General features: G+C 33.6%; 8 protein-coding genes and 1 non-coding gene across 11 annotated transcripts in view; 6 read left to right on the forward strand and 3 right to left on the reverse strand.

Moving 5' to 3' along the window:
• Positions 1 to 3,131: 3,131 nt before the first annotated feature.
• On the forward strand, positions 3,132 to 23,793 carry LOC114168817 (uncharacterized protein At4g15545-like). The gene is made up of 10 exons (XM_028053777.1): positions 3,132 to 3,548; positions 5,002 to 5,070; positions 10,269 to 10,322; positions 10,439 to 10,502; positions 10,636 to 10,701; positions 21,393 to 21,650; positions 21,897 to 21,942; positions 22,033 to 22,111; positions 22,201 to 22,325; positions 23,543 to 23,793. Exons 1-9 carry the CDS (start codon positions 3,258 to 3,260, stop codon positions 22,297 to 22,299), a joined length of 1,026 nt encoding a protein of 341 aa, XP_027909578.1. The 5' UTR covers positions 3,132 to 3,257; the 3' UTR covers positions 22,300 to 22,325; positions 23,543 to 23,793.
• Positions 23,794 to 32,065: 8,272 nt separating this feature from the next.
• On the forward strand, positions 32,066 to 33,164 carry LOC114170724 (protein EPIDERMAL PATTERNING FACTOR 1-like). The gene is made up of 3 exons (XM_028056271.1): positions 32,066 to 32,257; positions 32,544 to 32,593; positions 32,712 to 33,164. Exons 1-3 carry the CDS (start codon positions 32,158 to 32,160, stop codon positions 32,907 to 32,909), a joined length of 348 nt encoding a protein of 115 aa, XP_027912072.1. The 5' UTR covers positions 32,066 to 32,157; the 3' UTR covers positions 32,910 to 33,164.
• A 1,757-nt stretch (positions 33,165 to 34,921) lies between these two features.
• LOC114169825 (cationic amino acid transporter 8, vacuolar) lies at positions 34,922 to 37,267 on the reverse strand. Its single transcript, XM_028055147.1, has one exon. The coding sequence runs from the start codon at positions 37,180 to 37,182 to the stop codon at positions 35,404 to 35,406; it is 1,779 nt and encodes a 592-aa protein (XP_027910948.1). The 5' UTR covers positions 37,183 to 37,267; the 3' UTR covers positions 34,922 to 35,403.
• A 14,750-nt stretch (positions 37,268 to 52,017) lies between these two features.
• On the forward strand, positions 52,018 to 54,168 carry LOC114170722 (heme-binding protein 2-like). Its single transcript, XM_028056268.1, has 2 exons — positions 52,018 to 52,354; positions 53,479 to 54,168. The coding sequence occupies exons 1-2, from the start codon at positions 52,089 to 52,091 to the stop codon at positions 53,912 to 53,914; spliced, it is 702 nt and encodes a 233-aa protein (XP_027912069.1). The 5' UTR covers positions 52,018 to 52,088; the 3' UTR covers positions 53,915 to 54,168.
• Positions 54,169 to 55,637: 1,469 nt separating this feature from the next.
• On the forward strand, positions 55,638 to 55,709 carry TRNAE-UUC. The gene has a single exon. It is a non-coding gene; the product is annotated as a tRNA-Glu (tRNA).
• Positions 55,710 to 58,117: 2,408 nt separating this feature from the next.
• On the forward strand, positions 58,118 to 61,770 carry LOC114169048 (pentatricopeptide repeat-containing protein At2g33680-like). The gene is made up of 2 exons (XM_028054066.1): positions 58,118 to 58,443; positions 58,549 to 61,770. Exons 1-2 carry the CDS (start codon positions 58,424 to 58,426, stop codon positions 61,226 to 61,228), a joined length of 2,700 nt encoding a protein of 899 aa, XP_027909867.1. The 5' UTR covers positions 58,118 to 58,423; the 3' UTR covers positions 61,229 to 61,770.
• A 26,819-nt stretch (positions 61,771 to 88,589) lies between these two features.
• LOC114170042 (SH2 domain-containing protein A-like) lies at positions 88,590 to 97,490 on the reverse strand. 3 transcript variants are annotated; one of them, XM_028055512.1, is made up of 13 exons: positions 97,105 to 97,489; positions 95,914 to 96,105; positions 95,323 to 95,532; positions 95,099 to 95,188; positions 94,555 to 94,632; positions 94,288 to 94,452; positions 92,024 to 92,161; positions 91,799 to 91,942; positions 90,939 to 91,222; positions 89,977 to 90,139; positions 89,338 to 89,687; positions 88,973 to 89,059; positions 88,590 to 88,876 (listed from the first exon to the last, which is right to left on the reverse strand). In XM_028055512.1, the coding sequence occupies exons 1-13, from the start codon at positions 97,249 to 97,251 to the stop codon at positions 88,858 to 88,860; spliced, it is 2,067 nt and encodes a 688-aa protein (XP_027911313.1). In that variant the 5' UTR covers positions 97,252 to 97,489; the 3' UTR covers positions 88,590 to 88,857. The 3 variants fall into 3 exon arrangements, with proteins under 3 accessions (XP_027911313.1, XP_027911311.1, XP_027911314.1); XM_028055510.1 differs by having other exon boundaries at positions 91,799 to 92,161; positions 97,105 to 97,490; XM_028055513.1 differs by lacking the exon at positions 97,105 to 97,489 and adding an exon at positions 96,353 to 97,027 and having other exon boundaries at positions 91,799 to 92,161.
• Positions 97,491 to 119,611: 22,121 nt separating this feature from the next.
• On the forward strand, positions 119,612 to 121,159 carry LOC114170522 (probable purine permease 4). Its single transcript, XM_028056018.1, has one exon. The coding sequence runs from the start codon at positions 119,653 to 119,655 to the stop codon at positions 120,898 to 120,900; it is 1,248 nt and encodes a 415-aa protein (XP_027911819.1). The 5' UTR covers positions 119,612 to 119,652; the 3' UTR covers positions 120,901 to 121,159.
• Positions 121,160 to 139,800: 18,641 nt separating this feature from the next.
• The window catches only part of LOC114168541 (peptide methionine sulfoxide reductase B1, chloroplastic), a 7,604-nt gene continuing 3,225 nt past the window's right edge, over positions 139,801 to 144,179 (reverse strand). Inside the window, exons 3-5 of the mRNA XM_028053405.1 lie at positions 140,475 to 140,540; positions 140,190 to 140,387; positions 139,801 to 140,098 (exon numbers count right to left, since the gene is read on the reverse strand). Of these exons, the coding sequence (XP_027909206.1) occupies positions 140,068 to 140,098; positions 140,190 to 140,387; positions 140,475 to 140,540 (295 nt within the window). The 3' untranslated portion in view covers positions 139,801 to 140,067. The remainder of the gene's footprint in view (positions 140,099 to 140,189; positions 140,388 to 140,474; positions 140,541 to 144,179) is intronic.

Below are 144,179 nucleotides of genomic sequence, written 5' to 3' on the forward strand. Positions count from 1 at the left end.
AAAAACAACCTAACATGACCCAAATATAAAGGCCAACTTAATAAAAAAAAACTTAATAAAAAAAATAAGGTTAAATTACCTTTTTAGACCCTCTATTTGTGACAAAATTTCAGTTTGGTCCTCAAGTTTTTCGTTATCTCAATTTGGTCCTCATTTTCTTAAAAATGACTCAATTTGGTCCTCACCGTTAACTTTGACCAGACAATGTTAAAGTCAATGCCACGTGTCAATTCCTGGTTTTTTTGAATTTTTTAATATTTTTGTAATATTTGTTTTAAAATTTTTAATTTTTTTTTTAAATTTTTAAAATTTTTTTTAAAATTTTTTTAAAATTTTTAATTTTTTAATTTTTGACATGTGTCACTTCACCGTTGTGCCACATGTCAAAGTGACTCAATTTCGTCCTTATATTTGTTTTTAGTTTCAATTTAGTCCCCATTTTTGTAAAAATGATATTGTTCCACCTTAGATTGAGACTGAATTTAATTTATGATGATATTCTTAATAAAATTGACATTTTTATTAAATATTTGTAGAAATATTTTTAAATAAGTTTTTTTTAGTTTTATTATTAAACAAAGTTAAACCCCAAACTTAATTTCGAAAATTAACAATTTTGTCATCATATATAAAGGCATCAAGTGTATCATATCATTATAATTTTGTAAATAAATTTTATTTACTACAATATAATAATTTAATGTAATTGCGAAGAACCTTTTTTATTACCTATATATTGAAGTTCAAAAGATGAAAGAGTTATGTTAAAATTGTTAATTTTTGAAATTAAGTTTGGGGTTTAACTTTATTTAATAATAAAAAAAACTTATTTAAAAATATTTCTACAAATATTTAATACAAATATTTAATAAAAATATCAATTTTATTAAGAATATCATCATAAGTTTTATACAAAGATTAAATTGAGTCTCAATCTAATGAGGGACAATATTGTTTTATTTTTACAAAATTTGGGACTAAATTGAAACTAAAAACAAATATAGGGACCAATCACTTTGACACGTGGCATAACAGTGAAGTGATAAGTGTCAAAAAAAATTTAAAATTTTAATTTTTTTTTAAAAAATAAATAAATAAAATTAAAATTAAAAAATATTAAAAAATTCAAAAAACAGAGAATTGATACGTCGCATTGACTTAACCACCGTCTGGTCAAAGTTAACGGTGATGACCAAATTGACTCATTTTTAAGAAGATAAAGACCAAATTGAGATAACGAAAAACTTGAGGACCAAACTAAAATTTCATGACAAATAAAGGGACCAAAATGGTAATTTAACCAAAAAATAAAAAACACTTGTGTGATCTTTTTATATGCGGGTTGGTGAGTCAACCCGGCTTACCACAGATTCAACCCGGGTGAGTCAAGTTTTAGATGAGTCGGGTAAAAAATCAACCCGTATTAAAATTTGTAAAAAAATTTCAACCTAAACCAGTCCGATCTCGTGTTCCAACCTCTAATTAAACCTAGTTGAAATGAAGTAAAATTTTATTTTAACATCATCACGTGACTAAACAAAAAAATAGTTACTCAACTAAAATATCATGTTAATAAAGAAATACAGACTACAAAATCAAGTTCTAAACCAGTTTATTTAAATTTGAAATAAGTGTTATTTGACGTAATTTTTCTTAAATAATTAAAATCTATAAATGATATAAATATACTTTGATAATATTATAATTTAAATTAAGAACACTTCTATATACATTATGTTTTAATTAATAATTATAATATAATAATTTAATAAACATATTTTGAAAAGAAAAATTGGCGGTTATATCTGAAGTTTGAATTAATTCATAAAAAAATGGGGGAAGTAACCAGAAGAAGGAAAAGGCAAAAAATTTAAAAACTGGGCAAAAGGCCGTTTTGGAGGGAAACGAACTCAAAATTAAAACGAAGACAAGGACACTCAGAAAAACTCAAAACGCACACATAGCCCATCAAAAGAAAAAGACACCAGCTGTCTTATTTTGTTTTAAATTTTTAAATTTAAACTATCCCACTTTTTCAAATTTAAAATAAAATAAATATTTTAATCTATCGTCACAACATCGAGACGCATAATTATTAACATGAATATAATATAAAAATGCAAACAAAATAGAAAAAAAAAGAAAGAAATTTGATAGTATATTGTTTCAAACCAAAAATAAAGGTGATTACAAAATCCCTTTATTTTATTTACAAAAATTCAATTTAAGCACTAATTTAAAAATTGAAGATTTGATTATAAAATTTGAAAAGATAAAAGAATAAATGTCGGATATATTAATACTGTGGTAAGGGAAAAAAAAACAGTTTATTGGACGACATGAACGATTGCTTTCCACCAGAAGGTCAAAAACATATTTGTAATAATCTATATGTCTATATACATAATTTTCAGGTAAATTATTTTATTATCTTTAGCAAAATTTAAATTTTAACATTAAAAAAAAATGAAACACGACTATATAAGACTAATAAAAAACAGAAAAAAATATTATTATTATAATTATAAAAATATTAGAGAAACGATAATTATTTTATTATAATTATAAAAAAATAATTTATTTTAATTTAAAAAATATATAATCTAAGAATTAATTAAAAAACAAATGGGACCATTAAAAATAAATTCTTTATATTCAAATATAGATATTGAAAAAAAAAATTAAGAAAACTAAGAATATGATTGCGATAATGGGTGCTTTTCTAGTAACACAACTCAATTTTTAATTTAACATATATGTGTATAATTTAATTTATTAAAATAAAATAAGAATATACTTTTCATAACTACGAAAATATTCTACTTACACAGTTTTATTTTTTTTAACAAATTTATATTGTTATATGAAAAGATGTATATATTTCTAATTTACTTTCTACTAAATATAAATAACTTTTTTTTATTCGATGAAATTTATTTATTACTACCCTATCTCTCACTGTCTAATTTCTCTCTCTAAATTAACCCTTACAAGTATCTTTTTTAAATCATTATTGAAAAATTAAAATTTTCTTTTTAGTTTTCAAAGAAAACAATAAAAGAAAAGTAAGGATATCTAAAGAAGGAATAAAGAAATGGAATAATAATAATAATTGCTTAGTTCATTGTTGAATGACGAGGGTTGGGGCCACCGATTTGAGAATATTTTAGTTTTCCCTCGTTCATTCCAGCTCTGCGACAACCTCAACCTCCACCAAACCCTTTCTGTGGAATTGCGGTTGCGAGAGGGTTGAGGGCATGTCGCAGAGCACGGCGGGTTCAGTGAGCAATGCGGTGGATTTCGACCTCCCCGACGAGATTCTCGCCGTCATCCCAACCGACCCTTACCAGCAGCTCGATCTGGCTCGCAAGATAACCTCCATGGCCATCGCTTCCCGTGTCTCTGCTCTCGAAGCCGACACCTCTCGCCTCCGCAGCAAGCTTCAAGAGAAGGACCGAATCATCCACGACCTCGAAGAACGCCTCTCCTCTCTCACTCGCGCCTGCAACCAATCGGACTCCACTCTCAACAACGCCCTCAACGATAACGTTCGCTTCTTGTTATCCCTTTTCACTTCGCATATTTTTAGTTTTTAAATTAATTACAGATTATTATGTGCATTGTTTATGGTCTTAATAATACATGTATAAACCTCTATATTTTTTTGGTTGTCAGCTCTGGTATACCGCGTTGACCGTGTCCATGAAGAAAAACAAAATGACCTTATTTTTCGAAGGGGAAATTTCGTAACTTATGGTGGGGTGTGTTTTGAGACTACTTGATCTGGTAGTTTTGAGACTCTCTCACCTAATGAATTAGTCTTTGGGGGTGTTATGAACAAAACAAGATAATCCTTTTTTTTTTTTTTTGTTTTCAAAGGGAAAATGTTCGTAAGTTATGGTGAGGTGTGTTAGAGTCACAGGTTGAGTATGTGAGCTACTGGATCACTCAAGCTTGAGCTCTCCCACCTCGTGGATTAGTTTTGTGGGCTGAGATGAAAATCTCATATTAATTACAGATATAGCTAAATTATAGTATATTAGTGGGTACAAATGTTATTGAGTTATGCTTAAAAATCTACTTTATAAAATAGTATCGCAGAGTAATTTAACGGAATTAGTTGGAACTACTGTGCCATATGCGGTTCTGTGCTTAGGTCTAACAATTTAGGGTCACATTATGGACCATCAGACTGAAAACAACTTATAATCTATGGTCTATTTTTCATATTTTCTCTCAAATGTTTGTACACGTCGTTGTGCTATGTACTCAGATGTGTTCAAATAAGCTCTTCCAGATGTAGACTTAGCAAAAGCTTGAGAAAGGAAACGTGTGTGAGTGATATTTACTGTAGAACCAGCTCTTACTATGAAAATTGGTTTTACATTAACTGGGGGTGTACTGATTAAATTTAAAGCATTAATCTTTTGTTTTTAAAAGACTGACGGGGTTAAACATGAAAGATTGTTTGTTCTAAGCGAACTGAACTAAAGGTAGTGGGTTTTTTATTTTGAGGCAAAAATTATTATTTCAGATTATATTGGTATACCTGTGTGCATAAAACTGGCTTCTTTTGTACCCTGTGAACAATGGTGACCATCTATTATGTAAAATTGGCTTCTTTTGTACCCTCAAGAGATAAGCATTGAGAAGAGTGGAGGCAGATGAAAGGAGGAATGGATGTAGTGGATGTGGGATGGTTATTGTAGATTGTTGGTGCTGGTTGGTTATCGTAAATTGTTGTGTTTAGTAGTTTGCAGTGGAAGGGAAAAATTATTTCTTTTCTAGTGTTCTAGTGTCATCCTTTAGTAATAGATGTCAGATAATATACTTTTAAGTAACTAAATATATGGTGAGAGGAAGAGAGGATGAATGATAAACTTGGCTTTGACTCTCTTGCTTAGTGCGCATTTGTGTGTTTGAATAATTTGCACAGGTTAATATGATTGTGTTGTTTAGAGTTGATGATGAGTGATTATGTCTTCTGTTTATTGGTTGTAGATAAAGCTTACGAAGGAGAGAGATCAATTGGCAGCAACGGTGAAGAAGCTAAGTCGAGACTTTGCCAAGGTGAATATTTATTTGATTTTGGTCATTTTAACTTTTTTTTTTTCTGTATGTATATCATTTCTGTCTATGCTCTTCAGAAAATTTTAACTGCTGCCATTGTTTGTGCTAGAACTATGTGCGGTTTCCTGATCCCTTCCTATGTTTTACATTTCTGTGAGATGGTGAAACGTTATTGGGGGTTTGTTTCAAGTATCAATCAAGAAAATAGTTAAGCAATATTAGCTTCTTGGTTGTGATTTTTCCTGCCTCAATATTTTGTTTCAATTGTATCATTATGTGTTACATAGTGTTAGAAAACCAGAAAAATTACACAAGTATCTGAAAGCTCAAGCGCAGAAATAAAATATGTTAAGATATATGCATACAGTGCCTGGTGCCTGTGGCTCATCTTAGGTAAGTTTTCTGTCCACCCCTAGGCTCTAGCCCACCAACAAAATGTCTCCACCTGTTATCTCCCTGCCTTTATTGACTATCAACAATCCGAATATTCCCTCAATCAATTCAATGTACCGGACATAACAAACTGCCAGCTTATCCCATATGTTTAACAAACTCACCCTTTCCCTTACTCTCTGATAGGTGCCGGTGGATGGACAAAGTAAAAAACAGAAACAATGTATTAATTTAGGAAACTTCAGTTCTGAATTAGTGAGTTCAAAGTCTTGAATTCTATTGGAGTGAGAAATTGCAGAATATAATACAAGTTCTAGACAATTCAAGAGTGCCTAGTCTCACCCACAAGTCATAAATAATTTTCCCCATACATCATCTGCCTCCTTCTATCTTCCACTCATGCTCTCTTATCTTCCCTCTGATACCCACCACATACACATTTACTTTAGCTACCTCCTACTCGACAACTGCCCTTGGCATTTATTTTAAATATTTGTCCTTTTGGTTATGATTAGGTGTGGTGCTGCTCACTGTCCTGCATTTCTTTCTTGGACCTTCTCACATAAACTTCAGTGACACAAGGCCTTTATATCTACGTTTACTCTTCCTCCTTTAAAATCCACCTTGTCCTCAAGGTGAAATTCTGGTAATTGCTCCTGGAACTCATCCAATGAATTCCCATGAATTTTCACAAGCTGGAAGGTGCTTCCATTTGACAAAAATCTATATATTCCCTTGGTCATTCAATCACGTAGTTTGTACTTCTTTTGGTTGGACTTGATGCTCCCAATATCTTATTAGGAATGGAGGAAGAGGTTAAGTTGTACCTGGTTGCTGCTACAAATATTTTCGTTAGAGACATGGAGTACGAGATGGACATCACTCCCTTCAGGCATTTCAGTTTTGTATGTTGTAGGACCTATACTTTCCATCACTTGATAAGGGCCATGGAACTTTGGCTGGATAAGGATGTACTAGCAAGTTAGTTGGTGATAGGTTTGATACAACTTACAAAAGAAGGAAAAAAGAAGGTAGTTAGTACAAGTGCAATTACATAACTATAATAGAGTATTATAAATAGTCTTATTTGGAGGTGAGAAGGGAGTTTTATTGAGAAAGGAAGTTAGGAGAGAAAGGTTTTCTCGAAAGACCTTTGGTTTGTGTGCATTGTTGTTACCTGTTCTTACTATGTTGTTAGAACAATTTGTTCATAATAAATCATACAAAAACTGTCTTGTATGTTTTTGTTATTCTGGGCACCTATCAATTGGTATTCAGAGCTTCTTTCTTGGTCCTATGGTAGCTGTGCAGGGGCATGGTGAATACAAGAACGGAATCAAGATTGGATAGGCTGGAAAAGATAGTGCAAGAAATGGTTCAAGATTATGACAAAGCAAAAAGGGAACGTCATTAGAGGTTCCAACGGCTAGAAAATTTGATTAGCAGACTTATGATGGTGGTGGAGAAGATGTCGAGTGGGCTTATGAAAACACCTATTGTACTGTCCATGCTTATGAAAATGATCCTGGTAGTTACCTAGCAATAGGGTAGATAATCTATGCGGCAACAAATACTACATATGCTCTCATAGAAGTAGGGCTTGTGCTTCAGTTCTTGAAGAAATCTTGCAAGGGCCTTCATAGACTAATTGGTGAAGTCTGTGAGTAGAAAGGGATCATTCTTATGCCAATCAAGCTTTGGTCTCAAATTGATGATTTTTTTGTCTCAACAAGAAAGGCTCCTTCTGTAGGGAGAGTTGTGGGTCTTGTTTACCATGGCTATTTTACAATTCTTCTCTTTAAGAATATCTCAAGTAACAATTACACTAACTCTTCAATAAGAGGATGCAAGCACTAAGGATGATTGCAGGATGTACAAAAGATGATGAAATTGCCCCGGTGTTTAAGACTGTCCTAACCTCTATGGCTATGCCCAGTTTAAACACTCTTTGTTTTCATTAATGTCTAGTCCCACGCTCGAGATGTATGTATCTTGGCGTGAGGGTGTGTGTTGGAAGTTCCACATCGACTAGAGATAAAGCAAATTTATAGTAAGTGGGTCCAAATCTCACCTTACAAGCAAGTTGATTTTGTAGGGTTGGGTTAGGCTTAAAGTTCACTTTTTAATATGATATCAGAGTCATGAGTGAGAGCCTTCGCTAGAGATCATAGATCAACCAAATATAACAGAAAAACATCAAACACTGAACATGGAGACTAAAACACTTTTTGAGAAAGAGGCTCAACTACTGGCTACTGTGACCTCCTCCTTGGTTGATTTGAAAATTAATCTCCATGACAGTTTTGTAGAAACGGAGTCTGACGCAATTGGCACACAATAATTTGAAATAGAAAATGCCTATTGTACTGTCCATGCTTATGAAAACAATCTTGGCAGCAACCTAGCAACAAGGTCGACAACAAATACAACAAATGCTCTCGTAGCAGAAGGGCATGTGCTTCAGTTCTTCAAGAGATCTTGGAAGGGCCTTCATAGACTCATTGATGAAGTCAGTGAGCAAAAAGGGATCATTCTTATGCCAATCAAGCTTCTGTCTCAAGTTGATGATTTTCTTGTGCCAACAAGAAAGGCTCCTTCTATATGGAGAACTACGGGTCTTGTTTACCATGGCTAATTTACAATTCTTCTCTTTAAGAATTTCTCAAGTAACAATTACACTAACTTCTTCAATAAGAGGATGCATGCACTGAGGATGATTGCAAGATGTACAAAAGATGATGAAACTTCCTGATGTTTAAGTTGGGCATGGCCACAGAGGTTACAACAATCTTAGGATCTTGCAGGGATTTGTGTCATGGCATCATAGAATGCTTTTTAGAGGAGAAAAGAGAGGAAAAGACATTGGGTTGGTTGCAAACTATATGTTGGATATAATATCATGGACAAACATGAGTGTATATATAAATGGATCTACGACTGCCTTATACTTACCAATTCTTCAGTATTCTACCATGATAGTGTTAGGTTAGAAGTTAAACCACTCTATGCTGCAATTATAAAGGTTGCAAAATGTGAGTATCTGCAATTTTTCATGTACTATGGAAGTTTAGAAGATGTAGGGAAGCTGAAAAGAGCTAAGTTCCCGCACTGCTTTTGGTAGCATGGATTCTCAAACAAAGGACAAGTTCACCTATCGCCTTACAGTTTGATTCTAGTGTTTGGGGACCAACTGAAGATAGTTGAGCAACTTGCTAATTACCATGACAACATCACCAAGAAGAGACTTGCAAGATCAATCCTAGAGTCGATCAGGTTAGCCCAAGGTGGAGTATTTAAGAGGGCCAATCAACAAAAACATACGACCACTTGCGTAGCACCGGTGGCAACAACCTCCCACAAGAACGCCTCAAACAAACCAGCATTGGTATTAGCATAGATTTATGAAAGTCAAGGCTTCTACTAACATTGTTGACAGGTCGTCTGATGTTTTCTTGGACCTTGATTCAACTCGTGTTTTCTTAGCTAGTTATGAAGTCTCTTTCATTTCTCAGTTCAATAGTGTTCTTTAGTTAGTTATAGCATATTTTGGAAACAGCTAGTCGCACAGTTATTGTTTGTAATTCATTACATTATTGTTATATAAACACACACCTCGGTATGAGGGAGGTGTGTTGGAACTCTCACATTGACTAGGGATAACTGCCCCAATCTAAGCCATTGGTCAACCTTTCTGCATTAAAACTGCCCCAATCCTGTCCTTAATGCGTCTGTCTCTATCTCGAAAGTCTTCTCAAAATGTGGAACCTTCAGCACTGTATTGTAGTAGTCTTAGCCTCCTTTAGTTGCCCTTTGAGCTTTTTTCCCCAAGCAAAGTTTATTTTCTTAAGTTGTTGGGTGAGAGGCCAACTATTTTCCTTAATTCTTCACAAACTTTTTGTGGTATCCCATTAACCAAAGAAACCCTCTTAATCCCTTTACACCTCTCTCTCGGTGTATATATATATTGTTTTGTTAGCTCAGCTGCAATGCCTTCTCTTGAAACCATCTGTCCCAAGTACTAACTTCTCTGTGCTAAAAAACACCTTTTTTTTTTTTATAGCGAACAACATATGTTCTGTCGAATATCTCTATCTCTAGCTGTGAAGTATGTCCCTTTTTCAAAAGAGAAGTGTTATTTTACAACTCATTTTGGTATAATGGGAGGTCTTTCAAACTTACCTGTTCGGATTTTTTCCTCTGTGTATATTTATTTTTCGATTAAATTACATTGTTGCTTGGAATTATGTTCAAATTACACTACCCTTCTCTCCATTCTTAAAATTACTCCTTCCCCGTGAAGCAGGTGTTATACTTTGATTCTATTTCGTACAATTGAACCTTTGAGTGTGGTAAGAAACTACAAATAAGTTTTCCACAGTCTTTTCTCTTCTCTCCACTAATTTCAATATCATGGACAACTAATTTTGAATACCATATTACTGATTTTAGGACTTAAGAAGAAGAAATGAATTGTAAGCTTTAAGGAGAGGAGTGCAACTTTCTTAACAAAAGGAAGAAAGTGTAATTAAAGTAGCTTTAAGGAGAGGAGAGTTTGTACATTTTTTTATTCACTAATAGGCTTTGTATGTCTTTTTCTTTATGTCATGATTTCTAACTCAATGATTGGTTAGGACAAATGTGTTTCCGTGTATATACAAAATTGCATTTATTTTACTCTATTGCATGCTTGTTTTTCATTGTAAGAGTACATATGTTGACTTGATTGTCAAAATGATTTTACTTTATATCTTTCCCCCTTACTTTTATGTAGATCTCACATCTTTTCTTTTTTTTCTATGTTCTAGTTGGAGACTTTTAAAAAACAATTGATGCTGTCTCTAACTGATGACCATGCACCGGTAAGACATCAGTGCACTAACCTAGCTATACTTATAATGGTTATACTTGCTTTTGTTGCTGAAAATTACCTGTTTTATTATTTTCCTAAATAAGGTTGTCTTTGCTCTTGTTACAGCATGCTGAAACCATAGATATTGGAACCTGTGATCAATCAGTTCCAAAGGCATATCCTGATAAGGGTACTCTCTATTCTCTACCTCATTGATTATTTAATTATCAATTTTGAACTTATCTCTTCCTGGTGGTGTGAAATGTCATAAAAGTGTTTGTTGGAAGTTATTTACTTGTATTTCTTTTATGTATTGCTTGCAGATGATGATGGTTATGCGGCACATCAGTCATACAATGGCCCTGCAGATGTGGGTAAAACAAATGAAGGTAGATGAATTTTCCAAAGATCATTGATTCCAAACATGATAATGTTGTTGCTCAATTGTTAGAATTAACACTATTTCTTAATATAGGTATGCTATGATTCATATGAAATTATGTATGAAAGTGAACTTTAGTAGCATTGGGAAATGAATTCTCTTCCACTTCCTTGAGTATTGACTTAAGATTAAACAGTGAAAATATATTTTGAGTGCTTAAGAGACCTTTCTCATGTTCCTCATATTTTTATATATGAAAAATAGATACAAGAGACTGATTCATCATCATAGCTATAACTAGGTGCAGGAAGGTATCCAACACTCAACCCCCTAACTTACACATTAAGATTGCCTAGGTGCAGTCATTATTTCTACATATTGTTTGGCATCCTTGGCATGCTTATTTAAAGTTCTTGTATAATGAATGTTGAGATGTAATATTTTATTTATCATGTATAGGATCCCTTCTTTAGGATTAGGGTTAGGACTGGGCCTTGACTCTTTGTATTTTGCTTATTATTTTTCTTGAAAACAGAAGGGAATAATTGCTTTATTCCTTATTGATGATTATTAGGTCAATTGACCTATTTAAACATATACATATGTAACAGACCATATACTTAGAAAGAATAAATCCCTATAACTACGGGATTTTATTCTTATTACAATCTTCCTAATATTAAAACAAAATCTCAACTAATTAAAACGCAATAAATAAAAAATTTACAATTAATGTAGGCTATCGTAACAGCTTGCTCTTGACACTCCCCCTCAAGCTGGTGAATAAATATTTTCCATTCCCAACTTGGATACAATATCTTCAAACATAATATTGTGTAGACCTTTAGTAAGGATATCTGCAAGTTGATCTTGTGTAGATACAAAAGGAGTACAAATCAACCCACTTTCCAATTTTTCCTTAATAAAGTGCCTATCCACTTCAACATGTTTAGTCCTATCATGTTGTACTGGATTATGAGCTATACTAATCGCAGATTTATTGTCACAGTATAATTTCATAGGTTTCTCCCATCTTATCTTCAGATCATCTAGGATGATCTTTAGCCATAGAAGTTCACATATTCCTTGAGCCATGGCTCTAAATTCTGCTTCGGCACTTGATCTTGCCACGACATTCTGCTTCTTACTTCTCCAAGTCACCAAATTTCCACCAAGAAATGTGCAATATCCAGTGGTTGATCTCCGGTCCACAATTGACCCAGCATAGTCTGCATCAGTGTATGATTCAATACTTAGGCTTTGGTTTTTTCTGAACAAAATCCCTCTGCCTGGAGTGCCTTTTAGATACTGAATAATTCTGAATACAGCATGCAAATGTGCCTCTTTTGGTTGGTGCATAAATTGACTTACTAGGCTGACAGCAAAAGCAATGTCTGGCCTGGTATGGGATAAGTAGATGAGCCTGCCTACAAGTCTTTGATACATTCCTTTATCCACAGCCACATCCTCTTCCATACTTCCTAATTTCATATTCGGATCGATCGGAGTGTTTGCTGGTTTACACGCCGTTCTGCCGGTTTCCTTAAGCAAATCCGTAACATATTTTTGTTGAGAAATGAAGATTCCTTTCTTAGAGTAGGCTACTTCAATTCCCAAAAAATACTTGAGTTTTCCTAGTATCTTTATTTCAAATTCTGCTGCAAGACATTCACTCAACTTCTGCTGCTCTCTCTTGTCATCTCCGGTTACAATAATATCATCTACATAAACCAGCAAGATAGTTACTTCCCCTGAAACTGAGTGTTTGAAAAAAAGAGTATGGTCTCCCTGACTCTGTTTATAACCCAAACTTGTCATCACATTAGAAAATCTACCGAACCATGCTCTAGGAGATTGCTTTAATCCATATAAGGCCTTTTCTAGCTTGCATACAGTTCCTGAGACTGCCATTTCATCATAACCTGGGGGTAACTCCATATAAATTTCCTCTTCAAGATCTCCGTGTAGGAATGCATTCTTTACATCAAATTGTTGTAAGTCCCAACCATTATTCACTGCTAATGATAATATGACTCTGACCGTATTCATTTTTGCAACCGGAGCAAAAGTTTCCAAGTAATCCACTCCATACGTCTGTGTGAATCCTTTAGCCACTAACCTCGCCTTGTATCGTTCAACTGTTCCATCTGCTTTATACTTCACAGTAAATACCCATTTGCACCCTATTGCCTTTTTCCCTCTAGGTAAGATAACAAGCTTCCAGGTCTTATTTTTGTTCAGCGCTTCCATTTCAACATCCATGGCTTGTTTCCATTTTCTATTAGATAATGCTTCAGATACAGAAGATGGTGTGGATATGTTATTCAGATTTGTAAGGAAAGTTTTATGGGTAGGAGAGAACTGTGTGAAGGATAGAAAATTTGATAAAGGATAAACAGGTTTTTTAGTGCATGTTCTGGTTTCCTTTCTAAGAGCAATAGGTAGGTCAAGCTCATTGGGTAGGCTAAGGTTTTCTTGCTGTACTTTTGAGGTTTCCAAAATTCCAGCATCACATTCATTAAACAAATTTACAGGACTAGTAGATGTTACCTCATATAGTGGTACCGGATTGGATTCTTGAACATGACTAGAAGCTGGAATGGACCTCGTTTTTCTCCTTGAATACACCAAATTTTTCCCAATTTTTCTACCATTAGTAATCTCAGTTTCAGATTGGCTTTCAATTTGTTGAGGTTCAATCTCAGGTTGAGTTTTGGTGATAGTAGTTTCGGTCTCTGGTTGTATTTCAATTTCAGGTTGAGTTGGACTATTTTCAGGTCTGTCCATGTTCACCACACCAGGATTAATTTCAGGTCTTGAGAATATTAGAAGCTCATCTTCCCTTAATGGTTCATCTTCCTTTGTTATACTCTTCCCCTGAAGATGAGATTCCTCAAAATAACTTTTATGTTCATGAAAGGTAACATCTCTAGACACATAAAATTTTCTAGATATAGGGTGGTAACATCTATAACCCTTTTGTGTGTTTGAGTAACCTACAAAAACACACTTGACAGCTCTAGGATCAAGTTTTCCCCTTTCATTATTGTGAACATGGACAAAAGCTATACACCCAAATATTCTAGGTTGAAGTTTGTTTGAGGACTCTATGTGGGGATAGAATGAGGACAGGACCTGCATAGGACTTTGTAAATTTAGAAGTTTTGAGGGTAAACGATTGATTAGGTATGTGGCAGTGAGAATAGCTTCCCCCCAAAAATTTTTCGGGACATGATTTTGAAAAAGAAGGGCTCTGGTATGATTTAGAAGATGCCCATTTTTCCTCTCAGCCACCCCATTTTGTTGAGGTGTGTGAACGCACGAAGACTCATGAATAATACCTTCTTTTTGACAAAAAGAATTTAAAGTTATGTTAAAATAGTCCTTGGCGTTATCAGATCTGATTTTCTTAATGGTGACACCAAATTGAGTTTTGATCATTGAGACAAAATTTATACACATGGAACTGACTTCAGATTTGTGTTTTAATAAAAAAATCCAAGTAACTCTAGTACAATCATCAATAAAAGTTAAAAACCATTTAGCACCTGAAAAAGTTGGAATATTCGCAGGACCCCAGACATCAGTATGAACAAGAGAAAAAGGTTGATCACTCAATTTATTATTAATAGGAAAAGGGAGACGTCTATGTTTGGCTAACTCGCAAACTTCACAACACATACTCCCTATATCTATGTTTTTAAATAAAGAGGGAAAGATAGTTTTTACAATTTGAAATGAAGGATGCCCCATCCGACAATGGTGAAGATGAATTTTTTCTTTATCGGTCATGGCAGATTCTGTAACAAGAGAGTGACTTTTGGTAGACAAATTGGGATTTTCTATGTAATAGAGACCATTCCATTCTTTAGCACGTCCAATCGTCCTCCCCGAGTTCCTGTCCTGTAAAATACACATATTGCTGTCAAATATAGCAGTACAACAGAGATCCTTTGTAAGTTTTTGAATAGAAATGAGGTTAGTGGATAATTTAGGAACATGAAGGACATTTTTTAACGTGAGGGATGGGTTTATGTGGATCTCTCCCTGTCCAGCTGCAGTTATAAGCGTTCCATCAGCTGTAGAAATTTTTTTATTGCTAGGACAGGGTGAGTAGGTGGAAAAATATATAGGTAGAGGTGTCATATGGTCTGTGGCTCCTGAATCTAATATCCACGAGTGTGAAAAGTTTGTATCTGAAACATTAAAGCCAAGAGAATATGGAATCTTACCAGAATGTATCAAGGTACACATACCTGTAGACTTGTCCATCTTACTTAGAAAGGATCTTACTCTTTCTATTTCTTCGTGATTCAGTTGCCCCATCTCTTCATTCTGTCCGATTACAAAATTTACTTGTCCTTGGCCTCCCCTCTTTTGGGTATGAAATCTTTGGCTGCCCCATTCTCGGTTTGGTGGTTTCCCATTTAGTTTCCAACACTTCTCCTTTGTGTGACGTGGTTTCTTGCAATAAGAACACCACACTTCTTCTTGTTTCTTTTCCCCTGCTGGAAAAATATTCTTCTTTTGGTTAACCACCATTGCCGCTCCATCTTCTACCTTCATTGCGGTACTCTCAGCAGTAGGAATTTCCAACATCAGATTTCTTCTACTTTCCTCACTTCGGATAATGGCTATGACTTCATTCAGACTTGGAACTCTTTCTTTGCCTAGAATTTGAATCCGAACCTGATCATATTCAGGATTTAGGCCCACCAGGAAATCATATACACGGTCTTGCTCAATATACTCATTGAGTAGAACTGAATCCTCTGAACACTTTGCTTTTATCACACGATAATGATCCAATTCCATCCACAAGGACTTGAGCTGATTAGCATATTCTGTGACAGATTTATTGCCTTGTTTAGCTCCCACAGTTTTTACCTTCACTTCATATATTTGGGCAGCATCCTTAGCCTTTGAGTAGGTTTGTTCGACTGCCTCCCAAATCTCTTTGGCTGAGTTTAGAAACATACACGTGTCACTAATCTCAGGTATCATAGAATTCCAAAGCCACGCCATAATCATTGAATCTTCTTCTTCCCATGATCTGAATCTAGTTTCTGTTTCACTAGGAGGATTTTCTGTAAGATGACTGCCCTTGCCTTTGCCTTTTAATATGGTTCGTGTAAGTTGGGACCACTTAAGATAGTTCTTTCCGTTGAATCTGTATGCAGAGTGAATATTCTGCAATTCTCCATTATTAGGGACGAATTTGTCACCTGAATCAGGGATAGAATTCACCCTCAGCCATAGCAGCAAGAATAAAGGAATGGGAAAAATAAAGTGCAGCAATGAAGGCTGCAGGAAGACAATCGCAGAGTGATGAAGACTGCTTGAAGATGCAGCAATGGGCTGCAGTAATAAATAAAAACAGCGTTGAAGGCTGCAGTGGGAAAAAAAAGAAAAAACAGAGGCAGCGGTGAAACAGAATGGGTAAAGACTGCGCAACAGTGACAACTGCGATTCACTGTTTTGGGATACGGTCAGAGACTCCTAGGATCAGGAGCTCTGATACCATCTTGAAAACAGAAGGGAATAATTGCTTTATTCCTTATTGATGATTATTAGGTCAATTGACCTATTTAAACATATACATATGTAACAGACCATATACTTAGAAAGAATAAATCCCTATAACTACGGGATTTTATTCTTATTACAATCTTCCTAATATTAAAACAAAATCTCAACTAATTAAAACGCAATAAATAAAAAATTTACAATTAATGTAGGCTATCGTAACAGCTTGCTCTTGACAATTTTCTTATATAAACAGTAGTAAAACAGTAACAGTGACAAGTTTTCAGTGTTTCATTTATCTGAAATCTCTTCAAGATGGTATCAAGAGCCAGAACATGAGTCTGGTTCATCTTCACTGTTTGTCACAGCGACTGTCATCGTCCGCCATCTTCCGCCACTGTTCGCTGCCGTTCGCCGTGCCGTCCGCTGTTGCTGCCGTTGATGCCGACGAGTATACTCCGGCGAAGTCAGGGTTAGGTGCGCCTCGAGGAGCGCAACCCATCCTTGCAAGTCACGTCCCCAGAAACCTCCGCACGCGCCGCCTCTCTCCGGTGACCTTCAAGCGCGTGTACACCACGCGCCGCCTTCTCGGTGCCTGAATCGCGCCGCGCCACCGTCGTTCGTCTCGCCGGAGCCTCCTGGTCTTATATCTGCTTTTGGTTCTCTGTTTCGGTGACCATATCTTGAACCTAGGGTTTCTTCTCAAAAGTTAAGTTTTTTTTATGGCTACTACGGGTGGAATGTCTCCCTCTCTATCAGCTACTCCGATTATTACCTCTGCGAAACTGAACTGGAAAAATTACTCCTTTTGGTCAGCTTCGGTGGAGTTGTGGTTTCTTGGTCAAGGATATCATGATCATCTTGGAAAAGAGGTCTCTACTATTTTAGAGGAAGAGAAACCTAAGTGGTAGAAATTGGATTTTCAGTTGTGTGCTGTTTTATGGCAATCAGTTGAGCAAGGGGTCTTAGACATTTTGAGACCTTACAAGACATGCTTCTCATTTTGGAAAAGGGCACAAGATATTTTTGCTAACGACATTCAACGCCTCTTTGATGCAACTCAAAGAGTAGCCTCACTCAAACAAATCAATCATGATATGGTTTCTCATATAGGAAAGGCTAGGGCTGCAGTAGAAGAATTGAAGAGTTTTTTTGTGGCTGATTCATTAGAAGATATTAACAAAAAACTTGATAGGTTTTACATGGTCTTAATTCTGAGGAGCCTGCACTCGACTTTTGATCATGTGCGTGATCAAGTTTTAGCTGGTGATCAAATCCCTTCGATGGACAACTTAGTTACTAGACTTCTTCGTGTACCTACATTGGTCAAAGATGAAAGTTCAACAGATGTTTTTGAAACATCAGCAATGGTAGCACCACGAGGAAGAGGAGGAGGTCGGAGCAACCGTGGAGGACGTGGTGGTCGAAGTGGGCGTCCTCAATGCTCATATTGTAATAGAATGGGCCATACCCAAGACAAGTGTTATTCCTTACATGGTTTTCCCGATAAAGCTGCTCATGTGTCCAAGTCTGATCATTCAGAATCTAGAATTTCTGATGAAGAGTAATAAGAATTCTTGAGGTACAAATTTGAGAAATTCAACAATCCTGGCCCATCCTTTTCAATGTCAACTGCATGTATCTCTCAATCTGTGGAAGGTCTTAGTCCATGGATTCTTGACTCAGGTGCCTCAGATCATGTCTCTGGTAACATTTCCTCATTTTCCTCCATTTCCTCTCCCAAAAGTCCTCATCTTATTATTGTTGCAAGTGGATCCAAAGTGGCATCTCAAGGAATTGGCAAAGTTTCTTTATCACCTTCACTAAATTTAAACTCTGTTTTGTACATTCCTCATTGTCCTTACAATTTAATCTCTTTGAGTCAATTGACTCGTTCCTTAAATTGTTCTGTAACCTTTACTGCTAATTCCTTTGCTATACAGGAACATGGTACGGGTCGTCCGATTGGAGAAGGACATGAGTCACGGGGACTTTATTTCCTAAAACCAAGCTCCTCAGTATCTTGTTTTGCAACTTCATCCCCAAAACTTTTGCATGATCATTTAGGTCACCCAAGTTTGTCCAAGTTGAAGATGATGGTTCCGAGTCTCAAACACATTCAAGCCTTAGATTGTGAATCGTGTCAGTTAGGAAAGCATGTTAGATCTTCCTTCCCTAAAAAGTCTGAGACACGATGTAATTTTGCTTTTTCTACTGTTCATTATGATGTTTGGGGACCAAGTCGTGTCACTTCTTTTGGTTTTAACTATTTTGTAACGTTCATTGATGAATTCTCTCGATGTACTTGGGTTTATCTAATGAAAGAAAGATCGGAACTTTTATCCATATTTGTGTCCTTCTTTAATGAAATTAAGAACCAATTTGGGAAGACAATTAAAATTCTCAGCAGTGATAATGCTAAGGAATATTTTTCTGCTGCGTTTTCCTCATTTTTATCTTCCCAAGGAATTTTACATCAGTCAACATGTCCTCATACTCCACAACAAAATGGCATAGCCGAAAGAAAAAATAGACACCTTATCGAAACTGCATGCTCTCTCATGTTGAATACCAATGTTCCTATTCATCATTGGGGAGATGCAGTCCTCACTGCTTGTTTTCTAATCAATAGGATGCCTTCTTCTTCTATTGACAATAAAATTCCTCACTCGATAATTTTTCCAAATGATCCTTTGTATCGTGTCTCTCCATGTGTGTTTGGATGTACTTGTTTTGTTCATAATGTCTCTCCAGGTCTTGATAAACTTTCTGCAAAGGCTATTAAGTGTGTTTTTTTAGGATATTCTCGCCTTCAGAAAGGGTATAAATGTTATTCTCCCTCAACCAAAAGGTATTATATGTCTGCTTATGTTACATTCTTTGAGGACACACCTTTTTTCTTGTCCTCCATGGAGGAGAGTTCATCTGTTCAACAAGTCCTTCCTTTACCATCCTGTGATCCCTTGGTTATTCCTGAAACTCAACCTCAAAATGCCAATGACATTGTTCAACCACCTCTTCTCACATATCAACGTCGCACTCCAGTGACTCCTTCCTTGCCTGAAGACCCCTGTGACTCAAATCCTTCTCCACCAGATTCTCGAATCATGGATCCTTCATCCTTTTCATCTTCTCTTGACTCCGATCACACTTGGCCTATTGCCCTTCGGAAAGGTATTCGCTCTACTCGTAATCCACATCCTATTTATAATTTTGAGTTATCATCGTTTGTCTCCTCCATATTTCTCTTTTGTTTCCTCCTTGTCTACCATTAAGGTTCCTAAGAATGTTGATGAGGCACTTGGTCATCTTGGATGACGACAAGCCATGATTGATGAAATGCAGGCACTTGAACACAGTGGGACTTGGGAACTTGTCTCTCTTCCTCCTGGTAAGAAGTCTGTGGGCTGTAGATGGGTCTATGCTATTAAGGTTAGTCCGACTGGTGCTGTAGACCGACTCAAAGCCTGTCACGTCGCTAAGGGGTATACTCAAGTTTACGGCCTTGACTATTGTGATACTTTTTTTCCTGTGGCTAAAATCAGTTCTGTTCGTCTTTTCCTTGCTATGGCTGCCATTCGCCAATGGCCTCTGTATCAGTTGGACATTAAAAATGCCTTTCTTCATGGTGATCTGGAAGAGGAGATATACATGGAGCAACCTCCTAGGTTTGTTGCTCAGGGGGAGTCTGGGTTAGTTTGTAAGTTACATCGTTCTCTCTATGGCTTGAAGCAATCTCCTCGAGCTTGGTTTGGTAAATTTAGTCGTGTTTTGCAGAATTTTGGATTGAAACGTTGTGAAGCGGATCATTCAGTATTTTATGGTCATACTTCTCCTGACAAATGTGTTTATCTTATGGTTTATGTTGATGATATTGTTATCACAGGAAATGATATCACTAGAATTGCTCAATTGAAGAACCATTTGTTTAGCCACTTTCAGACCAAAGATTTGGGTCGTCTTAAATATTTTCTTGGTATTGAAGTGGCGCAATCAAAAGAAGGTGTCATCATTGCACAGAGAAAATATGCTCTTGATATTTTGGAAGAAAGAGGTCTGACAAATTGCAAGCCCATTGATAGTCCTATAGATTCAAATCAAAAATTAACAAGAGATCAAGGTGAACTTTTCTCAGATCCAGAGAGATATAGAAGGTTGGTTGGAAAACTCATCTACCTTACTATAACAAGACCTGATCTTTCTTATCTAGTGGGAGTTGTTAGTAAATTTATGCAAAATCCCCACATTGATCATTGGAATGCTGTGATTCGCATTCTCAGATATGTAAAAGGGAACCCAGGACAAGGATTGTTGTATGAGAACAAGGGAAGTACTCAAGTTGAAGCATATTGTGATGCAGATTGGGCTGGTTGTCCAATTGATAGAAGATCTACCACAGGGTATTGTGTATTCCTTGGAGGGAACCTTGTATCTTGGAAAAGTAAGAAACAAAGTGTTGTTGCTCGATCTAGTGCAGAGGCGGAATATCGATCTATGGCTCTAGCTACATGTGAACTAGTATGGATTAAACAACTCCTTCAAGAATTGAAATTTTGTGAAAATGAGCAGATGAAGTTATATTGTGACAACCAAGCAGCCCTTCACATTGCCTCCAATCCGGTGTTTCATGAGAGAACAAAGCATATAGAAATTGATTGTCATTTTGTTAGAGAGAAATTACTATCCAAGGATCTTGTACAGAGTTTGTCGGCTCTAATGAACAACTTGTAGACATTCTGACTAAATCTTTAAGAGGGCCTAGAATTCAATTTATATGTTCCAAGCTTGGAGCATATGATCTATATGCTCCAGCTTGAGGGGGAGTGAGGGGGAGTGTTGAGATGTAATATTTTATTTATCATGTATGGGATCCCTTCTTTAGGATTAGGGTTAGGATTGAGCCTTGACTCTTTGTATTCTGCTTATTATTTTCTTATATAAATAGTAGTAAAACAGTAACAGTGACAAGTTTTCACTGTTTCATTTATCTGAAATCTCGTCAAGAGTGAAGACTGAAAGTTATTTAATCAAACGAAAAAGGTGGAAAAAGACTGTTGTACTGGAAAATTAAGAATTTGGACTTTTCTATCTAAAACAATTTAATTTAACTGGAAAATGTTTAATATTACATGCAGGATAATTCCCTTTTGTTCTGTTTTTTTGTTCCTATAGCTTCCAGGTATTCAGGGCAAAGGTTTTCCTTGACCCCATATATCACACCACGTCTTACACCAACTGGAACTCCAAAGGTTATTTCAACGGCTGGGTCTCCTAGAGGGTATTCTGCTGCTGGATCACCCAAGAAAACTTCTGGTGTGACCTCTCCAACCAAACTTCCATATGATGGGCGTGCATCTCTCTCTTCATGGTATCCATCCAGTCAGCAGTCATCAGCAGCAAATTCTCCACCTCGGGGACGAGCAGTTCCAGGTTTAGATAATTTGTTGTTAATCTGATCTGCTGTCCCATCTCACTAATTCTGGTCCTTGAAGCTTGTGATGTTTCTTTGCTCTTAGCACCTTTTACTGCAGTTCTTGATTAAAATGTAATCCATCTTATGCTGCTGGTTATGGCTTTGTTCCATCTGAAGCATTAGATGGCCTGGTGTTTCTTCAATGTGTTTCAGTATTACAATATTCTCAGTTGTTTACTCATAATGTGTAAAAAATTGTTCAGGTCGCACTCCAAAGATTGATGGAAAGGAGTTTTTTCGTCAGGCAAGGTGAGTTCTTTCTCCATGTATTCTTAAACTATCCCTCTTCAATTTGTTTTAGAAGCTTAGTTTGTTGATTCAATGTATCACGTTTTTCAGGAGTCGTCTTTCATATGAGCAGTTCAGTGCATTCCTTGCCAACATAAAGGAATTAAATGCTCAGAAGCAAACACGGGAGGTAAATAAATACTGAATATTTGTAGTGTTGGATTTGGAACTGAAACTTTTCTAAGTAATCATTGCTCCACTTGTTCTCTGTTCCTGTAGGAAACTTTAAGAAAAGCAGATGAGATATTTGGGTCAGACAACAAAGATCTTTATTTATCTTTTCAAGGATTGCTCAACCGAAATGCACGCCAGTACTGAAAGCAGCATTGCTGGGTATTGTACGAGTAAGTATCCAAATCGTTGGCTATACTTTTTGTCCTTGTTTTTCTGCCACTATTTCTGCATCTTTTCTGTTTTGAATTGTGGATGAAGTTGCACCTGTTGTTTGCATGCTATTAATAAGGGGACAAAACTTGCATACTGTACTATTGGTACAGTTGGTGTTGTTTTTCAATCATATTGGAAATTCACTTTGGAATTTTTCGTTTTATTAAATACATCATATATTACCAAGAAGAGACTTCAAATTTGGTAGGAGAATAACATCAATTGTAACTATAGTGGAGTATATAAGTTTTGTCCTTAATAAGGCAGTATTTACTGTCTTAAAAAATCTACATTGTGTTGTATGCTATTTTGCTACTGCTGCCTTTGATAATGGGATTTCACAAAAATGACCTGATATATTGAAGTTCATTCCTTGGAATCACATTAGCCACAACCCCATTCTCAATTTTGGGATTTTTAAATATGTAGCTGTTGAGTGAATAAAAGACTTGATCTGATATTAAAATCTTGAGAATCTAACAAACACCCAAGCACTCGTGGAACCTACCCGTTAAAAGCTACTTATTAATAGTGAGAATTAAACACTAACAATATTTATTTGATGTGAGATTTAGGCATCTCATAATATCCAACCCTATCATAGTGAAGGGGGAGTTCTTTTCCCTCAAAATTTGGCTTCAGTGATAGATGCCCCATTTTGGTAAAAAAAAAAAAACCCGCATTTTCCTTGATTTGGTGGGTTATGAGAAAATATAGATGGAAAGCTGTATTTGTGTGATAATGTGATCAACTGTTACCAATTTCATTTAGATTTGTTTGTTTATTTACAAAAAAAAATGTTTTTTTAGTAAAATAAGCAGATTTCTGCTTCTTTAAAAAACAAGCTTTTATCTGCTTATTGAATAGAAGTTATTTTTTCCAAAGTTGCTTTTTTGATATACACTTATTTGTATATTAAAGAATCTTCCAAGCTTACTAGTAAAGAGATGCATTGAGCTCTATAGCCTTTTACAATCTGGTATATGAGCATTAAATTAAGGGAAAGCAAACATTTCCATTGTCATAATTTTTCACCACTCATTTCATTGACTCAATTTTATGCCTCGATTAATGATCAATATTAAGCTCTTGATATAATAACCAGAATACCGTCTAATAATGTATTATGATTGTTCAACTGCAGTGATCAATTGTTTAATTGACTGTTTTTCAGGTTACTGACCCAATAATAATAATCAAAATCAACCAAGGAAGCACTGATCTGAGCCATTGAATTCGAGAATATATACTTCATCTAGGCCTTATGTTTGTGTTTTTTATTCCCCGTTGCTTGTGTATATACAAACTCGTCATTTTTCTAAATGGCATGCACATATAGTTAAAATGCTGAGTGGAATATTGCAAGATTTTGCTTTATGGAAAAAGTGCGATGGGAAATTTTCTAAGATGATCTGCAAATGCAAATAATCTGAATGTTTTGTGACCAACGAAGCAAGGTCAGTTTGGTGGCGAAAAAGGAATAAGAGGATGACAAAATTATTAGATAAAATTATTATAAGGGGTCTCATTGTTAATATTTCTAATTTTCTGTTAGGTAGAGAGGAAGTAAATATAGAGTTTAGAAAAGAGAGTTGTGACTAGAAGTTTTCTGAATGAAAAAGAAATAGAAAAAGTAACAAAAGAAAAGAAAATAAAGAGAGGCTTGTTGGTTGATAAACTTTTATACCTCCTTCAAGTTTAATGGTGTTAGAACCAAAGATGTCGAGTCTCATGATAACAATGATTATTGAAGATATTTTCTATGCTTTTGAATCTAAAAAGTCAAATTACTAGAATCTTTTAAGCCTTGAATTCGGATTTTAAACAATTTGAGTATTTGGATGTGTTTTGGAAGTGATTTAGTTTCATCAAGGTCAAGAATTTAAAAGTCTCACCAAAGTTAGGCATAGTGTTGAAGCAATAGGAAACACCAAGTTAACAATTAAAACTCACTCATGTTAGGCAATTCTTCACTTTAATTAAGTCAAATGTTTGCTTAATTTAGTGAAGTTAAGCAACAAATCTCTATCAAACAAAGGAATTGTATTTTGTTTATGATCCTGCGAGATTTATTTATTTATTTTTTCTTCTTACGAATCATATATTTTAATATTTTGGTTCTTATTGTATGATTTTTATAGCATTTTTTCTTTGTAGCTATGTTTCTTTTTTCATTTTGAATTAATCAATTTTAAAAATATCTGATAGAGAGTATGAATATATCATCACCATATTATAAAGATATTTTTTTTAGAAAGATTAAAATAACATAACAAGAAAAATATAAACTGATAACAAACAAATATGTATATATATATATATATATATATATATATATATATATATAATGTTATTTAAAAACACATTAATCATATAAATATTTTTTAATAGATTAATTAATGTAAATAAAATAATTATTACAATTATATCTAAAATTATTATTTTATTGTAACTATTAATTGGTATTTAACTCATAATTATTAATAATTTAAATTACAATACTATTATATTTATATTTTTAAAATAATATAATACAAACAAATTAATATTTTAAATTATTTTTGTTTTAATTGAAATTATAAAAATCGGATATGCGACTCTCTAACATGTTGAAGACTTTTTTCTTCCTACACCCTATAATTGTCACCTGCAATACATAGTAAAGGTAAAAGAACCAAAATACCCTTGAATTATAATTTTACTCTATCCCTTCTTACTTTCACTTTCACTTTGTTGCATCATTTTGGGTTTGCACGAGCCGTTATCCACCACCGGGCCATTTTTTTTTCTGTATCTCCATTTTGTCTTCCTGCACCCCCTAACTTTTATCCCTGAGTTCATTAAAACCCCAAATTGGTTTTTGTGTCCCACTTCTCCACTTTTCTCTTCAACAAAAAACGGTGTAGTAGAAGCATTGCAACATGGATGACGCCATCCATCAGAAGCTTTATTCCCACCTCCACCTCCACCAAGTTGTTTATACCCATGCAAATTATGAGTACTATGTTGATACCTCCACATGGCTTGTTCTGAAAAGAGTTCCTCATTCTCTCAAAATCTTGATAATTTCCGTGATATCTTGGCATAAGTGGAACCCTTGCAGCTCTAGTTATTCTCTTCGATGCATTGCCATCATCAACACAAAAATAAATAAATAAACCTCTTAGATGGAGGTGAATGTGCACTTCCAAAGCTTAAATAGGAGAAGAGAAGTTCAATAACTCAAGAACATAAAACAAGAAACAAAACATAAACAATTATCGAATCGAAAAAGACATAAACAGGATGAAAGATGGTACAAGATGGAAAATAGAAGAGGGGAAGGGAGCTCAATAGGATGGCACACCACTTAGGGGGCATTAACACCCACTAACTCAAGGCAAAGAGAAGATGACACTCATAAAAGAAAGCACTCTCACAAATCAGGTCAAATATAGAGTATATAACTTCAAAATATCCAACCCTTACAATGGTCTAGGAGAGCTCCTTTTATAGGTGTGGAGAAGGGTCTCTTTACAAAAATACAAAGTACAGACTAAAGGTGCAATAACACAAAACTTAGTTTCTAGAAGTTAGGTCAAAAAGGAGGTGTCTTAAAAAGGATAGAACCCTAATTTGTCCTTCCTGCCTTCATATGTGGCACCCTTAACCTACTAGAAGAGAAGGTCAACCTTGCCTCCCAAGCCTCTCCAAAATGTGCCCCATTTGTTTGACTCTAAGGTGATGCTTTCCTCCACTCTAAGTAGTGCTATACTATTCCAAGTTAGTAGTAGTTTGTCCTACAAAACAAACAAACAAAAAATTCAACATGCCAACTTAAGTCAAGTCAATTAAGGTTAATAAGTCAACCAAAGTCAAGTCAACATAAAACTAAGCAAAAGAAAGGTGAATAAACTCTCTTTCTAAACATGTTTATTCTCCCTAAGCATATGCCATGTGCCTCCATCTTTGGTAGGGGTTAGGGGTTCATCATCCCCCCTTCTTTGAGAGAATTTGACCACAAATTATTGAAGCCCTTCTTGATTGAGTTTAACTTCATTTGAGGAAGTAATTTCTTCTTCCCTCCATGAGATTTTTCCCAATCTTTACCCTTGAAACAACCCTTGGCTTTGAGCAAGTTATCCTTCATCTCTTAATGATCACACTTATATCCTTCCTTTTTGGTGTGGAAAGGGGAGGAGTTTATAAAGAGAATGACTAACTTGCTTTAGGTTCTTTTTGTGGACAAGTAGCACTTTGGTTAAAGCTTGTCCTTTTTCTTTTTCTTCTTTTCCTTTTCTCTTTTCTTTTTCATTTTATTTTGGTCCTCATTAACCTCTTGTGATGATAGTGGTACTAAAGTGACATTTTTTCCCATGAGAGTGCAAAGTGTATTTGTTAGTATGACCATCATGTAAGGTGTGTTTATCAAATTTTCACGGGCTACCTAACAAAATATGTGTGACCTCCATGGGAACAACATGATATAGAACCTCATCCTTGTAGCTTCCTAGGGAGAAGTTAATCAGAACTTGTTTATTGACATTTATTTCTCCCTCCTTACTTCTAGGTAAGCTTATAGGGCTTGGCATGAGGAATGGTTTCTAAGCCAAGTTTTCCACCACCTTTGTGCTAGCCACATTTGTTCTACTTCCTCCATCAATAATTGAAGAGTAAACCATATTACTAACGAGACATCTAGTACAGAAAATGTTTTCTCTTTGAGTTGGTTCAAGCGCTCAGAAACTTTGAATAAATTATGCCTCACTATCAAAAGGTCTCCTTCACAAGGTTCAGTTTCAATTTTACTTGAGGAAGAAGAGTCTTCTATTGAAGGAGAAGGGGGAGATGAGTGTTCACTCCCTACCTCACCACTTGGCTTTAAGGTCATGGTCCTCGTGGTTGGGCAATTCAAAGCAATGTGCCCATATCTTAAACACTTAAAACATTTAATGGAACTTGACCTTTAAGAATTGAAATGGTGAGTATGACCACTTGGTAACTTATTTCTAATCGGTGTTTCTTGGTGAGACTTGGAGGGGATTTATCATGTTTCTCTTTATCTTTTTTTTTGTAAGTGACTATAGTAGTAGTTGGGTGAGTAACTCATCCTTACCCTATCTTTTCTTTTCAATTGAGTTTCAATCTTTAGGGTAACATGTAAAACATCTCCAAGAGTGGAGTACTCATATAACTCCAGTAGATCTTATATGTCTCTCCTTAGACTAAAGGTGCAATAACACAAAACTTGATTTTTAAAAGCTAGGTAAAAAGGGGGGTGTCTTGAAGAGGACAAAACCCTAACTTGGACTCCAGGCCTTCAACGTGACACCCTTGACTTTGACTCCAAGGTGATGCTCTCCTCCAATCCAAGTAGTGTTACACTCCTCCAAGTTGGTCTTGGCTTGTCCTACAAAACAAACAAACAAAAGAGTCAATATGTCAACTTAAGTCTACTCAACTAAGGTCAACAAGTTAACCAAAGTCAAGTCAACATAAGTCAACTTAAGAAAAGTCAACATTAAACTAAACAAAAGAAAGTTGAAGAGACCCCCTTCTAACCATATTTATTCTTCCTAAGCATGTGCCATGTGCCTCTATCTTTGGTAAGGATTAAGGGCTTATAGAAAAAGTTGCGGGAAGAAAAGGTCTTACCATCGTTGCTTGCTGCCTTGTGCACCATGTTGCATTGGCATCGTTTGAGTCAATATTGTCATCATGCATTGCCACTGTTAGACCATTTTATTGTTACCCACACTATTTCATTATTGCTTCTGCCAAAGAACACTTGAGTTAGATTTATTTTACATTCTAGAATGTATTTTTTAGGAATATTTTGGATTAATTATTTCGCAAGGTTGTCACATTTTGATTTATGGAATTAGGGGTTGTTTGAGAAAGTTCAATATCATATAGTTTTGATTAATGGTTAAAAATAATCAAGTATAAAATATGATCTTGTTTCGTTTGAAAGACAATAGTTTATTTCAATAATAGAACATGCAAGATGCAAGTGTTTTGTTTAATAAACAATATGATGTTATGGAATCTTGTTTTTATATTTGATATAGTATAAATGTGTTTGAATGATAAACACATAAAAGTAAACAAGCATCATACTATATGAAAACATGTAAATGTTTATGCTATGTTGCAAAGAATGTCTATTACTTTTTATTGCCTTACTTTTTATTATCTGCAAAAGTGATTTGATAGCGAAGGATAAGTCACCTTAGAAAATCTTTTCGACAAATAGTAAAATTGTTTTTTTTTTCAACAATTTCCTGTATTACACATTGTTAAGTTTGGAAGAACTATCTACTTTGTATGACATTACATTTTAGACAAGTTCAAGGAGAAAAGAATTATTATTGCATGAAGTGCATTTAATACATTTTTCAATATCATTATGATAAAGAAAAAAAACATTCAAAAGAGTTGAAACGCTCAAGGACAAAAATGGTTTCACAATAAATACTTTCTTCATAACTATATGAAATCACTAAAAAAGGAAGAGAGAGAGATTGTGTTGAAAAATGCCAAAACTCTACCCAATTTTTTGTGTCTACTAAAGAGTTTCATAAAGAACATTGTTTGCACTCAGTTAACAAGAAGAAAGAACAACAATCTTGAATATATAAACAAATGGTTGTCCTCTCTAGCGAACAATCTTGTGATCCTTCGATCATTATTCTCAAAATCTACTTATTTTAGCAATTTTTTTATCAACAAAAAAGAATTAAAATATAGGAAGCACTTGGGGTGCTTCAACCTATATACAGATCAAAAAAATTAAAATTCTATTAAGATGTTACTCTATTATTACACGAATATAGTGTCAAAACAAGTACACTAAGCTAGAGCTATTCTTATTAAAAAAATTATTTGATTGAAATAGAAGCGAAAATGTTTGATTAGTCTTTTCATAATGAAGATTTTCACAACAATACATTATTAGGGATGAAAATGAAGTAAAGATGTTCCCAAATAACTATTTCCATTCTATCTTATCTGCATTTATTGATTTACCCGTGAACCTTTCTAGCTACTAACTATATCATCTTCTTCCAACATTATTGCTATCATGTTTCAGGTTATGTGAGTTCATTTGGGTTCTAGAAGTTTTATATATATATATATATATATATATATATATATATATATATATATATATATATATATTAAAAAATATAAATTTAAAGTAGATTAAAAAATCTTGAAATTAATTTGTTGTGAAACTAAATTTGAAATCCAATATATATTTGAATGGGCATTGAAAAAGAGAGATATTTATTGATGCATGAATTAAAAAGGTCATAAGAAGTTTGAAGTGAAGCAGTGAATTATGGTACAAGAAAATGGGTTCATTTATTTCGAAACCATGATCTCACGTTTAACTCAGTTACTACTTTAACTGCTTTCACGTCTGCATCTCTTCCTTCTTATTTAATTCTCTGTCCCCACTTCATTGCTTCACACCAAAATCAATAATAAAATTAAACTAAGTGAGAAATAAAAAATATATATTTTTTAAATATGATAAATAATGTGCTGGATTCTACACATCTTTTCAAATTATTTATCTGCTTTTTTTTAGCTTCTATAAACACACCCAATTTTATTTCCAATCATTCCTTAATTTCTTCTATCATTCATGTTTATAAAGTTGATTATCAATAAAAGTATTGTTTTAATTATAAACATAAACTACTTAAAATTGGTAATAATTATTTATATAAATATTCTTTTAAATTTTAAGCCATTTATATTTTGATATTACTAATTATCGGTATTTTAAATTTGGAGTTTCATGACGATTTGATTTTGTTAAAAACAACTGAGTTGAATAAAAAAAATGTATATTTAAATTATTTATAATTTTGATTTCATAACAATATGAAATTGTTATCCTAAATAGAATGTTATACTTATGAAATTTATGATAAAAATATTTTTAATTTTTTTATAAACAGTATCATTGTCGTACATTATAATTAATTTTCACTACTCCTACTAGTGAATTTGTACAATAACTCAGAGAGCTGAAATAATGCATAATTAAAAAAAAAAAAAAAAAGCAACGCACCGACATAAATGTATGTCCAATGGTCAATATATAATAAAATAAAAAAAATGTAGTTATGTTTCTTTTAATTTTTGAAATGGGAAATAATAATTAATTGAGATCTATTAATAAAAATAAAATTTAATGATGATTTACTATAACCATCTTTGTTTACTCTACATAATAATTTGAATATAGTAGATGATATAATAAAAGTGGTAATTATATACATTCAAGATAAAATTTCAAACACTTATATTTTCATGTGTCTATTGAGAAGTTTCAAACACTTAAATAAATAAAATTTGGACTTCCTTTTTATTTTCAACTATAGTAAAAAAAAACTTACTTTTATGAATAAATTTTATTACAAATTAAATTAAATTAAAAACATAAAGTTACATAAATGTTGTTCTTATGTAAACAATTTCACTCGTAATTTTGGGTAATCAATAGTATTGGTAATATATATATATATATATATATATATATATATATATATATATATATTTAAGAAACTCAAACAAAATAACAACAATTAAAATAAAATAAAATTATTGATATAAAAATCAAGCAATATTTTCTAAAACTAAAACTAAGAGATTAAAAAATATGTGAGTATTAATTATAATAAGTGAAACATATTCTTTCATGAATGTAATGATTTTCAAAATATCACCTTTTATGAGTTAAATATGTTTTCACTTTCTAAACTTTGACATCTTTATTTTAAATTTTAATATATTTTGATTCCAAATTTAAAAATAATTAATTCAATCTTTTTAACACAATTATTTTAAATTATTTTGACATATCAAATATATTTTAGATTGTCATTTGAATCATTTACATTAATCAACACATCTTCATTTTAATTTCGGTAAGAAACATCATTTAGCAAATTTTAAAAAATTAATGTAATTAGATTAAAACGTATGTTTATTATTTTTTTAAATTTAAAAATAAAAATCTATTAAAATTTGAAATATAAACAAATTTTAATTTTACATCAATTTTTTTTATTAACTATTTAATTTTTAAACTGTGGCGTTAATGAGAGATAATGAAAGAGATAAATGATGTAATTCAAATGACAACAATAAATACATTCTAATGCATCATTATCATTAAAATCTTAACATAACACTGAGGTGATATCCAGAATTAAATTATTAATGTCACTTAAATTAAATTAAGTGTTCACTGCAAATAAATACAATTTTTTTATTAATTTCTATTTATAAGACAGAAAGGATATTATAAGAAAAAAAAAAAAGGGTACAAGAGGCTCTGCAATTATCCATGGGTCCATTTCATGCTCAAGAACCTTCCTATAGTATAATTGTGTATCTTTTTATGGCAACATGTGAAGGTAATTCATAAATATGAAATGTCTCATCAAAATAATATACTTTCTTTTTATATGGATATGTATTCAATTTTTATATAATAACAAAAATAATAAAATCATTAAATTATAAAACATTTCATATAAAATAATTATAAAAATAAATCTATATTTTAGGAGAGTAAGAAACCTTGTGAAAACTTCAGAAGAGGCGTGGATCATGTGAAATGCAGCAGGTGTACCTGATAGTACATTTAAATGGACTTTTATGCATCTTCTTGTATATAATTCTACATTCACATCAACAATTTTCTCCCAAAAATTTTCATCATCTTCTTCCTATCACTTTCATGCATTCATTCTACTCATCAAAATAGTTTTCATAGTTTCACAGAATATGAGCATTTTCTCAATTGAGGCCTTCAAGTTTTTCTTTCTACTTTCCTTCTTCATTTCACTTTCTAATGGGAAGAGTCTTGGGATGATCCCAAATCATGGTTAGTAATAATCTCTACTTTACTTAATGTTGCAGAACTTCATGCACACATCACATGCTCCAATAATGTATCACTAAAACCTTAAAGCCTTAAAGACAGCACAATGTTTTGAATCTTTTGTGTCAATAACATGCAGCTAAAAAACTTCTCAGTGAACTCTGCATCTGGTATGAAATTGAAAATTTCTAGACGGAGTGTTATATTTTAGTCATAAAAGTGTTATGTTGCTGCTTCAAATGATAATCTAGTGCAGAACATTCATGTGTGTTTTTATTTTTCTTATCAGTTAAGTCTATCAGCTTGCACCAGAAAGCAGCAGCAGCAACTACTGAAGAGGTTTGTTTCCAATAATTTCATTTCACTATTCATAGAATCCAACCATATTTAGCTATGTTTGAATAAACTTGTCCATGGACACTTCTAGTAATTATCTATGAATAATTTTTGTTTATAGAATGGAGCAAAGAAAGACATGAGAATGGAACTGTATCCAACAGGGTCTGCTTTGCCAGATTGTTCTGATGCATGTGGTTCTTGTTTTCCTTGCAAGAGGGTGATAGTGAGCTACAAGTGCATGGTTGCAGAGTCTTGCCCTGTAGTTTATAGGTGTATGTGTAAAGGGAAATATTACCATGTACCATCCAATGGTTGAGACCATGAATTTGTGTGATCGAAGTTAAAGTTCTGGAAAAATCTGTGACAGAAAATTTAACAATTTAGTTTAGAGTAGAGTAGTGTAGTGTAGGTTGGTTAGAGTCTAGTTTTGTCTTTATTAAAGACATGACAACTTTGTCAGCAAAGTAATGAATGTGCCAAAAATGAAACATGATCCATGTTATAAGGAAATGTTTGGTTACTTCTGAGTGCTGCAGTTTATGTTTGTTTACTTCTGGGTACTGCAGTTTTTTCTGATATATATGGAAGTACAAAGTTGTAGTAACAGAACCGATTTTAATTTTCCTATGAGCATATTTTACATCATATTTTACTTGAAATATGAATATTTTAATTTTTGTATGAATTTTTCTATTTATACTAGCAATTTCTAATTTTTCAATTTGAATGGATGAAAGTATAATGTTAAAAAAATAATTTTATGCAGAAACATAAAATTCAATACAATAATTTATTTCACAGTGAAACATTTTTATATTTATTCTGAAAGGAGTCGGTTTTCACACTGTACAAATAAAAGTTTCACCTTTTTAATGATTTTTGTTGAATTTAAATGCTAATTAAACTTATTAGTTGTATAAAGTGACTCTTCTTAGCTAATTATTTGTATATATTTATGCAAATAATATGACCAATTGATAATGCAATGTTTAAATTTGAATAAAAAGTTTAAGCATAAATAAAAATAATCTGGGATTATAACATCGAATGTAAAGTAAACAACAATAAGAATGTTGGACTGAAAATAAAAACATAAATATGAAAAATTAATTAAGAGTGTGAATAAATTAATGAACAAGTGGAAAAGAAATATAAGATAAATTTCAATGGTTATTTCTTTAAAATGAAAACTTACATATTAACACATTTTTATGTACTCTATTATCAAATATTCACTTGTCTTTTCTTTTTAAGGCATAAACACCAAAAGGTGTCCATTTCTAAAGCAGGAACATCATCTAAAAGTCTCCATAAATATTCTTTGCCAAAACTGTCGCCATAATCTTGATATTGGCATGACTAGCCAGTTGAAGAAAGAAAATGAAATTTTAAAGTGGGTATTGTCAATCTCCCTGGGAATTAATGTAGAATAGCACTAGTTTTTGTACTCTGTTAGTAAAGTGAAAATTTATACTGTGCATGGTCAATCTCATGAACAAAGTGACTATGTAGCTATTTACCATGAACACTAAGTTCACTTCTCTAAATAGGTGAAACACCAAGATTTAATGAACAAGTAAAATAGTACTCTTTGGAATTGTTCACCCAACTCACAACTCAATCTGTCAAATTAAAACAAACCAAAGTATGTAAGGACAAAATGGTGAAACATGGAAATCTCTGCAATTAATAGCAGAGTAACTTACAGCTGTTAAACATGACGTTAGGACAACAAATTCATTGAATGTTTCAAAATCAACGAGTATAGAAATGTATATAAAAGGGAATATAAACGTCTCTACGGTTTAAGACAAGTTAATGCCACAAGACCCATTTCATGTCCTGCAACAATTAAGACCACTGTTAATTATAAGTACAGAACAAAATGAAGCTTTTTGTACCTTCGTCTAAAACTAGAAAGTTTAAATCAAAATTTGTCATTGAAAAAGGATAAAGATTTGGGTAAGTCTTGCAAGGAATCATAATCCTGGTTGCATTCTTTTGCAAAGCTTTATGATATTTAGTGACAAATTGAAAGTCACGGTTAATTACAAGTAGCTACGGTTCTGAGAGATAAGATAGGCCTTGTTCAATGCCCCTGCAGATGACAGAGGACTGAACCTACTTTTCATGATTCACAAAATCCAAATAGAAATCAATTCTAAGTTTAATGGGCATGAAAATAGTGTAAACAAAATGCACCATGCCTATACCAAATAGTAGCTGAGTAAGATTCCATTCTGAGTACTCATAACAAGAAGTCGTTCATCCCTCTCAATAACTTCATGATGTTACTATGCTGCACTGCAGAAGTAGCACAAATCTCAGTTTTGAACTTAGAGTTTCCTTGATGAGATTATGCAGAATAACAAAAAAATAGGGACATGTGAAATGAAAACAGAGGGAAGCAATCATTTGGGAGGCAATCAAGACAGAGATGATTTCCTCTTTAGCTTTTTCTTTATCCCTTTCTATTTTTAGCATACTCTTAGGTAGAGTAAATACAAGTTTACACGCTCTAGTTTATTTTGGTTTCCTCTTAACCGAATCAAATCCTTTCATAATAGTGCTTGACACAAGGCTCAAGGTCAGAAAGAGGTTCGGAACAAACCGTCTTGGATTGCATGGGAATTTGATGTTACATTCAAAGCATCTTTAATCCCACTGTTCTATTCTGAGCTTCTTCCAACATCATAACATAGTTCCCAAATAATTAAGAATCATAACTTCTGTCTCCTTCACACGTTGTAAACACAAAAATCACAGACTAATAATATTACAAAGCAGTAGGATCTGTTCTTGCAAGGTCGCTATAGTACAACCACCTCTTCATCAGTAGCATCTTGCACTCCCTCATCATTATTCTTTCCTTCTTGAGTGTTACCTTTATTCTGATGTTCGACATCATAAGTTGCATGGACAGCGACAAAAAAATAGTACACAAACATGACAGCAGTGCAAATGATGAACCTCCAGAAAGCCTCAGTGCCCAAAGAGCCCATGAGAAAGAGGTTGGTGGCAACGGACAAAGAGGGGAGCCAGGGAACCAAGGGCACCCCCCACACTTTGGGAGCTCTCTGCTTGGGAAGCAAACTCATAGCCAAAGTTCCCAAAAACCAAACACCAGCAGCAACCGTGTAACCGATCCAACCGAGTATCCGTGAGTGCCAAAGCGCAGCCCCAACAGCAGAAGAACCAATAATCACAAACAAGCAGATCAGAACTCTGGCTAACTCACCCCTGCCAGTGCTCTCCCTGGAATAGTACCTTCTCACAAGCAGCGCAACAGCCATAAGCATGAAAATGAAGAGCGTGCTGATGGAGAAAACACTAGAGAGAACATCCAAGCTAGAGAAAAGAGCTATGACAGAGCTACAAAGAGTGGTCAAGAGAGTGGCATTCACAGGGGTTCCTGTTTTGGGGTGAACGAGGGCGAAGAAAGGTGGGATCATGTGCGACCTTGCAATCTGAGTGGTGTACCTAGATTGACCCATGGACCCAACAAGCAAGCTTGTGGTCATCCCCTTCAACGCACAAATGCTCACAAGGTACTTCGCCCAACTCATCCCAATCTGAACAAAGGCCACAGAGTAAGCAGCGTCAGGGTCAATCTCAGTGTACTTCACCATGCTCACAAGAGACAAAGCCATCAAGCAGTAGATAACCGTAATCATGCTCATTGACCCAACCAGACCAATGGGGATATCCCTCGAAGGCTTCTTCGTCTCTTCAGCCATCGTCGCCACCATGTCGAAACCGCTGTAGGACCAGTACACCACGGCGGCGGAGTTGAACACGCCGGCCACGCCGAAAGGGGTAAATGGCGACAAGTTCGACGCCTTTCCGTGGACGAACCCGATTATAATTATGAACACGATCACAAATGTGGTGATCAGGGAACTCAGCCAGGTTAAGATTGAGGTATTGCGGGTACCGCTAACGGCAATGCCGTTGGTGATGAGAAGAACCGCCACGGCTAACGGATCGAGCAGGTCGAACCCGGGTTTGAACCCGGGGATCCGGATCCGGAAGAAGTCCGGGTCGGATTTCACCATGGAGGCGAAGTAGGAGGACCAGGAGCGGCCGAGCCCGGCAGCGCCGACGAGAGCCTCCAGCAGGATGTTGCCGGCGGCGACGAAGGCGAGGAAGTCGCCAAGCTCGATGCGGAGGAAGGAGAAGGAGCCGCCGGCGACTGGAACGTCGACAGCGAACTCGGTGTAGCAGAGGGCGGAGAGGAGAGCGGAGAAGCCGGAGGCGGCGTAGGAGAGGACGATGGCGGGGCCGGCGTGGAGGCGGGCCTCCTGGCCGGTGACGACGAAGATGCCGGAGCCGACCACTGAACCGAACGCCAACCAGGTGAGGTCCCACCAGGTGAGGCAGCGGTTCATGAGGTGCTCGCTGGCGCGGGGGAGCACGAGCAGCTCGTGCGAGTCGCTCGAGCGGTTCAGAAGACGGTCCCTGAGGCGCGGACACGTTTCAGCCAACGCCGCGCGGTAGGATTTCCCGCTCTCGAATGACTTCTCCGGGAAGAAGTCCCGCTTGCTCCACCGCCAGTAGCTTCGGTTCTCCGGCGCCGACGACGGTTCCATGGGCACTGTCAGAGGAGCACAATTTCAACTTTGCTGACTTTTCACCACACTCAGACGACTTTTCTTATAATAATAAAAAATAAAATTAATCATTGAATTGCTAACTAAATTCTGAAAAGTATGTATAGAAATATCTCCATTGAATAGTAACAAATTCATTTTAATAATTTTATTTCCATCATAATCTTTCTTTTCTGAACAACGTAATTAAATAAATGAATGAAATTAAAATATTACACTAAACATTCGTTTTTCGTTTAAATCCTAATTTTAATTTTGAGAATTTGATATATATTTAATTAGAACGTAGATTTATTAAATTTTAAGAATTATATTATAATATAAAATATTATAGATTATGTAATTATAAAACAAATATTATAATGTTGATGATTGACAATAAAATCATAAAAATATAAGATACATGATAGATATAATATATGATAAACTTGTTATTTTATGTTATTCACATTTTTTTTTCTCTATTTATAATAAAATTTAACGGAACATAAAGTCAAATGACTTTACATAAATTTTTATGAAAATAAATATATATAATTATTGATCCAAAATTTTTTTATTTTTAAATATAAATATAAGAGAGTTACGGACTCGAGTGCGGAATTTAAGCGAATATTTATAGTAGATAAAAAATATTTATAATTTATACAAATTCTTTCTTGAAATATTAAAATCAACTAATGGAAAAAATTTAAGAATTGATATATATCCATATTTATGAATGTGTTAAAATGCTCATCTTAGCTCAATAATATAGTGTAAAAGTTTTTCTTCCAAATAATGACAGTATAAAAGAATGGATATTCATTCCTAAAGGAACCTGAACTCAATTATATGTTAGATACATCGAGACCAGCATCCACACATTTTGTCAACTTTTTCTTATCAATTCTTCTAATTTTCTTCAATTAAAGTAATAGTTCTACTCCTTTAAAATTAACTAAATTATGAAATTGTAATATTTTAATAAATGAATTTTATATGAATTGAAATAAGTTAAGAATATTAAAATGAATATATTTTTAATAAATTTTATATAAAATATTGGAATGCTGTAGTAATAATAGATTGTTAAGAAATGGTTAGATTAGAGAAAAGCTAAATATTTTTCGTATTAGTAGTAATAAGCAAAAGTATTTTTTAAATACAAGATAAAATAATATAAAATGTTTTTAAATTGAAGTTATAATACAAATTAGTATTTTAATGATTATTTGCACTAGTATAAAAAAATGGATGTGATGATAAATAAATATTAATTTAAAATATGAATGTTACATTAAAATTAATTTAGAGGAAATAAATTATTTTGTATGATGATTATTACAATAAAATATTTTTTTGTAAATTGAAACTGTGTAATGTATTCTCATCAGATTGTTTGTCTTTTATTAGTGGTATTTATTTTATTTATGATAGCTTTATTAATTATATAAATGTGAATTAATTTATATGAAAGTTTAAATGATTTTGTGAAAGAGAAAAATTGTGAAACTTTATATTTTATTTGGTAATAGTTTCATTGCAAATGTTAAAGATTTATTAAGCATTGATGATTATTTTTACGATGAGAATGACATTTGTGATATATTTGATTAGATCATGGAAATGGAAATTGTTGATAGTATGAATATTATTGCCAACTCAAATCTAATAATTGATTTTCATTCTATTTATGATTGTTCAACAAAATGGGTTACTAATGAATTCATTAAACTTTCATGAAAATGTAAAGGATGATCTATCAACACTTGTGTATGTTGTAAGAAGTCAAATCAAAAATAGATTTTGTTATATCTGTTAGCTATAACAATTATATTGTTCTGTATAAATATGTTTTCTGCTATTCAATTCATAATAGAAATATATCTCATTCAGTCTCATATATTTGTTCCTCACACTTTCTCTGTTCTACTTCCATACGTTTCCAACTCTGATTTCAATATGGTATTAGGAGCATAGGTTCGCCTGTGTGGTAGAAGGAACGAAATTGTTCGATCATGTAAGAAAGAGTATTGGTGTGGTGTGTGGCCATAAAGGTAGCACAATCTTCAAGGATACCAAGAAAGGGTGAAGGTGTCAAGACTTGTGCAGAGTTCTAAGGAGTTTCAGAATCAAGATGACCGGGGTGGAAGCATCATACAGGGAGGTTTGCCAATCTTTGATGGTAAGGTGTTTGGTGATTAGAAGATAAAAATGAAGGTTGTGTTTCAGTTCCAGGACATGGTAGACGTGATTGAAACTGGCCCTGAAGAGCTTAGCAGTAAAGCTACAGAGGAAGACAAAAAGAATTATAAACTGCAACAGAAATTGGACGGCAAAGCAAGGTTCGTGTTGTACCAATGTGTAAATTCACAAATCTTTAACAAGATTTCACAAGCTAAGACAACAAAAGAGGCTTGGTAAATGTTGATTAAGACGTATGGTGATGGTGATAAGCATAAGAAAGTGAAGCTGCAAGCATTGAAGAGGAAGTTTGAATTTTTGATGATGGAAGAAAGCGAGACAGTAGCTCAATACCTGGACAAGGTTCAAGAACTAGTGAATGCGATGAAATCTTGTGGTGATAAAGTATCAGAACAACACATGATACACAAGGTATTAAGGTCACTTCCTCCTAAATTTGATCACTTAGTGATAACTATTGAGGAAACAAAGAATCTTGAAACATTTCAGATCGAGGAACTCCAACATTCTCGGGAAGCACACGAATATAGAATGGATGATTGAAAGCACTATCAAGAACAAGTGTTACAACCCAAAACAAATTCCAAAGGTTTCAAGAAAGGAGGAAAGCACTAGAAGAAGCAAGAATAGAAATTTGAAGATGAGTCCAATGTTGGAAAAGATCAGAAAAGACAAGAAAAAGATGACAAGGAGTGGAAGAAGAAATTGAAGTGTCATAACTATCAGAAGCTTGGACACTTCGCTCGTGAATGTTGGTATGGTGAAGGTGCTAAGAACAGGCCAAAGAACAAAGCTAATTTGGCTCAGGACGAGGATTCTTCTGATTCAGATGTTGTGATGCTTATGGCCAAAACCAATAGCACGGATTCAGAGGAAAAATCTTCCTGGTATCTAGATTCGGGGTGCTCCACGCATTTAGGTTTGGTGATGATAGTTGCCTAAATTCAAAAGGCATTGGTTGTGTGGTGTTACGGGATTCATCTGACAGAGAAGTGGTAATTGATGGTGTTCTGTATGTACCAAGTTTAAAAACAAAGCTGCTTAGTCTTGGGCAATTGTTGCAGAAAGGTTTTATCATGGAAATGAAGGAGAATGGTCTAAATGTTTACGATTAATCAAAAAGATTGGTTGTTCATGCAGATCTATCTAAGAATAGAACCTTTCGTATTGCAATGAATACTCCAAAACATCAGTGCTTTGCCACAACAGTGAACAAAGATGAGTGGATATGGCACAACAGATTTGGGCATCTGAATTTTCAGACTTGTTTGATCTAAGCGAGAAGAAGATAGTCAAGGGGCTTCCACCAATCAAGATTCCAGAAGAGGTGAGTAGAGAATGCATACAATGCAAACAGACCAGGCCCAAGTTCCAAATTTTTCATCCCTACGAAAGCCACTGAGAAGCTAGGAGTAGTCTACTCAGATGTTTTCGGTCCAATGCAACTGGAAACTCCTAGTAGGAACAGGTACATTCTCACGTTCATAGATGATTTCACTAGGAAAATATGGATCTATCTAATTAAAAGGAAGAGTGAGGTTTTGTCGATGTTTAGAAAGTTCAAAAGCATGGTGGAACAACAGAGTGGGAGTAACATCAAGATCCTAAGGTCTGATGGAGGAGGGGAATATGCAGCAACAAAATTCAGTGGGTTTTGTGAAAGAGAAGGCATTGTTCATGAGTTCACTCCTCCCTATACTCTTCAACATAATGGGACTGTAGAAAGAAGAAACATAACCTTACTTAACATGGTTAGGTGTATTCTGAAAACTAAGAAAGTGCCAAGTTTCTTATGGGGTGAGGCAGCAAATGTAGCGACATATGTGTTGAACAAATCACCAACGAGAAGACTGAAGTTGATGACACTTGAGGAAGCTTGGACATGTGTCAAACCTGACGTTTCACATCTTAGGATTTTTGGGTCCCTATGCTACAAACACGTTCTTGATCCTTTCATAAGGAAGTTGGATGATAAGAGCACACCCTAAGGCTTTGTTCACTTGTAAAGATGGATTTGAGGGAGAGGGAGATGATGGATTTGGATGAATTTGAGAGTAAATGGTGTGTTGTTTTTTTGAAGGGATTTAAAGGTGATTAGGAGTGAATTTAGTAGTAAAGTTTGTGAGAGTTAGTGAGTGATTTGATTGATATGATAGATTAAAAAAAAATTAATATATTTAAAAGGAGAGTTTACCATTTTGCCCTTATGTAAAAAATAGTATAAATTTGTGTTTGTATGAGTTTAATAAATTTTTAAATTTTGTATTTAATGATACACTTTAAATAAATAATTTACAAAAATTAATAAGATAAATTATTTATACTCATACTATTGAAATAAATTTTATCAAGCAATTGTGAAATTCATTTGATTTGAAAGTTAAAAATTAGTATGGAACACCAACACTTTACAATTCATGTCATTTGAAGAGCAATAATATTTATAAGTGACAATTAAGTCGGTTTAAAAAGATGAACATAATCAAATACAGATAAATGTACTGAAATTGAAATGAGAAGAGTCTTACGATACAATGATGCGACAAAATTATGTTAATCATCTAATTTGTGAAGAATTAAGTTGACATTGAAATTCACTTCTGCCATTTGCCGATTCATATCAAGAGTCAAGTTTGATAAATTATCTTCTATCCGTTGAACACGTCCTTGCATATCTTCTATTCCTTGCATTCTATTTTGCAAGTCTTGGACCCCATCCCACATTTGATGGATGATTTCAGAATTAGAGTGGAAGGGAGGATCTTCAAAATCACCATCAGAGTGGTTGGTTCCATGAACAGGGTGGTCATGCACAACATTTTGTGGTTGTAGTTGCCCTTCATCATCATTATTTGCATGATCATGCTGCCAAACACCATTGACATTAACAATATTCAATCTCTTCAAAGAACGTGTGGAAAAATGTTGTCTCTTCCCGATGGTTGTATTTGCATCTGGAGAAAAATCTACTCCACTGTATTGCATAATCTGGGTGATCAACACACCGTACGGAAGAGGAGTATCACTAGCCTTGCACTTAAGCATGTGTTGCATTATATAATGAGGCCAATTAATGGATATGTTATTCTTAAGCAACCACATCATTAAAATGTCTTCCTGCAACAGTTTAGCAAAATTAGTCATACGTGGTGTCAAAATATGCACTACCACATAATGTAGTAGTCTGTCATTTACGTTAATAGAACCGACAGTCCTGCCACGTTCACCCTGCATGTCCGGTCTCAACATGGAAGCCAATGCCATGTCTCGGTCGAAATGGATATCTTCTGGTATATCTGTAAAGCTTATCTTTCGACCTTCATACTTCAAATGGGCAATATTGTACCAATCTTCGGGTTTAAGTTTGATTCTCTTCTTGTTAACCTCACTTTGTAGGTATCCGTTGACTGAGATCCTCAAGTTTGAGTAGAAAACTTTTATGAGATCCGGATAGAATGGTCGGTCCATAGCTACAAAGTCAACAAGGCCTTGAAATACCAGATGATGATGGAAATAAAGACCGGATGTAGTAAAGGAATCATAATCCATTATTTTGGGGTCGACAATTCTTCTTATGTAAAATTCATGTGCATAGTGTTCCATTTGATGAACATGGCTGAAGAAACGTCGTTGATCTAAGACATCAACGACAATATGTCTTTTTGGTGGTGGAGGTTCCGTGTTTGTTGCACATTCTTTGTCTTTTCCACTTTTAGATCTTCTTTTGGATGATGATGACGCCATTAAATAATGTCTTCAGATCATAAAGAAGAAAGAAAAATACAGTCATACATAAGAAATCAAATTATAGCACACAATAAACATGTGGTACTTAATCATAAGAAATTAGATCATTACATACATCCATAATGAATAAGTCTTTCATACAATCAAAACATGATAACATAGTGCAAACTCTAACAAGGTAAATGAAAACATAATTGAAGTCTAAAATAGTTCAAATTCATGACAAAATGATAACATTAAAAGATGGTAATTGATTCCAAAGTCACATTGTCTTTGGATCAAACACGGATGTCAATTACTCCCCATCATCATGTTCCATAGTTTATTCCATCGGAGATTGGTGGGCATTCCCATTAACCTTTTCGTAGCCAAAGGGTTGGTGCAAAGGAAATCATAGCACTGCTCCATAACTTTAGGCTCCGGTATATTCATTCCGCTAAGCATTTCCCAGATATCACTCTCGGTGTATTGGAATGTTCCATTGCGACGCATCATCCCCACTTGCTCTATCAGAATATCATTGCGCTTTTCAAATGCTATGACTTGTCTTTCCGCCATCATGGAAATTTTCTCAAAATGAGAGTTCCCAGACCCCATTACATCCATAAATCCATCAAGCCTCGTAGTAAGCTTGTCAAATTGGGAGTCCAATACATCCACCATGGGGGCTTTGCGCTTCGACCCCCGTGATGTTGACGTCCCGCCAGAGGGGACTGATGGCAGTGATTGAGTCGGGCCAGGACTATACTCATCCATTTGAGGGGGTGAAGGTGGAAGGTGGTAATCAACTCCTTCAAAGGTAGGTGCATCAGGTATGTACTCATTCTCATCATTGAGATCAACCTCCAAACGAGTTTGTTGCCTTTTGCGTTGTGCTTGTCTTGCCATGCGGACTCCACCACCAGTTGCTCTATCGGCTGCCTACAGTTCCTCCATCAAATCGTAGTGTCTAATGTTAGTGACCCTCCATTTCGCCGCAGATGGTTTGGCCTGCATTGATAAGTTCTTGTGTGTGTTAAAATAATTTGTGTATGTCATTGAAAACACATGCTAAGTATTTAATTACCTTGACCAAGTCTTCCCAAACTTCGGCTTCTGCTTCAAACCGCTTGGTTGATGAACTCCATGCAAATCCACTAAGTGAACTGAACAAATCATGAACCTCACGCCATTTCTCCTTGACCACTTTTTGCCTATTCTTGACATTATTTTTGGTCACTGAGACAAACCCCAATTGGTTCAGATGACTCACGATATTGTTGTATGCTTGGGTTGTCCAGCTACCATCAACCCTGTTCCCCAATCGGGCTTCTTCTAGCATCGCTGTCAATAGCTTTTCATCCATGTCTTCAGTCCATTTTGTAAATTCCCGTGATCCGGTGCCGGAATCGATACCAACACTTTTTCCCTTGTTCATGTTCTCACCTAAATAAAAAACAGTACTAATTATATGAAATTAAATAAATTTGATATACAAACCAAAATTTTTTCCATTAAATAAAGCAAAGTCATTCAACATAATTAAGTACACGTAACTAACAATTATTGTAATCTCGCCACATTTGTTCAGCTAATTCATCCCTAAAATTACACCCAAGACGATAATCATCTTCACGTGTGTGAACAATATTGGTCTCTACATGGTTTTCCATAATCTCTCGGTCAACCTCATCAATTAGCGCATCGTCATTGTCTACACCACGAAGGAAGTTGTGAAGGATGCAACAAGCTAATACAATGTCAGTCATTGTCTCCAAAGAATAATGAGGTTCACTTCCACTTGCTATAATGGGGAATCTTTTCTTCAAAACACCAAATGTTCTTTCAATGACGTTCCGTAGTGATGAATGGCGATGGTTAAACAGTTCACGTGGATTTTGTGGCCCTCTTCGTGTAAATTCTTTAAGGTGATATCTTACACCTCTGTACGGAGTCATTATTGCTCTTTTAAGCATGAATCCAGCATCCCCAAGATAGTACTTTTCTACACGAATGATAACACTTTAGATTTCTCGAACACACAAGTACATGAATAAGAAACAAAGACTAACCTTCAGGTATGATCAAGGGGTCATCTCGAACTAGAGCATCTTTCAAAATTCTTGAATCAGATGCTGTCCCTTCCCAACCAGCTAAGACATAAGTGAATCTCATATCGAAATCACATGCAGCAAAAACATTTTGTGTTGGCCAATCCTTCCTCCTTCGGAACCTTGCGGAATCAGATCTTGGGACCTTAACTCGGACATGAGTTCCATCTATTGCCCCTAGACAATCCTATTTCATAGCTAGAAAGTTAAACAAAATTCCCTTTTTGTTGACGTTCTTATTCAAATAAGATAACAAAGAAATTGGAATTTTACCTTGAAGTATGGGAAAAACCGACTATTGTTGGCCAAGTTTGGATGCACATCATTTCCGGATGGCTGAATTAAAAACTCGGACTCCAAGCTCAAAATTGCATCCAATACATTATGGAAATGTTTGCTAACAGTTGACCCAGAACGATGGAAGAAAAATGCAACACTTCTATTCTTAACGTTATGCCCAATTATGTGCAGAAATTTTGCAACTTGTTCCTCCACGGTTGACCGTATTGCATCTTTCACTAACCCAGTTGACCTTAGTCGTTGACATAGGTTAATAAATGCCTCTGGTCCCATACGAATAATGTCACGACATCGATTAGTGTGCACCAGGTAAGACATCAATTGCTCTCTGCGACGGTCTTTGTTGGGGACGTATTCCGTAATAGTAGTGCTATGATTCGAATATATAGTCAATATATTCAACGCATGTGTAACAATGCATAACATTGTTACTGCAGCAATTGCTGTACGCACTTGTAATTGTCGATGTAAATGTGTAACTATATTGAAGTCCACACCTACAACATCATCGACTACATCCTCGCCATCCAAATATGAAAGTTCTAGTTCTTCTTCCATATTACCTTGAACAAATTTAACCACTATGACATACATATAATACACATAAGCATCAACCATTTCCATATTATTATTTGAAAAAATATAAAAATAAGATCAAATTTATACAAAAGATTTCTTTTTCACGACAATAATTCAATGAAAAATAAATAGGCATACCAATTGCATCAATAATCCACAAATAACAAATATAAATACATATAAATCCATATAAATCCATAACAATAATAATCCATATATAACCACCACACAAATATAACAAAGAAAGCTTTCAAAATCTACGTACCTTTTACTTCAAAGAAGAAACAAAGTTATCAACACCAACACTCCAACACCTACATCAACCAAATTAACCAAATTGATATCAGAATTTTCGAGTTAATAAAAACCATTGTAGTCCACCAACCACAAACTACCTTACCAGTCAAAGTTTTCACACACAAAACCGAAACATGAACCAGGGTTTGAGATCCGGGAACTAATTTCACAACCACGCACAGCCTCCAATATCTCTCAACTAACCTCCTATTCTTCACAACCACGCACAACCTACGCGCCACCTCCAGCAAGGTGCAGAGTCATTCACCATCCCACGGACTGCACCATCCCACACACTACACCACCTGCAACCAAAGAAATTAAGCAGAACAGTGAGGGTGGGAGAGAGCATGCAAAAATCAGTTCCCATCAGCACCAGGAACACTACCAGTACATCAGTTCCCATCATGTAGCTTCTTGTTGGAGAGAGCATGCAAAAATGACTACACCATCATCGAACACCACCTGCAGAAAATGAACACAGTTCATACACCCACAACAAAACACTTGGACTATGGATCGGAAATGATGGATCCATGGCACTCTTCCATGAACGACGAACTTGTCCAAGCCATTCTCCTTTTGGAATCCACTCTCCCACGAGCCAACAAGTTCTCCAATGCGCCAACTCCACCAACGATGATTCTTGGATCCGGATCTGCACCATCATGGATCGATTCCGCCTCTTGTTGGATCGATTCCAACTTCTCTGGATCGGTTCCTCACATGTTGGGATCGGATCTGGTCACTGCGGATCGGTTCCAAGCTGTTGCAGAACCTTCAGCCACCGTCTCTTTCAGCCCTTGCTTCGACGACATCCCTTCCAGGCCACCAACAACCTGTAGCAGCCACCGTTTCCTTCCGCCGTTGCTTCCACTACATCCCTTCCAGGCCACCAAAAACCTCCAGCAGCCACCGTCTCTTCCGCGCTTCGATTTGGCACCCCTTTGGTCTTTTTCTCCGCTCTCTTTCGCACTGCCAGCGGCACCAAACAAATATAATCAACAAAAAAAACTCACCTCACATGACAGAAGCCACAACACCGTCTGCGTCATGCGAAAAACCAACTCTGCCTTCTCCCCTCTTCCAACTTATACACCGCACCAACCACACACACCAACCTTCTAACTTATTCAATTGCTATTTAATGGTCGCTGCAGTCAAACAAATTCAAACACAGATTGTATAGTCACAACATGTCAGGAATCCCGTCAGGAATCTCACGAATCTATTGTGTTTTTCTCACGAATCTTTGCTTTTTTCTGAATGCAGTTGAACCTCCACTGTACATGCAAAACACGTGAAACATTTATGACGAGGGTAAATACGTCTTTTATTACCACTCTCCTTCAAATCTTTGGTTCAGAAGCGGGATGCCAAAATCCATGAATCCTTCAAATCCTCTCACATACCTGCCTTCAAATCATAGCAAGCGAACACCGTAAATCACCGCTGATCCATTCCTCTATTTTTGTTGCAACAGTAAATACATGCATGCGAACACAGCCTAAGTGTTGATTGGCTACCATGAGACAGGTGGCTACAAACTGTATGACCCCAATTCAGAGCACGTGTCCACCAGCAGAGATGTGTTTATTGATGAGTGATCTAGTTGGGACTGAAGGTGGCAATCACAAAAGCCAACAACACATCGAAGATAGTCTTAGAAGATTCAATAGAGCAAGACACAACTAATTTGGCCTTGAGAAAATCAGGACAAAGATCACGACTTTCGTCATATCTTCGAGACTACGATGTTACTCATGATACTATCGTAACATCTGACGAGAATTTAGTAAATTTTGCACTAATTACTGAATCAGAACCGATCACATTTGAGGAGACAGCCAGGGATGGACATTGGTGGAGAGCTATGGAGGAGGAGATTGACTTTATTAAGAGGAACAACACCTAGGAGTTGGTAGAGCTACCACTAAATAAGAAGCTTATTGCTCTCAAATGGATCTATAAGGTCAAGGTAAATGTTGTTAGTGAAATTGTGAGGCATAAGGCCAGGCTCGTGGCCAAAGGTTTTTCTACAAAAGGCTGGGATAGACTGTGGAGAGGTCTATGCACCAATTGCTAGAATTGAAACTATCAGATTGGTAGTGGCCTTGACAACAAACGAAGACTGGAGTTTGCATCAATTGGATGTAAAATCTGTGTTTTTGAATGGCCCCTTAGAAGAAGAAGTGTATGTTCAGTAGCCCATTGGCTTCATACAGGAGAATGATAAGCACAAAGTATATAAGCTAAAGAAGGCTTTATATGGGTTAAAAGAAGCTCCAAGAGCTTGGAACAAACAAATTGACAAGTTTCTCGAGGGAATTGGATCCATGAAGTGCATATAAGAAAATGAAGTGTATGTGAAAAGGATTGAAGTCAGCAGAATGACCTCTTTATTACAAGCAGCAATGAGGAGTGCATCGAGTCATGCAAAGCTGAGTTGATGAAGGAGTTTGAGATGAATGACCTTGGAAAGTTGAGCTATTTTCTTGGTATTGAGTTCACACAAACAACTTCTGGAGTGGTCATGCACCAAACAAAGTACGCTCGTGACCTATTGAAGAAGTTCAGTATGGAGTAGAGCAATTCTGCAATCACACCTGCTGAAATTGGTGTGAAATTGGAGCACAATCTTGAGGAAGAAGGGGTAGACTCTACAGTATATAGAAGCATTGTAGGAAGCCTGAGATATCTGTGTAACACTCGCCCATATCTGAGTTTCAGTGTTGGAGTTGTTAGTAGATACATGCAAGTCCCCAAAGTTTCACATTTGTTAGCCGTGAAGCGTATTATGAGGAATCTGCACGAGACTGAGCATTTTGGGGTGCTTCTATCGAAAGGAAATGAATAGTTGATTGGATACTCAGATGTAGAATGGTGCGGTGACAAAACTGATAGAAGGAGCACTGTTGGCTCTGTTTTCTTCTTGGGAAAGGCACCTATCTCTTGGAGCTCTACCAAGGAACCGGTAGTGGCACTCTCATCATGTGAAGCTGAATATATTGCAGCATCCGAAGTTGCTTGCCAAGCAATCTAGCTGTGTTCTCTGTTGAAAGAATTGGGAATAGATCAAAGGTGTAAGCTAAGGTTACTGGTTGACAATCAATCAGCCATAAACTGGGCAAAACACCCTGTCTCTCACGGAAAAAGCAAGCACATCGAAATGAGGTTTCATTTTATTAGAGAATAAGTATCAAATGAGAAGCTAATAGTGGAGCATTGCAAGTCAGAGGTACAATTTGTTGATATTCTGACGAAAGCCTTGAAGCACGCTAGGTTCAAGTTTCTGAGGAAAAGTATTGGTGTTGCAAACTTATCTAGTTTGGTTTGAGGGGGGGATGTTGTAAGAAGTCAAACCAAAAATAGATTTTGTTATATCTGTTAACTATAAAAATTACACTTTTTTGTATAAATACGTTTTTTGCTCTTCAATTCATAATAGAAATATATCTCATTCAGTCTCATATATTTGTTCCTCACACTCTCTCTGTTCTACTTCCAATCATTATTACGTTACCAACTCTGATTTCAATAGTGTCTACCATTTTAACCCACTTAAAATCAAGTATGAAATACACAATCAACTATAAAAAGGCATGGTTGGCAAGCATAGAGTCGTAACAAAGGTTTATGTCAACTAAGAGGAGTCTTATCAAAAGTTGTAGTGCTATTTAATAATACATAATTCCACAATAATATAAACTGATTTTTTTTCATGGTAAATTAATCAACAATTTTTTTTCATGGTATCTTATCACCACCAATGTTTTGTGAACAATGTCTTCTTTAATGTGGATTGAATTTAATGTGTTAATTATGCTATGTCTGATTTAAATCATTGCTTCAAGAATGCACACAACTCATACTTATTTGTCACTCAATTATTATTTAGATACAAATTGAATCATAAAAAAATGAAGAAGTCATTACGTAAAATTCACCCTCCACCCTAAACAAAGAAAATAACCCTTTGATACGATTTTACTTAATCAATGTCCATGCAAATAATACACAACTAATCGATGTACATGTTTCGCAATTGCATAAGCGAGAAACATAAAATTACACAAAACTCAAACATTGTATATTAGGAAAAGATCGATGGATAAAATTAGGGGTGGCAAAACGGACAACCTGACCCGTTTTGATTTGGCCCGCCCTTGGTCTGCCAAAAACGGGTCGGACCGAGTTGGTCCACCACTAGCAAACAAGTTGGATACTACAACCCGCTCCGCTTCAGAGGAGGATGACCCGTCACTTTTTTTTTCTTTTAATTTTTATTTATTTTTTTTTCTTTTAATTTTTGTACATATATAAATTTGTTTGTATAATATAAAAAAATTATTATTTTTTAATTATTTTAAATTTTAAATATAAAATAATTATAAGAAAGGAATTAATGGACTAGATAGACGGGACTATAGTGGGTTGGTAAGTTGTAAACTCCAACCTGATCCATCCTTTTTTTATGGGTTGATTCGGTAAACCTAGTCCACTTTGACATGTCTAGATAAAATAAAAAAATATTAAAAAAAAAGGTAAAAAAGGATAAAATGCGGTGATTTTATAAAAAATACTTAAAAACATTAACACATGTCAAGAATTTAAGTGAAAATAAATGGATAAAATCAATTATAGTTTGTTTTCATATTGTTAGCAGATTATAGTTTTGTATTCTAATTCCATTTGTTTTCCACTTATGTCCCTTAAACTTACAAAATATAATTACCATACTTTTAGTTAGAAATTTATGTATCTCTGTATTTAATGTTTTATACCTATAATAATAATAATCGTAAACTTTTATTAACAAAAACTTATGCCAAAAATTAATATTAGTTACTGTAATTAATAATAAAAAAACTATTAATTTAAATTTGAAAAATTTTACATTTATAATATACATTATAATGTAATAAAAAATTTATATTTTTATTATTTATGAGATTTTATATCAATCATTAGTGATTATATCTTTTTCTTTAAGAAATTATTTTTCATAACACCAATTAATATTAATTTACATTATACTCTGCTATTCATTATTTAAATTAATTTTAATTTAATTACTTAAACATATAATATAATTTTTCAATTAGTTTTTTTATAGATTGTTTTTTAAACCATCCATTTTAAAAATATTTCTGTACAAAATAAAATGGAAAAGTAGACTACAATTCAGTTCCCCAATTCTAACAATTCTTTTTTTCTTTTTTTGTGATGGTGGAACATTCATGGTGCACGTGGAACATTCGTCAGATAAATATATTAATCAATTCTTACAGTGAATTACTTATAAAAAAATCAATTTAGTAAAATTGTAACATAATTTTTGGATTAACTGAGACATAACAAAACTTACAATTTTTTTCTACAACTTTAATTATCAGATTTTTTAAAATCTATAAATTTTTTAATTCATTTTTAGTAAGAAGACAAAAAATGTTATAAAAAAAATTAATTAAGGTGTGAAAAAAATAAAATTTTAACTTAAATTATAAAAGAAATTAAATCATGAACCAAGAAAAAAAAAAAAAGGATAAGAAGAAAATTGATGCTCTTTTTTTGTGTGTGGCTTCTAATAGTCACAGAGAGGGTTTCATAAAAATATGTGGATTTATATTAGCCATAGAATTTCACATTTTATCCTTTGCTCATTAGCGTTCTGCAACTTGCGCCATGGCTGCTGCTGCTACTACCATCGCATGCAAGGTTTCAGTGCTTTTGAGCCTCTTCTCAGTTTGGTTTGTGTGTGTAAGTTCCGATTCTCTTCCGAATGTAGGGGCACTTCCCCCAACATGCCAGCGCATAGAATGTCCCAGCTATGATCTCATTCAAGTCGGAAATGGCTACGAAATCCGCCGCTACAATTCACCCGTTTGGATTTCCAACGCCCCCATTCAAGACATTTCTCTTGTTGAAGCCACAAGAACCGCCTTCTTCAGGTAATTGTATCTTCATTTGTATCACAATATAAATAATATTATCATGTTATGTATGTGAAAGTGAGTTTAAGGTCATCACACTACATATTTGTGGGTAATGGCCTTAGCTTATCGTTACTATAGGTTTTTGATAGATTTTGATATCGTATTAGGAACTGAGTGTAATTCATCTTCGCAAACGAATTTGGAAGATTCTTGTGTGGATGGATATATTGAAGACTTAATCAAACTTGTTTTCTTTTAAGTTTTGGGTTTAGAGTTGTGGTTTGATTTTTTTTTTTTTTTATGATTTTTATGATGACTGATTGGTGTAATTGTTTCTAGTTCAATGAACTCGTATGAAGTTTATATGTTGATTAATGTTTTAATGAAGTTGTTATATTGATTTGTGTTTTGAAATTTTAAAACATGTTGCACAAACTTTTCCATTTTAACTTGTAAGGGAGAAAAAAAATTAATTTATCCGTTAAGATTAATTTGTAAGTTAAAAGTAAAAATTTGAAAAAAATAATATAAATTAATTTATATGTAAACTAATTTTAGCTTATTGAGAACTCCATTTCATTTATCTTCTTGTTTTTCAATCCTAGAAGTGTTTACTTAGAAAAACTTATCCTAAGATACCCTTAAAATTGAGTATGGCATATTTGATTGAATACATTACATCTAGTTCATTGTGTATTATGTTAATATAGTTCTGCTTTAGATTTATTTGAACTTAGCTATTGCATATTTGGTTGAATACAGTAAACTAGTTCATGGTTTTGGGTGTGACTACCTCTTGAACCGAGTCAACCTAAAGAACTAAAGCTTCCGGGAATATCTTGAATTCCTACTAGGAAGCCAAAAATCTTAACTACAGTGATTGCAAAACAAAAATGCTGTTGATGAGGGGTTACCAGGACTGCAGGAAAATTGCATATAACAGGCTGTGATTGCATCAGAGATTTTAAAATTGCAAATTTGAAGCCACAATTATGATATCAGATAACAATTTAAAACCATGAATTTGATCATAAGTTTTTCTACACTGCATAAGGTTTTTTCAGTGAGTGCTTATGGCAGAGGATAGTCCTATCCAAGGAGCTAATTAAATTTGAGTAACCCTCTTTTTGTTTGCTCAGGCTATTTGATTATATTCAGGGAAAGAACAACTACAAGCAGAAAATTGAGATGACAGCACCTGTGATCTCTGAAGTATCACCCAGTGATGGACCTTTCTGTGAGTCCTCATTTGTTGTGAGCTTCTATGTGCCGAAAGAGAACCAAGCAAACCCGCCCACTGCAAAGGGCCTTCAGGTTCAAAGATGGAAGACTGTGTATGTAGCAGTTAGACAGTTTGGTGGATTTGTGAAAGATTATGATGTTGGGGAGCAAGCTGCAGCCTTGAAGGCTAGTATTGCTGGAACCAAGTGGGGTGCTGCAGTTGAGAAGAGCAAGAGTGCTGCTCATACCTCTGTTTACACTGTTGCACAGTACAATGCCCCTTTTGAATATGATAATAGAGTGAATGAGATATGGTTCTTGTTTGACATTGAAGATGGACAACAAACCATGTGAAAATGTATACCAGACATCAGCTTTCAACATGAAAGCAATATGCAGAGTGCAGACTGTTGTGTGAGGAGACCTTTAATGGATGAATAAAGTGTTTCACATTTAGCTAAAAACACTGTTTTCTGATTGACTTGCTTTTGGTTCATCATAGCTATAACTCTTGTTAACTTTTCAACATGAAAGCAATATGCAGAGTGCAGACTGATGTGTGAGGAGACCTTTAATGGATGAATAAAGTGTTTCTCATTTAGCTAAAACACTGTTTTCTGATTGACTTGCTTTTGGGTTCATCATAGCTATAACACTTGAAAACTTTTTATCATGAATTGATGAGGGTGTTGAAATGGGCATGTGGTACATATATAATTTTACTTTGTTTGAAAAATCTGCACTCAAATGCAATCTGAATGCCATTCTCTCTGAGTACCATATACATAGTGTGAATGATATTTACAGTAACTTCAATTTTGAGTACTATAAGGTGCATTTTATAAACTTCACTGCAAATAGTGTAAATTAGAAAATGAGCATTGATTGATAAGAAAAATGTCAATAAATGGCCGAAGATATTTGCATGATTTCGTCAAATCAGCGTTCAAAAACAAAGTGTTGCTCACATTTTTTGTTTGAATTAGGGACAAATTTACTTCCCCTCCTTGGCTTCAAAGTAGATTGATAAGTTTAGATTCAAAGTAGTATATGACATTATCCGTTTTTATTTTGTTATCAAGTTTAGACGAAATTTGAAATGGTTTTCTTTAGACTAAAATAAAGGAGCAAACTTGTATTACTCCAAAACAGATTGCGAATTTGAGGCCAGTAGCTTTGAATTAACGTTCGTTCAACACAACCGTCGCAAATGTTCACAATAGAAACATACTTATTTTTTTAGTTTGTGAAATAGTTCAATATTTTTTTTAAGAGAGAATAAAAAGCAGAAGTCACAAATTTTTTGAAATCCAGAAGAGATAAACACTTAATATGAAACTTAATATGAATCTAACAAAAGATGAAAGATGTCTCTCTTGAATCATTTACGTGGTATACATGTCATTTACGTGGTCAATATATTCATAATTTGTTGTACATACTTGCAAAATATTAAAATTAAAGAAAAGAAGTAACATTACACATCTAATTTTTATCCAGAACTTTCTCAAAAAAAATAGGAAATCATAGAATTATAAGCTTTTTAAATCTGTTTTTTCAGAATATAAAAAGTTAAAATTGTAAACATTTTATGAGAGAAAATTAAAATATATTTATAAAACACATCTAAAAAACAACATAATCTAATATGTTTATAGATTTTTTTTTATCAATAAAATTAAATAAGACAATTGAGTTATTCTAGTTCTTACATAAAAGAACATGAAGGGAAAAAGTTGTAACCATTTATATAGACATATCCTTACATAAAAAAGTTATAACCTTTTCTATAATGAATTTAAATTGTTAATACGAAATATTTACAGAAAAAATCTGTTAAATCTGAAATAAAAATGCATAGTCAACATTTTATTTTATAATAAAAGTATTATAATTTTGTTTAGTTAAACAAACGAAAAAGACATTGTTATACTTTGACGTGGAATCTTTTCCATGTCTAATAAGTAGGATTATACTATTGTGGCATTTATTAATTAAATGTTATCAAGTCACTTTTAGAGTATTGAAGCGAAATGTGATCTTAACTTTAAATTTACCCTTATTATTATCAAGCAATTCCGTTGTCGTCCAGCGGTTAGGATATCTGGCTTTCACCCAGGAGACCCGGGTTCGATTCCCGGCAACGGAAATTTTTAGTTTTTAGCATTTTGATTTTTACTGAATAAATTTTTAATCAGAAGCAGCGTTATTTCATCCAACAGTTCTGGTCTAGTTCTTTTAACTTATATAATTACAAATATTTATATTTTATTAAAAGTTTATATTAAATATTTTATTTAAAATTGTTATTGTCTTTAAATAATTATTAATTAAAGTGTTTTATTAATAATGATGATTAGAAAGAAAATGAAATATCTTAAATAAATGATATCTTTATTTTAAAATACATTCCCAACCATCAAGAAGGTTGCACCCATGCCAATAAATGCCTCGTCCGCAATGGCACATCCTTGTAACACAGCACTATGACCTAAAATCTAAAATCACAGTGTCAAAAACCCTATATAGAGTTCACACTAAATCAATGCCCAAGTCATTCACGAAATATCCATAAGGAAAACGATCCGTGTCGAATTGTAAAATGTTAGTGTGGTTTAATTTGATTGTTTTATTTATTTTGATTAAAATTGAATCAAACTAAATTTGGCAACTTTACAACCACAATAATAAAAGTTATTTAACCTATTGAAGTATTTTAACCTAGATGAAGAAACATGTCCAAGACAAGAATAGCAAAAATTGAAACTAGATGATGGGAATTTAAATAAAAAAAAGATAATTACTGATTTGGTACTCCAATTTTTTTGATTAAGTTCAATTTGGTCCTCATATTTTTTGTTTGTTCAATTATCTAAAAGATTCAATTTGATCATTTTCGTTAAGTTAAAATTAACACTATGTCTTTACAGGACACGTGGGACACATGTCAAATTGTGAAATTTTAAATTTAAAAAAAAATTAATTTGTTTGAAAAAAAATTAAAATCTGCCACGTGTCAGTTTATCATCGTGCCACGTGGCAGCTTAGAATCATGACACATGGTAGTGATAATAGTTTTTTTCAATTTAGTCCTCTATTTAAATTTTTGGTTAAATTTAGTACCCAAATTTTTAAAATGATTTAATTTCATCCTCTCCAATTTGAGATCAAATTAGTAAATAAGTTTAATTACAACTTACATATACATGTTACAATCACTTTTTCTAATATATACATCAAATCATTCCACCTAAATACTTAAATTATTTTATTTTTTACATTTTTTACCTTTATAATTTTTTACACATGAAATTTTTTACACTTGTATTAACATGTATATATAAGTTATAATTAAACTTAGTTACTAATTTGGTCTCAAATTGAAAAGGACGAAATTGGATCATTTTAAAAAAATTAGAGTACTAAATTGAACCCAAAATTTAAATAGAAAACTAAATTGAAAACAACTATTATCACTGTCACGTGTCATGATTGTAAGCTGTCACGTAACACGATGATAAACTAACACGATTTTAAATTTTTTGAAAAAAAATTAAATTTTAAAAAATTTAAAATTTCATGGCTTAACACACGTCTTGTATGGACATTAACTCTAACTTAATAGAGAGAACCAAATTAAATCTTTTTAGATAATTGAGGTACTAAATTGAACAAATAAAAAATATGGAAACCAAATTAAACTTAACCAAAAAATTGGGATATCATATGAGTAATTATACCTAAAAGAAATGATAAATCAACTGTGGAAGTTGCAACTGTTGGAACCTTTAGCTCATGAAGTATATATCTGAAACCTACTCAGTGAACCTCTAGGATTGAGGATCTTGCACATAACAATTAGTGGGAAAAAAAAAAAAAAAACTAAGTAACTAAATACATAATTGGCACTAGTGAAGAGATATATGGTGATTCCAGACTCGTTATAGATACATTTGACGCAGAAAGTTTTTACTCCATGGTAGGTTCATGCATAGGCATAAAAAAAGAAAACTTTTAATATTAGGTGTAAGATAACCGGCGTAGAAAGATCTGGTTCACAGTCGGGTTCTTCTATTCTCATTTCATTCAATTGAGATAAAATTACAACTTTAATAAATTGAATCTAAAAAATAATATTTTGTAATTGGATGAAAATGTTTAAAGAAACACAAAGGAAAATAATTTCAGTTGAGTATACACCATCTTATTGCGGTTTTTATTTAATTTATCTGTTTAAAATAGAATGTTATAGATTGATTTAATGCAAATTAGGTGTTTTGTAGTTTTGTAGTATAGTTTCTTTGAATTGTGCATCTCATTTAGTTTTAGGCTATAATTTTCGTTAATTACAACTTTTACGATTTGTGTGGCTTGTTAATATTTCTGTCTTGATTAATCAACACTCGTTCAAGGTATAGTTCTGAATTTTAATATTTCATACTTGTTCTTGTGATCATAGTAGTGTAGAACAAATATGACTGAAAAAGCAACACTCGTTCAAGGTATATTTTTTCGGATTCGATCCCAAGTCAATCCCCTGGTTACGTTAAGGGAAAAACTTGGATTCTTTTTGTTGACCTTAAATTTTCATTAAAGTTGGGTTTCCAGAGCAACCATTAAAGAAATAGAATTAACGAAACAGTGACACTTTCCTTGAGAAACTAACACTTTCAATGGTTTAACTAGTGGACCAATTTCCCACTGGCAGAACTCTTTCACGAAAAAGTTTCCCAACTTCCCTTTTGAAAGAATTCGTTTAAGACGTGAAATGGAAGAGATTTTGTTCACCACCTTGTCTTCACGCTTTCACATTACAGTTGATTCAGTGGCAAAATCAAAACCTGTTGAATAAAGGATACAAAAATGTGGAGTTGGAAAGATAGGTGAACAATCCAAAGCCTGTTCTCAAAAATGGTTATTCCCTGTTTTTCCCCTACTAATTCCACTCAAACCAAGCATGTTGTCACCGGGATTTATTTGTTTTTCAGAACCCAATTCTCAAATTGGACCATCAAACCAATGTTGACAAGAACACAACATTTCCGTTCGCAAGCATCGCTTGAATTCCAGAAAAATAGAGGATTTTGCTTCCAAGACTGCGTCTTCCTCTTGCAGCACCTGAGGGACCACAAAGACGTAAACTGTGGCAGAATTCTTCACTCTCTTGTAGTTAAAAGTGCCCTCTTCATGGATGTCTTTATACAAAACAATATGATCAGATTTTATGGAGATATTGGAGAAGTTCATAATGCACGTAAGTTGTTTGATGAAATTCCTCAGCCGAGTTTGGTTTCTTGGACAAGCTTGGTCTCTTGTTATGTTCACGCGGGGCAACATGAAATGGGCCTGAGCTTGTTTCGTGGCTTGTGTCGATCTGGGGTGCGCCCCAATGAATTTGGTTTCTCTGTGGCACTCAAGGCTTGCAAGGAGATGTGTGATGCTGTGATGGGAAAGCTCATTCATGGGTTGGTTATCAAAAGTGGCTTTGATTCGCATAGGTTTTGCAGTGCTTTGATTCTTCACATGTATGCTGATTGTGGGGATATTAAGAATTCGAGGAAGGTTTTTGATGGGGTTTGTTATGGTGAAAGGTGTGAGGCACTGTGGAATACTTTGCTGAATGCTTATGTGAAGGTGTCTGATGTGGAGGGTTCTCTAAAGCTGTTTCATGAGATGGGGCACTCTTCTGTGTCGCGGAACCACTTTACTTACACAACCATTGTTAAACTCTGTGCCGATGTTTTGGATGTTGAACTTGGAAGGTCTCTTCATGGCCAGATTGTGAAGATTGGGATTGAAAACGATGTTGTCGTGGGTGGAACTCTTATTGACTGCTATGTTAAACTGCAATTATTAGATGAAGCTCGTAAAATATTTCAAGTTCTCGATGAAAAGGATAACGTGGCAGTATGTGCTTTACTTGCTGGGTTTAATCAAGTCGGAAAATGTAAGGAAGGACTTGCATTATATGTTGATTTTCTTTCTGGAGGTAACAAACCAGACCCATTTACTTGCGCTAGTGCTGTCAGTTTGTGCTCAAATTTGGAGACACAGCTTTCTGGTAGTCAAATTCACTGTGGTGTCATCAAACTTGGCTTCATGTTGGATTCATATCTTGGCAGTGCATTTATCAACATGTATGGAAATTTTGGGATGGTGTCTGACGCTTATAGATGTTTTCTTGAAGTTTGCAATAAAAATGAAATATGTGTAAATGCCATGATGAACACTTTAATTTTCAACTCATATGATTTAAAAGCTATAGAGCTGTTTTGTGGGATGAGGGAAGTTGGTATTGCACAAAACAGTTCTTCAATCAGTTATGTTCTGCGAGCTTGTGGGAACCTTTTTATGCTTAAAGACGGACGGTCTTTTCATTCTCTAGTGATTAAAATTCCTTTTGAAGATGACTGTAGATTGGGCTTAGAAAATGCTCTTCTTGAGATGTATATTAGATGTAGAGCTATTAATGATGCAAAATTGGTTTTCAAAAACATGCCGATACGAAATGAGTTTTCCTGGACTACTATCATATCTGGATGTGGTGAATCAGGGCACTTCGTAGAAGCCCTGGGGATCTTCTGCGATATGCTTCTATATTCAAAACCTAGTCAGTTCACATTAGTTAGTGTTATTCAGACTTGCACAGAAATAAAGGCAATACATGTAGGAAAACAAGTCCAATCCTATATCATGAAAGTAGGATTTGAATATCATCCGTTTGTGGGAAGTGCCCTGATTAATCTGTATGCAGTATTTAAACATGAAACTTTGAGCGCTTTACAGGTCTTCTTGTCCATGAAAGAGAAAGATCTTATCTCTTGGAGTGCCATGTTAACGGCATGGGTTCAAAATGGTTATCATGAAGAAGCACTTAAGCATTTTGCAGAATTCCAAACTGTTCCCATTTTTCAGGTTGACGAGTCTATCTTATCCAGCTGTATTTCAGCTGCTGCTGGCTTAGCAGCATTGGACATAGGCAAATGTTTCCATTCCTGGGTTATCAAAGTTGGCCTCGAGGTTGATTTTCATGTGGCTTCTTCCATTACTGACATGTATAGTAAATGTGGAAACATCAAGGATGCCTGCAAGTTTTTCAATACTATCAGTGACCATAATTTAGTAACCTTGACGGCTATGATATATGGTTATGCTTATCACGGGTTTGGTAGAGAAGCTATTGACCTGTTTAACCGAGCTAAAGAAGCTGGGTTGGAACCTGATGGTGTCACCTTCACTGGTGTTTTAGCTGCTTGTAGTCACGCTGGACTGGTGGAGGAAGGTTGTGAATATTTTAGGTACATGAGAAGTAAATACAACAGTGAATTAACTATAAATCATTATGCCTGCATGGTTGATCTTCTTGGTCGGGCAGCAAAATTGGAAGAAGCAGAGGCTGTGATAAAAGAAGCTCCATTTCAGTCAAAATCTCTTTTGTGGAAGACATTCCTAGGTGCTTGCACTAAACATGAGAATGCTGAAATAGCTAAAAGAATATCAAACATCCTTGCTGATCTAGAACTGAATGAACCCTCAACCTATGTTCTACTATCTAACATTTACGCATCAGCATCAATGTGGAAAAATTGCGTAGAGTTGAGAAACAAAATGGTAGAAGGGAGTATTACTAAGCAACCTGGTAGTAGTTGGATTCAGTTGGCAGGTTAAAATTCTCTGCATCTCAATAAATATGAAAATCATATTTATCTGTTGATTGCAAAATTACTTAGCTTCAAGCCTTAAGTATCATGTACAGTGCTCCATGGCAACATTGATCTTTTGAACCATTGCTTTTCGATAATATTACCAAGAATTTCAGCACAGCTGAACCCACCAATTCTGCCATTATTTACAGAATGGAATTTGGGAGAAGCTACATTCACTGTGTATAGAAGGGGGATTGTAGCCTTTCATTCTCCCAACTCACAAATAGTATGAATGTTATGGGAATGGATTAAGAGATCAGATGAACTTATATGGATTAAGAGATCAGATGAACCTATAGGGATTAAGAGATCACACGAACTTATATTCTGAACTGTGAGTAGTTTGAATTTCTTCACCATTTATTGTAATCAGAACTATAAGAAGAATTACCATGTTTTTTTCCAAGGCCCTTTGTTTAATTTGTTTTGAAAATTCCTGCATATGATAGTCTTAGATTATCAGTAAGCCCTTACATTGGGGTCTTAATTTCATCAGTAATATGAAAATTCAATGTTCAGTTTTGTGTACTCTTTTATTCAATGTTCAATTTTGCACCACTATCAGACACTATATCTTTAACACTTTCTGTTATTATTATTATTAAATAAAAAAGTAATTAAGATTTCACTTAAAAAGAATTGTCAATTGGAAAATGATTGTTTGACAAAGTAAATTTGACAAACTTTTTCACAAACTGACGTGGCTTTAATTAATTGAATTTTTTACTCAAAAAATATTGCATGCACGTGTGAGAGAAATGTGAAGGACAACATTTGAATTGGTTTGGTTGCACTGCACGATGATTCTCCTTCACGAAATCAACAGAAGCTCCCGCGCATGATTCAAGACTCTGGTACTTTACCAAAATCTCATTCTCGGTGCAAATTGAAATTCTTCAATCCCACCTACGCGAAAGCCTTTCTTCTCCACGGTGGTTCACGAAATTGCAGTAGAACATTCCTCACGATGGTTGACGAAAAACCTTTCATCGATGGAGAACATGAAATCCATTTCTCGCAACTGATTCAACTCATGAAAGTCATTCATCGCACGATAGTCTTTCTTCCCGACGTTGCTTCACCAATTTGCAGGTTGGGTTTTTCGATTGGAAATCAATTTGGGGTTTAGGGTTTCGATTGGAAACCATAGCTTTTTCGATTTGAAAGCATTTTAGGGGTTAGGGTTTTGATTGTAAACCATTGCAGCATGGGTTGTTTTAAAAATAAAAACCCTTATGGGAATTTTCGTTTAAGCGTTTGGGAAAAGTGTCGTAATTGTCAAAAATTGATTGAGTGAAGTTTATTTTGAATTGTGTTCTTTACGATTTAATTTGTGAATGTCGTATTTGTTTTGAAATGGTTTGTTGTGTTGTGGTGTTTGACGAAAGTATGATTGGATGGCTTAGTCTTACACACTTGTTGAATGAATTGTATTAGTTGGAAGCTTTATATTATTTGCATGCTAAAAGTTGCACTGCATTTGCCACATAAATAGTTACAATTTGATGTTTAATACTTTGGTCCTTGTTTAAGTGATATATTCTCCATTTCTCATATTCTTCATCTTTTCATTTTCATTTGGTTACAATTGTTATTATATATTTACATTGTCACGATGTTTCTTTTTATTCTCAACTCATGTTAATTTTTATGTTAGTAATTCATTTCATATTATTTTGTTGATTGAACCTATGAATCAAAGTTTAACCCGAATCATATATGCTACATATGTTTTATGACAAAAATGAGATTAAATTTTGTAGTTATAATTCTGTAAGAATATTGGAACTTTTGAAAACTTCCAATGCATTTCATTTCCTATCACTTCGCTACTAGTGTCAATGGTGAATAACATGCACCTAGTTAACACCATTTAAGAATTTAGATTGGAACTCTATTTCCAAGCACATTCTAATGTGCTAATTATTTGGTTAAACTTGGTTCTCTTTTTAATGTTGATTTACAAATTTTAGAAATGTGCAGCACTTATATGCGTCATATTTTGTTGGTATATAAAAACTGTTTTATCTAGGTAGGTACATTTTTAGTATTTCTGGAAGTGCAAAATTTAATTTATGTTCCGTTTATAAGAATTATTTATGCATTACAACATGTGTTTTAACTGTAGGGTTTTGGAACCTCTAATTAGAATGTGATTCATCTTTAATTTGTGAAAGAATTGTGCTTTGGAGTATTAGGAAGAGACCTTTGGAGTATGATGAGGTAGGTGCTTGAAAGTCGTGAGTATGTTGATGACATAATTGGCGATGATGTTGCGAATGACATTGGTTGTTGCAGTGGTGAACCCAGTTTTTCTGTTTTTGGTCAAGATATGGATCATGATGAGGAAGTTGAAAAAGCAGCAGAGTTTGATAATGAAGACACAAATGATTATGAAGAAAGCAATATGTATGATCGAATGAAGCATCAACCACGATTACGTTTGAAGAGTGCAAGAATTCGAACTCCATTTGCCACATATCAGAGACGAAAGTTTCGTAAATAGATGTGTGTCTTTTTTTTTCAAATTTCTAGAGAGAAAATGGTTGATGTATTTATGTTATTATGACATCGCAAAACCTTGTTATGAGTCATCAATTAGACTTTTTACTACAATATTATGTTGAAGTACTTACTATGTATAAGACAATTACTATGTGTTTACCAAATTAGTGTCATTTATCAGGTTTGATGTGTCACAAATATGTACATCTGTATTTGTCCAAAAACACATACACCTACTGTATTTGCCATTTAAGTTGTCAATGTTTACCACTGAAATCTCCATCAACTATTTCAAATTATTTTCGCAAAATGGGTAAAGGACATACCCAGGGACGCAAATTATGTACTAATTTTTGGATAAGAAAGTTCGACATGTAGCCCTGGTTAAATTTAGTTCCAATTTAAATGGGCACCTCTACATGGAAACTAGTTTGGCAAAAGCTCTGTTTGCGTTTGCCATTTAAGTAGTTGGTGATTGCCATTTAAAGCTGTAGCCTTAGTCTAAGCAAATTATTTTGAAACTTTATGTGCATGCCATATCTTGGTGACACAAAAAAAGTTATAGTGATTTTTTAATAATAAAGGTTGGTGAAATGGAAATGCAAATAAAGTTACCACCGGTCCATGGAAACATGTTGTGCAAAAGCCGTTACTGCGTTTGCCATATAGATAGTTAGTGATTACCATTTAAACCTGCAGCCTTAGTTTGATCAATTTATATTGGAACTTTATATGCTTGCCATATCTTGGTGACACCAAATAAGTTGTAGTGATTTTTTAATAAGAAAGATTGGTGAAAAAGAAATGCAAATGAAGTTGTCACCTCTCCGTGATAACTTGTTGTGCAAAAGCCTTTATTGCGTTTGCCATATAAATAGTTAGTGATTGCCATTTAAACCTGCAGCCTTAGTTTGAGCAATTTATTTTGGAACTTTATGTGCTTGCCATATCTTGGTCACAAAAAAAAGTTGTAGTGATTTTCTAATAATAAAGATTGGTGGAAAGGAAATGCAAATGAAATTGCCACCTCTCTGTGAAAACTTGTTGTGCAAAAACCTTTACTGTATTTGCCATATAGATAGTTAGTGATTGCCATTTTGTACTTGTAGCTTTAGTTTGAGCAATTTATTTTTGAATCTTATGTGTTTGCCATATCTTGATGACATAAAAAAAGTTGTAGTGATTTTTTAATAAGAAAGATTGGTGAAAAGGAAATGCAAATGAAGTTGCCACCGGTCCATGGAAACATGTTGTGCAAAAGCCGTTACTGTGTTTGCCATATAGATAGTTAGTGATTACCATTTAAACCTGCAGCCTTAGTTTGAGCAATTTATTTTGGAACTTTATATGCTTGCCATATCTTGGTGACACCAAATAAGTTGTAGTGATTTTTTAATAAGAAAGATTGGTGAAAAGGAAATGCAAATGAAGTTGTCACCTCTCCGTGATAACTTGTTGTGCAAAAGCCTTTATTGAGTTTGCCATATAGATAGTTAGTGATTGCCATTTAAACCTGCAGCCTTAGTTTGAGCAATTTATTTTGGAACTTTTTGTGCTTGCTATATCTTGGTCACAAAAAAAAGTTGTAGTGATTTTCTAATAATAAAGATTGGTGGAAAGGAAATGCAAATGAAATTGCCACCTCTCTATGAAAACTTGTTGTGCAAAAGCCTTTACTGTATTTGCCATATAGATAGTTAGTGATTGCCATTTTGTACTTGCAGCCTTAGTTTGAGCAATTTATTTTTGAATCTTATGTGTTTGCCATATCTTGATGACATAAAAAAAGTTGTAGTGATTTTTTAATAAGAAAGATTGGTGAAAAGGAAATGCAAATGAAGTAGCCACTGGTCCATGGAAACATGTTGTGCAAAAGCCGTTACTGTGTTTGCCATATACATTGTTGGTGATTGATTTAGACCTGCAACCTTGGTTTCAGCAAATTATTTTGGAACCTTATGTGCTTGCTATATCTTGGTCACAAAAAAAAAGCTGTAGTGATTTTCTAATAATAAAGATTGGTGAAAAGGAAATGCAAATGAAGTTGCCACCTCTCCATGAAAACTTGTTGTGCAAAAGCCTTTACTGCGTTTGCCATATAGATAGTTAGTCATTGCCATTTATACTTGTAACCTTAGTTTGAGCAATTTATTTTGGAATCTTATGTGCTTATCATATCTTGGTAACATAAAGAAAGTTATAATAATTTTTTAATAATAAAGGTTGGTGAAATGGAAATGCAAATAAAGTTGCCACCGGTCCATGGAAACATGTTGTGCAAAAGCCGTTACTACATTTGTCATATACGTTGTTGGTGATTGCCATTTAAACCTACAGCCTTGGTTTCAGAAAATTATTTTGGAACCTTATGTGCTTGCCATATCTTGGTCACAAAAAAAAAGTTGTAGTGATTTTCCAAAAATAAAGATTGGTGAAAAGGAAATGCAAATGAAGTTGCCACCTCTCTGTGAAAACTTGTTGTGCAAAAGCCTTTACTGCGTGTGATATATAGATAGTTAGTCATTGCCATTTATACCTGCAACTTTAGTTTGAACAATTTATTTTGGAATCTTATGTGCTTGTCATATCTTGGTGACACAAAAAAAGTTATAATGATGTTTTAATAATAAAGGTTGGTGAAATGAAAATGCAAATAAAGTTGTCACTGGTCCATGAAAACATGTGCAAAAGCCGTTACTGTGTTTGCCATATACGTTGTTGGTGATTGCCATTAAAACATCATTTTTTTGAGCAACTTATTTTTGAAGATTATGAGCATGACATAAAGTGATAAGACAAAACAAAATCCAGTGATTTATTTCCAGCCCACACCATGCATAGACCCAATTATGCACTGAAATAACAAAAACAAATGTGCAGTTGTTGCGATGGTGGAATTCATTTCAAAACGAATTCATTAGTGCAGTGGGAAAGTTTTGTCAAAAAATTACTACTGCGTCTGCCACTTAATTTGTAATTGTCTGCCACCGAAACCTTAGTAGATCCAATATCATGTCATGTTTGGATAGGGAAAGTGTGCATTTTGCCTTGCACCAAAGGAGTTCCAATACAATTTCGACATGACTGTGGCAAACATGTTGTTCAATATAACTAACTGAGTTTGCCATATAACTACTTAGTGTTTGCCATTTAATTAGAAGTTGAAATGCTAAATATTAATACATTAAGCAAACATGGTACTACGTGAAAACATTCATACATGAAAACAAACGTAACTAAAAATAAACTTCACTCAATCAATTTTTAATAATTACGACACTTTTCCCAAACGCTCAAACAGAAATTCCCATAAGGGTTTTCATTTTTAAAACAACCCATGCTGGAATGGTTCACAATCAAAACCCTAACCCCCAAAATGCTTTCAAATCGAAAAAGCTATGGTTTTCAATCGAAACCCTAAATCCCAAATTGATTTCCAATCGAAAAACCCAACCTGCAAATTGGTGAAGCAATGTCGGGAAGAAAGACTATCGTGCGATGAACAACTTTCGTGAGTTGAATCAGCTGCGAGAAATGGATTTTGTGTTCTCCATCGATGAAGGGTTTTCCATCAACCACCGTGAGGAACGTTCTACTACAATTTCGTGAACCAACGTGGGGAAGAAAGGCTTTCGCGTAGGTGGGATTGAAGAATTCCAATCTGCACCGAGAATGAGATTTTGGTAAAGCACCAGAGGCTTGAATCATGCACTGGAGCTTCTGTTGATTTTGTGAAGGAGAACCACAGTGTAGTGCAACCAAACCAATTCAAATGTTGTCCTTCACATTTCTCTCTCACACGTGCATGCAATATTTTTTGAGTTAAAAAATTCAATTAATTAAAGCCACGTCAGTTTGTCAAAAAAATTGTCAAATTTACTTTGTCAAACAATCATTTTCCTATATCTCCTTTATTTAATAACTTCCATTACCAAACTTAACAAAGATGTGATGTGGCAATTTAGAAAGGTTTTTAACCCCGCTTGAAGTGGCTGATGACTAGCTCAAACGGAATGGAGGCCGTTACACTGCTGGAGTTTCTTCATTTCCGGAGAAATTTTCTGATAAGCAACAAAATTTCCTTTCTATATCTATGCTTTCTCATAACTGAGAAACCCAATTTAGAAACAGAACAATTGGAAGAGTTCAAGATTCAAACAAGAAACCACTTTATACCACCACTACAAGTAATTAAGAACAATCATAATTTAAAACTAGCTTCTTTGGAATATCTTTGATGTTTCTTTGTGAGTTTTATTCGAGTGTCCATGAAGTGTTTACAATGTTTATAGGGTAAAGCTAATTGATATGTTTTTTTTCTTTGTGGTGGTTTAGTAAAGTGATTTGATAATCTATTCTTGGTGATGCCATTTTGAATATATAAAAGAAATAAGATTGAAATTGGATTATTCATCATGCGTTCAGAATTTCCAACAACATAATTTCTCAATATGATTAATCCATAAATTATTAAGAAAAGGTTATTGTTGCTTCAATTATGATAAAAAATTATTTAATTATAATATCATTTGAGACAGTTTAGTTTGCTTTTTCATATTAGGAGAATGGTTAGAGTCACAAGACAGTCTGTAGGATTCTTTTCAATCTTTTGAAAATAGTATTTATTTCATTTTGCTTTTTCCTTTAACTCTTTTTTTCTAAGTTTTTCACCTATTTTCTCCATTTTTTAACTTTCACATTAAGTTATGTACATTGTATTATTTAACTTTGTTGTTAATTTTAAACACTAGGTTTTGCTCAATCGTTGTAGAATTTGAACAAAAGAAGGATGATGGAGGCAACAAATCCAAAGTTAAAGTCCACAAGGGTAAATCTTTAAAACTTACTTTATCTATTTGATTTCTTTGGGTGTGGAATGAAAAAGAACGATACATCAATAATCATTAATAATATAAACAAGGGCTAAGAATGCCTAAGAAGGGGAGAGTAAAATTATCTACGGAGTATTTTGAAGTGTTCAAAGCAGCATAAGCTGAAATACAAAGGAGAAAGTCAAATAAGTTCTATCGTGGGGATTTGATAGTTTACCGACATCAGACTTTCAAATTGATCTTCAACCTATTTTTTCAACCTATTATTTCAAATTGAGAAAGTCAAAAGTCAAATAGGTATTTTTTCAACCTATTTTAATTGTAAATGTGGATTGCTTTGATGCTAATTACAAGTGTAAGTTTCAATACTAAATTAGATTTACTTTTAGTTAATTTAAATTATAAATTGGACGTTAGGCTTGTTTGGATATTTGCCTTTACAAAAAATAAAATAAATACAGAATAATTACATACAAAATTGATATTAAAATTAAGTAAATTATGTTTACATCTTTTAGTTGTTGAAGATATATTATTGATAAAGAAAAAACAAAAAATGAAAGTGTTTAAAAATATTAAACTTACAATCCAAATAAATCAGAAAATAAAATATTATTTTTAATTCTTATTTTCTCTCTTTCCTTTTCTTCGAAGTTAGAATATTATTTGCATAATTATAACATATGTTATTTATACATGCAAAGTTTCTAATCCTTCCATTTTTTTTCCTTTTTATTTTTACACTTTTCTATAATTTATTGTTTTTTTTTTCTTTAGCTTAGAAATACTTCCATGAAATTTTGCTTTACATTACCAAGTACAACAATCTCCAACTCTAATTTCAATTTGTCTTCAGATCTTAACAAATGCAACATCATTCTCTTGTATATTGAAGTTGATTACAACTTTAATTTATCTATGATTACTACCTTTATAAATATGTCTCTTAGATTCTTACTTCTTAAATCTTTCTCGATATATAGCATCCCATTAGAAAAAATCTCATGAACTAAAGATGAGTTTTTATGGAAAACACTCTTCTAGATGAATCTCAACTTATAACAAATGTTGAAACCATATAAATTCTTTACTGACTCATTTCATTGCTACAGACTCAACTTTGTAATGAATAAAGCGACAATCTTATATATACATGGGATATCAAACTAACATTTATAGTATTAGCAACAAAAATGTAACCAATGATACTTATTTGATGATCAACTTCACCCTCAAAGTTTGCATTTCCAAAGGTACTTTTAATTCCCCTTTACTAAATCACAAATTCTTTCCTGTAATGCCTTGTAGATACCTCAAATTTCATTTAACTACTTTCCTATAAGCTTTACTTGGATTTGACATAAATAGGCTAACAAATCCCATTACGTGACTAATTCTTGGTCTCATATAGACCATTATGTACATCAGACTTTCAATTGTTGAAGAATATGAAATTTTAGCCACGATTTCTTTTTCCTCTTCTGTCTAAAGGGACTAATCCTTGAATAAGAGAAAATGATTGGCCAAAGGTGTTCTAATCGATTTGGTGTTATGCATGTTGAATCTTTGTGAAACATGGTTTATGTAATCTACCTAAGATATAACATGCCTCTTGCTTATGTCTCATGATTTGCAGTCAAAGGATCTTTTTTGTTGGAATCAAGTCCTTCATATCAAACTCTTTCGACAATTGTTGCTTCAAACTTTTGATCTTGTCCATATCTAAATTGGCTACTATCATATCATCAACATAAAGTAACAAAATCATATAAATAGACTTATATCTCTTAAAGTAACGGTAGTGGTTGGCATTGAACTTCTAAAATCCCTTTCTATGCATGAAGCTTTCAAACTTCTTATATCATTTGTCTTAGAGCTTGTTTCAAACACTACTAAAAAAACTCATATTTCATGCCAATTTTGTTTTAAAAATTTTTTGGTAAGACATACTTACAAATTTTGTTGTGAAAAAAAATTTGCAAGAAATTGCTACCAATTTTCTTGCAAAATATTTTGTATAAAACACTTTTCACAACAAATTTTGTAGGAAATACTTGCAAATTTTATAATTTTGTAGAAAATAATTACCCATGAAGGAATTACATACCAATTAAAATTCTTAGAAAAAAATGGTAGAAAAAAGTTTTTTCATGCAAATTTATTTGGCAAATTTGCAAGAAAAATTCCATGTTTTATGAAAGTTTCTAGTAGTGAAACCACACAAACTTTTCTGTAATATACATATATTATTTTGCCTTCTTACCTCCAGGTTCATGCATGCAAATCTCCTCATAAGTTCTGAGGAAAAAAATCAAGGGTTTTATGTCCAGTTGCTCAAGTTAAGAGCCTTTCACTAGGTAATGATACTTAAGATTGACTTGATAGCGTTGAACTTTACAACTTGACCAAAGATTTATGTGTAGTCAACTTCTTCCTTTTTTCTTGAAATCCTTTGACAACTAGTCATACTTGTATCTATTAGGGCCATCATGATCTTCCTTCACACAATACACTACACTAAATTGCCGTGAAATGCCTTTTTCTCAATAGTTAGCTCTATTTGTTTCCATGTATTATTAGATATTAAAGACTTCATATCATCTTTCATGGCAAATCCTACTCACTAGCATATGAAGTTTGACATGCTTCCACATAGATATCAGGCTTTCATTCACCAATTAAAAGTATATAATTCAGGTATTTCCTCTAGGGAATATGAGATCTTTTCAAAATAGGAGTTGGAGTAGAAGGCTATCACATGTCATGTTGTTTGTCATTGTTATTTTCAATTAATTCCTCTAGGTGAGGAGCATCAATTATAAGAGTTTTTGGGACACCATCCACATTTATATACACTAGGAACTTTGCTCTAAGTTGCTAATATATGTGATATTTGTGTCCTTGTACACGACTCTTTTGCTAAAATGGATGTCTACTATGAATCATTTTTTTATTTCATTATCCTGTAGGCGGTAGCCACAATCATTCTCACCATAACCAATGAAAGTGAACTTCTTCAATTTAGGATCAAGTTTATTCTTCCACTATTATGCACATATGCTACGCAACCAAAAACCTATTTTCCATTCCATACACCTTTTGCCATTTTGTGCTCTAATGGTATTAGTGAACCTCAATTGATAACTAAGGTGTTGCATTAAATACTTTTTTTAGAGTTATTTGGTAAGCATGAATATATTGTCTTTGTATTCATCATTATTGTTAGTTATAAGAATTTTGTTCTTCAATCCTACCTCATTTTCTACCGTGACTTTCCAAATCTTGAAAGCTTCAAATACTTCATACTTATGTTTCGGAAAGCACATCCATACTTTCTTAGAATGATTAGCAATAAAAGTATCGACATTTTGCTTCCAACCAATGGATGAGGTAGTTGCTGAACCTCAAAGGGAGCAAGCACAAGTTTCTCTTTCTTTGGGGGTGCTTCCACTTATTTGAAAGCTAACTTGTTTATACTTTCTAACTTATATAGTATTCACAAATGTCAAACAAGTTTCTCTTTCTTTGGGGTGCTTCCACTTATTTGAAAGCTAACTTGTTTATAGTTTCTAACTTATATAGTATTCACAAATGTCAAACAAGTTTCTCTTTCTTTGGGGTGCATCCACTTATTTGAAAGCTAACTCGTTTATACTTTTTAACTTACAGTATTCACAAATGTCAATTTCTATTAATCGAAGGCTCAATAATTTATCCTTTGAGTGCATAATCTTCATTCATTTCTCATTATATTGACTAACCTTTGGTATCATAATTGAGATTTTCATTTGTTGAAACTACAATAAAATAACATGCTCTTATAGTCTTGTAAAGAGTACTACACTTTTTACCTTAAAACAATTGTCATTACACCCTTTGAAATCTTCCTATGATAGTCGTGGAGGACTGTTGTGTAACCATTAGTTCTTCGCCAAATTATATGTGTTTGATATTTTTCAATTCCCAAATTGACTCGTTCAACTTAATCTTCGCAACACCTTTCCCAACAATATGAAAATATTGTCCATTATCAAGGAAAATTTTCCAAGATTACCAAGGACATAATTCTCAAAGAATTATTTTTGAGAAGTAGCATGAAGAGATGCTCTTGAATCTAACATCCAAGATTCTTCCTTGCTTTCTAAAGAGCATATTGACACATTATAACCTTCTAAGGTGGATTTAAGATTTGTCTCGACTTTCCCTTTTTATTCTTTGATGAAATCTTGCACTGATTTTTGTAATGTCTAATCTTTCCATAATTCTAAAACACTTGATGGTCTTTATGGGAACTTTGATAATTCTTATATTTGGAACTCTTGTGGTCTTTTTATACGACGCTCCTATTATATCGTAATCGATTTTCTCCCTCTTGGTTTTGTATTAAAAAATGAAGAGGTTGATTGATTCACTTAACTTTCTCACTTCGCTCTTTTTGTTGAATCTCTTTATTAAGAATCATATTACGAACATCATCAAATTTCAATTTATTACTTTTTATGAACTATTCACACATGTGACAACAACATTCCATTCTTTCAATAAAAAAGACAAAAAGTATCAATGCTCATATTTCTTCATCGAATTCAATTCCAATAAATCTCAATCGATTTGTGACTATATTGAGTTCATTGTGATGTTGTGTTGATGCCCTTCTTATTTTTTGCAAACTAAACAACCACCATAGCAAATGAACTCCATTTATATAGCTTATGAATTTTCCATGCAAACGGGATAGAGTTCCATAATGTCAAACAAATAGCTTTGAGGGCTTGCCTGTCAAGAAGACCCCAATATCCTTTATCACTCTACCAAATCTTTGGTTCAAGATGAGGTGATAATATAAACAAGAATCCAATAACTATGTTGACAAATGAAGTAACCATTAAGAAATTGAACTTGTGTTGTACTTCACTAGCCTACTAGAATGGAAAACATGTGAAGGCTTCTTGCATTATGGAGTGTAAATGCAAATTGAAATTAGTCTTTAAGTGGGAGATTGTTGGACATCATGCAAAGCAAAATTTAATGGACGAATTTGTTCCTTTGTTGAGGCAAAATAAGAAAACAAATATATTTGAGAAATACTTAAAAATAGGAAAATAAAATGCAAGGATTATAAGCTCTGCATGTGTATGTATAAATAATATCATGTTATAACTACATTAAATAAATAATTAAACAAGAAAAGAAAACAATGTGAGAGAGTGAAAATTCTTGAGGAGAAAAATATTATTTATATTTCGTAAGTGTAACTAGATTGTGAGTTGAATGTTTGTATATATATTTTGTTTCTCCTTTACCAATAATATATCTACATCAACATGGTACATATGCATAGTTAACTTAAATCCACTATCAATTTTGTGTGCAATTGTTCAATATTTATTTTATATGTTATAAATCTAATTATAAGATTTTTTTCATAATTTCTCATTAACTAGTATATTAGCTTTGGTGTTAATTTTTACTAATTCTAAAAAATTTATAAGGACAAATTTGAGTGAGAGAAATGGTTGTATAGGAAATAAAGGTTAAAATTGAGAAGTTTAATGGTACAAAATTTTACTTTTGGGAGATGTAAAATAAAATATTATCTATTTAACAAAAATTTGTATTAACCTCTCCTTAGGAACAAATAAGAGGGATTAAAGGATGAATATTGGGATCTTCTTGACCTCAAAATCATCTGAGTCATGTTATCTTGCAATGTTGCAATTAATATTGCAAACAAAAAAACCACAATGGTTCTTGTAGAGACTTTGAGTAATGTGTATGAAAAATCATTAGCCTTAAATAAAGTTCATTTGATGAGGTAATTATGTAATTTGCGGACATAGAAGATGCATTGGTAGTGCCACATCTTAATGAACTCAATATAGTCTATCAGTGAGTTTAGTTGGAATTAAATTTCATAAAGAAGTGCAATCATTGATACTTTTATCTTCTCTAACTGAAAGTTGAAATGATATTGTCACAACTAAAAGTAGCTAATCAAGAAGCATCAAATTGAGATTCAATGATATGCATGGTCTAATCCTTAGTGAAATGATTTAATAGAGAAAACTAGTTGAATCTCCAAACTCTTCAATTTTTTCATAGAGTGAGAAAATTTAACTAGAGGAAATGGATGTGGTAAATACATGAATGAGGTATATGTCCAAGAATAATTGTAGTTCCCACAACTAATTGAGTATTTTAATTGTGAAAAATTTAGGCAAAAAAAAAAATAGTGGAAGAATGCAACAAAGAATCTAGAGAAGGCATGGGAAGATGTTGCTTATACCTTGGGAAGAGAAAAAGAAGAGTCTTATGTGTTAGGATTTAGAGCATCCATTTATGGCACTTCATATAAAGAATTCTTTGAGAATTATATTCCTAGAATCCTTGACAATGTTTACTTTGATATAATGAGAAATATTGTGAGATTGTTGGTAAAAGTGTAGGGGAGATTAAGTTAAATGGACTTTGTATGTGAGTTTAAAAATGTTAGACATATTCTTGATTTGACAAAAAACTTAATTTCAATAGGCCAATTGACCGATGCTACGCAACATGGAGAGCATTAGAAGATTTTAAAGGATGTAATGACAAATGTTTAGTAAAAAGAATGACACTTCTTACAAAACTACAAAAAAATGTCATTTGTGGAAGCAATAATTTGTGGCTTTTATTGGTGATCATTATAAAAATGTATGGATATACTTTTTGAAACATAAGTATCTTCCAGATGGGTAGGATATGGTATTCGTATATCTGATTTATGATTTAAATATATTAGTTGATCTTCGAAAAAGGAAAAAATCAAATGAATTGATTACAAATGTTTATAAGATTTTACAATTTCTAATCCCATAAAGGAATAGCTAAATAATTGTAAAGAAAATAGAATCTCCACGACAATACCAAAACCTTCTAATATTATTTGAGAAAAACAAATGATAATTATAACCCACAAAAGTATTTTGTTTTTAGAATCATTAACAAAAAGAATGAAATGAGTTTGTTGATACATTTGAGCACTTAAACGTTTTACAATTAGAAAACTAAATTTATTGTTATAATCAATATTTTGGAAAGCCTTGGTAGAGGATGAGACAAAATTGCATAATAGTGACCAAGGTAGAAAAAAATTTCATCCCAAATCAAAGGTATGCACTTTCATTGGTTATGATGAGAATGAGTTTGGTTACAACCAATGGAATAATGAAAACAAAAAGATGATTCCTAATAGAGATGTGATATTCAATGAAAGAGTGATGTACAAGGACAAAGAAAACACATACATTAGCAACTTAGAATGAAGTGGTGTAGTGTGTATGTGTAAAGGTGGAAGATGTCCCCTAACTCAATGAATCAATTGAAAATAATAATGATTAACAACTTGACACATCAAAGCCTTATACCCTAACTCTTATTTTTAAGAAGGTATTCTCTGCCTCATATGCCTACTAGAAAAATACTTGATATATATTGTTGACCAATCAAGATTACATTTTTTCGTGGAGATTTAGATAAGAAGATTTACATGCATCAACTTGAAGGCTTCTCAGAAAAAAGAAATAAAAAAGGTGTGCATATTAAAGAAAAACATGTATAGTTTAAACAAGCTCTAAGACACGTTAATAACTAGAAGCATAGTAATGACTACAATAAGATATTCTCTATAATGATCGATCATGTACACTTCCACTAATTTTCCTTGGTAGCAGAGACAGATTAGGACACAAATAATTCATTTACATCACTTGGATCAAGTTCAAAATACTCTATAAGTAGCAACTTAGTTTAGTGATAAAAGATAATTAGTTATTATATTAACTAAGTTAAACAATATTTTATAAATTAAAAATTATTGATATTTAAAATAGTCTCTATCATTAACAAAAAAATTATAATTAATTAATAAATTAGAATCTAAATTTATCATTAAATTTCAAATACTTTAGCTATTATTGATTCTAAAAAATTTATATGGCATATTGATCAAAATTTTAAACTGAATAATTGGACATTTTATCTAAACTAAAATAAAAGTTCTTGAAATACCTCCATCATTGTTTCCTTTTTTCAAAAAAAGACATTTAGGTTATACAAGAAAGTATTGTAGGTTTGTGCCAATAATTATACTTTAACATTAAAATTATCAATAAAACTTTTAAAATAAACTATTTTAAATAAGTTAAATTAATCAACTATAAAGTGTAAATATTATTCAAATATGTCAATTATCCAAAGTGCGATAAAATTAGATAAAATATTTTGTCTACATGACTCTTGTAAGGTTAATATGTATTCATGAAAAACACCAACATAAGTTGCAAAACTTTTACTTACTAATGAATTGATAAAATATAATGAATTACTTATTCTCCACCTCTTTCAATATTAGCTTCGGATAGTTGTTGTCATCTATTGCATAACATATCTACCAACTACATTCATAATTTTCATGTTTTTATTTTGTTACACTATATTTAGTACATTAAAGTGTCAAAATGGATTCAAATTCATCTGCTAACCTGACTCATGCTAACTTGACTCATCATTAGTTGGGTTGGAAAATATTAAAGTTTTTTAAGTGTGAGTTTGACAACTTCTATTTATGTAGGTTGACAATTTGATTTTTTAAAAAACTAGAATGTTGTTAAATAATGTATGGATGTTTAGATGCTTAATTGGTTTGTTTGTCCAATTATATAGATTGACACTTTGATTTTCACTAACTATCTTTATAGTAATGCTTAGTTAAATAGGTGAACACTTTGATTGTACTATAATAAATTGATGAGCCAACTCAATACACTTTGATTGTATAGTAATAAATATACACAATAAATTGAAAAAACAAAATATGCTTAAGTAAGTCAACACAAACCCATTGTGAGTTACATAAGTTTAATAGTATATTTTTGTGATAATATAGTGAAATTACTTACAATCATTTGATGTGGAGAGAAAATTTGTAATTTGGCAATAAAATTTTATCCCGATGATTTTACAGATCAGGGAATGTTGCATCTTAGAATACATGCTCAACATTATGAACTTGATGTTCCATTTTATTTTGAAATGATAAATCTATCTAAAATTTCTAAGCTATGTCAAGGATTGGTGAAAACAAGAAAATATTTGACTTATCCCTTAATTGATCGTTTAATTCATTGGTATTAATTCTATCTGTTTCAATTGCTACAATTGAGAGCTATTTTTCAGCTATGAAGATTGTTAAAAATTGTCTCAGAAATAATATGGGAGATGAATTTCTAGTTGATTGTTTGATTACCTACATTGAGAAAAGGATTGTTGAGAAGTTTGATACAAACTCTATGGTTGATAAATTTTATGACATGAAGGAACAACGTGCACAACCAACTTAAATAAGAAGTATCATGTATTTATGTATTGTGATTTAATTTTTATTTCCTTTCAATAATCCCTTTCTTGTATTTATAGATCCGTCCCTGTCCTCTCACACACACAAGGCTAATGCCCACAAGCACCACTAGTAATGGAAACAATGTTTTTTTTTTTTTTGCTAACAATGATAACTAAATTTTCAAAAATATCCAGAATGAATTTGACTAATGTTGTGTGTGGAGAGAATTTGCTAGTGGGTGTGGTGTAGTGGAAGAGGAGGAGGAAGGAGAAGGAGAAAGAGAAAGAGGGATGGAATGAGGGAGGAGAAGGAAGGAGATGAAAAAATAAAAAAAGGTTTACGAAAAAAAGAAAAAATATATTAAAATTTAATATACTAACATGTAACATCCATTAAATGATATTAACGTCAATTTAAAGTAAAAGCCAACATGACATAATTTTAAACAAAATTAGGATTCAAAATTAAGTAAAAGAGTAATATTGAGAAACGGTTGAATAATTACCTTCGACAAAAGTATTGATTAACTTTTCTTTTAATGTATGTAAAGTTTTTTAGTTAAAAAGTATATACTTAAAATTAATTATATATACTTAAGAAAATATAGATATTTTATAGAAACAAAATTAGCCCGTGAGCAATTTTAATATATTAATGTCAATTAAAAAACAAAATTACGTATAAATGTAGGAAATTGAGAAAAGATATCGAAGGAAAAATGAAATATATAGATATAGAAAGGAATAAATGTTCATCAAGAAAAATATTTCAAGAAAGTATAGATACTATAAGAAAAAAGATAAGAGATGTTTCTGTGTAGTTTATTATTTTGATTATAATTATTTTGTTTTAATTAGAATTGGAGAGAAAGAAAAGAAAATGTTTTAGCAAGAAAAGCATTTTGAGGGTAGATGATGTTAATTATTCTCAGATTAAGATTGATGTGGAATGTAAGGAATTTTTTTTTTCTTATTATTTTGTTCATATCTGTTTTACGTTATGGTTGGAAATAAAAAATATTGATAATTTTTGAAGGACAAAAGTATTAAGAGAGCATTTTATATTGATGTGGAATGTAAAGGGAGATTTTTATCTTTTTGTTTTTGTTCATATTTGTGTTTATAATGGATAAAATTAAAGAAGGTTTATAATTTTTGGAGGAGAATGTATTTTGAACGCATGTGGTGTGTTCAATATTAATGTGAGATATGAGGACAAATATTTAGATCATGTAGAAGAAATTTTTGGTTAAATTTATGCGATATCTTGAAGAGAATATGATCAAAAAAAATAAAATAATAAAGTTGGAATGATGTAGAAATATGAAGAAATGGAATGAAACTTTTACTTGAGAATTTGTTCAAATGATTGTTTTAATTTTATGGTGTAGAAATTTTCTGAATGGAGAGATGTTTTGTGATTTTTCTATACTATGTAACATTTATGTTGAGTGTATTCGGATATTGCTAGAATAAAATTCAACAACTATATAATTTTCATTAACTATATGAATAAGTTTTGTTTGATCGACGTTTAAAAAGACTGGATCATGGGAGTGCTTTGTCCGATAAAACGACTAAGCACTAAATGGTTTCTTTCACTTCATGTTATAAGTGATGATGATGATAAGATGAAAGTGCAAACAAACTTTAAGCTAGATATTCTTGAAGCTTAATTCCATGTTACAGGTAATGTCTTCACCATCTATTGCAAGATCCACTCTAAATGCAATTGCATTCTAAAATCTCTAGAGGATTTAGGTAAGTTTCTTTGTCCACCAATTGTCCTAAAATAAGAATAGTTCAACAGTTCCATCTATTTTTCATGTACGATGTGCGTTTTTATCATGACTTGGATAAAACACCATGTAACCCAGGGAGATAAATATTATTAGCTATCAAGGATGTTGCACGAAGAATAATTAATGATGCATGAAGTAGATTTAAATCTTATCAATTATCAAACTTGTTATAGAATAGAAGAGAAGAAGATATTCAAAATGAGTTCAAAGAAACTCAATAGCCAGAAAAGAGATAGCAACAATTGCTCCTTCAAGCACCTATTTAAGGACTCTTTATGAAGAAAAAGACATCAAGAAAAATAATTATTTGCAAGTGCTAAAACTCTTCCAATTTTTTTGGTTCCTTGAAGCTTTGAAAGAATACGATTTATGTTCAACCTTTAGAAAAATAGTAAAGAGTGCTTATCCTTGTAAATGGAGAATGATGCAACACATCTCTAGTGAGCGAAACCTATGACATGTTGATCACAAAACACATTCTCTTTGTCTTAAGTTAGGAGTTGCTTGTTGTTTAAAGAATACTCACATTAAGCCATGAGTTGCTAGTTATTTAAACAATACTCATATAAGATTAGTCAAAGGTGGCTATAATCTGAAGAAATAATTAGGATTTTTAGCTAAGAGATGTTAAGTGTCAAAGAATACTTGATAGGGTTACTCAGAAATGGCTATGATACAAAATAATACTTGTACGAGGTTAGCCATGAATGATTATGATATGAAAGAGTACTTATTTGTACTTTGCAAGAGTAGTTTACCTAATGAAACTTTACTAGTTGGTCAATAATTGGAATCACTTTGCACTATCAGATGAACCTATACAAGATATGTTTAATAATTTTCTTTCCTTAATATATTATGTTGCATGTTACTTTACTTAAACTAACTTGAGAAGGAAGAGTCCTTTTAACTATATTTTTTAACAAAAGATTGACATATAATTTGAAGAAAACCATCGCCTAACTATGCAATATTAGATAAGCTCACAAAGTTACATATTGTTAGAAAGTATCTACTCTAAAACAAATTACATTATTAAACGTAGTCAAAACCAACAGTTGGGAGGAAAAGATAACATGTTGAAAGCATGATTTCAAAAAATTTGTTGAGAGCTCTAAAGCTCAAAATCTTTTGGTTTCAACCTTCAGTCATGTGTTGGATAAGAGTGAACTTGGATGTGATCTTCAAGGAAAGAAAGATCATAATAACAGTCCTCATAAAAAGAAAATAAGTTTTTGTTCCCATTATGGTAAATTTGGACACCATAGTGTTAATTGGAAAGGACCTAAGAAAATTTGGGTATTAAAGAAGCAAGGTTTTTATTTCTCAAAGTATCAAAGTGGCCATGGATTTGAGTTCAAAAATAGAGAGTTTTAGATATTCTGTGAGTTAAATTACATATACCGCAATTTCTCTTCACTAAGAAAACCTCAACAAAATGTAAAATTTAACAATTTATAACCCTTATACCTTGATTATTGAAGAAACCGTAAATATAAAATTTAACAACTTTTCTCAAATTGATGGTTGTTAGATTTTGATCTTGAATTTACATAGATGCAAATTAGCAGCTAAAAGCAAGAAGAGTGGAAAAACATAAATGAATCCCTATTAGATAAAACTAGATTCCAGCAATGGAGGAAAAACTAAACTAGTTCACCAAAAGTGATGTCTTGTCTTTGGTACCTCCTCCATCTGATCAAAGTGTGATTGAAACACGATGAGCCTAAAAAAAAAGTAAGATAGTAAAGTGGTAAGAAATAAACCTATATTAGCACTATGATACTAAAGAAGAATTGACAATGTAATTCTTGTCCCTTTATTGTTGTTCCAACCGCAATATATATACACAAAGATTATATAACTAGCTATCTCAATCTATACTAATTACATTTAAACCATTCCTAAATATAATTTGTACAAACTGTCACAATTATAACAAATATTATAATTGTGCTAACAAAATCAGTTATAATAACAGAAAATATTTATGGAGAATATTAGGGAGTACCAACAATTATTAAGGAATATCTCATTACTCCTCTCAAGTTGGGGTATATGGATTACAAATGCCCAACTTGGAAAAAACACATTCAAATTAGGTCTTCCCTAAAGCCTTGGTGAAGATATATGTTAGTTGAGCATGAGAAGGCACATGACCTGTAGCAATAATTCCTCCCAAAACTTCATCACGGACAAAGTGACAGTCCACTTCGATGTTTGGTTCGCTCATGGAAACCATGATTAGCGATAATGTAAAAAGCAGAATGATTATCATATTAGAGTTTTTATAAGGCTATGATGATTGATACTAAAACATGACAAGAGTTCCTTCAGCCATTTTAGCTCACAAATGGTAGTAGCCATAAAACAATATTCTACTTTTGCAGAAGAACGAGACACAATGTGTTCTTTTGTAGTTTTCCATGAGATGGGTGAATTACTAAGAAGAATAAACCAACCGGTAAGAGAATTCTAGTCAAAGGACAACCAACCTAATCTGAGTCACTCCACGCATAAAGTTGTAAATCACAATCAATACTTAACAAAATTCCTTGTCTAGGATTAGCCTTCAAAAAAATGCACAACACGTAGGGTAGCCTCCCAATGTTTCTGTTGAGGATGTTGATTTAATTGTGCAATTGTATGCACACAATAAGAAAGTTCAGGCCTAGTAACAGAAAGGTAAATTAATCGTCCTACCAACCTTCGATATTGTTTGGGATCTGGAAGAAGAGCACCTTCAGCTAAAGATCGGCGGTGTTAGGGATCTATGGGAGAGCCAACCTGCTTAGTTCCTAACAATCCTACTTCAAATATAATATCGCATATTTGCGTTGACACAAGAAGATTCTAGTAGAGTTATGAGCCATCTCAATGCCTAGAAAATATTTCATCGGTCCAAGGTCTTTCATATGAAAACATGCACACAAGTATGTTTTGAAGGCTTTGATAGCAACATCGTCATTGTTAGAAATCACGAGATCATCCACATAGACCAACACATGGAGTTGCACATTTTTACGTTGCAGTGTAAATAATGAATGATTGGAAGCAGATTTTGTAAATCCATAGTGTTTCAAAGCACTAATAAATTTTGCAAACCAACATCAAGGAGCTTGTTTCAAGCCATACAATGACTTGTGAAGTCTGCAAACTTTGCTTGAAATTCCAGATCGAAATCCTAAAGGAAGTTTCATATACTTTTCTTCTTGCAAATCTCCATGCAAAAAAACATTGTGAACATCCATTTAATGAAGCTCCCAAATTCTAGCAGCTGCAATAACTAGAAAGGTAAGCACAATTATCATCTTTCCAACAAGAGCGAAGGTTTTAGTATAGTCAAGTCCTTCAACTTGGTTATTTTCTAGTATCACTAAACGAACCGCTCAACCGAACCATCAAATTTATACTTTATTCGATAAATCCATTTGCTCCCAATAGTTTTCTTGCCAGGTGGCAGCGGTTATAACGTCCAGGTCCCATTATTCTCCAATGCTTATATCTTGGTCTGCATGGCTTGCTTCCATCGGTCATCTTTCATGGATTCAACAAATGACTTAGGTTTAGTGCTTACACTGACAAGTGCCAAATAATGTCTATGGTGTACACAGAACTTGTCATAATTAACATAATATGTTGTAGGATAAGGTGTACCTGAGGTGTGACAAGTAGCAAGCGAAGTGGGATAGGGGTATATGTTGCAAATGGCATATGTCACAAAACCTCACAACCGTGTGGACGATATTTTAGCACGCCGTCTTCAACCCTTTGTACCATACGAATATCCCAAGAAAACACACCTCCGACTAGGATCTGCAAATTTCTCCCCTTTAGTGTCTTGGTTATGAACATAACATAAGCACCCAAACACATGTAAATGATTAAAAGATGATGGTTTGATATAGAGCATCTCATATGAAATTTTTCCATTTAATACAACTAAGGGTGTGCGATTGATTACATATCCTACAATTAGAACACATTCGCCCCAAAATTTAATAGGAAGATATGCTTGGAAGCGTAGTGCACGAGCAACATTGAGAATGTGTTTATGCTTTCGTTCTACTCCCCATTTTTTTGAGGGGTTCTTGTACAAGATGTTTCATGTGCAATCCCATGATTTTGAAAATAATTATCCATGCAAACAAATTTTGTGTCATTATCACTATGCAAAACTTTCACTTGCTTGTTAAATTAACGTTTCACCATAGAAAATAATTGACACAAGCGTGTGAAAAATTCTTTCTTTTCTTCTAAAAAATAAATCCATACAGCTCGTGAATAATCCTCTACAATGGTCAAAAAATATTGAGCACCACAATTAGACACAACTTGATAGGGTCCCGACAAGTCACAATGAATTAGTTAAAAAATATCCACTGCTTTATTAATATTAAAAGGAAAAGTTTCACGACATTGCTTTGCTCTAAGACAAACATCACAAGTTTTATTGCACCTTGCATTATTTCTACTAACACCAATATTTGGAATAAGCTCTATAACCTTACAAGAAAGGTGTCAAGTCTTATATGCCATAAATTGAAATCATTCTTAGATTTTACAACAATAGTGGTAACAAAAGTCATTCCTTGAAGATAGTAGACCCCCTATCTTCGTTCACCTGTTCCAATCACCATTCTTTAGACACAATCCTTGAAAACACAAAATTTGTCAGTAAATTGAGCCATACAACTTCATTCATCAGTAAGCCGTGATACTGAAATCAGATTGCATTTCAAGTTAGGCACATAGAGAACATTTCTTATTTTAATGTTTAACTAAGCACCACCATTCTTTCCTTAGCAGCAAAATTTTTTTTTCCATATAGAAGCCCTACTAGGCATTCCAAGACATTTCTCGCATTAGTCAAGTATCCTAGCTCTCCTATCATATGATGAGAAGTACCTATATCGATAATCCATTGAGTAAAATTATGCTTACCAGTTAGCTTTTCAGTAGTGTCTAATTTGACATTATTTAATAGATTCACCAAAGTTCACCACTGTTCGCCATTCAGCCCACCAGTAGCAGAGTTGTCAACATCGATTATTGTGGTATTAGGTTTTGGTCTGGGCACACAAGCTTGTGTTGCATTTGCTTTAGTCACCATACCACGTCCTTTAGAAACCATAGTCTTTCCTTATTGTCTAGCTTTCCCACGACTATTATCTCGTCCAATTTCTCGAGGGCGTTCTCCCCACCACTTAAGATAACCAATTACTTTAAAGCACTTCTCAAAGTCATGTTCAGAGCGATTATAATTGTTGCATATTATGTTTCGGTCCTTACTTTCAATCCTGCCATGACTTCTTCCTACATTGTAAACAACAAAGCTCACGATCTCATTGCGATCCTCCTTGCCTCAAGTAACATTTTTCACATGTTCTTCTTGAACCAAGATTGAATAGATTTTATTCAGACTCGGCAAAGGATCTTGAGAAAGTATGTTGGATCTCACTATCCCATAAGTAGCCTCATCGAGACCCATGAGAAATTGATGAATCTTCTCTTCTTCACGCCTCTTTTCTAATTTGGCTTTGAGGTCACAGGTGTATCTGCCACACGTACATGTAGGTGTCTTTTCATGGTTGGCCAAATCCACCCACAACTTCTTCAACTTGCCATAATATGCAACGATGGTCATTCCTTTTTGTTTGCATTCAATCAAATCTTCTTTAAGTTGTTGTATACATGGCCCATCAGATACTGAGAAGCGTTCCTTGACATTTGTCCACAGGTCCTTCGCTACTTTCATGTGCGACATCGTTGAATGCAGTTTGGGTTCAATGGTGTTCATTATCCATGATACCAACAAAGAGTTATTAGTCCACTAGTCTTCAAGATCTAGGGATTTTTCTATATGTTTTTTTATTGTTCCATCTATGAACCCAAACTCTTCCTTGCTCTCAAAGAAGTTCTTAAAGATTGAGCCCATTCATCATAATTCTCCCTATTCAGTTGAACATGCATCAAAAGGCTTCTAGTGTTGTTTCAGTAGTTATATCATAAGATGAGATTGTCTTTCTCACCTTTGCTTCGTCCGTCATTTTGATGATATCAGAAAAAGCTCTAGTACAATAAAGAAGAATTGACAATGTAATTCTTGCCCCTTTATTATTGTTCTAGCCACAATATATATATATATATATATATATATATATATATATATATATATATATATATATATATACAAAGATTACATAACTAACTACCTTAATCTATGCTAATTACATTTAAAACATTCCTAAATATAATCTATACAAATTGTCATAATTATAACATATATTATAATTGTGCTAACAAAATCAATTATAATAACAAAGAATATTTATGGAGAATATTAGGGAGTATCAACAATTATTAAAGGATATCTTATTAGAGACAATCAAGAATAAGATATTGACTTCACCCAAACTTTTGCTCCATGAAGCATTTTATTAGCCTTTCCCATTTCGAAAATATCAAGCTTTATCATATGGATGTCAAAAGTTATTTTTTAAAAGGTTTTATTGACAAAGACGCGAATGTTAAACAATCTATAGGTTTTGAAGACATTTCTAAATCAAAACATGTTTTAAACTTATAAAGGTTTTGTATTGTTTAAAACAAGCTCCCAGGACTTTGTATGATGGGCTAAGCAATTTTCTTTTAGAGATTGATTTTGAAAGAGGAAAGGTTGATACAACCTTATTTAGAAAGAGCACAACAATAACTTTGTAATTGTGCAATTTTATGTAGACGATATTATTTTCAATGCTACTAATGAATCTCATTACGAGGATTATCTTATTTAATGTAGGGAGAGTTCAAAATAAGTATGATGGGTGAACTCAAGTTCTTTCATGGTTAAAGTATCAAGCAAAGACAAAAAAAACATCATCATGCATAAACAAAAGTATCTAGTTGAGTCTACTATTTAAGACTCATTCAATCTCAAGTAGTACTAGAAATAGATTTCATAGTTCAATTTGAATATATTTTTAATTTATTTTATAAAAACATAAACTATTTTATAATAGGTTTAATTAATATTTTGGTCCCTCTATTTGGAAGGTTGATTAAATGTGATCCCTTAATTTTATTTTATTTTTTGTTGTCAATTTAATGCCCATTTTATTTAAAAAGACTTAATGTCATCCATTCATTAAATTGGTGTTAACACTCTTTAGAAAGTGACCACATGTTAGTTCAAACAATCTTCTCTTTTTTCTTCTCTAGTGATAAAATCTCACCATCCACCTTGATGATCCACCACCACTACCACCACTCTAATGACACCCACAACCGCTCACTCTAACTACACCCACCACCTAGCGATACCCACCCCGACTACCACCACCCAAACTCTCCAAACTCTACTCCCATTAGCTCGATGTTGAGAACATGGTGGAAACTTCCACTGCACTTTTTCCCTTGTTGTGGTTCGATTCTCTAAATCTATCATTTTTATTTTCTTGTGTTTTTCCTTTATCTTTGTTTGTTCCTTTCAAACCCAACTTCTTCGATTCTTCTTTTTAAGGTTTATCATTTATGTTTGTGTTTCATTGACTTTTGAACAGATGAACATTTGTGGTTTTTAGGTATCATAAATGAAAATTCCTTTTCACAGGTGTCACTTCTCAAGGTCATTTCCCTCTCTATCTTCTTCTTCTTCTAGTACTACGAGACTACAATCTCGCATCAAGCTGGTGGGAGTAGAGTTTGAAGAGTTTGGGTGGTGGGATTGTGTCATTAGGGTGAGTGGACGGATTGTGTTGTCGAAGAAGATGGGTAGGGAGAAGAGGGTTTCTTCTTCTAGTAGTACAAGTAAACAACGAGAGAAAGGAGTGTAGTGGAAGTTGCCACTACAATCTCGCGTCAAGCTGATGGGTGTAGAGTTTGAAGAGTTTGGGTGGTGGGATTGTGTCATTAGGGTGAGTGGTCGGATTGTGTTGTCGAAGAAGATGGGTAGGGAGAAGAGGGTTTACACTAAGACGTGATGACCTTTCAAATGATGTTAAGACCAATTTAACATAAGAGAGTGAGTACATTGAATCCTTTTAAATAAAATGAAGATTGAATTGAGGAAAAAAAGTTTGAAGAATCACATGAAATTAATCCTCCACGTATAAGGACCAAAATAGTGGTTAGGCCTTTGTTTTACTTTACCATTATGTTTTATTATATTTGGCTTTACTTTTTTTAGGATATCTTAATATAAATTATAATTTTTTTAATTTATTTTATAAAAGCATGAGCTATTTTATTATATTTGACTTTATTTTGTAGGATATCTTAATATAAATTATAATTTTGACAACTGTTAATATAATTCTTTACATTCATATAAAAATATTTGACAGTGAAGAAATTTTCAAGTTTTTCAATGATGTAATAATCAAAAACGTAATTTCAGTTCTGTTTTACTTCTGTAATTTATTTCCTTAATTTTTAATTATTAATAGTTTTGATTTCTGAATTTGTTTACACAATTTTAATCACTTAAACTTTGGTTATTGGTAGCCTTGGTCATTGTCAGTTTTAATAAAAGTCCACGTCATCATCAATCCAGTAATTCTCTTCAATTCTTTGAAAAGAAATTACAAATAATGCGATTGCTCTCAATTTTATTATCATATATAAAGCAACAAAACACTAATAAATAATTAAACTAAAACTTGAGCAGGGTTATGGATGATTAAAAATTAACTAAAATCACGAAAAAAAATAGAAACTAAAATTACAAATTTTATAGGACCAAAATTATGAAATTATTGGCAACAGGGTTCGAAACCAATGGGTAGGAATACCTATCGAAGCCAACTTAACAACATAAGAAGAGATGCTTTGATTGGTATTGAATACAAATAAGTGGCGACAACTTTTATATAAAGATGATCAGCCACTAATGTTTACAATAATAGGCCTAAAATCTTAATTTTTCATAATATACAAGTAAACTGTAGAATATACTACCATAGTTCACACAGGTCACCACTCCCATCTACTTTTCTGAGTCTTTCTAGCAAAAAGACAACCAACCTTGAAAGCAACTTTAACAGGAATGTTGGGCACATTCTGCAACAATTTGCCTAATGACTTCTTATTATCCTGAAGATTAGCAGATGAAACAAATACAGTAAATGTTTGAGATTTGTTAAGCATTCAGTGTATAAGAAAAGCTAAGAAAATGCTTTATGTAATTACCTTCCCAATTGAGACAGCTCAGGTTCTGCCAATAGCATATCTTGAAGCGGTTTCACGTCAACTCTTTTATCGCCATTGTTATAAGATCTACAAGAAATTTGATTGATGTTTTAGTTAAAGGATAGCATTTATGAAAAGTGTTTGTGTCTGTTATGAAAGCTAACTATGAGAAAGAGACTAGTTCCTTTGATCAGTAAATAAAGAACAACAATCTATTCCAGTAAGAAGTGAATTTTAAGTCTAATTCAACCTAATAAAATCGGTTTATAAGGCGAGGTTTGTACTAACTTATATATTCTAAATTGACCTTATCATTGGTCGATGTGAGACTTCCATTTTATGAAGAAGAAATAAATTAAACTTACCCATAAGCCTGGTGCAAAGAAAGTAGCCTGTGGTGCAGTTTGTAGTCATTGCCAACATAGGTTACAACTAAGCTACCAGCATCTGGGTGTGGCCAGCTTCGTGAGGTAGGAAACCGGAGTACAAAGGTACCAGGTTCTTGAAATCCTGTGGGACCTTGTAGTGAAGCTTCAGCTTCCTCCTTGGTTATAAACCCTTCGATCCATTTAGGTGATGTGGATTTCCAGATAGGATTTATCCACTCCCTTGATATTGTAATTGCCACAGGGTACAACCAACACCATAACTTCTCGAAGTTCTCTTGTGTTAGGTACTCTTGAGATCCAGCGATCTTTCTCAGAAGATTTAGATCCTGCAGTAAATGCAAAAATTATGATATTTCGCATGCAATTTTTCTATGGTTTTGGTACTTTTCAAAACTCAGACCGCTAAAATATATATATATATATATTTTTTCTTTCTATTTACTATTATTTGCTTATATTTCTATTAATGATAGAATAATAGGCTTCAATGGGGATACTTAGTCCTGAAAGGAAAAGCCATGCTTTACCACATGAAATTAAGCTCATCAAGACAACATTTAGTAACTTCTATAAAACATAACAGCAACTTTCCTTCAAGAAGTAAAAGATACAAACCTGAGGTGACAGAGACCTTGAACCGCAACAAGCAATCATCTTGAAATGCTTTTGAATATCATACACTCCATTCTCCCAAGGAATGTGGTGATTGTTTAGAGACATCTCCTTCCAGAGATTTCTTCCATGGCTTATCAATCTCTTGGCAATTAATATTTGGTTTCTGATATAGAATCAGAGCCAGTAGTTAAAAAGGAGAAAACGTTCTGATATAGAAATAAATTATACTCAAAAAAACCTTTAAGAAAGTAAACACATTTGAGAATCGAATAATTAGGATACAATCTGGGAACAAGAATAAAATGTATTTGCCAGAATATTGAACTTGCATTTGGAGTTTATTGTGCCAAATCTTTTAATCAAATGAAACCAAGCAATAGTTCCAGATGTCAAGTTTTATAGATGTTATAACTATTGTTTGAGAATGTAACAAAGCCATTCATGAGCCTTTGCCTGGTTAAGCTCTTAGGATAGTTTATCAATGACTTGGTATTCAACAGACTCTAATTAACAAGTGGAGTTTGATCCTTGCTGTCTCTCTCCAACTCATACATATAAAAGAGGGTCTGCTGTCTACACTTAAAGCCGAAAGGGCTCTTTCCATGGGTTGTATGGTATCTCGTCTTGGACTGTTGGTTTAAGTCTAACTCAATCCCAAAATTTAACTCATACACAGAGTTACCTCCACTCATAATAAAGTTATTCATAAACCTTAGCATTAAAATAGTTGCTCAGTACACATGAAAATATGAATACCAGAAGCGAGTACTATGTTTGAAACTGACAAGGACAAAACAGCTTAAGCTAAGAATTCATAAAGATATAAAATTTGAAAAATAATTATCCATAAATATCTTAGATTCTTGGTACAATTTTTCTATTTACATGCAATCACACCCATTTACCATCCTTCATGGGGGCGCTAGGGCAGTTACATAATTGCTTCTACAAAAATCACTCACCCATGATGCGAACATCCTGAATAGTGTGACACATGATTCGCCAATTCTAAAATTTCTTTGTCAGGAGCAGAGGTTGTAATTTCCTTAAGTATGAGAGATTTCTCAGCCAAGCTCGCAAGGCAGTATTTGAAAATGGTCATATCAGATATTGGATATCTTTTACTTGCCATACTATTTAAAGGTGAATTTCCCTCCCCGATACTCTCTGAATCAGATGGAGAATCATATGCTTCATTGAAGTTAGCCGGCCTTCCATCGAAGCTTCTTGGAAATTCATTTTCAACCTAGTGACAATAAGTTTGCAGTGTTAGTTACGAGAAAATGAGAGCAAAGAGAACCTACTTAAGAATATCTAAGAAAATAATTTAAGGAAGCATCTGCAAGTAAAGGTTGACAAATTGGCCTTGTCTACACTTTAGTGTAGGTTAGATCAGTATCAATAGAATCTGAAGTAGACTAGAACATCGACTAGCTGACAATATCAGATTGGCCTTAGAGAGAACTATTCAATGTTGAACATAAATGAAAACCATTCCAAGGCCATTTCCTTAACTTTTAAGCGTTAAAGATAGACAACTACTTGATACAATAAAGGAATTAGACCCATTGCTCAAAGCTATAACTCTTTGATTCTCTTAATTAAATCATAGCAGGTCTGATGTGCTTTCAAATACTTTGGTATTTGCATGAGGCAAGATAATGGAGAAAATTAAAATAACAAATCTAAGAAGTCCAAACATGTAAACTGAAACTAATTTTGTCAATGATGATAAAAATCAGCCTGCTGTCAGTAGTAAACCAACTAGGTAGATCATCCATGTATACAACAAGATTGAAAAATAAATCATGTATGTAATCACCTGGGTAGCATTCTGGACATGAGAGTTACATTCTTCATCAGGTTGCTCAAAGGTGGGGTCAGTCTTCACTGACACAGGTGTTTTGTCTTGACCAATTCTAAACCGCTTCACTAGTGGATTGGCTTGTGCTTCATGACCTGAATGCTGAAGTTCCAAGGACCCATCATCCAAAGCTGAAGATTGAGATACACTAGAGAAATTAAGAACAGTTGACCTTTTCCATACCAGAGTGGACAATCTTGTGTTACGGCTTCTGGATATGCATCGAATTGGATGGGAGTATGTCTCAAGAAAAGGATAATTCCCTAATTTCGGAACACAAAATCTGATGAGGAAGAACCTATTATCACACTTGGATGAAAGCTGGCAGACAGGAGAATAGTTACACGGTGCCAAGGAATATTGGATTGAAATTTCAAGTGCATAAATATCAGACAGAGAGCAGAGTTAATTCAAGCATACTGCACTATAAATTTGAAATGAAACATGCTTATATGCTATTATACTAAAATTTCCGATAAATACAAAGACAACCCCATATCAATAAAATTAACATATTATGGTCCTTGGTTCTAAGTAGAGCATCACACCATGTACAAGTTCCAGAACGTCCAAAGAGTAACAGTGATATGGATAATTATAATACTTTTATATCATCATATTATAATTACTTCAAGGTCTGCCCATGTTTTTGGTCACCAAGTCCACACATCCAATGATGAACATGGGAATGTCTTAACAAAATCTTTAAGGGTGGTGATGGAGAACAACAGAGGAAAAAGAGTTGCAACACAAGTCACATGCACGCCACCAATGGCTTATTGAGCTATTGTGGTTGTTGAATGAAACTATAGTTCTTTTGGGGTTGTTGTTGGTACCTTAGGTTTTCTTAAGTACAAGTTAGGTTTGGGTCGGGTAGTACAATCCAACCTTTTTTCAGAAAATAAAACTATTAGTATTGGGTTTGGTATAAGGACCTAGACCAGCTTTACAAACAATGAAATTACAGTTGCATTAGTCTTAGCTCAAGTCAGGCAGGCTAGAGACTTCATCTTCTTTCTGACAACTTGGCACGGGGTAGCGGAGTGATTTCCACCATGTCCATTCCAAAACACTATTTCATGGTCTTCAAAGAGTCCGTGATGCGCTGCCATAATCACCACGACCATGTTGTGCTGACTGGTGAAGATTTCACTACCATTTTTTGCCACGGTCATTTTCTGATAACATGGTTGCACAGTAAACACCCCTTGGCCAAAGAAATAGTGACAAATACCTCCTGAAACATTGATCATCCTCATGTCACCCATGCTAATTATGAGAATTTTAAAAAGTGAACTAAGAGTTGCCAAAACCCCAATCTATTGCTCTGGTTGCACATACTAGTAAATCTATAGCTAGTATCTCCCACTAACTATTTTATTCCCCCTATATTGGTTATTTAATGGCTATCACATTTGCTAATAGTTACCCGATGAAATCACATGGCATTGACACCACCATCCTCTTCCCTCCTTGAGGGTTGAATTTGCCTTATATGTCTCTGGTATCTTTACTAAAAGTTGTTATCTTGTAGGAACAAACTATGGGACAAATGATTGATGCTGCCTATAAATGCGAGTTAGGACATCATGGTTAGCCCAAGCTTTAGCTATTAGTACCAAATGTATCCAAGTTGTCAATCTTACATTATGGATCATGTCAATTAGGAAAGCATAATTGAGCTAATAAAAGAATGACATCTCCATTTTCCTTTGTATATTCAAATATCTGAGCACTACATTCTAGTTTTATGTATTTTGAAACCTTTATTGGTGATTTTTCATTATGTACGTGGGTATATTTAATGAAAAATAGGTCTATACACTTTGGTATCCTATACACTTTCCTTGCAGTGATAATGCATGCAAGTATTTGTCTCACTAATTTTGGGAATGTATGGCACCAAAGGAAGTTCTCCATCAAACCTTTCGTGCCCACACCATCAATAAAATTGGGTTGTTAAGCACAAAAACAGACAGACATTAGATTGAAATAATTCAGACCCTTTTTCATCGCCATTTCCCTTTAAGTTTTGGGGAGGATGTTGTTCTTATATCTTGTTATCTTATCAAAAGGATGCCTCTGCTATTTTGGCTAACCAAGAGCCTCATTCTATCATCTTCTCTCACTAACTCCTAATGGTGTTGTCCAAAATCCGTTACACCTATTTGCAATGCCCACCCATTTGATAAAATTTTTCAATATGGTGATGCTTCCATATTATGTTCTTTAGGATTTTTTATATTTTCTGAATGAATCTACTGCCTATGTCTGGTCATCATAATTATGGTAATGATATAAAAACATGAATTGTTGTGCATGGCTCATAACATAGGCCATTTTGGTACCTTCCAACTAAAAATTTGGAAGGAGTTATCAAGTAGCAGCAGAAAAATGATAAATTCGAGGAGATGGCATAAGCAAACATTCGTTGTTGGCATCTTCACCTGAGATATTTTGAGCTTAAACGAGGCACGACCCAGCAAAAGTTTACTTGGTCTTTCATGAGAAGAAAATTCAATTCCATCATAACTAGCTAAAAGGGGTGCTTCATCATCAGTTGTATTCTCCACTGGAACTCTAGTATCGGCATACAAAAGTGAAGCAAAAACCTGCTTACAATCAACAATGAGAATGTGAATATTGCAAATCCAAGCTCCTTTTTCTTTCCAGAGACCATTACCTTGCCCAGAATAAAAGCCAGGATTACAAACCTCGTTCTCCTTATCTACAGGCTGTCCGAAAGCATCTGATAGAACAACATCCATAGAGAAGTTCCTACGACAAGATGCCTGTGACAAATTATGCAAATGAATTTGAGATTAAATTTTTAACTTATAGGAAACTTTAACACTGGAAATAATTTGTGCATTTCCCAAAAGTAAGAGCATTGGAAAGAAAAGGTGAACATTAATAGTCACATTTTCAGAAGTAGAAATAATATATGTCTGCAAATACTAGAAACATAGCAGTTGTTTCACCTCTCTATCATCTATTTTATTTGTTCATATTTATTTTCATGGTAACAGAAAAGTTTGACTTAACTATTAACACTAGCAAACTTCCATATACATGATTGGTTTACAAGAACATTAAAAATGTTATACATAAATTGCCTCATATCATATATATCCAAAATTAAACTCCAACAGAAAATGCAGGGATTAGCCTGGACTTTTCTCTTTATGATTTATGACAATAAAGATGGACGTATAAAATAAGATTAACAGGGTATCTTTTATAAAATATCTTTCTTACCTTGCCACCAACAACAGCCCAAACACCATCACTTTCTTCTTCAATCTCAGAGACTGAGGATTCATCAATTGATAACTTCAGAGGAGGGTCCTGGCATTAAGTGATACAGAGTTGTCAAATGTCAACAAAGAAACTAATAAGGCTTTCGCTGATTCTTATAAACAAAGATGCACAAGAAAATGTTAATCTACCATGTACTTTAAAAAATATGAGCATGGAATCACCTTTAAATGGTAATCCTTAACAGAAGAAATACTAGGAAATATTTCAAAATTGTGCACATAACCCTGTACACTATTTCCATCTCCACCAACATTTGCCAACGTCAGTTTCTTCAAATCACTTGAACCAGATTTTTCATTTAATAAAGAACACAACGACTTTTCTCCTACAATCTCTCCATTAATCTGAAGCTGGATATAATCTGGACAAACCTGCACAAGAAGGTAGCCATTTGATATTCCAATTAGATAAAGTTCAAAAGTATAAAGGAAGGGATAGGAATGGGCTCTACTAGTAGCAGAACGAAAAGTGCTCCATTGTTTGTCAGAAGTTCTTTCATGGAATGCAAAATCTTACTAGAAGGATTTTACTTTTCTGTTTCATTCAATTATATACCCAAGTTTATATATTCCAGAAAGCAAAAATAAAATATCGATGATTGAAGAGTACACACATTAGGGTCAGTGCCTTATGGTAAAATAAGTCATTTTTAGGAGCGTAGTAGGATGGCATCTCAGTCAAGTGAAAACAATTAACAAAGAAACATTAAAGTAGTTTACGAAAGGTAATTCTCAAATAATTATATAAGATACCTGACATCCAACATGAACCCATTTTTCCAAAGGAAACTTAAAATCAACAGTTGCATGTGGAACTTCTGCCCAGGAATTTATATTGCCGGTATCAGGAGCTTCTTCGTGTAAGAGCACAACTGGTAACAAATGGATTCTCTTGTTATCATCAATAACAAGAAAAGGAGCACTTTCAGAGATATCAGAGTAAACCTGCAAAGCAAATTGATTTATATTTCTGTCCATTCAATGATTAAAAAAATTGAGTTTTATTCCCCAAAAGCTATGAAAATGTCAAAAAATTACTGCCCGTAGTAATTGGCATGTGAAAATTTTCAACCTTAAGTATCAAGACAGCAGACAACATACTAAACAGAAAAACCTATCGCTTGGAATATCACTAAGCAAAACTAAATGCTAAACAGTTAAAGTTGTATGATCAAATATCAAAACATTTAACCTTGCACTTGAGAGATGGCATAGCGTCAAATGGAGGATTGGAGGGTTTCACCATTCCAGGCCCTATTCATTTTCGCAATGGAAAATAAATTCTCACGCTTTCTAAGGAGACACATGGTCTGATGTAAATTTATGACTAAAATGAGACCGGTTCTAATTTCATTCAACAAACAGTTCAGAATAAATTCTATCAAAATCAGTTTCACCCAACCCTATAGCAAGCAGGCATTACTAGTATAATGTGAGCATCATATATATAGCAATATATAATCGAATAGTCTAAATTCTAAATCTCTAATTTACTAATTAGGATTTTGAGTATGAAGTAAACCAACAAAACATTCTGCAAAAAACTGGGTAAATCCTATCAAAACTCCAACTTTGAATGAACGCAAAAGGTTTAGCAAACTTCAGACTTGAGAGCACAAATGAGAACCCCTTAAAGCCTAAACCACCAACTTGAGCCACGAGAAACACACGTTCAAGTAGTCCAGCAGTTATCAAAACCAAAACAAATTTAATGAGCAGTGAAAACATAGAACCAGCTTGAAAACTCACAACTTTCTGAAACGAGACTATCCCAATTATACAGAACAAGGAAAACAGAATGTCCAAGCACACCATATTACGATTAGAAATTCCAAAGAACAGTATCGCGAAAAACTGTTGATGAAGAAGATTGAGAAAAACCTGAATGCCCCACTAACACAGAAAACCCAGAAAGAAGGGAAAAGCAACAACAATGTGAAAGACCTGCTGAATAATGGTAGAGGGGAATGTAGAGGAAGTGGTGAAATAAAGCCAAAAGCAGAGAGAGAAAGTTCCGTCCTTTGGTTCAATTTGGAGTCTTAAATCCTTGAGTAGAGAGTACTCTTGGCTTCCCACAGAATCACTGTCCATCTCTGCGTGTGATCAAAAGTTGGAGTTCTCTGCGTTATGGTGAAACTCTTTCTCTTTCTCTTTCTCTTTCTCTCTTTCTGTTTGTGTTTGTCTTGGTGGGGTTATTAGCAGAAGAAGTGTGGGCTTGTGTTTGCCTTGTTGGTGGTTCCCTTTGTTCGGCTCTGAAACTAACGGTTTGGTTGCGCGTTTCGTTGTGTGCTCGGATCTCCTGCTTGGAGGTGCACGCCAACAGTGTACGCTCACAGAGGAGAATTTTTCTTTCCAAGTTATAACTAATACCAACACGCGATCTCGCCCTTTGTTTCCCTACTTTTTAGTTTATACGTAAATAATAATAATAATCTATAATTATATATAAATATAAAATTATATATAAAGAGTAAATTTTTTTATTCGCATTTTTTTTAGTTTTGTTATTAATAATTATTTTATAAATAATTTATTTTTAACTATTATTCTAAAAATCTATTATAATAATAATAATAATATATACCGATACATAAAAGATATTTTATTTTAGTATCCACATCTTTACTTTCAACTTTACTCTTAAATAAATAACCATCTTTTAAATTAAAATAATTATTTTACCATTTTTACCTTATGAGTAACCCTTTATTAGATTTATACACGTTTCATTCATTTAATCTTTTTTAAAATTAATCATTTTTAAATTAAAATAAGTATCTTTAATAAAAAATCTTCAAAATAAAACAAATTATAATAAAATTTAAAATTTATTTTTATTTATTTTTAAAATTAGAAAAGCAAAATATGCGCATGTGTTTTCACTAATCTATAACTATATATCTATAATTATATTTATAACTAGGTTAAATCATTTAAGAGGTTCCCATTTTTGTAACGAAATTTCAAGTAGGTACCCTTCTTTTTATTTGACTGAATTGGGTTCCTATTTTGGAAATTTCGTTGCAATTAGGTCATTTTTGTTGGTAGTACACTAACGGTATTAACCATGTGCCACGTGTTAGCACGTGATTTTTTTTTATTTTTTTAATTTTCTTTTTATAATTTAAAAAAATAAAAATTGTCACGTGTCAACCTGACGTTTTGCCACGTGACAAAGACAGTGTGATGTGCCAGTGCCAGTGCCACGTGTTACTATTGGATGTGAAAAGTTTCATTGTAGTTTATGTATTTGTTATTTTGTTTCAATTTGGTCCCAATTTTTTTAAAATTGAATCAATTTCATCCCTATACAAGAGGTTTCCATTTTTATAATGAATTTGGTCCCAATCATTCTGGAGGTTCCCATTTCTGTAATGAATATTTCAGAGGTCAACATGTATTTTTTTTATTTTTTATTTTTATTTTTTTAAGATTTTTTTTAATTTCATTACAAAGAGAGGGACCTCATGAATGATTTAACCTTACCTTTATATAAATGTAACTATATTATAATGGGCGGTTGGGACCGATATGATTAATCACTCGTCCCAACCGCCAACTTATAGTCTTCATATAAAAAAGAACAATTGGTTAACTATACAAAAAGATTATGCATACATAGCGACCAAGGCAACATACGAGCAAAAGGCTGACTACTCTTAACTAAAGAAATAATGGTTAAACTTCCAAGATCAAGTCAAATGTCTGGTACTGGACCTTAGTCAAGCCCATATAGACCCATAAAAGACCCATTAAGCCCAACAAAGAAGGCCTAGCCCACGAATAAGGTAAATTGTGATTAATACTCTATAAATATAGGTGACCCCAACAATTAAAGGTACACAATTCATTAATTCCCCTAATATGTGATTTGACTTTTGAGAGCTTTTACTGACTTGATCGTCAGAGTGTCTTTTTCGTAAGTAACCCCAAAATGTTTAGTCTGTCTATAATACAATAAGACATACCAAGCCGAGGAGTAGAGAAGTATCCATGCTAAAGAGTCAAAGATTGAGTAAGATTTGATTTGTGCTCCCTGATAATCTGTTATTGTTTCCGCAGGAACAGTAACAATGATATTTATAACAAGATTAAATTTTTATTTTACTTTGAACTTTATTTAAATATTGTTTCAAATATTTATATATCAATAATTTATAGAAAAATGTTAGAGTTGAATTAAAAATAACAACTTTGTAAATTGAATTGTAAAAATTTAAATAAATATATTTATTTTAAATTGTTATAAAATTTTTTTAAAATTTTATATTTGAATTTATAAATTTTTTATTTTTAAAGCAACTCTAACATTTATCTATAAATTATAGATATATAAATATTTAAAACAAAATTTAAATAAAATTCACTAAAAAATATACATTGAAATAAACTTAATTTTGTTAAAAATATCAATTATAATAAAAATACCATTGTAAAACTTATATAAAAATTAAAATTTGTGTAAGGATGAAATTGATTCAGTTTTGAAAAGATTCGGACTAAATTGAGACAAAATAACAAATAAAGGGATTACATTGAGACTTTTCACATCCAATATAGTAACATGTGGCACTACCACTGCCACATCACACTATCTCTGCCACATGACACAACGTCACTGCCACATGACACAACGTCACTGTCACATGACACAATGTAACATCCCGTCAGGATATTACTAATTTATAATAAATAAATGGAATAAATAAGACAGCACGTTTAATAATACCTCATTTTCCCAAAACGCGGGAAAATTTAAAGCTTTATTAATTGAGCGGATAAAAATTTAGAACGTCCATTACATAATTAAAACCACAATATTATTAAGTCACCCATCCGGGTTTACAAATGTTTCTAAAACAAAGTAATGCAAGTAAAAGTTTCCCCAAATCAATCCCCTCTCCGCGACTAAGCTGCACCAGAGCCACCTGCATCACCAACATCTGCTCCCGTGTACCGCGTACACGATCATCTCCACACACACGCAGATAGGGTGAGCTTAGCAGATAAAACACATATATATACAAAGCTATAAACATATATATATATATATATATATATATATATATATATATATATAAATCAGTATACATACACATAACATCACTTAAATTAACTTTCCACATTGCCCTATATTTTTATTCCCTCAATTCGATCTCCAATACGTTTATTCGTGTTCTACTTCGACTGCTGATTACTTCAAGGTGACTTGCTGCCATACCTATCGGCCACAACCGATAGAGCACGTGCGGGAAAACATGCTAGGGATCATACACCGCAACGCCAGGTAGAGTTCCCATATACGAACAAAGCCCGTATCGTCCTAAGACTACCAAACTCGTCAGCCAACAACTGAGGAGGGCAATCTATCTGGACCCATCCGTACTGGCCACAACCAGCACACTCATACCGGCAACACTCGCCAACCCGAGCCACAACTCAAGGGTTTCTCGTGTTCATCTGCCATCCCGAGCCACAACTTAAGAGATGCTATTCCGAGCCACAACTCAAGGAATACCACGTGCTTAACCCCTATCCCGAGCCACAACTCAAGGGATACGTTCCGAGCCACAACTCAAGGAACTCCAGCAACCTCACCTCTAAAGCACTACCAGAAGCCTTGTAGAACACCCTGCGAAGTCCAACAACTAGGGCTTACAGCAGCTAAATCGCCTAGCGGGGGACACGTACTGCTAGGCGCCACAGCTTCCAGACCGCCTGGCGGGGGACACGTACCGCTAGGCGCCAAGCGCCCCATAAATCACAAATTCTGCAACTACCGCCTGGCGGAACCGTTTCCACCGCCAGGCGGACGCTGTTCCAGAGACCACGAATTTCTTCGCCATCGCCTGGCGGAACCCCCTTGCCGCCAGGCGCCTCCTGCACCAGAACCCCACTGTTGCCTCTCTACCACCTGGCGGACCTAATTCTGTCGCCAGGCGCCGTATCAGTACTTATGCAGTATTGGTTTTGGTCAATTACCCTTCGCATCTTGCCCTCACACCCATCCTTAATCCGTTATACTCCTAATTCAGTGCATGTTATTGTTCACTTAGACGAAACTGTACCACTCTCCCGCTCTACTACAGGCCAAGAAACTCACCCATAATTAGGTGTCATTCTTATTTTCCCCAATTCCATACTGACACGCAGGCTATTAAAACTCTAACAGTACTAGAATATCCCGTTACCTAACATACTCCCCAAGCTTCCTATTACCAGTATGTCAACCAATTTATACACTTCTCAAGTTCGCTTGTATAGAAAGAGGGAAATTATCATTACCGTAATGAAATCTCTATACTCCAATTTACCAAGAGACCAAACACCAATTATCCTAAAAATACCCTCCTAGACCAGAATAACCACAAGCGTCCACGTCACTGTACTGGCGCCTGGCGGCTAGTCTCGTGCCGCCAGGTGGTGCATCAGAATTCTGGTAAAATTTCCAGAATTCCCACGCCTTCGCAGTCTAACTCTCCCTTGCTTTTCATTCCCGATTAATCTCCATCATATCTCGCGCCATCTCCCTTATATATCGTGTTCCTCGCAACCTACACCCACACCTATTAAAATTATTCCAGCATTTCAATCACTGACCACACTCACAACATCAAACCCCAATTGTTCAACCCTAAATGCTTGGTCACTGTTCCATTAATTTTCCATGTCAATTTCACTCGAAACCAAAACACTTCCACACCAGATCCACTCATAAGACTCACCCCTTAATTTCCTTCCGAACAATTCACGCCAAACACTCAAGAAAAGCTTAAAACGAGTATTCCACCCGCGCCGCCTGGCGATCATAACCAATCCCGCCAGGCGGTTCATCCCAAAACACCCAGAATGGCCCAGACTATGAGTCGCCTGGCGGCACAGGGATTCACCGCCAGGCGCTGCAACTCAAAACACAGCGAAATGCACACAAATGGATGAGCCGCCTGGCGGCTATGTATAGCCCGCCAGGCGGTTTCTGGAAAATTTCCAGAATTCAACGAAATCATGATCCAGTCACAGCACATGCTTAAATTACATAGTATTTCATACAATTCAGACCAAACAATCAAAATTAACGTAGAAAGCTCCCCTAACCTGGTTCTCCTTCGCTTAAGCTTGACAATTTGTAGGATCCCCCTTGATCACCCACCTTCCTTGCTTCCTCCCTATTCAGCCACGTAAATTCACCCAAAACCTCTCACACTCTCTCAGATTTTCGTGCTCTAATTTAGGTTACTATTCCAGCTTGCCAAAACCTTGCCTAAACTCCAACTTTTTCCTTTTAAACTAGTACTTTAGGTTACTTAAAATATTAAAACGAATTTAATTTCATTTACCTTTTAATAACTCTCCATCTCTCATCATGAATGGGAATGCAGCCCCCCCCCCCCAACTTTTTCCTTTTAAACTAGTACTTTAGGTTACTTAAAATATTAAAACGAATTTAATTTCATTTACCTTTTAATAACTCTCCATCTCTCATCATGAATGGGAATGCAGCCCCCCCCCCCCCCCTTGGCCGTACTGCTTCCCATGGCCTCTGTTAACCTTTCCCATTTCCCTCTAAAGTCACCATTAGCAAAATAAAAACAAGCATAATTTCCATTTAACATTTCCAAGGTTTGAACCCATGACCCCTTTGTTACCACTCAAGTGCATAACCATTTCAACCAATCATGTTTCATGTTAACCATCACAATTCAAGCATCATGTCATAACAGAACATGCTTTCATAGATTGAAATAATAATAATAACACAAAAAGTATCATGCATAGGACTCAAATCCAAGTCCTCTCACACAATCCAAGACTCTCAACCACATGAGCTAGTACTTTTTCCACGTCATACCAATCATAATTTAATGTCATAATTATTACCCCTCCCGTATTTATTAATTAATTATTTATTTAATTAATTAAATTCTACGGGTCTTACACACAACGTTCCCACACGTGACACATAGTTATTTTACTTTTTTATTCATTTATTTTTTTAATTTATTTATTTATATTTATTTTCCTATCAACATAAAATTTATTTTACTTTTTATCCATTTATTTTATTTTTAAACTAATTTGTCTATACTATTTTTTTATGTTTAATTGTATCTTTGTATGATTTACATCGTCAGATGAAAAGTTAGTTTCTTTCAAATATTATTTTACTATTTTATTCAAGGTACCAGAAAATTTACTTTATTATCCATTTTATTTATTTTACAATTGTCCTAAATGTTAGTTTTTTAATCATTTGATATTCTTAATTTCTTTTTTATTTATATTTATTTTATTGTTACATTTGCACGAAAGTTATTTTATTTTTTTATTCATTTATTTTATTTTTCAATTTTATTTATTTTCCTATTACATATGCATAGAATTTATTTTACCTTTTTATCCATTTATTTTATTTTTAAACCAATTTGTCTATACGATTTTTTACATTTTTCATTTTATCTTTGTATGATTTACACTGTCATATGAAAAATTGTTTCTCTAAAATATTATTTTACTCTTTTATTCATCTGATTTGTTTTTAAATTTATTTACCGTAATAACCTCCCCATTTGAGGCCTTTGTATCCTTCCATTAGCCTTCAATCTTTCCATCACTCGTGCTTTTTCCTCCAGAGCTGGAAGCTCTCTAATGGAAAGAAACACTACCACCTCCTTGATCTCCTATTTCAATCCATTTCAAACTTTCTACACCTCCACAACTCATTTATAGAAAAAAGTGTTGAAGCGAGCTAGGGCTTAAACTTTTTAGAGTTTCAACTAGATTCATAGATACTTGTACCAATTGTAAGAACTCCACTTCTTTGGCTTATCTAATACTATCGGGAAAGTACTCCTAAAAAAACTTCAACTTCAAAACTATTCTATGTCATGGGCTCCCTTCTTTCCTCCAACATCATGGGCTCCCCTTTAGGAAATTAAAGTCAAGTTGATTTAAAAAGAAAGGAGATCAAAGAAAATGAAAGACAATTTTTTTCATCTCATGACTCGTGATGGAGTCAGTTAAGAGCATGCCAAGTAGAAAGGATGAGGGCAAGGCCCTGCTAAAGGGTAATGAAGGTAAAATATGTAAGGATAAGAAGTGCTACTTTTGTAACTAGAATGGTCAATTTAAGAATCGTCTTAAATTGGAAGAAATGATTTGAAAAGAAAAGTATATCTTATATATTGAAGTACCTAATAAGACCTAGTAGTCTGATTTTGGAGAAATTACACAAAGATTAAACTAATAATAATTGAAATTTAACATAGATCTTCATTTTTTGAATTTCAATATATGTTGGATGGTGATAAAAAAAATCATGACAATTACATTAATTAACTTATTATACTATAATGTTACTTAATAGATTGTGAGTATTTGAATATATAATTTAAATAAGGACGGAGATAAGGACGACAATGTGTATTGTAACGTCCTAGCCGGAAATTACTTCTTAAAAATAAATAAGAAATAAAATTTATAAAACATCACATTTATTCTCGTAATTTCCCAAAACGCGGGAAAATTAAAACTTCAAACGTCGCTTAAGTAGTAATTAAAACCGCAATATTAAGTTATTACAAACCAAATCATCCAAAATAGAAAGGTTATAAAAGAAAATCCATAATGAAATTTTGTAAATTGTCCCATAGTGATCCCCACTCCGTCTCTATGCATCAACATGCTCACTTGCATCAACATCTGCTCCCATGTAACGAGTTACATGATCATCGCCACACACACAGAGATAGGGTGAGCTCATTTAAATAAATCAAACATATATCATAATAATAATAAAATACATCATCTCCATATTATAACCCAGGTTAGTATTTTTCTCTTTTTCCTTAGTTCTCCATTACAACACTTGCATTAGACGTCTATCATTTCTATACCCTTTAGGTGAGATCAATGATCAATCTTTGTTGCACGAGTGTCTACTCGCCCCTCTGACTACAAGCCACCACCTGATAGTCCACACGTGAGAATAACTTTGCCACAACATTTCACCGTGACACCAAGTGGAGCTCCCTAAAACAAACATAAGATTGTAGTTGTTCCCAGACTACCAAAACTCTATCAGGTGCACTGAAGAGGGCAATCATCCGAAACCTCGCCGTACATGATATACTTATACATGAATCATTTAATATGATATGCCTGAGTTCCCTTCACCTCACTACTCCTCACTAAGCCCTATCATACATACTAATTCATTCAGCATAACACCCAAAATACGACAACACACAAAGCTCCAAACCATCAGTGAAACTGCGGTATTGTTGAGCGGCATTTGGGTGGCCGCCAGGCGATGCTTACTAATAATGGGTTCTGCCCGAACTTACTTCAGTTCAACCCTGTTTCCCAAGCACTTCAATCACAGTACCCATTCTTCACAGTGACATTGTTTCACAGGCTCGCATATGACAGAACTCATACTGTATTCATATTAATATTAATTCTATAGAACAATACACTAATCATAGACATGATTCAACATAATTATTTCCAATTTTTTCCAACGTGAACCTTAATCTCGATTTCATACAAGAGTCCATGCAATTCAACTAATTGAATGATTAAGGATCCGTCTCATTAGACCAAACATACACATGCCATAACAATTCATATCAAACATCACCACGCCATTGACAAGCTAACCAAAACAAGAAAACAGCAGCAGCGAATACATCGCCTGGCGGGACACTTACAGCCGCCAGGCAGATCATCTGAAACCCAGAAAACTGGGTGCAACCACATGTGCCGCCAGACGGTTTCTAGAAAAATCCAGAAAACGCGAACAAAACAAGAATTTAAAGGTTTCACAATTAAAGCATGGCCCAAAACACATCTTCATACGATACATAATTAAATCACGCAATAGGAACTCTCATAACCTAGATATTCCTTGCTCAATTGCCCTTTCAAAGCCCCTTTATGATTCCAAGCCCTTGTCTCCACCCAATCAGACTCACCTACTCTCTTTAGGTTCAATTTTATGCTCAGAAACCCTCCCCTACACATTCCACACGAACTCCTTCTTCTCACACTCTCCTTCCACTCCCTTGGTCAATTACTCAAGCCCTTAATGATGGGTTATGGTTCAAAAACAAAATTAGCATTAAAATTTGCTTTAATTAGCTTTCAAGTCTCATTAGGAGGTGTTTTTACAGCCCACCTTGGCTGCCTCCTAGGTTTTCCTAGGCCTCTTCACATCCTTGCCAAAAATAATGTTTAGCAAAAAGAAAGTTAGTTTTATTCAAGCCAAGGTTTGAACCCATCACCACACAATATCAATTCAAGTGCACAACCAACTCAACCAAGTCATTTTTACAAGAGATAACATAATGTCGAAGAAACAAGTTACCTTTGAAGGCCTTAACACCTATCACTAAATGGACTTTCCCAACTACCTGGGGTTCGTAACCCCTTCTACCCTTTTGTTTGTTGCGGCTCTTTCTAAAACACTAATCCTCTTTGATTTGAGGAGTCCCTACTATAACATCTTTCTTTATTACAGACGTTGCACTTTCTATACTTTTGTGGAAATCTCTTTTATAATGAACTTCTCCACATCCAAAACACTACACACTCCTTTGTTGCTAGTGTGACTAGGAAGTGGCTCTAGCCATATGGAAATGAGGTCTAGAATATGGCTCTCTCCTCTCCTCATTCTTAAATTTGGTCTGTAATGATCCACCCACTTGAGGCCTTTATTTCTTTCCAATAGCCTTCAATCTTTCCACCACTCGTGCTTTTTCATCTAGAGTTGGAAGTTCTTTAATGGAAAAGGGCTACCTCCTCCTTTATCTCCTATTTCAATCCATTTCAAACTTTCTACACCTCCCAAACTCTTGTATAGAAAAAGTGTAGAAGCGAGAAAAGGCTTAAACTTTTTAGAATATTCAATTCCATTCATAAATCCTTGCACCAACTGTAAGGACTCCACTTCTTTGGCATATTTAAAACTATCGGGAAAGTACTCCTAAAAAAACTTCAACTTCAAAACTATTCCATGTGATGGGCTCCCCCATTTCCTCCAACATCATCTTCATTTTGGGCCACTAATGCTCAACCTCTGACATCTACACTACATAGGTCAATATACCCTCATTCGGATACTACTTACAATCAAACACCCTTTCTAAATCCTTTATCTAGTAATTTGTACCATCTAGGCTCATCTCCCATCAAACTCCATCGGGTTGTTCTCCATAAAGTCTTCCAAACTCTAGATATTGGAAGACATGTGTGGTTGGGAAGCCTCAACGGCTATCCTTGTAGCATCTAGTAACACAAAAATAGCTTTTTACGTCTCTAAATTTAAGCTTGACCTAAAAGTAACAAACTTTAAAAATGTGCAGTGACATTTTTATAATTAACACAACATTATTTACATTTGTCAATTGGGGACCAAATGTAAAATGTGACATTTTCCGCCTGATGCCTCACATCAAACGTAAAATGCTATACTTAAGTTAAACTCTATTCTACTTTCTTCCTTCTAGAGCCAGCGATTCTCATCATTTATATGGGTTGTGTGATGGTTTAATCACATTCTCATTTTTTTAAAAAAAATGCCTTTCTATGTGGTAACAAAAATGTAATACAATATACTATAGAAAAGATCAATAATACCACATGTTTTACATTGGTTCACCCCAAATTTTGATATGTGTAGTTCTCTTTTAGAAACTCTAATAAAGTGTTTCACTAATAAAAAACTAATTACAAGTATTATCGTTGTGAATTTTGACTTACTTATAATAAGTATATAAATTGACTCCTATGTAAACATTTGTTGTCTAGACCAAATACACAAAGCCACCTCAGGTTATTTGTTAAACTCAGTAGGTCGTTGTAATATAGTGGTAAGTCTTTCCGCCTGTCACGCGGACGACCCGGATTCGATCCCAAACAACGACGTCATTTTTTTAATGTGCTAAAATTTGAAGAATATCTCATATATGTCAAAGTATGAATATGATGAATTTTATCATCCGTGCAGGGCATACCTAATGGGAATGGTAAGCTAAAAGGGAATGGAGAAGAATCTAGTTGAATCGAATGATGGAGTGCATATTTTCAAAATAAATTAAATGTTGTATTGGACCACGGAAGCAACCCATATCTGAATAGAAACCAATTTCAGCCACATTCATACACTCATGAATTTATGCTAGATTGTCATGATGCAAAAGAATGCAAAATCTATCATTTAAGTAGATATAAAAATATGGAAACAGTAGCACAAACAAATTTGATTCAGTTTTTAAGATCTACTGGCAATGACAAAATTCAAACCACCCTAGAAAATTCAAAATTCAAACAAAATTCAAACCACCCTAGCAAAAGGTTATGAATACAAAGATGACCTCCATTAATATGACATGATGATAAACAAATCAAAGTCCAGCCTATGACAACATGATCAATTCAGAGATGTGCACACAACATGAATAATGCTCCAAAATCATACAAAATAAATTCAGACATGCAAAGCAATTAAAACATGCCACTTGACTTTGAAACTCAGAACTTACTTTGAACCAACTAAAATCGTTACATGATAGTTTTTAGTGCTAATGTCATGGTTGCCATTGTGGTGATTTAACTAACTCAACATGAATGAGAATGCATGAAGGATGCAATACTATAAAATGAATATGAATGCATGTGCACCATAAATTGGGTGAAAATATGCATGTAAATAGATGGCAACAAAAGTCTAGACGTGACAACAATTAGCGCACAAATGGGCTTGCATAATGCAATTTAAAATGGGTTTACATGCAATAGAAATTTTAAGGAATATGTGCGATGTAGATGCAAGATGCCATGGGAAATTTAGACCAAATACACAAAGCTACTTCATCCTATTTGTTAAACTCACCTTGAGTTTAACTACGAGTACACAAGGTCTGTCTAGGAAAATTATGTATAACTAGTGATGGATCTTGAACAAAATATCTTGAGGGGACCAACATAATATATTCAAAATTTGTATATTTAATTATTGTCACTAATATAATAAAAGTCTATATAATGTAGTATTGAAATCTCCTTCTATATTTCTCCTTAGAAAAATGATAGGTTTGAAGTTGTACTTACCTATTTTAAATAAGCTTTTATAATTTCATCTCTTTCATTTGATATTCACATATTTGAGTACGTTTTTTAGAATAAATTCCAAAAAATTAAACCGAATTTCCATCCCTCTACTTCTTTGAATCTTAAGAAATGGTTCCTTTATTTCAACAATTTTATCCTTAGTATCATGTTTGAAAATATGTGAAGAAGTATATTTGTCTTGTTTATGCCTTCTTAGTATCTTCCATTTTATCTCTTAAAAAAATCTATTATTTTATTCTCATGAATGTACGTTGTTTGAAAAAAAGAAGAGTTTAAGACTAAAAAATAATTTGTTAAGATCTAATAGAAAATTGAGAGACGTAATTACTAAAAAAAAAATCTATGATAATCAAATTACAATCAAAAAATGGTTATAAAAAAACATATAATACATAACTTTTCTTTCTATATTCATAAGGAAAATAAAATAAAAAAACTAATGAGATGGAAAAATACTAACTATTAAACTCATATGAAGAAAGAATTGTATTTTTTTATCTTTAAAAAACAGAAGAGGACATATGAGAAATGAGAGCAGAAAGTGTAAGACCCGAGAAATTTAAATAATTAAATAAATCATTATTTAATAAATGTGGGTCGTGGGAGCCTTTATGGCATTTAATGTGGTTTGTTATGATGTGGAAAAGTATCAGCTCAAGGGGTTAAGAGTACATAGTTATGTTGAAAGGACTTGGGTTCGAGTCATATGTATGCTATTTTAATAAATGTATTATCTTAATATTATGTTTGAACTGAGTAGTGATAATGTAATCCTAAAATTATAGGAATAATAACGAAACATGAATTGGTTGAATTAGTTGTGCATTGACTTTGTAATTGAGTAGTTGTGGGTTCAAACCTTACTAAGAACGCATTTAACTTTCTTTTTGCCAAAATTTCCTTTGGCATGGAGATGAAAAGGCAAAAAACCCTAGTTGCCAAGGGAGGCAGTTTAGTGGGCTGGGAGACAACCAATAATGGTCTTGAATGGTCATTAACACCTAATTCCCCTATCATTAACAAGCATTAAGGCTTAGTTAAAACTCTAATTAGAGAGTTTTTGGTGAAGAAAGAGAGGAAAACGTGAATGGGTAGAGAAAAATGATTTTGACAATGGAAAAGAGGGTCTGAAGTTGAGTTTTGTGTGGAAATTGATAAGAGCATCAGGTGTACCGGGAGAATGCCAAGGTTGGACTATTGGTGGCACAAGAGAAGTCTTAATTCCTCTATATTGAGCAAGGATTAATAGGTTAGGGGAGCTGAACGTGTAACTTTAATTGGTTGTGATATATTGCAATTGTGTTTGTATAAAAATGCATATTTTTCCTCTGTTAAACTCGTAATTCTAGGTTTTTGGAAATTTTCCAAAAACCGCATGGCGGGCCTTCAAAGCCGCCAAGCAACACACACAATTTTGCAAAATTTCTGGGTTCCTAAAGAGGAACCACCTGGCGATATGACCTTGGCCGCCAGGCGACGCAAGCATAAAATCCCAGTTTCTGGGTTTCTGATGAACTGTCTGGCGGTGATGAACATCTATCAAGCAACGCGAACCAATTTTGGTTCAATTTTGATGCTTTGGATGTTTTGGGATGATTTTGATAGGGAAAAAAATGCTACTATAACTATGTGAGAATGATTATATGTCATAGTCATTGGATTAAACATGGTTTGGGGTTAAATTGGATGAAAATCTCATAGACGTCATGTTAGGGTTGTGAATTTGGGAATATAGAGTTGGATTAAATTGAATGGGTTAAATTAATGGAATTTCGGGTGATTGGAAGTTGTATGAAATAAATTGTAAACCTAAAAACTTGAGCTATGAGTATGGAGTCTAAAATCGAAGGGAATCAAAATTGTAGAGGTTGGAATAAGGTTCGCAGGTGTTGAGGAAATTTCTAGGTTCTTGAAACATCAGAAACCGCCTAGCGGCACCCAATTGGCCGCCAGGTGCCATACCAGTGATGTGTGGACTCTGATTCACGAAAAATGCTATTTTTTGTATTTTTCGCGGAACAGGAACCGCTCGACGCTAGTATAGTCCCACCAGGCGCCACCTTCCGCACTTATGGGCACTAGGCGCCCCCATTTTTTCTAGTTTGCGCAGTTTTTGTAAAACTACATTTCTCGGTTCGTTAACCGTCCGATTCAGGTGAAATTTTGGAAGGTGATTCACAACATTTTGTTCTTCACTTTGAACGGTAGAGATTTGAATTGGATGTTTGCAGAGGGAGATATACGTCACTCATGATTGGTTGTTTGAATTCCCTAATAGTATGATTACTAATGGAGGATTAAGTGTACTCAAGTGTTGATATGGCCTTGATTAGTGAATATATATATATATATATATATATATATATATATATATATATATATATATATATATATATATATATATATATATATATATATATATATATATAAATATATAGATGTGTGATTGATGAGTATGTTTTTGGTAGTGCTTGCTGAGACATGTTAAATATATGAACCTATATATGTTAGCTCGAATGTGTGATGTTATAAGTGTGTGAATAAGGCTACTATTGATGATATCACTATGACCGAGTGTTGCATGATCATGACGGGTTTTGGGAAAGTATGGGAACATGATAATCATACTTTAAATGTAATGGAATTGCGAGGGCATGCGGAATAAGTATATAGCTTTGATTGTGTCTTATGTGGGGTATGTGAATTATAAGCATGCAAAGGGTTGGGAAATGAGAAGGGGAAAATAAAATGTGTGTTGGAATTGATTTAAGAGGTAAGTATATATGAATTATAAAAAATAGAAATGTGTGCTTATACTTGAAAGATGCATATGTGTTGTGATGTTGTAATTTGGAATATATGAATGTGTATGTTAATTTCTAGATGTTTGAGAATTGAATGGTTGAATTCTAGGAAATGAATTAGAGTACCTAAAACCAGTAGTGTCACATTATTGGTGTAGCGCCTGGCGGTGTAGAGGAAACCGTCAGGCGATAGTAGGAAACATGGATGTCTTAGTTGTGGCACCCGGTAGTGATGTGGAACCGTCAGGTAGTCTGTACTGCCATTTCACCTAGCGGTGCTTAGGCTGCATTAGGCGATGGTGTAGTGGCAGGGTGCCTTGTAATATGTTTTGCATGACTTGTTGTGTTGGTCCTAGTCTGGGATATGCTTGATGTTGTCATGAGCGGGTAGGTTCATGACTGGTGATGAACATGTGATGATATGAGCGGAGAGGTTCATATCCTGATACTCTCGTGTGGGGATACGAGCAGGGAGGTTCGTATGTTCCGTGCTCACACTTGAGAGATGTTGCGAGTAGGGAAGTTCGTAGCTGGTGGATCATGTGTGTTGGACTACGGGCGGGGAGGTCCGTAGAGTTGGACTACGAGTGGGGAGGTTCGTAGAGTTGGACCACGAGTGGGCAGGTTCGTGGAAGCATTGGAATACCTAAGACTAGCTTGAGTATGTACCTTATGTAGCGTAGTGTGTTTTTCTTGTTTTCGTTATCATGCTGTGATGTGAGACTTGGATCAGAGGATGTTGTGCCATGAACGAGTAGGTTCATGAATGGTGGTGAAGACGTGATGATATGAGCAGGGAGGTTCATATCCTATTACTCTCATGTGGGGATACGAGCGAGGTAGGTTCGTAAGTTCCGTGCTCACACTTGAGAGATGCTGCGTGCGGGGAGGTACGAAGCTGGTGGATCACATGTGTTGGACTACAAGCAAGTAGGTCCGTAGAGTAGGACTACGAGCGGAGAGGTTCGTAGAGCAGGACTACGAGCGAGGAGGTTCGTAGAGGCAGGACCACGAGTAGGGAGGTTCGTAAAGGCAGGACCACGAGCGGGAAGGTTCGTGTGAGCATCATAAACCCTGAATCCGAGGCTAACTATTTGTGTGTTGTGAAGGTTGAAAAGCCTTGGGGATTAAGGTCTTGGCCAAGAATTAACTAGAATAAAATAGATGGGTGTATCTTGATTTTTATTAACTTTTATGTTAACTGTTTATGAGCTCACCCAATCTGCTTGTGTTTGACGATGATCGTGTAATGCGTTACAATGGAGCAAATGATGTTGCAGGTGGTACTGGTGAGGCATAACATCAAAGAGAGGGTTAGCTGGGAAAAACTTTTACTGGAGTTTTATCATTATTGTTTTTATGAACTTTGTAAACAATGTTTTACTGATTTGTGAATTTGGATACTATATTGGACTTTCATAAATTATGGATTTTTGGATAACTTTCGATTAATAAATGTTTTAAAATTTTCCGTGTTTTTGGGAAGTGAAGTATAATAAATGAGATTTTCATCATATTTCTTAATTTTATTACTTAAATTAGTAATATCCGACCGGGATGTTACAGAAAGAACAAATTTGTGTTTAACATTTTTTTTTGGAATAAAAGAAAACATATCAAGAGTGAAAGATGAATACAATATATGATAAACTTAAAAGATGAGAGAGAACATAAAAAAATATCTCAATAAATTTTGTTAATCTTTATTATATTTAATTTTATTTTATTATTTATTAAAATTAAATATTATATTTTATAAAAAGATAAAAAATTATCTAATTTAATTTTATTAATATAATATATTACATATATTTAAAAAAAATAAAAAATTTTAGGGGGGTTAGACTGTGTGAGAATAACCACAATACTCTTTATGGCTCATAAGCAACATGTGTCTTCACTATTTTTTACTTAATCGTAAGTGTTTAATCCAATAATTGATATTAGAATCACCATCATATTAGAGTCACCATTGTAAATCCAATACCTAGCGAGACAAGTGTTTAGTGGGAGATTTTTTAGGATTGCACAAGTATCTCTTTTTTTTTTCCAGCAAAGTATAATTTATATATATGTATATACACGAAACACTAGGGGTATCTCAATCCTTACAAAACGGTTGTTGTTCTCAATAGAGATATTACATTTATTTCCAACAAATTCCCACACTTCTAGCCCCAACAATGATAAATATCCTTTGTTTTCACATATTAAGATTTGCCTTGGCATTGGCCATTCTTAGTTCAATAGTAAAGATTGCATTTCTTCTATATATTAGTGCAACCCATACCTTTTCAATTGAATAGTAGTATTTGTTGCAACCCTTGAATGTGAAGTTCTTGTAAGATTAATGAGCCATTTGCGGTGCTACCCATAATTATGAAACTTCTAGTGGTGCATCCCATAGTATTCCAAATAAATTTCATGCATCCGTTGTTCAGGTTCGTGTGACCCCAATTTAAAATGGATTGAAACTGAAGCATAGTGTCATTTTTCATGTTGCATTTCATTCCATCCTCCAGATTTGGTATTGTTAAGTATCAATGTCGATCCTTCACTTTGTGATAGTGTGTGTCTTTGATGTGGCATTGATAATACACTCTACCTGTAGCACATTTGTCTTTGCATGTCCTTGTACCTATATAATAATTTCTGCAAAAGCAAACCTCTAGGCTAAATTGCTTGAGTGTGGTTACTGAATTGTATCTTTTCGTATTTGCATCAACCCCATTCTTTTGTTTCATCGCTAGCCCATCTCGTGTGGTTATTATCATACTTGATGTATTATGTTTTGCCTTTTATTTGAATCAATTTAGTCCCTTGAGATGGTTTGTTTATTTTTTGACTTAAAAGTGCACCCATGTTCTTGCTATGCTGCTTTAGAGTCTGTCATAGTAATGTTCTAATATGATGCATAGGGCAAACATACCAATTGGAGTATAAGAAAGTTGTCTTATAATTTTTGCTCCTTATCCATGCCCACATTCGTAATTGTGCCATACATAAATTTTCCTCCACATTAGGCTTGTTTTTTCTAAATATAATTTTGATTCCATATACACCATATAATTCTATCCACATTCCCTTCCATATCACATTTTCTTTTTGGTTTAACTTCACTAGGTAGAATTGTTTGAAATGTATCCTTGGCTATGGTGTACATTATTAACTCCTACTCAAAAGTCACACATATTCTACAGTCTAATTACTATCTTACACTCAAAGAACAAATAATTTATTGTTTCCTCAATCTCCCCACTGACACATAAAATGGTGTCCAAGATGCATCCTTATGCCTTATGTGTACCTTGGTAGCAATTCTATTTAGCGTACCTTCAAACCAAAGTATTGGACCGAAGGACAGAAGACTGGGTCACACAATCCAAGATTTAGAGTCAGTAATAGACAATTGTTGATGTAATGATTTTTACCGAATGGCATCAATGTGTTTCAAAATTTAATATATACACATTATATTACAAACTGCATGTAAATTACAGTTTTCTTAAAATATGAAGCCATGGATTATCCAAATAATTCAAACTATGATTTATGATTGATTAATCTAAATTAAAACTGGATGTTATAAAAAATATAAAATTACTTTTATTTGTTATATTTAAAATCAAATGATTAATTAATTTATAATAATTTTTTATTTTGACGCTACGTTGTTTTATATGTTAACTTTTTGAAATAAAGAAATAATTAATTTATATTACTAAAAGATTATTATAAAACTGGATGTTATAAAAAATATAAAATTACTTTTATTTTTTATATTTAAAATCAAATGATTAATTAATTTATAATAATTTTTTATTTTGACGCTATGTTGTTTTATATGTTAACTTTTTGAAATAAAGAAATAATTAATTTATATTACTAAAAGATTATTATACTTGATACTATAAATACAAAGTGTAAAAGTAAATTTTTATACAACTTATGATTGTGGAGCTTGAGTTAGTAATTTTTTTAAGTAAAAATAGTTGTTTCTTGACTCTCAACCATAATGTTTACCTAATGGTTAATATTTGATTCAACAATTGGTATTAGAATTGAAGTTATAAATTCTTAATGGAAAGGCAAACTTATATTCATGGTTGGGAGAGTTTGTCTTATTAAATCGGTATTGTCTGCTTTACCCATATATATCTATCCTTCTTCAAGTGCCAAAAAGTGTGAGTAATGAGCTCATTAAAATTCAAAGAAGCTTCTTATGAGGATGGGGATCAACAGACAAGAAAATAACATGGGTTAGATGGGAAAACATATGCAAATCAAAGGAACATGGGGGCTTGGGCATAAGAGACATAGGAAATTTCAACATAGCACTCCTAGCCAAATGGAAATGGTGACTAGGTATGGAGGACCATGGATTATGGAAAGAGGTACTCGACTCCAAATATGGATCTTGGAGGAACCTTGGTGAAACTAATCTACCTAGGAATGCATCCAGATGGTGGAAAGACATCTATAAGGCGTGTGGTAATTCTGAACAAGGTAATTGGTTTGAAAAGTGTATAGAATGGAATGTAGGAGAAAGGAATAGAGTAAAGTTTTGGGAAGATGTATAGGTAGGGGAGGAATCTCTCAACAGTAGGTTCCCTAGGTTGTACTCTATAACAAAAAGTAAAGATAACTTTATTGAGGAGATGGGACATTGGGACAGGAGCTCATGGATCTAGGACCAAATTCGGAGGAGGCATGGATTTGCTTGGGAGGAATCTATGGACGAACAATTTTTCCAACTAATAAATTCTAAAGGGCTGAGAAAGGGATGTTTGGATATATGGAAATGGAAGGAAGATGACAAAGGTGTTTTTTCTGTCAACTCGGCTTACTATAAGATGCAAGGTAACTCAAATGAGGAAGTGGATAATGTTTTCAAAATGTTATGGAACATAAGGGTAGTTCCTAAAGCACAATTATTAGGATGGAGGATATTTCTGGATAAACTACCAACAAAAGATAAACTATCTGATAGGGGGATTCAATTACAACACAATTTATGCGAGTTATGTTTAGCATCTGAAGAGAGTGAAAAACATTTATTCTTCTCTTGTAGAGTTACTCAAAAGGTATGGAATATGTGTGACAGATGGTTGGGAGCGAGTTCTGTGTATCATATTAAAGCTAAGGAAAAATTCAAACACTTCAATATTGTTACGATGATGTGTGCAATGTTCTCTAAGTGTGCTAGGTAAGCAAAGAACATACTATCTTAATCTGGAATGGAGTGGACATAAAGAATATAGAAACTTGCCTCATGGGTTCAGAGGAGCCTCAATGGAATTAATGGCTAATTCACTAGTTCAACAAAAACAACAATTGGAATGGCAATGCAGGCTGAGAGAAATTGAAATTATGATACTTAGACCTGTCAAATTCTCTATAAAAAAGCAACAGATATGTTCTGATAGTGCAAATACTAAACAATTATGAACTTGGCATTGGGGATCATTTGGGGAGGCTGGAATCTGACGAGTATTGAGAGTAAAGAAGTTGATCGCCTGGTTTATACCTAAAAGCAAAACAAAGGATTTTATGGATAGTGATCCTGTCTATAAATATAGCAACACCATCTTATTTTGCTTAGTTTATATCTTTGCCTATATTTTGGGTTTTAATAGATTTGTAGTTAAGTAATGGTTTTACTACTCTTAGCTTATTATGGGTCTTTGTTGGGTGGTACCCGTATCTCTTGAGTTTTTTTGTTTCTACTAGTTTGAGGTAAGTTTGACCTTGAAGGGAAGTGTTGCATTGCAGTGCAAGCTTAACATTTTTTTTTTCTTTGTAAAAGGGTTAGTGCACTCCATAAGTGCTCTTCTATTATTTATTTTATTCTTTGCTGATTTAAAAAAAAAAAAGAAATATTGTTGTGGGTTACACAAATATATCATGGTGTAGACTAGGTCAGCTAAAGTACAGGTGGACCGAGTCACCATTCAAAAGTTCAATTCATTGCTAGACAATTATTAAGAGAGTAATTATTACAAGATGCACCAATTGTCCTGAACCTGATTACAATCAAATAATGACATTTGAATTGCTAAAAAATTATCTTCAGATTTATTTTTTAATACGCTAGAAAAATATTATTAAAAATTATAATATCATTACAAGAAAATGTTTCATTAGTAACCAATTTTAGTGACCAAAAGTTGTTAGTCACTATAGTGACCAATTTAGATACCAATTTACAAAGTAAAAAATTATTGGTTACTAAAATAGTCACGGTTATAAATAAAAAATTATAATTGGTCACTAAATTGGTCCTTAAAATTAGCTACCATAGTTTTGGCTACCAAAGGAAATTGATCACTAAAAATTAGCTACCAAGGTTTTGGCTACCAAAATGACTTAGTTTCTAAATTGGTCTCTAATTACTTAATGACCAATTATAATTTTTTATTTATAATAGTGACTATTTTAGTAACCAATAATTTTTTAATTTTATAATTTTTAAATTGATTTCTAAATTGGTAACTACAGTGACTAACAATTTTTAGTCACTAAAATTAATTACTAATTAAACATTTTCTTGGAACTTTCTTGGAACGTATAAACTACATTTCGCATTTATTAGTATCACATCTCAAACATATGTGTACAAAATTGTAAAAAGAGTAGGTATATTACCTGTACAAATTGTTGTATGTGATTTCAATATTTATATATATATATATATATATATATATATATATAATATATTACAAACTGTCTGCAAAATATATTTTTCTTAAGCAATCCATTTCATTATGCATATTCAAATAATTCAAACTATGGTTTATAGTTGACTAACAGAAAGTCATATATAAAAGTGGTATAAATTTTTAAACTTTTATCACATGATAGGCAAATATGATATATATTCAATATTACCATAGTGGATAATATCTACATAGGAATATTCATAAATGTCATTCATTGTTATTAATTCATGATGCAAGACTGTATATCTTTCCCATACATACACATCAATTCTTTGACCATAATAAATACTATCATTTTAACATAATAAATACACATGAAAGATCAACTTTTTGAGATAAGAGAGATTTGATTTTCTTAATTAAATATAGTTACCGGTGTATAATTCAATATGTAGAGATAATATTTCTATGATCTTTTTAGGCATAAAAAATATCTAAAATAACACATTATGAGAATAGATTAAGTTTGTAAGTTTTTTTTTTACAATTTTTAGAAAATCAACTTTTAACATTGGGTATAACGTTTTAGAAATTAAAATATATAAATATTTAAAAATTTAATGTACAAAAGTAAAATAACTGAAATGAATGAATTCATCAAATTTGATATTATTCAGAATGGAATAAACTCTCTCATAAATGTTAGATGTCATCTTTTCTGTCTTGATACAATTAAATGTTGAATTCATAAACGCTAGTTTATTTATTAACCATAAATGAATATATGTAATAAATGCTGTCGAGTCTATATAAGAGATAGTTCTACATGTTCCAAATCAATCCTCTCTCTATTGTTGATCAAAGAAAACAAAAATCTCTCTATTCTCAATCTACCATCCATGGCAACCACATTGCCATCTGCAACATTGCAACATCATTCTGTCGCAAACCCTCAGCAGAATGCAACAAACAATGCTGAAACTGAAATAGTTTATGTAGAAGAATCACTTCCAAATCATTCCTCAGCAGTGGAGAACAAAGAAAAGAACAAAGAAGAGAACAATGATGAGAACAATGATGAAGATGAAAAGTCCACAACCAATAAGAGGTATATGCCTCTTTTAATCCTCAATTACGTTCTACTTTTTGTTGGATCACTCTCTGCGAGTTTGCTATCAAAATATTACTTCGTTCACAGAGGCTCTAGCAAATGGGTCTCTACATGGGTTCAAAGTGGTGGCTTTCCCCTCCTACTCTTTCCCATTTTTCTTCCAGTTCTCCTTAAATCCACAAAGAGAAAACCTTTCTCAGATTTCAACCAAAAGATGTTCTTGTTTTCGATTTTGGTTGGTCTCATGTTAGGGTTTAATAACCTTTTAATCTCATGGGGTGTGGCATACCTTCCAGTCTCAACCTCAGCACTTCTTCTGTCCACCCAGTTAGTTTTCACTCTCATTCTCTCTTCCCTCATTGTGAAACAAAAAATAACCTTTACAAACCTAAATTGCGTGATCCTCATCACCATTAGTTCCATCATTCTAGCCTTGGATTCCAGTCACGAGAAGCCATTAGGGCTCACAAACAAGAACTACTTCATAGGGTTCTCTTGCACCATCGGTGCAAGTTTGTTGTTTGCTTTGTATTTGCCAGTGATGGAGAAGATCTACCAGAGGGTGAACTGCTACCAGATGGTGATGGAGATGCAGCTCATAATGGAGATTGCAGCAACAGTATTGGCCACTGTAGGCATGGCATGTGACGGAGGGTTTTCTGACATGAAGAAAGAGGCCGAGAGGGTTTTCGACAAGGGAACCGCAGTTTATTGGGTAACAATCTTGTCTACTGTGGTGACATGGCAGTGTTGCTTTATGGGAACTGCAGGAATGGTTTTTCTGACATCTTCTCTGAATGGAGGGATTTGTTCCACAGCTTTGTTGTCCATAAATGTGTTGGGAGGAGTGGTGGTTTATAAAGATGCCTTTGGAGGGTTTAAGGCTGTCTCAACTGTTTTGTGCATCTGGGGTTTCTGCTCTTATGTCTTTGGCATGTACATCAAAATGAAGAAAAACAAGGTTGGAAGGAAGAACAACAACAATGGACCTTCAACAGAGTTGATCCCTAGAAGAAACTCTGGTGGAATTAGTTGAACTGTAGAACTTTGATACCTAGTTTGGCCTTGTCTTCAATTTGGAACTTCATTTTCGAATCACAGAAACTGGTCAATTAACTGTCATGAATGTTAGACATCATAGACGTAGATCTTGTTTACATGGTATTGAACTTTTGCACATCCCTAATCTTTGTTATTCACAAAAATAGGACTCATTCATATATAAACGTGTAATAAATTTTCAAATGTACTGGACCCGTCTTGATTTACGTATTTTTTAAATATAATTATATTAGTAGGTGATAATAATGTAATACTATTAAGTTAATAAATAAAATAAAATTATATTTATTAAAAATAAAGTGAAATATAATAGAAAAGATGAGAGAATAACTATTGATAAATAGAAAAGAAGAGAAGAACAAAAATAAACGATTTTATAAAAAATTTGTAAAAGTAACGGTCAATTTTTAAAAGTTTAATAAATAATTATATTTTAAAGAATAAAATTGATATTTTGAAGTGTGGATATAAAAGAGAGAGTCCTCTTTGATATAGATGATATGATACAATAGGTACGTAGCTTACAAAGTAAAGGAGAGGTTAGTGTAATGTTGAAATGGAAAAAGGAAATGGTGGTGCTACAGTGAATTGAGGTGGAGTACTAACAATAGAGGTTGAAACCATGCATGCTCTGATTCAAATCGACACAAGCTTTTATTTAATAACGGTGTCGGACAAATGGACGCAAGCTTTTTATTTCTGAAAAATAAATTTAATAGTAGCATCAATTGAGCTGCTTTTATTTTAAAAAGTAAATTTAATAGTAACATGTGTAAAGGCAACGCAGAAAAAGGCAAATCTATTTTTCTGAGCCTCTACTTAATAAAAAATGAAAAAATCAGAATAGAAATAGAGAACCTCATTATTGAAATCCAACATTCCACAATTCACATATTCACAATGAAATTCATATGATAATTGAAATTCGGATTACTATAATTTCTCATATTAAATGAGATTTTTTTTTACAAATTTGTTAAGAAAATTTGTAAAAACATACTTTTTTTATCATTTTTCCTAAAAATTTTAATTGATAGGTAATTTTTCTTGAATAATTATTTTCTACGAAATTTTTAAAATTTGTAAATATTTTTTGCAAAATTTGTTGCGAAAAGTGTTTTATACAAAATATTTTAAAAGAAAATTGATAGCAATTTCTTGCAAATTTTTTTTCACAATAAAATTTGGAAGTATTTTCTACCAAAAAATTTTCAAAACAAAATTGATATGAAATATGAGTTTTTTTAATAGTGAATGATAATTAATCCTACATAGTTCAAATCTAATTACAAGTAGAGTTTCATGAAGGGAAATTATATCTTACACCTTGGTGATTGAGGATTTAACTCTCCCCGTCCTTAAAGACGATGAAAGTGACGAAGATTTTGATTTGTTTTGTTTAATCTTAAGTCTGGGTTGTAATTTGTATGCTTAGGGTTGCAAGTAATTGCTTTATTGATCTTACATAAGATTAAGTAGATATTTATTGTAAGAGTGTTTTGAACACCTTCAATGAAATGGTAAGTTTTACTCTAATGGATTAAAAAGTCCTTTAATATGTTAAAATTCTTCTAAGCCTGTTGACTTTGCATGGAAAATTAAAAATTGAACAAAACCATTCACACCTTGTTTTTGGAACTGCAATGTTATCTTCTTTGTATGAAACTCGTGTAACAAAAGGGTTGGAATGCGTTTTGTATCACATAACCAAACAAAGTACCATTTAGATAATTTTACTCTTCAAGGAATAAAAGAATCTAGGAACCAAATTTAAATGGTTATGTCGATGATTGTTAGTTCGGTGTCTATGGAATCAAATGAATAATATTATATTCGTTTTGTATCACATAATTAATACAAAGTTTTTATTGCGAGAAAAAAAAAACATCATATTATTATATTTGTTTGAAATATTGAGAATGTTCTCTGTTAGCCAAATAAAAGATATAAAATGTACCAACACTACAAGAAAAATGATTATTATCTATGTTCAAAATTCGTAGATAATGGATAATTTTCGTAGGTAATATAATGTTATCTACGAATTACTACGAAACAAATTTTTTAGATATTCAACTGGTAGGTAATTTTATCTACGAAATATTCATTTATAGGTAATTTTATCTACGAAAACCTTCATAGATAAATTACTTACAAAAATTTTCGTAGATAACTTACATACAAACTTTTTTGTAGATAATTTATATATAAAAAAAATCAAAAACAGATTCTAGACCATATATAGAAACCAATGCATTTATTAAGAGTTCATGCTCCCTAATTTAGTGGTAGAGCATTTGCCCAAGGTCACTGGTTCGAACTCCATTGTGCCATATTTTTTTTAACACTAATTATAAATTGTGACAATGATAAAAAAGCTTAATTAAAATTTATTTGAGAATAGGTTACAACGTGTTATTGCCGTCGAAAAGTCGTCAGAAGATTCCCGGAACGCCACTCCAACAGTGGATGCTAGAACGATATTGTTGTTGAATGTTGAATACCACCGCTGTTTAGAACGATGGAACGCTGCATTCCGTCGTTGCACGCCGTGGTTGTTGGAACGTCGGACGACGAGTTGGCTGCTGCAATGCTGGACAACGTGTTGGCTGCTATAGTGAAAAGGCTGGGAAGTAAAAAGGGTTCAAGGGTTCAACTAGTGGAAACGTGAATGTATAAGATGTTTGGCTAAATTAAAACACTTTTTTAAGTTTATTAAACAATTAACAAATTTAAAAATACTAATTTAAGTCTATTAGAAAAGTAACAAATGTGAAGATGTATTTATTCAAAAAACAAAATTGACAAATATACCAAATCGCACAAGTAATATAGTGGACAAGTCTAAATATCATTTTTTACAAAAACTAATGTGATTTAAAATAATTGTTTGTTTATTAATAAAGTATAAAAGTAACTAATCATTTTGATGTATAAAGGGTAGGTATTCAATCCAACACTTGGTATCAAAACATTACAAAAAAAAAAATCCAATTTTCATATGGATAAAATTCGCATGTAAAGTCCTAAATCTGAACAATTCTGATGGATTACATACCAAAAAAAATCTGGATGTAAAACAAGTTTAAATAATCTTACATACGAAAAATTTCGTATGTAATGTTACATACAGAATAAATCTATATGTAACTGATGAGGACATTACCTACGGAATAAATTTTATGTAAATGATGAGGACATTACTTATGAAAATGGATCCGTATATGATAAATGTAGATTTTATCAACCGAATAAATCCGTATGTAACTAATGAGTCACATTTTCTATAGATAGATATGTATGTAACGTATGTTTATAAAAATTCTTTTATATTCTTATAATCTAATTGCACTAGAATAAAAATGAAATAAACTTTTACCAATACCAATCAAGTTTTAATAGGACATCCAAAATCAAGTCGTAACAACATATATTTCAATAGTATAGTTCAAACTACATGATCAACACAATTATCTTGAAGTCATAATATTAATAATATTGAGAATAAACCTATCAAAATTAAAACTAAACTTATTTACTGATGTTTAGAATTATTTCTTGACTAAAAAAAATAATATTATTCTTTTGGAAGATTGTCTTCAACATGCAAATAATACCAAATATATAATATCAAATACTATAAACATCTTATATTTTTTTATAAAAACGAATTCCTAAAACCACACAATTTTTAGCAAATACCAATATATAACTTATATAAATTGAACTATTTGAATCAATTTTTTTTATTTAATGTTATTGTTTCTCAAATATCCTGAATTTGAATCATTCAAATTCAAAATATTCCTAAAAAAAATATTAATAAAAAGATAAATACACACATCGCATTCAACCCTAACAACTATTATATATAATAATATGAATATTGCAAAAGCTCTCAGTTGCAACGACTAGAACGTGACTTTCGGATGCAAATATGGTGCACTGTTGCAACCATATCTTTTTAAACGTTGGGATATTTTTTTCCTTTACAGGCCATGGATTTTGGCCCATATATGCCCCCATCCACCATCTATAAATACAGTATCATTCTCCTCCTTCAAACACACACTTTCATACTCTCATTCATTCTCTCTAGTTCTCTCCTCCTTTCTCTCTTATATCTCTTCTCTCATTCTAGGTTTATTTATTTACTCTTTTTTAATAGTTATTTTGCTAGTTCTGAGATCCTTGGAAATTCCGAGAAGTTCCTGTTATATCCTAGGGGGCTTGCGCAATACACCACGAATAAGTCTTTAAGGGCAGTGAATCTACACGCCTCGGGAAGTTTTTTTGGTTCGTGATTTGTCAACTACTACAACAATCTTAAGGACTTATGGCTGACAACAATAACAACAACACATCCTCTACGAAAAATCCAAATACTATTTCTAGAGCTCAGACAGTCTTTGCGAAACTTTTTCCGGATGTGTCAAAAATCGAGGTATTCTCTGGACAGAACTTCTGACGTTGGCAAGAACGTGTGTCTACCCTTTTAGACATGTATGGAGTTGCCACTGCTCTCACATCCTCAAAGCCCAACTCCAATATCCCTTCAAAACAAGTTGAAGACTGGATTCATGCAAATAAGGTATGCCGACACACTTTACTTAGTGCATTGTCTAATGATTTGTTCGATGTGTACTGTTCATAAAAGGAAGCGAAAGAAATTTAGGATTTATTGATCCTCAAATATACTGTTGAAGACGTAGTTAGACAAAGATTCATCATAGGAAACTACTACCGTTGGGAGATGATTGAAGATAAGGACATTAAGATCCAATTAACGAATATCACAAGTTGCTTGAAGATATCAAAGCAGAGAACATAATCCTTCCTGATGACTTTGTTTCAGAACTCCTGATCGAGAAACTACCGTCATCTTGGACTGACTATAAACAACAACTGAAACACAGACACAAGAAGATGTCGCTTCAAGAGCTCATTACACACATCATAGCCGAAGATACGAAGAAGCAGGATTGTGCTACTGCAAGGGCCAAAGCATTATCGACAAAAGCTAACATTGTAAAAGAAAAACCTGCACCAAAAAGGTACGAGAATAAACCTGATCACAATAAGAAAAGTAATTTTCGAAACTTTCGTCCCAAAGGATCTAACCCCACCTTTAAGAAAAAAGGAAATTGCTTCGTATGTGGGAAGTTTGGCCATCATGCACCTCAGTGCAGGCGTAAAGCAAGAAACAACAATCCTCCTAGGGCAAATATAGCTCAAGGGGAAGATACTATAGTTGCGGTCGTTTCACAAGTAAATTTGATGACCAATGTGAGTAAGTGGGTGGTAGACTCTGGTGCTACCAGGCACATCTGTGCAAACAGAAGTGCTTTTACCTCCTATACCAGTATAGGGGAAGGAGAAGAACACGTCTATCTTGGTGACTCTAGGACAACTCTTGTCCTTGGGAAAGGAAAGGTTCTTCTGAAACTCACACCGGGGAAGACTCTGGCCTTGCGTGATGTGTTGCATGTGTCCTCTATTAGAGTTAATCTAATATCTGTAGGTCTATTGGGAAAAGTTGGGGTTAAAGTGGCATTTGAATCTGACAAGATTGTAATGACAAAAAATAATGTTTTCGTGAGGAAGGGATATTGTGATCAAGGTCTCTTTGTACTCAATATTTCAGAAATTATTAATGAATCTTCTTTTGTTTATATCGTTGACTCGTATGATATGTGGCATGCTAGATTAGGACATGTGAATTCTTCGTATGTTATGAAATTGCAACGACTAGGATTAATTAATATGCATGATAAACAAAGTGGTAAATGTGATATATGTGTAAAATCTAAAATAACAAAGAAAACTTGTTATCCTATAGAACGTCAATCTGAATTATTAGGGTTAATTCATTCTGATCTAGCCGACTTAAAACAAACTATGTCTAGAAGTGGTAAAAATTATTTTGTAACCTTTATAGATGATTATTCTAGATACACTAAAGTGTACTTAATCAAGCATAAAGATGAAGCTCTCGATGTGTTTTCAAAATATAAAGCAGAAGTAGAAAATCAATTGAATAAGAAAATTAAAAGGATTATATCAGATAGAGGTGGTGAATATGTTCTGTTTAATGAATATTGTGTTAGAGAAGGTATCATCCATGAAGTAACCCCACCATATTCACCTGAGTCTAATGGAGTAGCTGAGAGAAAGAATAGAACTCTTAAGAAAATGATGAATGTCATGCTTATTAGTTCTAGCGCACCTGATAACCTTTGGGGAGAAGCCCTTCTTACTGCATTTTTTTACAAAATAGGACACCTCATAAGAAAACTGGTAAAACACCTTATAAGTTGTGGAGAGGTTATCAACCTAATCTTAAATATCTTAGAGTGTGGGGGTGCCTAGCTAAGGTAATATTACCCGATCCTAAGAAAAGAAAAATAGGCTCTAAAATCTCTGATTGTATGTTTTTAGGCTATGCCGAACATAGTGCTGCCTATAGGTTTCTTGTTCTTAAAAGTGATGTAATTGAACATAATACTATTGTGGAGACAAAAAATGTTGAGTTCTTTGAACATATATTTCCTTTAAAGGTTAGTGAGACACCTGAACAGTCTATAGATAATAATAGTGATGCCATGTGTAAAGTTTTGAGAAGAAGTAAAAGACAAAGGAAGGAAACTTCTTTTGGAGATGACTTTTATACCTATCTAGTTGAAAATGATCCAACAAGCTTTTTAGAGGCTACTAGAGTTCCTGATGCAAAACAGTGGGATAAGGCCATTAGGATTGAAATTGAATCAATTCAGAAAAATAATACTTGGACCTTAGTAGATTTGCCTAAAGGAGCAAAACCCATTGGTTGTAAGTGGATATTTAAGAAAAAATATCACCCATATGGATACATAGATAAGTATAAAGCAAGGTTAGTAGCAAAAGGTTTTACTCAAAAATCCAACATAGATTACTTTGACACCTTTGCCCTTGTGACTAGGATTTCCTCAATCTGAGTTTTGTTAGCCTTAGCAGCTACCCATAAGCTAATGATACATCAAATGGATGTTAAGACTGCTTTTCTAAATGGTGATTTAGAGGAGGAAATCTATATGACTCAACCTAAGGGGTGTGTTGTCCCTGGTCAAGAAAATAAGGTATGCAAGCTTTTAAAATCTTTGTATGGGTTAAAACAAGCACCTAAAAAGTGGCATGAAAAACTAGATAGTGTCTTACTATGTGATGGTTTCTTACCTAATGATGCTGATAAATGTGTGTATTCTAAATCTGAAAATGGTGAATGTGTCATTATATGTTTGTGTGTGGATGACATGTTAATATTTGGTACATGCATTGGTATAGTTTCTAGAACTAAATTGTTTCTAGGATCTAATTTTGAAATGAAAGACATGGGTGAAGCCAATGTGATTTTAGGTGTTAGAATCATAAGGAAGGGAGATAGTATATTACTATCCCAAGAACAATACATTGAGAAACTTCTTAGGAAATTTGGTTATTATGAGTTCAAACCAATGAGTAGCCCTTATGATGCTAACTCCAAATTAATGAAAAATAGAGGAGAATCTGTTTCTCAACCTCAGTATGCCCAGATAATTGGGAGCTTACTGCACTTAAAGAGCTTTTCAAGACCTGATATTGCTTATGTAAGATTCGCAGAATTTAATTAATTAAATAATTAATTAATAAATGCAGGTAGGTAGTGTATTGATGACATTAAATTCTAATGGGTATGATGTGGAAAAGTACTAGGTCAAGTGGTTGAGAGTACTTTTATTATGTGTGAGGACTTGGATTCGAGTCCTATGTGTGCTATTGGTGTGTTGGTTGACTTATTGTTATTTTTAAAATTATACATGGCCGTGTTGGGTGATAACATGGTTGTAAAAGTGTGTGAATTGGCATGAAACATGAATTGGCTTGGTGGTTTAGCTTTGATTTGGCATTGGTAAGGTCATGGGTTTGAACCTTGGTGAGTCAGATTTAACTCTTTTTACTTAAAAATCAATTGTGGGCTGAATATGAAAGGGTGGAGAAAATCTAGCAGAAAAGGGGCCACTAAGAGTGGAGATCAAAGGAACCTCCTAAAGTCAAGTTTTAAGCAAGGAAAAATTCAGGTTAGGGGAGCTGAACCCGTATTATTAAGTTTTGGTTTGATTGTATGAGATTGATGACCTATTGCCATGGATTTCGTATTGGTCATGGGGTGAATTTGGGGTTAGGTGATTGGGTACTGTTTTATTGAGAATTGTACCTAATTTCATGAACATGATGGGTATTCTGTGTTGTGTATGTTATTATGGTGCGAAATTGGGGTTAGGAGTCTCTATTGCGTCTAAATTATGTTGTTTTGTTGGTGCAATGTTGTCAAACTGAATTGGTATGTTTTGGGAGTGTGTTGGGTCTCTGGTGCAGTGCTTGTGTGCGTTAAACAGTACCAGAGCCTGCAATTCTTACTCAGGCGAGCCAAGCTCGCCTAGGCGAGATATGCAGGGACTCGTATCTTTTCCTGCTCGAGGTTATCGCTTAGGCGGGGGAATTTTGGGTTTGGGCAAGAGGTCATCTCGCTTAGGCGAGAGAGTCTCGCCTAAGCGAGGATTCGAGAGGGTTGGTGATTTGGTTTGACATCCCGCTCAGGCAGGAATCCCAATCTTTTTGACCGAAAGAATGTCTCGCTCAGGCGAGAGGCTCTCGCCTAAGCGAGAACGCGAAGAATGTTTTGTTGTTGGCTTGACTCATAGCTCAGGCGAGAGGTTTGATTTTTGGGCGAAATGTGAACTCGCCCAAGCGAGTGTAACTCACCTAAGCGAGAGTTCGAGGCTGGTTCTGAGCATGGTGCTCGCTTAGGCGAGGTAATCTAGCTTAAGCGAGATGGACTGGAGTGCTTAGGAAAAGGTTTGAAGATTAACAAAGGATGGTAGGGTTATGTGTTCAAATGCAAATGATTATGTAGTAATAAACAGATTGGTGGTGGACTTGGGGATGTGTGAACTATCATGCTTCTAGGGTATCTTAATGGTGGGCTTGCTGGTGTTCCATGGGTCGTGGCCCGGAACGTATCCTTGGGTTGTGGCCCAGGATAGGGTTAAGCACGTGGCATTCCGTGGGTTGTGGCTCGGAATGACTTCCCTTGAGTTGTGGCTCGGGATAGCGAATGAATACGAGGAACCTGTGAGTTGTGGCTCGGGTTGATGAGTGTTGCCGGTGTGAGTGTGCTGGTTGTGGCCAGTACGGATGGGTCCAGATGGATTGCCCTCCTTAGTGTTTTGTTGACGAGTTTGGTAGTCCTGGGACGTTACAAACTATGTTCGTAATTGGGAACTTCACCTGGCGTTACGGTGTGTGATCCGTAACATGGTTCCCGCACGTGATCTATCGGTTGTGGACGATAGGTGTGGCAGCAAGGCCCCTTGAGATACTTAATAGAAGATATAGAACACTGCTAACATGATTGTGGCCATGTGGAAGGAAGGTAACGAGTCTTCTGCGAGGTGCATCGGTATACATGGTTGTGGCCATGTGATAGAAATGGAGTAAGTTCTGTGGGAAATAAAAGGATATTGTATATGATTGTGGCCTTGTGGAATAAGAGACGAGATTGTGTTATTGATGTATTTTATCGTTTATACATATGTATATGTGTTTGGTATACATTTATGTTTTATCTTTTACCCTATCTGCTTGTGTTTGGCGATGATCGTGTACGCGGTACACATGAGCAGGTGATGTCGCAGGTGAAGCTGGTGAGGCTTAGTTGCGGAGAGGGGATTATCATGGGATCTTTATATTTATGTTTTCTTTATTTTATTTGAAATAAGTTGTAAAGGTTCATGGCCTATTTTGACTAAACTTGCAGTTTTGTATTTATGGGCGTTTCAGTGATTTAATAAAGTTTTAATTTCCTGTGTTTTTGGGAAATGAGGTATTATTAAATGCAGTGTAATTAATTACTTTGTTTTATTTTATTAAATTCGTAATATCCTGACGGGATGTTACATTTGGTATCAGAGCAATGGTTTTCAAAAGATTTTTGGGGTCTATGGGGAGTGAGCTTACAGTGTGTGCTTGTGAGATCATTTTGATCATTGTTTGTTAATTAACTTTTGGTATAAAGTCTTAACCAAATCTGTTTGGTGTGAACAGTTATATGTGGCGTGCTCAGGCTATGGCAAATAGGCGGAGGAGGAATAATGCTGGGGATGATGAGATCGCGCAGGCGATACATCGGATGGTCGATGCGATGCAGCCCATTGCAGCGCAACCTAGAGCCGTGGTAGCACCCACACGCCCAGTGTCAATGGAGGACTTTATGAGACATAAGCCCTCAAAATTTGCGGGCAAATCCTCTCCGGATGAGGTCGATGCTTGGCTCAGAGAGTGTGAGAAAATCTGCCAAGTGATCGATTGCACAGATGCTCATAAGCTCTCATTCGTCTCATTCCTGCTGGTAGCTGACGCAGAATACTGGTGGGCAGGCATGCAGCAGCTCATGCAGACCCGGAGTGAGGAGGTTACCTAGACTTCCTTCAGGGCAAGATTTCTGGAGAAGTATTTTCCAGATAGTGCCAAGCACGAGAGAGACGCAGAATTCCTCACATTCCAGCAAGGGAACCTGACTGTGCAGGCATACACAGACAGATTTGAGTATTCGGCCAGGTTCTACAGTGTGTGATCTGTAGCATGGTTCCCGAACGTGATCTATCGGTTGTGGACGATAGGTCTGGCAGCAAGGCCCCTTGAGATACTTAATAGAAGATATAAAACACTGCTAACATGATTGTGGCCATGTGGAAGGAAGGTAATGAGTCTTCTGCGAGGTGCATCGGTATACATGGTTGTGGCTATGTGATAGAAATGGAGTAAGTTCTGTGGGAAATAAAAGGATATTATATATGGTTGTGGCCTTGCGGAATAAGAGACAAGATTGTGTTATTGATGTATTTTATCATTTATACATATGTATATGTGTTTGGTATACATTTATGTTTTATCTTTTAGCTCACCCTATCTGCCTGTGTTTGGCGATGATCGTATATGCGGTACACGTGAGCAGGTGATGTTACAGGTGGAGCTGGTGAGGCTTAGCTGCAGAGAGGGGATTATCATGGGATCTTTATATTTATGTTTTCTTTATTTTATTTGAAATATGTTGTAAAGGTTCATGGCCTATTTTGACTAAACTTGCAGTTTTGTATTTATGGGCGTTTTGGTGATTTAATAAAGTTTTAATTTCCCGTGTTTTTGGGAAATGAGGTATTATTAAATGCAGTGTAATTAATTACTTTGTTTTATTTTATTAAATTCGTAATATCCTGACGGGATGTTACAGCTTATGCAGTAGGTAGACTGAGTAGATACACCAGTGTCCTAACCAGGAACATTGGGATGCACTTGCAAGACTTATGAAATACTTACGAGGTTCAATGGATTATGCCATTGAATATAGTGGATTTCCCGCTGTATTAGAAGGGTATAGTGCTGCTAACTGGATCTTTGATTCAGATGAGACAAAATCCACTAGTGGTTATGTATTCACACTTGGGGGTGGTGCGATTACATGGAGATCAGCCAGGCAAACAATTATTGCAAGATCAACAATGGAATCTGAGTTTGTTGCTCTCGAAATGCGTGGTAGTGAGGTTGAGTGGTTGAAAAACTTCTTAGCAAACATTTCTCTAGGAATGAAACCAACCCCATCTGTTTCAATTCATTGTGATTGCCAATCGGCCATAACTATAGCTAAAAATAAGAACTACAATGGGAAGAACAAACATATTCAATTGAGACATAATTTGGTTAAGCAACTGCTAAAGAGTGGAATTATTTCCAATGATTATGTGAGGTCAGAACAAAATCTAGCAGATCCTCTAACTAAACCCTTGGAAAGAAACATGATATTAGAAACATCGAGGGGAATGGGACTTGAGCCACTTGCAAACAAACAAGTGATGGCAACCCAACCTTTGTGATTGGAGATCCCATGAATAAGGTTCATATGGGTAAAAACAAGTCACTTGTTAGTTCTGATAGTACTAAATTGATTTTAAATCAATTATGTTCATTCCTATGGTGTGTGTGAAAGTGCTAGAGACTACATTTTTAGAGGTTAAACTTTGTGATTAAAATTCTCTGTGGTGTAAGAATTTTAGTTTAAACAAAGTTTTAATGATTTTCATATCCCTTACGGGTGGTGTATGATTTGTAGCATACACTTGATGAAATCACCTATATGAGTGTCATGTGGGGCTGCTTGTATGAGATATTGGCATGATTTCTAAAGCACTCATGAACACTGGGCACGCGCATGGCCTAGTAAGCGCAACACAGCGATAACAACAAAGAATTGTGGGGGTGTATTGTGATTGATGAACCGCTAACACACATCAAGTGTCCTTGGTTCATATAGCTTGCTATACCAACTACAATGTGGGTTAAGTTTCCCAATCTAAGACTGGTTCATATAGTTTGTTATACCAGTTCTGATGCATTACATATTATATGAAACCCAGAATTTTCTCTTTTCTTCTTTCTATCTCTTATCTTTTGCAATATATGGGGGATTGTTATATATAATAATATGAATATTGCAAAAGCTGTCAGTTGCAACGACGAGAACATGACTTTCGGATGCAAATATGGTGCACTGTTGCAACCATATCTTTTTAAATGTTGGGATATTTTTTTCCTTCGCAGGCTATGGATTTTGGCCCATTTATGCCCTCATCCACCATCTATAAATAGAGCATCACTCTCCTCCCTCAAACACACACTTTCATAATCTCATTCATTCTCTCTAGTTCTCTCCTGCTTTCTCTCTTATATCTCTTCTCTCATTCTGAATTTATTTATTTACTCTTTTTTAAGAGTTACTTTGCTAGTTCTGAGATCCTTGGAAATTCTGAGAAGTTCCTGTTATATCTTGGGGGGCTTGCGCAATACACCGCGGATAAGTCCTTAAGGACAGTGAATCTACACGCCTCAGGAAGTTTTTTTGGTTCGTGATTTGTCAGCTACTACAACAACTTCATGTATAATGTGTTTTCAGAATGAATAATTTTATATTAAATAAATCTTATTTTAGTTTTCGCTTTAACTTAAATGAATATTTAAATTTGAAATAAATAATTTTAAACAATAAATTTCAAATTGTCATTTATAAAAAAAAAATATCAATATTAAATTGTGGTTATATACAAAGACCACTCCTATGTTAAATCCTTACAGAGCAAATATCATCTCCTTAAACAAGTATCATCATGGTAGTTTCCACATTCAAGGACCAAAACAACTTCTCCTATGCAACTAACCTTAAGGGATTTTTTAACTTGAATAGCATGTGGCTCGAGGTACACACTCTAATTTTTGCAAAATCATGGGTAGTGAGACAAATACAAAAACATTGACCAACAGTTAGAAGCAAACACATGCATACACTTGTTAAATTGGAGCAGAAAACACTTGCAGAAAATTACATAAAAGTGGCTATACTTAACTTCTGTTAGGAATAATCTAAGTGTGAGTCAAAGTCTCACATTGTATAAAATAGACAAAGTTAAGAACTATATAAGAATAAAGACCCATAACACTATTGCCTTGAGGTTTTGGGTTAAAAGTGGTATCAAATGTCTTATATGTGCAAGACCAATGTTATATAATCTAGAATCATAATGTCTCAATGACTATAACCAAAACATATGAAATATAAACCCAACATTTGTTAACTCCACCATCATTCTAATTGTAGAATAATCTATCTAGTACTAATTGTATACCATGTAGAAAATCTTAGTAGAGAGAGCAAAACAAAACATAAAGCCAAATGTTCTATTTTACAAAAGGCACAACTTCTTGTTTTTCTGTGTTTTACCTTTTAAATGGGGTGTCTTAGCTAGGGGTGGCGAGACGGGTTGGGCCCAACGGGCCAGTCCGTTAGCTTGTGTTAAAAAGGACGGGTTGGGTTGAAGATTTCAACCCGTCCAACCCATTCTGACCTGTTCCGTCCAACCCATCAACTTGACGGGCCAAAGTACGGGCTAGTCCACTCGTTGGCCCATTTTAAAAAAATAAAAATAAAATAAAAGTAATTAAAAAGATTAATTTTTTATATTATATTTTTTAAATGTGTAAATATATAATAGTATTGTAATTTATATCATTAACACCTATAAATTAAGTTTCGATTATTAGTTATAATTGAATAATTTAATACGTAAATTTAATAATTATTTTAATTTATCTAATTAAAAACATTAACTAATCAATTAAAAGTCTAAAACATATTTTATTTGATTAAATATGCTTTAAAAAATAATTTATATGTATGTATAAACAAATTTTAAAAATAAAAAAAATTAAAAACTAATTAAAAAAGTTTAAAAAAAATTTTAAAAAAAGAAAAAAAAATAGACGGACCAATCCGATCTAATCCGTTAGCCTGTCCAATATGGGACAGATTATGATTATTAGCCCATTTCTTTTTGACGGGCCAGTCCAACCCGACTCGTTTTTTACAGGACAAAGATAGACCGGGCCAAAATGGGCCGAACTAGCCCATTTTACCATCCCTAGTGTTAACTACATGAACTATGTGTTCTGCAGCAAGTGCCTTAGAGTGGTAATGTGACTACTTTGCGTGGCTACACTACAGTGGCACTACACACACATGCAATTAACTATTACTAGAGCAATGGATTATAGACACAAAAACGAAAACTAATACAATTAAATAATAACACCAATTTCAAACAAATTAGCCAAATCAAGAACAAAAACCCTAAATTGCAAGCGTGAAAAAACAAAAATATACTAACCTTCATTATTAACAGAGGCATTTGACAACAAAGACAAAGAGATAGAAATCGAGATTACAAATTAGAGCTTTACTTTCTTCGATTTGAAAAAAACAATCTAGGATTTTAGAAATGAGATTTTTCAACCGGCAAAGAATAGAGGTGGCTCACACGTTAAAAACAAGAAAAGAGGTGAATGTAACAATCAACACAAAAAAAAAACCTAAAAGAAAACTAAAATTTGTATGACATGATCTAAACACTTTACGGTTGTATGCCAATGGTTCATCTATAACAATATAAAAAGGATTCTCTTTTTTGTGTCAACATTTCAAAATATCAATTATCAATTTTATCCTTTAACATATAATTATTTATTATATTTTTTAAAAATTGACCGTTACTTTTACAAGTTTTATTAAAAAATCGTCTAACTTTGCTTCTTCTCTTTCTCTCTATTTATCAACAATTATTTTCTCGTATGATATATTTTATTTTATTTTTAATAAATATAATTTTATTTCATATATTAATTTAAAAATATTACATTATCATCGTCTCCTAATATAATATCACATATAATATCACGCGTACATAGTTGGAATTATAAAATGGGTTAATAGGCATATGCTAACATATCATAAAATCTCAACGCCTTAGCATTAAGGGACTCTTTTCATTCATACTCTCGTTGTTGAAGTTGTAAATTTCATAATTTAATTATAGACGTTAAAGAGTAATTAACTTTTAGACATAATTGCTTTTACATAACAAAACAAAAGATTACATTATGTTGAGAATATTTGTTTAATATTATTGATATTATAGATTTTGGAAAGTCTTTTAGTTTTTAATAAATATTTTTTTATATATAGATAAAAATATATTATTTATTATTTAACTTTAGGAAATTAAAATTTACATATGGTTAATATTTAATATTTTTTATATACATTAAAAAGCTAAAATAAAAAGTTTATCCATATAGAATATTTTTTATATTTCTTATATTTTCAAAAATCAGGAATATCCTAACATACTAAAACTGATTTAATTGAAATATGTATATTTATGTATTGACTGTGATGAATAAAAGTAAAAAATTAATAGACGTATTTATTAAAAAAAAATAAACCGTTAATATGCTGTGTTTATTAAGCATATAAATTTAATAACAAAAAAAAGTACATAAATACAAAAATATCTTTTCTATATAATAATTCAATTATAGGGAAAATTAAAGAATTAATATTTAATACGTTGCTATGTATCGTATATCAAACATAATTCGATACATCAATATATTTATTTTGAAATATATATATATATATATATATATATATATATATATATATATATATATTAATATTAATATTAATAAAGATAAAATAAAAATATTTAAATTTTAAAATAATTGCGTCATTATTTTAAAAAATAACCGATCTATTAGAACATATTCAAATTACATTCTTTAAATATACACTGATAATATTTGTTAGGGTGATAAATCAGTTTCTAAATATTATATTGGAAATATTTTTTTAATATTATTGATATTATATAGATTTCGGAAAGTCTTTTAGTTTGAAATTATATTTTTTTATATATAGATAAAAATATCAAACAAACTAGGAGATTTTCGCAGGCTCGCTTAAGCAAGCCCTGCCTCGTCTGAACGAGACAACCCCTCGCCTAGGCTAAACTACAACAGCGTCCCAAAGCTTCCACGCCTCCTCGCTTAGGCGAGCGACTCTCGCCTGAACGAGACAGGTTTCACACTCTATTCTCGATTGTTCTTTTGACTATACTTCTACACCAAGAAGGTGGTGTAGCATGTGTTTATACTTATTGCCTAACACTGCATAGGCATAAGACCGTTATGACTCTTAAAGTATAATGACAGAGTTTAACAGTCCTAAATACTTAAAATATGACTATGCGATGAGTCTAAGAATTTCAACTCAAATTATGTATATATCATTATTAAAAGATTGATAAAAATGAGTGTGAGATCTCGAACTCAAAATATACTAACACGATTTTCTTTTTATAATCAACTTGATTTATTTTAGCATGATTAGTTATGATTTATGATCAAAATACTTTATAAGGATACTTTTCGATCTAAACCATAAGTGGAAATGAAAAGTTTCTCCTTTTGGACAACACAGTGAAAACAAAGATAAAGGACATTAGGACATATAGATTAATCTCGGATAGAATGATGTCTTTATACACCTGGATGTGCTAGAAATTTAATTCATGTTACAAAGCTAGATAATTTAGGATTATTTTAAGATTGGACATAGTGTTTTTTTCTTTATTTAATATATTATTTATATTGTTTCAATCTTGATATTAAGTTTATAGAATATTTGTTTAATGTTAAATATGTTATATTTGTTTAATAGTTTATGGAAATGAATATGTTTAATATGCGTGATAATAATTATGTGATAATAATTATGTTTATTGTGGTATCAAAAGATTAGGTCACATATCTAAAAAAAAAATGTTAATAAAAAATGACATTTTACCTCCTGGATTGCATTAATATAACGCAATCCAAACAAATATTCAAGAATTCTGTTACAAGAAGCAATAAACTTATAAGATTAATACACATTAATATTTGTGAATCCTTTGGCATTTCACCTTGGAGTGATGAAAATATTTTATCATCTTTATAAATTATTTTTCACGTTATTTGTATTTTCTGCATGAAAAATCTCAAACATCCTAAAAAACTTCGTTTACAATTAGATAGAAAAGTGAAGGTTCTAAAATATGATAGAAGTGGTTAATTTCATGGAAAATTCATTGAAAGTGAACGATGTACAGGTTCATTTGCAAAGTTCTTCGAAAGTATATGCATATATGCATAATACATTATGCCTCAACAATATAGTGTTGTTAAAAAAGAAGAATCGTACTTTAACAGATATGTTTAGGTCTATGTTAAATTATTGTACCCATATCTATGTAGATGCATTATACCTTTATCTTTGTAGATGCATGCCTTAAAGACAATTGCATATCTACTTAAGAGGGTTTCTAATAAAGTAGTTCCTAAGACTCTTTATGAACTCTAAACTTTAAAAAAACTAAGTTTAAGACATCTCCATGTTTAGGGTTGTCCAGCATAGGGTTATCCAGCAGAAGGGTGTATAACCCATATGGAAAAAAGCTTGATACAAGACCCGTTGGTGATTTCTTCATTGGCTATCATGAAAAGTATGAAAAGGATAGAAATTCTATCGTCCAAAGCATAGTACAAGAACAATTGAATCTCATAATGCTCAATTCATTGAAAATAACCAATTTAGTAGGGGAGTGAGAAAATCACGAAAGGTGGTGGATTTTGTAAAAACTCATGGTGAATCTTCTTCGCCTTATGTTTTTTGTAAGGATTTTGTTCCCCTAGTTTATTACAATCAAATAACAACAAAGACAATAAAATGATAACCAAACCACCTATAAGATGAGTATATGGTTAATGAACCAACAAATAATGTGCAAGTCACTAATGAACAAGTGATAGAAGAAGCACATGAAATAGCACCAAGGAGGACAGAAATACAAAGAAGACCAGCTATTTCAAGTGATTTATTGTATATTCACTTGAACATAAATGTGAATTGAGTATTGATTAGGGTCCATTCTCATTTAGACAAGCCATGAAAAGTGACAATTCAGAAAAATGGTTGAAGTTTATGAAAGAAGAGTTGAAATCAATGGACAACCAATAAAGTATGAGGTCTAGTGGAATTGCCTAAAGGCTCACTAGCCAAAAAAACCACAATTTTATAGCTTAATATTATACTTGAATCCTTAGGGTACTTTTAGAGTCCAGCTCAGTTGGCTAACTAACTTAACAATCAGTAAATGAATACCATTTTCCCACACAAAATAATATCTACTTTATATGGTAATGATATGGATCACCTATGCTTCTAAATTATACTTTTGTCATTCAAACATGATTATTTTGACTTTTCATTTCATCCTTTTGAGGAAAATAAAATACTAGAAAGAAAATGATTAAAACCCAGAAAGAGTAAAACCAAGAATCAAATTGGAAATTCTCTAACAGATTGTATCCTCTGGAGTAAAAACTATAACAGTGTCAGAAAACAATGGTAAGTTCATGCTGACACTTCAAGAAGTTCATTAGTATGAGAATTTGAGTCTTCACTATAGTAATCGTGCTTCTACATTCTAAATACTGTGTTTTATACATCACAAGTGCAGGACAATTTTCATTGCCCTCCCTAAGTAAGAACAAGAGCACAAAATATGAGATATAGATCATTTACAATTTCTCAACAGTCACAATCTCTTACATTATTGCATCTTCTGAATGGCAGTTTCACTATCTACTCCCTTGGTTTGAACTTAAGGGCGGCACTGCAGGAATTCAAGAACAAAATCATAAATTCTTGGACAAAGGTGAAATATGTAAGATTGAAAAGGAAACACAGTTCAAGTGATTACTTACCTGTTGATACAGTAACGTTTTCCTGTGGGAGGAGGACCATCATCAAACACATGTCCAAGATGCGCATCACAAGTAGCACAAAGAACCTCCTGGCGAGGCATGAAAATAATTGACAAATCCAATTTTGATTTCACATTGTTGCCCAGAGGCTCGTAATAGGATGGCCACCCAGTTCCACTATTAAACTTAGTAGATGATCTGTAAAGGAAAAAGGGAATTTGATGATTGAGGCCACTGAAAGAAAATATGACATTAGGATTTCTGTATGGATATAAAATCACTTACTCGAATAATGGTGTGTCACAACATATGCAGTGGTAAATCCCTGAGGTTTTAGTATTCCAGTACTCCCTAAAATGAATTTAAAAAAAAAAAAAAAAGAGTTGATTAAATACAGCAATGACATGAGAATAAAATTCTAGCTATGCATCTAACCATCTGTTCTCGTGCCAGAAAATTACATAAATTTCCTATAATAAGATTTCTAAAAATCAAAACAAATGTAAAATAATCACACAAAATTGATATCGAGAGTTTAGGCAATTATGTCTACATCTCCAAATTGTTACAAACCTTATTTTTGAAAAAAGGAAAATTATAAAATAGTTGTTTACAAAATACTCAACTCGCTGCTCACCTACAACAAAAAAAACATAATCTTTTCCTTGCTATTGTAATTATTTTATAGTAGTTATAATTATAATATTTATACATGCACATATAGATCTTGTTCTGCTCATCTAATTTTCTTAATTTTATGCAATCCCTTTGATTCTATTGGCTTTCCTTCTTCTTTAAGTAAAAAAAAAAAAAATATATTACTTTATTCATTATTTTAGCTGTATGACCTAGTCCAACAATCTCCCACTTTAAGGCTAGTTTCAACCTGTCTGATCAATGCAACAACCTTCTCCAGATTGTCATTCTAACAAGCCAACTGAAGCTGAATACACTGCAGTTTGTTAATAGCACCACCTTTGTTAACGTAGCTTATGGATTCTTCCTTGGATCTTTCTCAATGTTAGCACTTCATCCTCAAGGAAAAATCTGTTGAAGTATTAGTGAGATGTAAAAACATTCAGTTATTCAACTGGATGTTAGTTTTCTGTTTTCCTCTCTTTTTCTGTTTTAAGATGCAGCAGTATAGGATCTTAGGCCTATATATACCTTCTTTGTACTCTTTGTTGATATGAAAATAAAGAATGCAGTGTCAGATTTATGATTACCTTTCTCTCCCATAATCATTTCTAATATGTATTGAAGGGCCGGAAATTGATCCACAATGATCAGTCCAAGCTCCTACCCTTCCCAGTTTTTCCCCAATTCTATAGCAGAAAAGCTGGATGATATCAACTACCTTCAGTGGAAACAACAAGTTCAGCCTGTTATCAAATCACATCGTCTTCATCTTTTGTAGTTAACCCATTATCCCTCTAAGGTTTCTTAATGACGAAGATCGTGCTGCTGGAATTGTCAATCCAGCTTATGAGGAGTGGGAAGTTCAAGACCAATTCTTGCTTTCTTGGTTACAATCAACTCTCTCCAAGTCAATTCTGTCACGCGTCCTTGTGGCCGTTCACTCCCATCAAGTATGGGAACAAATTCATAACCATTTCTACACTCAGACCAAGGCTCGTGCGTGACAGCTGTGCCCTGATCTCCTAGCAAACTCCCTTGAGAACAAAACCATGTGCAAGTTCTTGGGAACCATAAAATCCATTGCTGATGAACTCGCTGGTATCAAGTGTCTTGTTAAACCACTAGAACATAGTCGCGGCTCTTGAAGGTCTTTCTCTAGATTATGCTCTAGTGATTTCGATTATCGAAAGCAAGTTTGAAACACCACCTATCACAGATGTGGAGGCCCTTCTTATAGCCCATGAATCCTGCACAAATTTTTTCAGAAAAAGTTTCTTTCTCCTTCGATCATCTATACTCAGCATTATGATCAATCAAGAATTCAATGTAGTTTTTTGTAAAATGAAATGTTGAACTTTTTGCCATATACATTGCAGTATGACTATTACTATGCACAACACTTTTGTACCAGATGAATCCAAACTCTATTGACAATTCTTGAAGTCATATAAACTCTTTAAGGTCTCTTGCTACTGCAATATACTCAGCCTCTACATAGATAAAGCAATGATTTTTTACATATTTGCTATCCAGCCAACAATTGTAATACCAATATTGCAAATGTTATCAGTAGTACTTCATAATCAACTTCACTTCCAAAGTCTACATCTAAATAGCCTTGTAATGTTGATTCTCCTTTACTAAAGTACAAACAATTCTTTCCGATGCCTCATAGCTACCTCAAGATCCCCTTGATTGCTTCCTAGTGAGCTTCACCTACATTTTGACATAAACCTGCTTACAACTTCCACTGCATGGCCAATATCTGACTTCGTACAAACCATTGTAACATCAAACTTTCATGAATTCTTTTTCTTCTTCTGTCTAAGGTGATTAATCCTTGGATGGGAAAAAATTGACTAGCCATAGGTGCTTTAATAGCTTGACATCTCCCATGTTAAATTTTTGCAAAACAAAATTGGTGTAATCTGCTTGAGATAATTGCAAAATTGCCTCTTTATTTGTCTTATGATTTACATTCCAATGATCTTTTTCACTAGACCAAAGTCGTTCATGAAAAATTCATTTGATAGCGGCATCTTCAAGCTTTAATTTCACCCATATTTGAGCCTACTACTAGAATATTGTAGGACTTAGTCATACAACTAAAATCATGAATGAACCAGCATTCTTTTATTGAGAGAAAAAGAATAAAAGCCAACAAAATTTAAGGGATTGGATAAAAATACAAAAAATTAGATGAGCGGGGCAGAAACTATTTGTGCATGTACAAATACGATAGTTATAACTAGTATAAAAATAATTCCTATAGCAAGAGAAATAGTGTTTGATAGAAAATACTTATTAAGCTAAAATACTATTTTATATTCTCTAGGCGAAACTGAGTTGAGTTGAATGCTTTGTAAATATTTATTTTATAGTTTTCTCTTTCAATTAAAGGTTGACAGTAACCTGAAGACGTAGGCATAACTAGCTAAATTCCTTTATCAATTATGTGTGACCATTCACATTTTTTCCTCATAAATCTTATTATAGTTGCATTGTTTTTCAATAAGTGGTATCAAAGCTTTGGTTGTTATTATTGTTTATTAATATCAACGACACAAAGGGAATCAATCATATTTGAGAGAGGATAATGGTTGCAGAATATGGAAAGGTGAAAATTGAGAAATTTGAAACTGCAGACTTGACTTTTGGAAGAGGCGGATTATATGTATCAACAATAGAAATTGTATCAACCTCTCTTAGAAAACAAATAATAGGGTATGAAGGATGAAGATTGGGCTCTTCTTAATAAGCAAGCCCTCAAAGTTACTCGTTTGACATTATCCCGCAATGATGATGCTTTCAACATTGGGAAAGAAACATCCATAGTGAGTCCTGTGGTGGCTCTTTCTAGAATGTATGAGAAACCTTCAGTTGCAAACACCATTCATCGGATGATGCAAGCAGTTGTTAATTTGACAATGTATGTGTTTACCAATAAAGAGATCAATAGAGAGAGTTAGGTGAATCCTCAATCTCTTCAACTTTGCAGAATGCCAAGAGGAAGAAATTTAACCATAGGATATAACTATAGTGGTGGCTAAACAACATTCTTCCATAACAGTGATTGGAAGACTTCAAAGGGTGCAATGACAATTGTTCATGATAATAAGAGTGGTAATCTTTGATGTGAGGTTTTTCCAAGAGGAGACACAGGAGATTCGGTACCAATGAGTAATGAACAAACCCATACAAGAGACCATGACACTACTTTCAACCTAAAACCTTAAGGTAATGGATTTTGTAAAACCTACTTATATATTGGTTATCTAACTCATTTTTACTCAATGTGAGACTTCAACTTACTTTCAATTCTTAACAATCTCACCCTCAAGTCTGAGTCTC

The sequence above is a fragment of the Vigna unguiculata genome, chromosome 11, assembly GCF_004118075.2.
Source record: "Vigna unguiculata cultivar IT97K-499-35 chromosome 11, ASM411807v1, whole genome shotgun sequence".
Taxonomy (NCBI): Eukaryota; Viridiplantae; Streptophyta; class Magnoliopsida; order Fabales; family Fabaceae; genus Vigna; species Vigna unguiculata.

What these genes read in the sequence shown, in the direction of transcription:
- LOC114168817 (XM_028053777.1), top strand. Translation starts at nt 3,258, where the DNA reads ATGTCGCAGAGCACGGCGGGTTCAGTGAGCAATGCGGTGGATTTCGAC. An exon ending in TAAGTCGAGACTTTGCCAAG is followed by an intron (nt 5,071 to 10,268) that starts GTGAATATTTAT and finishes TCTATGTTCTAG; the next exon opens with TTGGAGACTTTTAAAAAACA. An exon ending in AAAGGCATATCCTGATAAGG is followed by an intron (nt 10,503 to 10,635) that starts GTACTCTCTATT and finishes TATTGCTTGCAG; the next exon opens with ATGATGATGGTTATGCGGCA.
- LOC114170724 (XM_028056271.1), top strand. Translation starts at nt 32,158, where the DNA reads ATGAGCATTTTCTCAATTGAGGCCTTCAAGTTTTTCTTTCTACTTTCC. An exon ending in TGGGATGATCCCAAATCATG is followed by an intron (nt 32,258 to 32,543) that starts GTTAGTAATAAT and finishes TTTTCTTATCAG; the next exon opens with TTAAGTCTATCAGCTTGCAC. An exon ending in CAGCAGCAACTACTGAAGAG is followed by an intron (nt 32,594 to 32,711) that starts GTTTGTTTCCAA and finishes TTTTGTTTATAG; the next exon opens with AATGGAGCAAAGAAAGACAT.
- LOC114169825 (XM_028055147.1), bottom strand. Translation starts at nt 37,182, where the DNA reads ATGGAACCGTCGTCGGCGCCGGAGAACCGAAGCTACTGGCGGTGGAGC.
- LOC114170722 (XM_028056268.1), top strand. Translation starts at nt 52,089, where the DNA reads ATGGCTGCTGCTGCTACTACCATCGCATGCAAGGTTTCAGTGCTTTTG. An exon ending in ACAAGAACCGCCTTCTTCAG is followed by an intron (nt 52,355 to 53,478) that starts GTAATTGTATCT and finishes TTGTTTGCTCAG; the next exon opens with GCTATTTGATTATATTCAGG.
- LOC114169048 (XM_028054066.1), top strand. Translation starts at nt 58,424, where the DNA reads ATGTGGAGTTGGAAAGATAG. An exon ending in ATGTGGAGTTGGAAAGATAG is followed by an intron (nt 58,444 to 58,548) that starts GTGAACAATCCA and finishes TTTGTTTTTCAG; the next exon opens with AACCCAATTCTCAAATTGGA.
- LOC114170042 (XM_028055510.1), bottom strand. Translation starts at nt 97,251, where the DNA reads ATGGACAGTGATTCTGTGGGAAGCCAAGAGTACTCTCTACTCAAGGAT. An exon ending in GGGCTGTTGTTGGTGGCAAG is followed by an intron (nt 94,633 to 95,098) that starts GTAAGAAAGATA and finishes AATTTGTCACAG; the next exon opens with GCATCTTGTCGTAGGAACTT. An exon ending in TCTTTGCACCAGGCTTATGG is followed by an intron (nt 89,060 to 89,337) that starts GTAAGTTTAATT and finishes AATTTCTTGTAG; the next exon opens with ATCTTATAACAATGGCGATA.
- LOC114170522 (XM_028056018.1), top strand. Translation starts at nt 119,653, where the DNA reads ATGGCAACCACATTGCCATCTGCAACATTGCAACATCATTCTGTCGCA.